Source organism: Oryctolagus cuniculus, chromosome 10, assembly GCF_964237555.1.
Source record: "Oryctolagus cuniculus chromosome 10, mOryCun1.1, whole genome shotgun sequence".
Taxonomy (NCBI): domain Eukaryota; kingdom Metazoa; phylum Chordata; class Mammalia; order Lagomorpha; family Leporidae; genus Oryctolagus; species Oryctolagus cuniculus.
The window spans coordinates 6,799,914-6,944,092 of NC_091441.1; the positions used below are offsets into that span (position 1 = coordinate 6,799,914).

At 39.6% G+C, this 144,179-nt stretch overlaps 1 long non-coding RNA gene and 1 pseudogene across 3 annotated transcripts; one reads left to right on the forward strand and one right to left on the reverse strand.

Annotated features, from left to right (window-relative positions):
* The first annotated feature begins 36,660 nt into the window (after positions 1-36,660).
* LOC103349399 (uncharacterized) lies at positions 36,661-94,152 on the forward strand. Of its 3 annotated transcripts, XR_011379160.1 has the most exons (6): positions 36,661-36,823; positions 43,873-44,032; positions 79,743-79,858; positions 84,766-84,886; positions 86,100-86,347; positions 93,858-94,152. It is a non-coding gene; the product is annotated as an uncharacterized lncRNA (long non-coding RNA). The 3 variants fall into 3 exon arrangements; XR_011379159.1 differs by lacking the exon at positions 86,100-86,347 and having other exon boundaries at positions 93,858-94,130; XR_011379161.1 differs by lacking the exons at positions 79,743-79,858; positions 86,100-86,347 and having other exon boundaries at positions 93,858-94,129.
* A 2,629-nt stretch (positions 94,153-96,781) lies between these two features.
* On the reverse strand, positions 96,782-98,203 carry LOC138844002 (eukaryotic translation initiation factor 3 subunit L-like; annotated as a pseudogene).
* Positions 98,204-144,179: the final 45,976 nt, after the last annotated feature.

Consider the following 144,179-nt stretch of genomic DNA (forward strand, 5'->3'; position numbering starts at 1 on the left):
ATGCCATTTTATTTCAGGACAATTCCTGATATGCAGTCTTCTATTTTGAAAGATATTTAAAAACAAAATTTTTATAGACTACTGATAGTCAAAAACAGGCAAAAGACATTTTTAAGATGTATTTATTTGAAAGGCAGAGTTAGAGAAAGAGACTCAGAGAGAGAGAGAGAGAGAGAGAGAAAGAGAGGGAGAGAGAGAGATCTTCCATCTGCTGATTCACTCCCCAAATAATTACAGCAGCCAGAGTTGGGACAGGCTGAAGCCAGAAGACAAGAACTTCTTCTGGGTCTCCCATGTTGGTGCAGGAGCCCATGGACTTGGGCGTCTTCTGCTGCTTTCCTAGGTGAATTGGCAGGGAGCTGGTTTGGCAGTGGAGCAGCTGGGACATGACCTGGCACATATGGAATGCCAGTATTGCAGGCTGTGGCTTTACCTGATATGCCACAAGTGCAAGACTCTCGGGCCATCTCTCATATCTGCCCCATACCTAGGAATGGTAGGAAAAAAATGGGTGACTACATCAAGCCCATGTTTAAAAAAAACAGACAGCCTATAAAATACATAAACTTGTAGGATCCCTGAAATATGGAAAAAATAGAAATTATCTTGGACAGGAAGACTACAACTTGAAAATCCACACAGGATAATATTGCTCCAAAGAGGGAATGGCCCAGGGAAAGGGACAGTGGATGCCAAGCACGGAAAGCAACTCTGCCGTACTGGCTGCATTTCAATAACCAAACAGATCCTCAACAGCGTGCATATGACCATCCGCCGATTTGGAAAGAGCAGCTATCAGCAAGGGGACTTGCACCCAGGCAGGGGTAGTATCAGGTGCTATAGACTTGGTTCTTAGAAGCAGGAGGGCAGCCCAGGTTTTTTTAAAATAAGTGTGGATAGACACCTGACCTGAGAGAGGCAGCTACATCTGTGCAGCCAGCCTCCTGCACTGTCACATGAGCTACCCTTGCTCCAGGATAAGACGTTTCAAAACCTCAAGGAGTTCTAGAAAGGTTTTGGGGAAATTCCCAACAATAATCTTGAGCACCTCAGCTGCTCTCTGATGCTACCTTTCCTTCTCGGATTTAGCATGTAGGATTAACATGTCTGGTATGTATTGTGTTGAAACAAGCTATGGGATTATAATTTCCTTCTACAAATGTGTAACCACAGGTGCATAATATAACACGAAATTTCTGTGTTGCATGCTTCTCTGTTTCAAAGGTTTGTCTATCTTTTCTAGTGAGACTCAAGAAAAAACACAGGTTCATGGATTTCAGATAAAGATGTGAATGGAAACCATCACATGGGCCACATTTTTGCCTAAAAAATCAAATCAATAAAAGATGTCGGCCGGTGCCGCGGCTCACTAGGCTAATCCTCCGCCTGCAGTGCTGGCACTACGGGTTCTAGTCCCGGTAGGGCCGCCAGATTCTGTCCCGGTTGCCCCTCTTCCAGGCCAGCTCTCTGCTATAGCCCAGGAGTGCAGTGGAGGATGGCCCAAGTGCTTGGGCCCTGCACCCCTGGGAGACCAGGATAAGTACCTGGCTCCTGCCATCGGATCAGCGCGGTGCGCCGGCCATAGCACGCTGGCCGCGGTGGCCATTGGAGGGTGAACCAATGGCAAAGGAAGACCTTTCTCTCTGTCTCTCTCTCTCATTGTCCACTCTGCCTGTCAAAAAAAAAAAAAAAAAAAAAAAAAAAGATGTCACTAAGTAAATATACTTCTTCAATATTTGTGTAAACAAGTTCAATTTTAGCAAGTGCTAAATAAGAAAAGTAACAGACAAGTGAAGGTGAAAGGGCATTCTAATGATGACTTCTCGTGTCTTTTGTAAACATAGACATTAAATTCCCAAGGGTAGGATAAAGTGTGTGCTAACTACATTAATCTGGAGTAGCTTTAGCTAAGTCTTAATTTTAACCAGTTCTGAAATCAGAGCAATAGCTATTTTACAAATATGTCATGATTATATATATTTTGTCTGTAAATCATTTCTTCCTGTGTTTCCATGGCAGCTCCAGATTTTATTGAGTAGCATCTCAAGATAATCTTTCAAACTCATTCTCAGACTGAGTTTGATTCCCTCTATCACTACAATCCTTAATAACAAAGCATTCATAAAATGATATTGCATTTGCTCATATATATAATCCTACCTACCTCCTGGTAAGTAGGTAACTCTTATGAATAGTAAAAGAAAATAGTCACAGTGGGATGATATTGTTTGCAACATCATCTCATTTGTAATTTTTTATTTTTTAATTAGATTCCTATTCAATTTGCATATCCCTTTTTCCGTTAAAAAATAAAAAATAATTTAATTTCCATTAAGTAATAAAAAATTGAGAAAGGAGAGCAAAATATGTCACAGAAAAATAGAGATTAAGCTGTTGACTTTCTAAGTTAAAAAATAATTTTAAATGTTAGATTCCTGGAGCTCTCATATGAAAAGTACTTCAAAGTCATAATTCCTGTAAGAACAATAAGAAAAAGCCATCATGATACCTTGGACCATCAGAAAAACTCACTGGGCTAATCCTCCGCCTTGCGGTGCCGGCACAGCTGGTTCTAGTCCTGGTTGGGGTGCCAGATTCTGTCCCGGTTGCCCCTTCCAGGCCAGCTCTCTGCTGTGGCCAGGGAGTGCAGTGCAGGATGGCCAAGTACTTGGGCCCTGCACCCCATGGGAGACCAGGAAAAGCACCTGGATCCTGGCTCCTGCCATCGGATCAGCGCGGTGCGCCGGCCATAGCACGCTGGCTGCGTCGGCCATTGGAGGGTGAAACAACGGCAAAGGAAGACCTTTCTCTCTGTCTCTCTCTCACTGTCCACTCTGCTTGTAAAAAAAAAAAAAAAAAAAGAAAAGAAAAGAAAAATGGCTTTGCAAGGTACACTACCAAAATCTGCAAAGACAGGCACCATCGACCGTGGTTGCCAAGCCCTGCTTACCTGGGGCAGGGACTGTTGCTGCCATACATTGATGGCAGCACTGGTGGTAATTGTGTAGATTTGCTGGAGTTTGAATGAAAACTGGAAGGAGAGGGACAAGAACCTGTGTCTCATAGCCAAGAAAGATCTCCTCATGGCTATGGAAGGGAGAATAAAGGGGCAATTGTGAGGAGGCATATACAGAAACTCCTTCACATAATACTTTTTTTTAACTTTTATTTAATGAATATAAATTTCCAAAGTACGGCTTATGGATTACAATGGCTTTCCCTCCATAACGTCCCTCCCACCCACAACCCTCCCCTTTCCCACTCCCTCTCCCCTTCCATTCACATCAAGATTCATTTTCGATTCTCTTAATATACAGAAGATCAGTTTAGCATACATTAAGTAAAGATTTCAACAGTTTGCTCCCACACAGAAACATAAAGTGAAAAATAATAGATGATTTTTTAAATGATGATGAAATCAGATCAGACCTATTGTCATGTTTAATCCCAGTGAGAGTCAAGTTGGGAATTGATAATTTCTTCTTTTTCTTTTTTTTTTTTAACAGAAGATCAGTTTAGTATACATTAAATAAAGATTTCAACAGTTTGCACCCCCATAGAAACACAAAGTGAAATATACTGTTTGAGTACTCATTATAGCATTAAGTCTCAATGTACAGCACATTAAGGACAGAGATCCTACATGAGGAGTAAGTGCACAGTGACTCCTGTTGTTGACTTTACAAATTGACACTCCTGTTTATGGCATCAGTAATCTCCCTATGCACCAGTCATGAGTTTCCAAGGCTATGGAAGCCCCTTGAGTTCTCTGACTCTTATCTTGTTCAGACAAGGTCATAGTCAAAGTGGAGGTTCTCTCCTCCCTTCAAAGAAAGGTACCTCCTTCTTTGAAGACCTGTTCTTTCCACTGGGATCTCACTCACAGAGATCTTTCATTTAGGCTTTTTTTTTTTTTTTTTTTTTTTTTTTTTTTTGCCAGAGTGTCTTGGCTTTCTATGCCTGAAATACTCTCATGGGCTTTTCAGCCAGATCAGAATGCCTTTAGGGCTGATTCTGAGGCCAGAGTGCTGTTTAGGACAAACGCCATTCTATGAGTCTGCTGAGTATCTCGCTTTCCATGTTGGATCACTCTCCCCTTTATTTATTCTATCAGTTAGTTTTAGCAGGTACTAGACTTGTTTAGGTGCTCCCTTTGACTCTTAGAACTTTCATTATGATCAATTGTGAACAGAAATTGATCACTTGGACTAGTGAGATGGCATTGGTACATGCCACCTTGATGGGATTAAATTGGAGTCCCCTGGTATGTTTCTAACTCTACCATTTGGGGCAAGTCAGCCTGAGCATGTCCCAAATTGTACATCTCTTCCTTCTCTTATTCCCACTCTTATGTTTAACAGGGATCACATTTAAATTTCAACACTTAAGAATAACTGTGTATAATTACAGAATTAAACCAGTCATATTATGTAGAACAGACAAAAAAAAAAAAAAACTACTAAGAGGGATAATGTATTAAGTTGTTCATTAACAGTCAGGGCTATGCTGATCAAGTCACCGTTTCTCATAGTGTCGATTTCACTTCAACAGGTTTCCTTTTTGGTGTTCAGTCAGTTGTCACCGATCAGGGAGAACATCACATAATACATTTTTAAAAGCACCCATTCCGAGCCGGCGCCGTGGCTCAATAGGCTAATCCTCCACCTTGCGGCGCCGGCACACCGGGTTCTAGTCCCGGTCGGAGCGCCGGATTCTGTCCTGGTTGCCCCTCTTCCAGGCCAGCTCTCTGCTATGGCCAGGGAGTGCAGTGGAGGATGGCCCAAGTGCTTGGGCCCTGCACCCCATGGGAGACCAGGAAAAGCACCTGGATCCTGGCTCCTGCCATCGGATCAGCGCGGTGTGCTGGCTGCAGTGGCGGCCATTGGAGGGTGAACCAACGGCAAAGGAAGACCTTTCTCTCTGTCTCTCTCTCTCACTGTCCACTCTGCCTGTCAAAAAAAAAAAAAAAACAAAAAAACACCCATTCTGCAGAGGAAAATGCAATAGCTCACAACTGGTCTGCGGCATTCCTCTCACTTCAGCCCCATCTGATGTTTCCACTTCACCTAAGAATGAGTGGACAGAGTCAACAGGGATACAGAATTCAAGTAAGTTGGGAAGACACAGAGAAGGCAGCAGGGGCAAAGAACAAAATCTATGCCACTGAAATGCGCAAACAAAGGCCACATCCTGATACACGGATCCACTGAACAGCTAGAATTGAATCATAAAATCAGAAGGATCGCACCTCCCACACCTTACCTCCAACCAAATGTCTTCAGTGGGTGCGAGACTGAGAGAGTAGAAAAACATATTCCCTCTCTGAGGAGGAATTGGGAAAGCCCCAAATCAAGGTGACAAACAAAAACAAGGATGGAATTAACTTGGAGTCTCTGAAACTTTAAGGTCACCGGAATTGGGATTCCCAATTGGCTCACTAGGCTAATCCTCCGCCTGCAGTGCCGGCACCCCGGGTTCTAGTCCCGGTCGGAGCGCCGGATACTGACCCGGTCGCTCCTCGTCCAGTCCAGCTCTCTGCTGTGGCCCGGAGTGCAGTGGAGGATGGCCCAAGTCCTTGGGCCCTGCACCCCATGGGAGACCAAGAGAAGCACCTGGCTCCTGGCTTCAGATCAGTGCGGTGCACCAGCCACAGCGTGCTGACAGCAGTGGCCATTGGGGGGTGAACCAATGGAAAAGGAAGACCTTTCTCTCTGTCTCTCTCTCTCTCACTATCCACTCTGCCTGCCTAAAAGGAAAAAAGAAAGAAATGACAGAACCGTGAGTGGATGTAGCACTCAGGAGTTTATGGTCATTTGCTAGGACAGACTTGCACAGGAAGAGTCCATCACACCATGAAATTGTCTGTGAGGGGGCATCGTGTCCAGGTGATGGTGTTCAGAGTGGATGGGACCTCCGTGTCAGAAAGCAGAGTAGTAGTAGTATCTTGAGATCTTCTACAAGGCTCAATCTTAACCAGTGGCGAGGCGTTGCTGGTTATGTCTGTTGACAAACTTGGGAAATTTACTGTCATTTCTAGAGCAATTTTCTCAAGTCTGTGTCTTCTCTCTTTCTTCACTATTTTGGGATCCTGATGAAATGACCCATGGGCTCATAGGCATTTCCAAGCCTGCTGTCCCTGACAAAGTCTGTGGATCTATTTACGTTCATTGACTTTCCTCTTTCACATGCACTTCGCAGTTGAGCTTGACCAGTGAAGCACTGTGAGAGCCGAAGTTTCTATATGGATCATATTGCATATTTTCTTTCTTTACCAAGGTTTCTATTTTTAAATTGTCTTAATGATATTCATGAATATGAAAGAGATACCTGCATTCCCATGTTTACAGCAGTTCAATTCACAATAGCTAAGACATGGAATCAAATAGATGTTAATCACCTGATGACTGGATAAAGAAAATGTGATTTATATTCACACAATAGAATATTACTCAGCCATAAAAAAGAATGAAATATCAGCATTTGCAATAAAATAACACAACTGGAGATCATTATGCTAAGTGCAATAAGCCAGGCCCCAAAAGACAAATGTCACAATTTTCTATTATTTGTGTTAGTCAATTATTCAGAGTATATAAATATGTCATGACTGTCATAGCACTTGTTATATAGTCATAAATATTGCTTCGCTGAATCATACCATGTAAATGACAATATATTCTTCTTTCCCACATTAAAAAAGAGAGAGAAATGAAGGAAGGAAGTAGTGAAGACTTCGAGTACTGATAGAGTTTCCTCCCTAATTTGGGTGTCGACCATGAGTGTGATCAGAAGACAAAATCTGATTTATATTCACACCATTGTGCATTTCTTAGTATGCATACTGTATTTCAATAAAATGCTTAGGAAAAAAATTCCTAAAAAATTATTATTGAGGTAGCCTCTGCGATGTAGCAGGTAAAGCTGCTTCCTGCAGTGCCAGCGTCCCATATCAGCGCCGGTTCAAGAACCAGCTGCTCTACTTCTGATCCAGCTCTCTGCTATGGCCTGAGAAAGCAGTGGGAGATGGCCCAAGTGCATGGTCCCCTGTACCTGTGCGGGAGACCTGGAAGAAGCTCCTGGCTCCTGGCTTTGGATCAGTCTAGCTCTGCCTATTGCAGCCATTTGGGGAGTGAATTAGAGGATGGAAGACCAACCTTGCTTCTGCCTCTACCTCTCTGTAACTCTGCCTTTCATATAAACAAATAAATATTTTTAAAAATAATTATGTCATATGGAAACAGGGGAAAAAGCACTCTGAATTACTTACTATAGCATTTTCTTGTTTTAAGATTTATTTTATTTATTAGAGGCAGAGTCACACAGAGAGAGAGAGAGAGAGAGAGAGAGAGCGAGAGATAGAGAATCTTCCGCCAGTGCCATGGCTCACTAGGCTAATCCTCCACCTTGCGGCACCGGCACACCGGGTTCTAGTCCCGGTCGGGGTGCAGGATTCTGTCCCGGTTGCCCCTCTTCCAGGCCAGCTCTCTGCTGTGGCCCGGGAGTGCAGTGGAGGATGGCCCAAGTCCTTGGGCCCTGCACCCCATGGGAGACCAGGAGAAGTACCTGGCTCCTGCCATCAGATCAGCGCAGTGCGCTGGCCACGGTGGCAATTGGAGGGTGAACCAACAGCAAAGGAAGACCTTTCTCTCTGTCTCTCTCTCTCACTGTCCACTCTGCCTGTCAAAAATAATAATAATAATAATAAAAAATTAAAAAAAAAGAAAGAATCTTCCATTAGCTGGTTCCCGCCTCCAATACTGGGATCAGCCAAAGCTGGGCTTAGCCAAAGCCAGAATCCAGGAACTCCATCCAAGTGTCCTAAAGGGTAGCTGGGGCCCAAGCACCTGAGCCCTCTCTGCTGCTGCTGAGGGTGCTTTAGTGGGGCACGTTATCAGGAGCAGAGTAGCCGGAGCTACTTTTTTCCCCCGAGACTCCTATAGCATTTGATTATACCTGAAATGCTAGATAACGTTCTCTATTTCTCTATACCTATTCACCACTAATAACTAGTTGCCACGATGTCCATTGACTCAGGGTCTGATCCACTCTTTTATTCCATCTTTAGTAATTTCAACTTTTCACATAATGTGACCTGCAGTTTTATTTGTATGTTGGGTCATATGCCTAAGGGCTCTGAAGAAAGTTTTTCTCCTGCAAAACACTTTTTAGTGCCCACAGTAATTAGGCCGGTGACAGATCACCTTAATCTATTCAGATGTGGAGCTAATGTAAGCCAGTCCACACATTTGTGAGGTTAGCACATTTATGACTTGTAGCTCAAACTCATGGCTGGTATACGATTGTGAATATCTTCCGTAGGGTAAAGCCACACACATTCTCTTGGAAGATCTTGGTTTTGTGATGCCCAAAATAAATGTAGCATTCTCCATAGTTTTCTTTATAAAATCACACTTTAGATTCTGTAGAATGCATCAGAAAGGATGTATTGATGCAGAGTTTGAAATACATCCTTAACTTTTTGTTGTATAATTGAAAAATAATTTAGTGAATTTTACACATTGTTGCTAAATGTGGTTTCTGAGGAAACAGGATGGGCCCACCACTCAAAAACTGGTTCAGACACTAGGGCTGACAAAGCCAGACCCAGACCAGAATGTGTGTGTGTCTGTGTGTGTGATACTCCTATAACGGAAATTCCAGAGACAGCATTACCAAACATCATAAAATTGTCCGAAAAATTGGAAGACAGAGAAGGTTTGGGATTTTTATTGTGGATGGGGGAGGGATGTCAGTGAGCTTCCCCTCTCCTGAGAAGGGGTTGGTGGGATCTGAATTCTCACTGACAGCAAGGAGGTGAGCACAAGGCATTGACTCATCTGGGCCAGGTGCAGGACACAATCGGAAAAGAAGGGAGTGAGGCTTAAAGTCCTTTAACAGCCAAAATTGGGGAATCAAATCAGACCTACTGTCACACTAAGATTTAACAAAAATGATGTCATTAAAAAAACAGCAAGAAAAATTAGTTACTATTTCTTGTAATCTGCTTTTCCCTCGTCCTCCTCTGTGTTTTTCTCTTTCCACAGCCATTAGTTTTCGTCATGGCTCGCCACTCTCTTGCAAATAAAAAATGGTGTTCTCAGCAATGAATCATCTTTTAGTTGCTCTGAGTTTCTTGCCAGCTTAGGGGGGATTTTCAGGTTTACTTAGTGCAGCCTTTCATCATAAGCCTTAAGGTGAGTGTTTGGGGGCTCAGGTTGAAGAATGAATCTATGGGTGAATGACAGTTACTATAGTTGGTGCACTAAAGCTCATAGGCTTGGAAGGCATTATTTGCTACTACCTGGCAAGAAACTCAAAAGCACTTTTTTTATTTAGCTAAACCCACAGCCCATGGGTAATATCTTTGTTGGTTAAAAGGAAATGCTTTCAGCTACGCAATGGCAAAAGAATTCATCAATCATCTTTTAATAGATTTCATATTGCATTTTAAAATGCATGCATTTTGATGAATGCATTCAGGGGAAATATAGAAAACATTTGGCAACAGAGGAAGCTGTTTTCTTTTAACCTTTGAGTGAAGGCATCTTGTTAGATGTTAAAGTTTCCGGTTCTTCTATTACAATTGAGAGTCATGCTCAATTAATATGCCCATGAATATGTATGCAGATAGATAAAGGGAGACAAAGTTTTATGGGTTACATATAGAAGGGAGTATCTAAATGGATTTTTATGAACAACTCTATTCCAATGGAAGATTGGGGATGGATAGATAAATAGGTTTATATTGGCAATGCTTTCAAAAAGACTAGCGGTCATATTTCCTTACCCATTCTTAGAGGATACAAGTGGACATTTGCTTATTTAGAGATGGAGAGCAGAAAAATAATTGAGTTGAATTTGCTTGATCATTCACACTGTTAGCATCTGGAATCTCATTTTATCTGATATTTCAAGTTGTGAGACAGACACAGAGCCTTCCTGCTAGAGACGATATGAGTCCTTGTGGATTGTGGAGAAGTGGGGCACACTGCAGATTTTGCTGACATTTCCACCGCTTAGGAAATCTATAATTGTCTTCTGTCCGTGGAGGAGCTTGTAAACTTATACCTCATGTTTTTATGTTGTAAGTATTACGAATAATCTCACTTTATATTCTTGGTTTTTTACTTATGTTAAATTACTTTGCAAAGTCTTGAGAATTAAAAAAAATAGGAAGGATAAAGTTACACAAGTAGATATTTAGAAAATGCATTTACTCTTGTCACTTTTTGCTAGCTTTACATTATGAATATGATTATGATTGTGAATCTTCATGAGAACATAGGAAAATAAAAGACTATGGTTAAGATCAATCCACAAAGCTACACAAAATAATCCATTCCACTTGCTTTGAGTTCTATTATGCTAATTGTCATCTAATGCCTGTAAACTAGAAGGGAAAAACTGAGAGAGGTGTTCTGCCTTCACATTGCTCTGTGTTCCGATCTTGCATTGAGTAATGTTTCACTGTTATCCTTTGAAAGCCAAATTAGTTACTGAAAAAGAGCTTGCTACATAGCATTGTATATTGGAAGTGATCGGAGATGATTGATTTAGAATACAAAAGAACACTTGATTTTGGCACTAATTTTGGTATGCAATATTTCTTTTTCATGTAGAAAGTGGGTATATATATATATCATTATTCTAAGTTCTAAAATGAAAATAATTACTTGCATATGATATATATTTCATTTATAATATTTATAAAGGTAAGATGTTTTTGAGCAATGTGTACATTCAGTGAATTAAAAATCAAGAAAATATTATAACAGAAAATAATTTTAGTGATACTCTGAGTAGGAGCTTCTTTAGTACCAGATATATGCTGTTTTATTTTTGCTAGTCTACATTAAAATTAATTAATTTTTCTATAGTGATTTAGTAAATCATTTTAGACTAATGCAGATGATTTTACTTTAATATATAAAATCTATTCTGAGAAAAAAGGAAATTAAAACATTTATTTTTCTTGTATTAAATTTCAGAAAGGTATTAATTAATAAAGTGTTAGATAAATGTAGGAATAAATTATGAATCAGATTCTCAGCTTACCTTCTGGAATGGAAAACAGCTCAAATGAGTCCTTCAATACTATGTGTGTGTGTACGTGTGTGTTTGTGCAGGGTTGGTGGTTATGACAAATGAGTATAAAGAGACTTACAAAATAAGATGAAAATTCTTCCTAGGTTTGGAAGAAAAGTACTAAACATATCCTTCATTTATTAAATGATTGCAATAAATAGCCAAATACGTAAAGTAGATATGCTTCTGGCAGTTTTTGTTTTTGTTGCAACTGAGGGCTAGAGAGACAGATACAAACACACACAGACACACACACACACACACACACACAGAGACTCTCATTTAGTGATTCATTCCTCAAATGTCCACAGTGAGTGTACCTTTTTCATTTATTCTGATTTAAATTAGTGTTTGTGTTTTACCTGTTGATTACACTTAGGACTATATTAGCCATAGTTCTCCAGAGAAACAAAACCAAGAGGACGTATATACTTATGTCTGTGTTTGTGTGTGTGTGTGTGTGTGTGTGAGTGTATCTGTATCTGTATATACAATCATACACACACACACACACACAAACACAGAGAGAGAGAAAGTGTGTTAGACAGAAAGTTAAACATGGAGTGATATATAAGAGCTTGATTATGTGAAGTATCTTACATGATTTTGGAAGCCATGAAGCTTGTTTTACGCAGGGGTTGATGAATCTCAGAGCCCATGTTTCAACACGGAGTTCTGATTGCTGAGCGCAGAGAACATGCGGGTTCTCCACTCTAGGGAAGAGAGCATGTTTATCCTCATTCATCATGTTCTGTTTTGTTCCTCAGTGGATTGGATAAGGCAGGCACACTTTGGTGAGGGCAGATCTTTGTTCAGGCTACTGACTAATGGTAATCTCTCCTGGAACTACCCTCACAGACACCCAGAAGTCATGGTTTAGCAGCCATCAGCCCGGTTGGGTAGACACACAAAATTGGCCATCACAAAAGCTAATGTTCCAATTAATTGCAGGAATTAACATACATAGAATTACTAAGCAGGATAAGAAATTATCATTTCTTTGATTAGGACATTCTACATCCTGAAAAAGAAAACGTGTTTTCCTACCCCTATGCATTTTGAGCTATTAATATAAACATCCTTTCTTGAATTACAAAATAATGCTGCTGAGTATATAATTGCCATTCCATAAGAAAAATGTGGAAATCCTTTGCCATATATTGCAACTTCTTAACAGCTTGTGATAGTTTCGAAGTACCTGCTGGGTGAAATAAGTTCAGGTCAAAATTTAAATATCCCTGATAGAAAGATTACAAAAAATGATGTGATTCAGTGGCAGTCCCTGTACTGCACAAGGGGATGCAACAAAGACATAGACCTCAGCCATTCTTGTTCATTGCCCAAAAGAGAGATAATATTGGAATTTATCCCTTGCCCCTATTCTCAATTCAGTCTCTTGTCTTCACATCCCCACCCCCACCGTTCCCCCACGTTCTTCCCCAGGTTTGGAATCCCAGGATAGAGAAATTCACTTCTGCTTGCTGCCCCACACCCCCAGCCCACCCCAGCCCACCTAAGATATAAAAAAGCCCAGCCTGCTGGGGTTGGGGCTTCTGCCACGTGTTCTGTCTGTGAGCATGATGGCAGTTGTTTGACCTCTGTGGATTTATTTTCTCTGAATAAATTTGCTCTGGCTATAAATTCATATTCTGTCTCCTTTCTGTTCTGCACTCTTCTCCTTACATTTGGTGCCCGTGTGAGGTGGCACAAATCTGCACACTTGCACGATGTTCTCAATACATTTGTGGCACAATCACTGAATTTCCATAAATGTGCATGCTCCATATACTATACAGAATAATATAATGCAATAATTTTTATATTTTGATGTAAGTTTAAGTATTTGTGCATTGTGCTTACTTATTAAAATACAGCAGCAATTAAATACTTTAAAATGTGTTATAATAATAATGATTTCAAGTATTGCATTAAATGCACAACTTCAAATACTAGTCTACTTTTAAACTCACTTCATCTTGCAAACATTGTTATTTTTCTGTGTATAAAATGCTGCATTTAAACATACGCCCTACACACTGTTTAAGATATACGATTTCCCTGTTATTAACATTCTTTTTCTTAATGCTCAGAAACTAATCTAATTCATAGGTTCCTTGACATATGGAATTTAGTGTTTGATCTCTGCAAGGGATAAAGTGTGGGAGAGGTGTAGCAAATCACATGTAATTTTAAAGACTTTGAAGCAAGCTTCCCAGCTTCTTCAAACACTCAAAATGTTTCAAGAGTAAATCCTCCCACCTATTCGATTCTTCCTTATCATCCACTTATTCATCCAGCCCTCTTTAAGAGTCCACTGTGGTCAAAGTGCTCTGCCTAAGGACAGAGAGAATGAAACGATGAAAAATTCAAAGGCTGCCCTCCTACAGATAGCAATCCAGGCCAGATGATAGAAAAACGTACTGAAGTAACTGTAAGAAAGATTGTGATGAGTGACACAAGGGAGGTAGAAAGTGATAAGAGAATTCAGAGACATGAACGGTCGTCCCTAACTTGCACATTCTTCGAGGAAGCTGCATTTGAGAGCATGTTAAGTCTGTGTGGAGTATCGATCCGCTGTGCTGGGCAGGCGCGTCCCCCTAACACTGTGAGACACTCTGAGCGGAGGCAGCAGGCACACTTGAGTTCTCTCTGTGCCTTCCTTCTCTTTATTTGCTTCTCTGTCAATATTAATCTACCAATAACTCCATTATCTGTTTCCATTCTGGCTTGGTTTATTTTGTCTTATTTATTTGCATACTTTGCATTAATACTAAATTAATTTTATTGTATATGTAAATGAAAATCCCCTAATGAGTTTGCTACTATAAACAACAAAGTTGCCTAAACACAAATGTAAAAATTAGTTGCAAAATATCTATATTTAAATAAGTCTGGCATTAAATTTTAAGAAAAGATAAACATGTCATCAAAAATATGCATTTCAACATTTTATAACTCTGTATTTATAAATTCTTTATCCTAATGACATTTATGTTCTCTATTTAGAAAAAATAGAAACATCAAATCATTTCCCTTGAGTTTATTTCCTATAGGAAACAATCTATTTACATATTTGACACTATCACAAAGTATCACACCAAACAAATCATCTTTGGCATTTTATCTGTGATCAGATTTCATGGAATGTCCAATTTTTCAAGTTTTGGGAAAATTAGAGAAGCAAGATAGCATTCCTGTCCCTGCAGGTGTATACAATCAATGACAATCAGAAAAACAACAAACGCCTAGGGGCAAGTGAAAAAAAATAACAGCCTGGTTTGTTCATTTCAATCTTCTGCATCACAGTCATACTTGGAAGTCTATTTTTCTAGCATATCTTTAAAGAGCTGTTAACTGAAGGCCATTGCAATCTTTATGCCCATCAGATTCTGAGCAGTCTCCAGCCAAGTGCTGCCTGTTATCTTGGGTGGGTGGATGTGTGAAGCCCTTCAGGGGCAAAAGACTGTTGTATTCATCATAAAGGCTTGCTATGTTTCCACTATTTCTTTACAAAAACTAATTTCCTTTGAGTGTTCTTTGTAAGATCCTTTCTAAAAAAGATAGAACCTTGCATAATCCAATGTGCAGCATTTTAATGCTGTGCCAGAAAATACTTCGAGTCATTGTGGGCGTTATAATACTTCAGGCATTTGTTAAGACATTATTCCAGCCAAATGGTGTCCTAGATAGGATATCCTTGAATCATCAAGAATTCTTTTGATGAAAACATTTCTGCATTTGTTAACCCTTTAACTATATGGCACAATTTGCTCAGTTCTTATTTATTTATTTATTTATTTATTTTGGACAGGCAGAGTTAGACAGTGAGAGAGAGACAGAGAGGAAGGTCTTCCTTTTTTCCGTTGGTTCACCCCCGCAAATGGCCGCTGTGGCCAGCGCCTATCCAAAGATCCAAAGCCAGGAGTCAGATGCCTCCTCCTGGTCTCCCATGGGGTGCAGGGCCCAAGCACTTGGGCCATCCTCCACTGCACTCCCAGGCCACAGCAGAGAGCTGGACTGGAAGATGAGCAACCGGGACAGAACTGGTGCCCCAACCAGGACTAGAACCTGGAGTGCCAGCACCGCAGGTGGAGGATTAGCCAAGTGAGCCACGGCGCCGGCCTGCTCAGGTCTTTCTTTAATGTGTGTTATCTCAGGGAGTCCAAACACTTACCATTTAATTTGTGCACTAATATATATATATTTTTTTTTAACAGGCAGAGTGGACAGTGAGAGAGAGAGAGAGACAGAGAGAAAGGTCTTCCTTTACCGTTGTTTCACCCTCCAATGGCCGCCACGGCCAGTGCACTGCAGCCGGCGCACCGCGCTGATCCGAAGCCAGGAGCCAGGTGCTTCTCCTGGTCTCCCATGCGGGTGCAGGGTCCAATCACTTGGGCCATCCTCCACTGCACTCCCTGGCCACAGCAGAGAGCTGGCCTGGAAGAGGGGCAACCGGGACAGAATCCAGTGCCCTAACTGGGACTAGAACCCGTAGTGTCGGCCCTGCAAGGTGGAGGATTAGCCTATTGAGCTGAGACGCTGGCCTAATTTGTGCACTAATATTTAGCTTGTTGCATGAGTCAGAAACAGAATTTTAGTGATGTCCAAAAAAAAAAAAAAAAAAAAGAAAAGAAAAGAAAAGAAAAAATGACTGGCAAGCTACAAAATGGATAGGAACTCGTCTTTAGTCATCAGAACATTTTGTCCATTAATTTCATCATGCCCATAAATTATTCTTTAGTCCATAAATTGTAAATATTTCTAATCAATGAAAATATTTTTATGATTATATTTTTGATAAATTTTATTATATAAGCTTGAGTGATTTTATACACGTATGTGTCAAAATGAAGTGCTTGTGAAGTAGGTAGGCATATAGGTTAAAATTGATTAGCTTTGTGAGCTGGAAAACCATGCCTTCATGTGACCTCATGGCCCTACCTGGCCACACCTGGGTGCCCACCAGCCAATCAGGTTAATTAATCACTCTCCTTTGGAAGTGGGTTAAAAGCCTGGGACACAGTGTGTCCAGCCTTTCTACTATGTTCCCTGGCCTCCTGCCAGGAGGGGGCTGGCTGTAGCCCTGCACCCCCCAGGGGGCGTGGCCTTCAGGCCACCAGCCCCAGGCTTCCTGGCCTAGATGCTTTTCCACATGGCTGGTTCCTGGTGCTCAGTATGAACCCAGATTTACCTCTCTCTTAGATAAAGCTCTCACTCTCCTATGCATCTTTCACACTGAATAAAAGCCTAAAATGTACCATGCTGCCTCATTTATTGATGCCAGTATTTAGAATTCTTCTCTAGATATCGGGCAAGAACCTTCTCGGGCTTATTAATATTGGGATTTATTAATAAGCATCTGGTGATATCACATGGCACCCCAGATTCCGGTAACATATGTGGCATCCCAAATGGGACTTCTGGGGAATGTTAAGGGGCCACATTTTCATATATATTTTAGGGGGTCATTTCTGATATCACTTTGATAGAACTATTGTGGGTGTAGTATTGATCAACAATGCTTTTCAAAAAAAAACTTAAAAAAGCTTATTTTATTTTAAATATTTATCCATCCATCGAGAGGTAGAATTACAGAGGGGGAGAGATTTTCCAACCACTGGTTCACTCCCCAAATGGCTGCAATGACTGGAGCTGGAATGATGCAAAGCCAGGACCCAGGAGCTTCTTCCAGGTCTCCCACTTCGGTGTGGGGGCCCAAGCACCCAGGCCATCCTCCACTGCCTCCCCAGGCCATCAGCAGGGGACTGGATAGGAAGTGGAGCAGCCAGGACACAAACGGGTGTCCACATGAAATACTGGCACTGCAGTTGGAGGCCCAACCCACTAGGCCACAGTGCCGGCCCCTCTAAAAAAATTGTTACACTCAAAGAACTCATTCAGGCTCCAGAGGAAGACAGTAAAACCTCTTAAATTTTCTAGTTTGCAAGCTACTACATTGGCAACCAAGTTCAGTGAGGGTTTCAATGGGCAGAAAACCTATCTCAACCATAGCAAGTGTTTTTGGCAGGCAGGTGGTTAACATTTTATCCTGATATTCAAACCAGTAAGTGGGAAACTTCCAGAATGTATTACTGTTCCAGGTTATATGAATGACCAACTGAAAACAAAAAGGAATATTAATCATATAATCAATTAATTTTCATTAACAGATAAACTCATCAACATCTTGAGATGCTATGGATAATGTAATCACAGCCTTATGAGTGAGAGGGAAAGTTGCTATGGGTTTTTGAAAGTATTTTAGTGTTATATAAATGTAAATGCCTTATTTTTCCCCAGAAGTTCTATTTCTCAGAATCTGTTCTACAAAAATGCTTATATACTCATCCCAAATATATGTAGACAGGAATCAGAAACAATTCAACCCAAGAGAGGTCCAGACAGAAAAGAACATAAAGTTTCAAACCTAGCTTTGATGGTCAAATTTGCTTCAGCTGGGAGGTTTTTTTTTTTTTTTTCTTCAGCATTTTAGTGTGTCTTCAGCTACATGTCTATAGTAAAGACCTCATCTCAATTGTGTGTCATCTGAGTTTCTACTTTTAGTTTTTGTTTAGAGTAAAATATTGGTTTATCTTGCTAAATTATACATATTGCTTGTTTATTTTTTGTTTTACTTTGTATCTCTGAAAATAATGTTAGATATAACACATTTGTTATTATATATTTCTATCTCTTTCTTTTATACACACACACACACAGGAATTCCTTTTTCCATATTAGTGTAAAACAATATGACACAGCAAGAAAAAGGAGGCTCTATTGTGATTAGTTTTGCAAGTTGCAGGTTACTACACATTTTAAATATGGGTTTAAAAGTTTTGTCTGAGCCGGCGCCGTGGCTCAATAGGCTAATCCTCCACCTTGCGGCGCCGGCACACCGGGTTCTAGTCCCGGTTGGGGCGCCGGATTCTGTCCCGGTTGCCCCTCTTCCAGGCCAGCTCTCTGCTATGGCCAGGGAGTGCAGTGGAGGATGGCCCAGGTGCTTGGGCCCTGCACCCCATGGGAGACCAGGAAAAAGCACCTGGCTCCTGGCTCCTGCCAGGATCAGCGCGGTGCGCCGGCTGCAGCGGCGGCCATTGGAGGGTGAACCAACGGCAAAGGAAGACCTTTCTCTCTCTGTCTCTCTCTCTCACTGTCCACTCTGCCTGTCAAAAAAAAAAAAAAAAAAAAAAAAAAAAAAAAAAAAGTTTTGTCTGTAGCATGTGTTTTATCCACATAGTCAATTCTATCAACAGTTTCATGAACACAGCTTCATTTGCTTGCACAATCCACCAATTCTAAAATTTTATTTATCTGGGTGCATTCTGCTTTTCAGGAATACTCAGTCTACTAGATGTACCTTGACTGAGACCATCAATTTCAATCTATTTCACCGCCTGTTGTATAACCGTGGTTAGAGGCCATCGTTTTATTTTGCTAATGAGGGCAGAGGGATGAGACCCAGAGGCAGAGAGCACAGCTGAACAGATGGTGCCCTTTGCCTTGTGAGGTATCGTAACTGGGTGAGAGGGCCTACAAGCAGTCTCGCTGCATACTCCTTAGCATTTCTAGATCGAGTGTCCTCAACCTGAGCAGTGTTGATTTGGGGGTCTGAGAATTCTTTGTTTTGGGTGATCGGCATCATCCGGGCTGCCAGGCTCTGGCTGTGACACCCAAAATGTCTTCACATGCTGTAAATGTTCTCTGAAGGCAATCATGTACCACTGCAAACCAGTGGTCTTGAGAGATTACTTAATTATACGTCATCTTGTTTGCCATCTGATATTCTTGGTTAAAAATTTATTTACTATTTGATTTTCTTAAACTCTTAAAATCTTAGCATTGCATTTGCTAGTTTCTGTGGGAATGTTTTTATATTAAGGTTGTTAATCATAGTTGCCATATTCAGTTTCTTAATAAAGAGTGAAAACAATATAAAACAAAGAAACCTTTGCTTTTTCATTGTTTTACTTATTTTTACCTTTCTAGCTTCGTTACTATTTCACAATCACAAAATCAATTAATCCAGTTAATAGAAAATAAAAGATTTTCTTTTAAATTTGAAGAAAGTAGTTAAATTCTTCAATTTATCTGATTAATTAATAATTTATATATTCTTATCTTGTATGCTTTCCTGAACCTGCTTTGAAACTGCAAATTAAAAAAAAAACCACTTTATTTTTTTAAGTTTAGGTAGACAATTTAATTGGAAATTGAGACACTAAAACATAAATTATGAAAATTTTATTAAAGGAAGAAGCTTGTTAGTTATTTAAATGAATCAAGATAGCTCATTTGACATCAGTTGTGCTGCTTTCTTTGTGACATCAGACAGCCCTGTTAGAATTTCATATTCCAAGGCAGGGAACAATACAAGAGTTCTAATTCAAGACATCAATCACTGAAAATGAACATAACCTAATGTCAGTGCTGAATCAGGCCATCAATTTATTGCTTTGTAAAAGCAATCAGCAAGCTATCAAGCAATAAAGTGTATGAGATAAGTGCTTCTTTTGAGACAGCAGTGCCGTTGACAATGATATACTGATGAGGAATGGCAACTATTTTCCTGCACGTTTATGCCTATTACTTGTTAAAAGCTCTGTACTGTGCAACAGATGTGAAATATGTTTCTTATTATTATGGACCAATCTAGTTTGTTTAATAGCTTTGTATGCCACTTAGAATGGCTGTCTTATTTAATGAGGTTATATTTGAACTCTTTTGCTTTCTTTGTGTCTTTATGTAGAGAAGTGCAGCTCTGAACTGCTTTTCACTCAATTTTGCAGACAGAGAGGTAACTCACTGGCGTCTTTTACAATGTCTTATTACAGAGAGACCAAGGTGTCTGGAGCAAATTGTGGTACTATTAAAATACTGTCACTTCTGACTAAAAGCCTAAATATTTCACATCGTGTTAATGAGATGTGATTGGTTGTTCATAGACATTGAATAGGTGGTGGGTGGTTTTCCACAGTTCTGTCTGCTTGTGATGAAAGGGGAGACATGACAGAAGAACAGTGGAAAATCACACAGCCTACCTCCCACATCTGCACATGCAGAAGATGGATTTCACATGATGATATAATGAGCCCTTAATCCTCACCTCCACTTTTCAGAAGACCTGAGACTGACAATCTCAAGAATAAAGAGCCTAAAGAAATTATAACTTGGCACTAACAGAGCATAAGAAGTTGCGTTTTGTTTTTAACAAGAACAACAGTATCCTTTGAAAGGTCAGTTTTGAAGGTTTTCATTTTGCCTATCAGGGTAGATGCTGGTTAAAACCCTTATCTCCCAAATCAAAGTACCGGGCTTTGATACCCACCTGCAGCTCCTGCTTCCAATTTCCTGCTAATGCACACTCTAGTGATGTCTCAAGTAATTGGGTTCCTGACACCCATGAAAGAGACTTGGATTGAATTCCCAGCTCCCTGTTGTTTGCACTCTAGCACAGACCTAAGCAGATATGTGAGGAGTAAACCAGCAGGTGGGAGCACTCTATATAGTTCCCCTTCAAATAAGTAAATACACAAACAAATAAATGAATAAAGTCAGTGTTTCTTTCTAAGGATCATATACAATCCATAATATTAAATCTGGTAAGTATAATACAATTCATTTTTGCTACCTTTAATTTTGACATTTAAACTCAACTTTTAAAGTTATCTTTAAAGTCCATATGGTATGTGCAAGAGTAATACTTCTTACTTGCAGAGAAAAACTTACATATGATTGTGAATATCACATAAATTTATTTATTAGATTTAATCCAATTAGACAAATCATGTATTTTGAGTTACCACATTTCAGATTAGTTATAATTGAACTAGTACTATAATTCCTAGTATTATATTTGCTATAATTTTGATATTTTCCTCAATTTTCTCAAAAGTGAATGAAATCAAGGAGAATAAATAGTTTTTATTAAAACTTAATGGGGCCATTGTTGTGGCATAGCCAGTTAAGCCATTGCCTGCATTGCCCACAACCCATATGGTGGCAGTTCGAGTCCTGGCTGCTCCATCTCTAATCCAGTTCCCTGCTAATGCACCTGGGAAAGCAGCGGAGGATGGCCCAAGTGCTTGGGCCCCTGCACTCATGTGGGAGGCTTGGATGAAGCTCCTGGCTCTTGGCTTCAGCTTGCCCCAATCCTGGTTGCTGTAGCCAGTTGGGGTGTGAACCAGCAGATGAAACATTTTTCTCTCTCTGCCTCTGCCTCTCCCTTTCTGTTGCTCTGTTGTTCAAATAAATAAATAGATCTTTCAAACAAACAAACAAAAAATCCCACACAACTTCATGTTTTAGTGTAATGGAGACAGTAAAAGAATTATGATTTTATAAAAAACAATTTGTATAAAGAGAAATATTCTGAGATGAATGGCATGAACAATAAAGTACTAACTTAATTCTGATATATAAAATAAGAAAGGGGTTCAATGCTGTGGCGCAGCGGGTAAAGCCACTGCCTGCAATGCCGCATCCCATATGGGCGCCAGTTTGAGTCCCACCCAGTTGCTACAATCCAATCCAGCTCTCTGCTATGTCCTGGAAAAGCAGTGGAAGATGGCCCAAGTCCTTGGGCCCTTGCACCCACATAGGAGACCTGGAAGAAGCTGCTAGTTCCTGGCCTTAGATAGGCGCAGCTCAGACCATTGCAAACATCTGGGGAATGAATCAGCGAATGGAAGACCTCTCTCTCTCTCTCTCTCTCTCTCTCTCTCTCTCTCTCTCTCTCTTTCCGCCTCTGTCTCTCTGTAGCTGACTTTCAAATAAATAAGCAAATCTTTAAAAAAAAGACAAGAAAGAATATATTTTACATCATTTATGTCATATTTATGAGCAATATTTTTAAACAAAGATTAAACAAAACACATGATACATTATTCAAAATAGGCTAGGTAATGCTTATATAATAGACAATTTCAAAATTTCAGTGGTTTAAAAAAGTCATGCATGACTTTCAAATGTCAATATCACTGCAAACAATTTAATCCAGTATTATTTTATAAATACATATTTATGTATTTTAAAGACGAGAGAGAGAGAGAGAGCAAGCGAGCGAGCTTCCATTTGCTGTTTTACACCCCAGATACACTCAACAGGCAGGGCTGAGCCAGGCTCAGGAGCTAGGAATTCCATCTGGAAACTCAAGAACTTGGGCCATCATTTGATGCTTCCTGGCCACATAGCAGGTAGCTGGATTGGAAGCAGAGCAGCCAGGACTGAAGCAGGCACAGTGATAGGGGATGTCTTCATCCTAAGAGAAAACTTCCCCAGCTACTACAATGAACATACTGCAATACTCATTCTTAATAAAAGTTCTCTGCATATTACAAAAAGAAGGCATTTTTAAGTGATAAAGAAATCATCAAAAATCTTACAAGGAAAGTATACTAACTGGTTAAGAACAGAACACTGTTAACTAAAAATCAAGAATATACAGATGGCATACTGATACACACAGGTTCTTTCTTCCTTTCCTCCATCCTTTTCTTTCTTTCTTTCTTTCTTTCTTTCTTTCTTTCTTTCTTTCTTTCTTTCTTTCTTTCTTTCTTTCTTTCTTTCTTTCTTTCTTTCTTCCTTCCTTCCTTCCTTCCTTCCTTCCTTCCTTCCTTCCTTCCTTTCCTTCCTTTCCTTCCTTTCCTTCCTTTCCTTCCTTTCCTTCCTTTCCTTCCTTTCCTTCTTTCCTTCTGTTTATTTCCTTCAATTTTAGCTCCCAAATATAAGGGAGAACATGTGGTATTTGTCTTTCTGGGTCCAACTTATTTCACTCAAGTGATGTTCTCCAGTTGTGTCTGTTTTGCTGCAAATGGTAGAATTTTATTCTTTTTATGACAGAACAATATTCCATTGTGTATGTACCACATATTCTTTCTCCTTATCCAACTTACTATTCACTGAAGTATTAAGCCATTTTACTATAATGTAAATTTAAAGTATTTTATGTCAAAAAGCAAAAATAAAAAATAAATGGAGAGGAAAGAAAAGTGGGAAGGAGAAATGGGGAGGGAGGGAGGGAGAGAAGAAGGGAATCTCATTATATTCTTAGAATTATATCTATAAGCCATATAGAATATGTTAAAAACTGACAAAAATTATGTGGATGTATATAATCTTCACCTCTATTCAACATTACATTGCCAAAAGAAGTAAAAAATAATAATTTTAAAGATGTATGGGCCGGCGCCGCGGCTCACTAGGCTAATCCTCCACCTAGCGGCGCCGGCACACCGGGTTCTAGTCCCGGTCGGGGCGCCGGATTCTGTCCCGGTTGCCCCTCTTCCAGGCCAGCCCTCTGCTGTGGCCAGGGAGTGCAGTGGAGGATGGCCCAGGTGCTTGGGCCCTGCACCCCATGGGAGACCAGGAAAAGCACCTGGCTCCTGGCTCCTGCCATTGGATCAGCGCGGTGCGCCGGCCGCAGCGCGCCAGCCGCGGCGGCCATTGGAGGGTGAACCAACGGCAAAGGAAGACCTTTCTCTCTCTCTCTCTCTCTCTCTCTCACTGTCCACTCTGCCTGTCAAAAAAAAAAAAAAAAAAGAAAGAAAGAAATAGAAAGATGTATGGATGAAGAAGAAAATTTCATTCCCTGATACTCTGTTCGTGTGTGTGTGTGTGTGTACTATGGAATCTACCACAAGACTTCTGTAACTAATAAACAAATTTAGCCAGCCTGCAGTCTATATATGGCATTGGTTATATATCTATAAATTATTAGCAAACCATCAAAAACAGAGACACAACATTATCTTTTTTCAGCCTACCTTCAAAACATGAAAACAGAGATAGAGCTCACCAACTATTTGGGAGAGCTATATGGTAGTTGAGAAAAGTTAAAGAAAATGGAATGTAAATAGTAATGGAATGTAAATAGCAAATGGAATAACACAACTTGTTTGTGATTCAGAAGAGTAATCACAAGGCTGCAAATCCTTCCCGCACTTATGTATCTTTTCAATGCAGCAAGAATTAAGTGGGTAGATTTCTGCACATATAAAACTTATCAAAAATGAGTAGTGAAGACATAGAAAACCTAAATAAATAAATCAATAACCAAGACAGAGACTGAGTCAGAAATAAAGACCCTAACAACAAAAAAAAGCCCAAGACTAGATGACTTCACTGCTGAAATCTACCAAACTTTAAAAGAAGAACTAATCTTAATTCTTCCTAAAATATTCAAAAGAGTAGAAAAGGATAGAATCTTTCTAAGTCCTTTGAGGCCAGTATCACCTTAATTCCAAAACCAGAAAAATATACAATAATGAAAGAGAGCTATAGACCAATATCTCTGATGAATATAGATGCAAAAATCTTCAACAAGATCCTGCTCAATTGAATCCAACAACACATCAAGATCATCCACCTAAACCAAGTGGGATTTATCCCTGGGATGCAGGAATGGTTCAACATATGCAAGTCAATAAACATAATACATCACATGAACAAAGTGAAGAGTAAAAAGCCACATATTGTGTCTCAATAGACTCAGACAAAGCATTTGATAAAGTACAACATCCTCTCATCATAAAAAATAAAAAATAAGCCAGTTGGGTATAGAAGGAACAATCTCCAACACAATATATGACAAACCCACAACCAGCATCATATCAAATGGAGAAAGCTGGAAGCATTTCCACTATGATCCAGTGCCAGACAAAGATGGCCACTGTCATCGTTGTTATTCAATATAGTTCTGGAAGTTTTAGCCAGAGCCATTAGTTAAGGAAAAGAAATCAAAGGGACACCAATGAGAAAAGAGTAAGTCAAATTCTCCCTGTTTGCATATGAAATATTCCTCCACATAGGAGAACCAAAAATAGTACTGTTTGGGAATGACCATGCATGGTTAAGTTGTTTCAGCAAGAAAATTAGGTAAGACAAATTCCTACTTTTCTGTGATGATCACATAACATTCTAGTGGTTTCCATTTTTTTTCCTCTTCAAAACATTCCCTACACTCGATTTCCATCTCAGCACTGAAGGTGTTTGTGGATTAAAACCCATGCCCTTTCCTGCCTTGGCTCCTTGGGATCCATCAATGATGCAAGGTCCCATCCAGTTCCTAAAAGAACTTGAAGATCTCACCCACTACTTTCTCTCTCTCTCTCTTTCACACACACACACACACACACACACACACACACTCACACTTCTCTGCATCCAAGCTGGACAACTTGCTTCCCTGTGGTATCTTCACACATAGATTACCTCCGTTCCCTTTGCCTAGAAAGCTCTTCACAATCCCTGTGTCAGCTCGGTTTCTCATCCCTTTATGTGAGGAGTTTGTTTCTACAGTCTGCTTCTAAAGATTCCTCATTTTGAAATGTATTCTGTCTCAGTTTTTATTCACTCCTTCCTCAACGTACCATTTTATGTTTTTAGTCCCTGTTCTACTTACCTCCAAAAGATGGAAAATGCAAAGCATGCCCTCTGTTTTACTTATTTGCTTGTATTCTTCTTGTGAATCTTCTCAGCCCACAAATGCCACCTGGGTTTTGATTCTTGTGACAACTGGCTCTGCCATTGATGTCAAGTTTGTCTCTCTCGCCTTAATTTCTTCTAGGGTGGAAGTCTTTAGACGTTTTTCATATCAAATATGGCTGTATGTTCCTTATTGTCATAAATGTAATTCCTTTTAGAACATAAACATCATATCTGTTGAGGGCTATTTCTGGATACCTTTCATTTGAAATTTTTGCACACCTTATAGCCTATAAATTGAAAATAACAAATCTGTTATATCCATTTCAATCATATGTGAAAAGTACTGACCTATGTGAAGTCAAATGGTGTCTCTTCAGTAAAACTGTAGATGAGCACTACAGAAGGTGATGTGGTAATATTTTTAGGGCAATGCCCTTAATTTCTTCATCATTTATTGGAAGCAGCACAATTCTCCTTGAGCGACCAGCACCTATCAATATCAATTGTGTTTCCAATTTTGGCTGGTGCGTCTGTCAGTGATGAGCAGCTGCCAGAAGCAGATGCTGCCAACCCAGCTTCTATAGATATAAATGTCTTCAGGTTTCTTTTCATCTTTTTTTCCTTTTTCTTCATCTTTTTGATGCCTGAGTACCATGGCAGTAAATTGCTTGCTATCATTTATTTTTCATTTTTTTTATTTAACTAAATCTCAATTGCAGTTGAAACTATATATTGAATTTGGTGTTGAACCACTTACAAATAAAGTGTTTATTACTTGTCCCCAGTCTTCTTTCTCAGGTCAAGATATCAGTGGAGTTAACTCTGGATTTGTTTGAAAGCTGTGAACTTAGGGGTGGGTGATGTGGTGCAGTCAGTTAAGCTGCCATTACATCACAGACGTCCTATTTCAGAGTACTCTTGTGAGTCCAGGCTACTACACTTCTACTACACTTCCAACCCAGTGTCCTGCTAATGCACCTGGGAAGGCAGTGGACGATGGTTCATCCACCCATGTGGAGGACCAGGATAGAGTTACTGGCTCCTGGCCTCTAACCTGCCCAGATTCAGCTTTTATGGTCATTTGGGGAATAATGCAGTGGATGGAAGATACCTCTCTTTCTCTCTGTTGTTCTGCCTTTCAAATAAATAAAGCTTTAAAATTAATGAAAAGCTAATCAAGACACATTAAATTAGTATTATGTGTTACCACACAAACTATGAAATGATCTGACAGGGAAGATTAAGTATAAAATGCTAACCATAAAGTAGTGGAAGCACATGTGTATAATGCTCACCTTGTTAAAGTCACTATGTGCAAGCCCTAATGATGACCAGGTGGGTTTCAGTATCTTGAATGACTTTCTGTATTCATTCAAGTGTAAAAGTAAAAACATATTTGAATATATTTGTGTGTGAACCATCCCTTAAGAAGTCATCCTCTTTTAGCAAATGTTAGGAGTCTTGGTCTGCCAAATTGTTTTGGGAATGAGGATTGGTTACTGGTGTCACTTATTTTAGGTGTATCTCACTGCTTTCGCCACTTAGATTTGATCTTGCTGACATTCACAATATCTAATTCCTCCTTTAATTCTAGATTACTTAGGTGTTTATGGTATGACATTGTACTTTCCCTTTCTTTCTTTGATTGCTAGAATAAAACTTCTTAACTTTAGTTTTTAATATTTTTTAAAGATTTATTTATTTATTTGAAAGTCAGAGTTACACAGAGTGAGAAGGAGAGGCAGAGAGAGAGAGAGAGAGAGAGAGGTCTTCAATCTGATGGTTCACTCCCCAATTGGCCACAATGGCCAGAGCTGCGCCGATCCGAAGCCAGGAGCCAGGAGCTTCCTCCAGGTCTCTCACATGGGTGCAGGGGCCCAAGGACTTGGGCTGCCTTCTACTGCTTTCCCAGGCCATAGCAGAGAGCTGAATCAGAAATAGAGCAGCCAGGACTTGAAACGGGGCCCATATGGGATGCCAGTGCTTTAGACTAGGGTGTTAACCCACTGCGTCACAGCACCGGCCCCAGTTTTTAATATTTTAAGTGGTATCAATTTCTAAAACCTTATAATTTTATTTGTTTTTTAAAGATTTATTTATTTGAAGGACAGAGTTACAGAGAGAGAGAGAGATTAAAAGATATCTTTTGCCTGTTGGTTCCGCCCCATATGATCACAGCAGCTGGGTCTGGATCAGGCTGAAGCCAGAAGACCGGAACTCAATCCAGGTCTCTTGTATTTAACAGGGGCCCAAAACATGGGCCATCTTCCACTGTTCTCCCATGTGTGTTAGCAGGGATCTGGATTGTAAATGGAACAGCCAATAATAGAACCAGAACTCTACAGGATGCAACATCATAGTGGGTAGCTTAACAGTGGGCCACAATGCTAGCCCATTAAACACATTTTAAATATATATATGTACACATATAGATATATACACATATATATATACATATATATGTTTTAACTCACATAAAAATTTCACATATTTATCGATTACCCTGTGATCTCTGTATGCATGCATAACATCCTATCAGGGAAAACATACTCATCTCTTCAATATTCACCATTTTGTCATGGCAAAACATTCAAAAATTATTTTTCTAATTTTAAAATATTTATATGCAGTGCATTATCATTGTCTGTAATCACCTTTCTGTACAATAGAATGCCAAAACTTCTTATTCCTATCTGTGACTGAGTACACATTAATTAACCCTTCCGCATCCCTCCCTCTCTCCACTCTCCCCAGGCTCCAGTAACCACCATTATACTCCAGTAGGCACCCTGTAACTATTAAATAGCCACTGTTTTAGTTTCTGCTTATGAATGAGAGCATGTGCCACTTGTCTTTTTGTACTAAGCTTATTTCACTTTGCTGTCTCTCTCTTTCTCTCTCTTTTTCCCTTTCTTTCTGATTGTTAGGGAAAGAGTCAAAGAAAGAAGCTTTGCACAAATTTACAACCAGACAAAATTTATTCAGAGAAAATACATTCGTAGAGGTGGTGACCAACTGCCAGCATGCATACTGATGGAACACGTTGCAGAAGGCCCTGATCCCAGGGGCCAGGCCTTTCTATATTTAGGAGGGCTAGGGATGGGAGTGGGTATAGGGGGAAGCAGATGGAAGTGAATTCCTGGAACTGGTCTTTTAGGTGGCCGAGCAACTGGTCTTTCAGGAGGCCATGTTGGGCCTTGGGAACCTGTGAAAGAATGCAGAGTGGGTATGAAAGCAATAGGGTGTGAGACCCAGTTGAGATTCAAGGGCAAGTGATACATTCCATTGCTCATCTACCTTTTGGGCAATGAGTGAGAATGGCTGAGGCTTATGTCTTTGTTCCATGAATCCTGACTCTGATTATAGATAAGGAGAAGGGGTGCCAGTTTCTCCCTGGCTACCTCCTGCTGATACGGGGCTTAGACACAGAGCGAGAACTTGAGCAGAAGGGTCTACACTTGAGATCGGATCAATTGAAGAAGAGCAGTCTTGTGTTGCTCCTGTGAGATGGCTTGAGATATAGCAGTTACTTGTTCCTGCAAGAACCTTTGGAATAAGTTAATTATACATGGTAGAAATAGGAACATTGTGATTATGAGGACAAAAGGATATACTAGAGACATTGCTCTCAATGGAAATGATGGCCAAAATGAGGCAGAGTTACCTTATGCATACCTCTCATTAGTGCATCAACCTGAGAGAAGTGGATCCTATGGGGTACAGTTATATGAGGGAGATGTTACTAGTTTCAATAGAATAAAATGTACGCAGGGGTATCCTTTGAGTTTGGCAGTTGTGGGGGTAGTCAGCATCACCTGGTAGGGTCTATTCCATTTTGGCTCTAGAACAGCCTCATTTTGCTTTAGGTAAATCCAATCATCAGGTTGAAAGGTAGGAATACAGTAATACAGTCGGGAAGCAGAGAGTATGGTTTGGGTAGATTTGTGTCTGCATAGGTCCATAAGTGAGAGTGTGTTTTGGTAAGAAGAGGAAAAGCAAGAGGAGGAGGAATAGCTTCAGGATTCTGTGGGGGGGTGGGGGGTAGGGGGGGGGAAGTTAGGTGAAAGAAGAGGACTTCCATAGAGAATTTCAAATGGGCGAAGCATCAAGTGCTTCCAGGGAAGAGATCTCATTCTTAACAGAGCTAAAGGAAAGAGTTTTATCCAGTCTAAGTAGATCTGGGTGGAGAGTTTAGGGAGAGCTTGTTTTAAAAATCCATTCATCCATTCTACTTTTCCCGAAGAGGGGGGATGATAGGGAATGTGAAAATGCCATGAAATGTGCGGAGAGGCAGATACTATTTGAGTAATTTGAGAGGTAAACTCTGGTCCATTCCCTGACTGGATGGAAGCAGGTAATCTAAATCTTGGGATAATATCATTAATAGTATAGTGGAAACAGTGGGTGCTCTTTTATTAGTAGTGGGGAAAGCTTTCATGCACCCCGAGAAGGTGTCCACCATCACCAGAGGGTAATGTGTTCCCCTAACTGGTGGCACATGGGTGAAGTCAACCTGCCAGTCCTCTCCTGGAGTGATCTGTGAGCCTAGTGAGTGGAAATGAAGTGGCCTGATACTAGAGTTGAGGTTAGTGGTTTGACAGATGCTACATGTCTGAGATATGTTATGCAGAGTTTCTCATATGGCAGGAGTTAAGCATATGTGTGATCTCAGGAAGTGAAGAAAAGAGTTTGAGTTTGAGTGATACAGAGAATGGAACTTTTTTAGAAAGGTAAATTGGAGAGAAGGGAGTTTAAGCTTTCTTTCTTGAAAGCACCATGAGTCCTTTCTAGATGCCCCTTGTTTTTAGAACGGAGAGATTTCTGAATCTGAATATAAAGAAGCTAAGTTAAAAAGAGAAGATGTGATGTTTCCCCACAGCCACTGCTTTAGCTGTCAGACCAGCCTGATTGTTAGCTTCAGATAGGTATTGTTTACCTTTTTGGTAGTCTTTGCAGTGAATAATTTTTTGTTGCTTTTGTTGGCAGCTGGGCAGCATCAAGAAGAGCTTTAATCAACTTGCATTTATTATAGGTGTCCCTCGGGCTGTCAGAAAGCCCCTTTATTGCTATATCTGGGCATTGGAATGGATATTATGGGCATATTGGGAATCTGTATATCTTGACTGTCTTTCCTTTGGCTAAGGTGAAGGCTCAAATCAAGGCTAATAATTTGGCCTGTTGGGAAGTAGTGCCTTCAGGTAGGGACCTAGCCTCTAGGACCCAATGTGGGGAAGAGGAGGAGGTATCATCACGGTGCCCCTCAGTTATTGCATACTCAGCAGGAAAAAGGAGAGTTTTGGAAGCACTACCATCAATGACCCAATCCCAGGCTTTTGGACTTGGAGAGTCTGTGAGATGGTGAAAAGTAGTCAAGGAAAAATCGAGGAAGTCAGCACAGGAATGGGACTCAAGGAGGCTCAAGGGTTGGCTTCTGGGCCTCAGGTATGAGAAGGTGTGCTGTGGCCACAACCCTTAGACATTGGAGCCAGCCTTGAAAAACCCCATCTAATTGTTTGGAGAAATAGGTCACAGGGGCAATAGAGTTTCTGGCCTTTTGGGCTAGGAGACCAAGTGCTTAGCCCTTCGAGCTATGGATATAGAGGAGGAATGATTTAAGTGGATTAGGAAGGCTCAGGGCAGGTGCTTGTAGAAGAGCCTTCTTTAGGGTTTGGAATGGTGTTTCCAGGGAGGAAGTTTCTTGCAAGGGCTTGTCTAGATTGGCTTTGGAAGCTTCATAGAGATGTTTAGCAACAAGAGAAAAGTTTGAAATCCAGATGTGAAAATATCCCACGAGTCCCAAGAGGGGCGGTCATGCTTAGTACTTGGGAAAGGAAGAGAATGCATTGCCTGTTTTGGGGCTGGAGGGATTGTACACGTGTCTGGCGTCATGAGAAGTGCCAAGAAGATAACATACATGGAAATTAGCTGGGCCTTCTTTGGAGATACCCTATAACCTTTCTCAGCTAGAAAGTTCAAAAGACTAGTGGTATGTTGAACACAGGTCTCTCGGGAGGGGCTACAGAGGAGAAGATCATCAACATATTGAAGAAGAGTGCTGGGTGAAAGGTTAATAGAGACTGGATCTGCCTGGAGGATCTGTCCAAAAAGGTACCCACTGTTCTGGAAATCTTGGGGTAATACAGTCCAGGAGAGCTGTCAAGTAAGGTGAGTATCAGGGTCAGACCAGGTAAAGGCAAAGAGTAGTTGGGAAGAGGTACCAAGAGAAATTGTGAAGAAAGCATCCTTTAGCTCCTATACAGAAAAGAAAGTAGTTGTATGGGGGTATTCAGGAGAGGAGAGAGTGTAGGGGTTTGGCAGCACTGAGTATATGGGATGGACTGCAGCATTAACACATCGGAGGTCCTGTACTAAGTGATAAGAGCCATTTGGTTTTTTAACCAGGAGTATAGGCGTGTTATGGGGGGTGGGGGTGGTCAGTGGGAATGAGTATGTTAACTCAGAGGAGGCAGTCTATGATAGATTTTAGACCTCTATGGCCTTCTGAGCTTAAAGGATATTGGAGAACAGCATTAGATTTTGTAGAGTCTTTTAGAGACACAAATGAGTCTATGGTGGGTGGTGATTACTAGGTGGGCATTATCCCACACTACAGGATTAACCAAGGAAAGGGTGGGAGTCTGGGGTGGAGAGGTGGGGGAGAGGAAGGTCCATCGTCTGAAGTATAAAGGTTTGTGTTTTATCCCAGGTGGGAATGGCAATAGATGCCCCCAAGCAGTGGAAAAGGTCCTTAAGAAGGGGTGGGGCAGTTAGGAAGGACGAGAAAGGAACAGGAGAGTAACATCTCCAAAGGAGCAATATAAGGGAGGGTCCTTATTCGTCATTTTGATTATGCCTTTCAAGCCAACAACTGGGACTGAGGAAGGAAGGAGTGGACCGCAATATTCATTTAAAACAGGTAAACAAGTCCCAGTGTCCAACAAGAAAGAAACTCACTTGCCAGACACTGTCCCTATCACCCTTGGGACACAGTGCAACTGTGATGGGGGCTGTGAAAACTGGGCCTCCTCATTCCGTTAAGTTTAACAGAGAGGAGATGTCTTGAGCTAGAGGGGTTTCAGCAGAGGGCTGTTCCAGAAAGGGAGGTTTCTCTCCCTGGAGGCAGTCCATCTTCCAGTACCCCATTGTCCGCACTTGGGACATGAGACAGGGGGAAGCCTTGGGTTAGGGGAGCTCCTGGCACAATGTCTGGTATTTCCACACTTAATACAGGCACCAGGAGGGCTAGAGCCTTGAACCAAGGTGGGCTTCGAGTTGTAGCAGGTCTTAGTCTGGTGTCCAGCACTGCTGCATTGATAACAGGGCCCTCAGGGGTGGGACTTAGCTGGCGATGGGGGCCTTTTTGGATTACAGAGGCAAGCATCTGAATCTTTAGCTTTCTATCTATTTCCTTTTGAGTCTTTAATTTATCATCTCTATTGTTATAAATACAAAAAGCCACATCTGTGGGGTATCTCTGGGGGGTTTGTTGACTATCTAATTTTTGGAGTTTGTGATGCATATCTCATGTATGAGGAGGAGATAGGGTGGGGGCAGGAGGTGGGGCGGGAGGGGAAATAGTGGCAGGAGAAGGCAGGGTGGGATCCCATGGGGTATTAAGTGGGTCAGTCAGAGAGGAGTCCAGAGGCTGAGGCTCTGGAATTGCTTGGGATGGAGGGTAGGACGGAGAATCATCTATAGGGTAGGGTCACAGAGGTGAAGAGATGAGGGAGGGAACAGTGAGGGGGCAGAAGGCTGACAATGAGGTTTTTCTTCCTTGGGGAGAACTGGGTATAGAGAATTCAGGAGAGAAGTGGGTGGAATGGCGGCAACTGCCCTTGCTGCTGCTGGTGTGGTGGAGAGAAGGAAGGGCAGGAAAGAGATAAGGGTGGAGTGAGCAAAGGGGTGTGTACCTGAGGTGCAGGCTTCTCAGGTGGAGAGGGGAGGGAGGGTTGGGGATGTAGAAAGTTTGAGGGAACCATCCAAGCCTTTTTGCTCTATGAGAACTTGGAGTGAAGAAAATTGACCCTGAACGAGGAAGAAAGCTTGGACATAAGAGATCTATGACCGTTTGCTGTTTCTCTGTGTAAAACTATTAAGGTCACAGAGAATTTGGAGGTCAAAGGTGCTGCATTCTGGCCATTTTGAGTCATTGTCTAATTTATATTGAGGCCAAATTTTTGTGCAGAGATTAATTAATCACTTCCGTTTTATCCCTCCTTTTAGGCCTAGCTTGTGTAAGCTGTTTAAGAGGCAGGTCAAAGGGGAGTCAGGTGAAATGCAAGAAATTTTGGATCCCATGGATTAGGCGAAATATGGCCTGAGGGAAGGGGGTCTTTTTCACCAAGGGTCTCCTGGGAATGGATTGTCCCAATGGAGAACCAAAGTTCTGAGTCCTCCTAAGAAAAGTGAGAAATCCCGTGCTCAGACCAGTGTTCCAGTTCTCAGAGAGGGAAACTGATCGAATACCCCAGGCCGTACGAGGTGGGATAAACTGGTCTGATTGAACACTCCAGGCCCTAAAAAGGGGGGATGAACCAGTCATGAGCGTCACCCCAGCATGCTTGATGTGACGAAGGCCTCTCTTACCAATCTGATGGATTAAGAATGAGGTCCGATGTGTGAAGCAATGAGAGCCAGCAAAGTGCTCTGGCTATAGATTCATCTTGAAGATGAGAGAGTGCAAGTTGAGGCAAGAAAATGACTAAGGCTATTCTGGACTCATAAGGGAGGTTATTAGAAAAGTGTCTCCCGGGCCCGTCCAGGTCACTCCAGGAGGACAGAGGGGGAATCCAGGAAGTTGCACCCTCCTCCCACCAAGGAAAAGCCGTCAGAAGTGAAAGTAGAAAGGAAGGTAGAGTTCAGAAGAAGGGATGAGAGACTCTCAGCTCTTCACCAAAAGCCAGATACTTTGCTCCCTTCCTCATATGTGGCACCAAAAATGTTAGGAAAAGAGGCACATAACAGAGAGGAGGCATGAATTTACAGCCAGATGCAATTTATTCAGAGAAAATAAATTCATAGAGGTGGTGACCAACTGCCTATGTGCACATTGATGGAACAGGTGGCAGAAGGTCCCGATCCCAGGGCTGGGCTCTTCTTATATTTTAGGAGGGCTGGGGATGAGGGTGGGGTAGGGGGCAGCAGGCAGAGGTGGATTCCTGGAACTGGTCTTTCAGGCGGCTGTGTTGGGCCACAGAACGCGATGGTGGAGTATGAAGGCAATAGGATGTGAGACTCAATTGAGATTCAAGGGCAAGGAATACATTTCATTGTTTATCTACCTTTTGGGCAGTGAGCAAGAATGGCTAAAGCTTGTGTCTTTGTTCCATAGCTGGTTATGTCATCAAGTGTGAAAGGAGAAAAATTTGGATCTAACCAAAGATTGTCATCTTACAATGGAAGTCCCCTTATATCAATTTTAAAAATCAACTTGTGGGCACTTATTTCCAATACAGTCATTTTGAAGTTGGTTTATACCAAAAAAGTGTTAAAAATTTGAGAATAAGTTAGACATTTGGAAAGTACATTAATTATATGAAGCCGTTAGGGGATAATGATTAAAAAATAATGGAAACCCTGAGGAACTAAGAGGCTTTAAATTAAACTCTAAATTTTCTTAACTTTAGCTAAGCATTTTCTTGTGCATTTTGAAGCACTTTTTATTATATATTAATGAAATTGCAATACATTATTTTCTTCATTACAAATAACTTTAATCTGCCAATCACTGGTTAATAAAGTTTTATCAAGTCTTAGCTTCTTATTAGGCATCTGCTATTTTCTTTTTGATAAAAACAACAATGCTAGATAGCCTGCATTTACTTTATTTATTTTTTAAAGATTTATTTATTTATTTGAAATTCACAGTTATACAGAGAGAGAAGGAGAGGCAGAGAGAGAGAGAGAGAGAGAGAGAGAGAGAGATGTTCCATCAGCTGGTTCATTCCCAATTGGCCGCAACAGCCAGAGCTGCGCCAATCCGAAGCTAGGAGCCAGGAGCTTCTTCCAGGTTTCCCACGTGGGTGCAGGGGCCCAAGGACTTGGGCCATCTTCTATTGCTTTCCCAGGCCATAGCAGAGAGCAGGATTGGAGGTGGAGCAGCCAGGGCACGAACCAGTTTCCATATGAGATGCCGGCACTGCAGGCAGCGGCTTTACCCAGTATGCCACAGTGCTGGCCCCTGCATTTACTATAGGTATGAAGATTAATCTATAAAATTATTTCCTGATGGTGATAATCAATGAATGTTTAAGTGTAGAACATTGTTTTCTGTCGATGAACAAAATGCTTACATCAAAGGAACTTTATCAGTCTCTTTTATTTAACTTATTTATTTCTCCTTTTCTTAGTTTTATAAACGCGGTCTTCTCCAGAGTCTCTGGTGGTGACTGCTGTCTAAGCAATCAGGTTGTAATGAACACCCTGTAGACAAGACAGATGACACTTTCCTTGGACAGCAGGAACATAGAGGATGAAAAATCAGGGGTTGAGATCTGCACATCTCAGCCATGTTTCTACAAACACCTAGAAATAATTTCTCTCTATTTTTTCCCTTTATACAAAGATCATTAAATGTCAAAAAGCAACCCTTAGGTTGATTCCATATCTTGTTATTGTGAACAGTGATGGTATAAACATGAGCAAGAAAAAAAATAAGTTTTATTTTATTTATTTATTTGAAGGGCAGAGTTAAAGAGACAGAGAAAAAAAAGAGGGAGTGTTCCATTTACAGGTTCACTCTCCAAATGGCCACAAAAACCGAGGCTGGTCCAGGCTGAAACCAGGAGCCAGGAATTCCATCTGAGTCTTCCACATGGATTGCAGGGGCTCAAGTATTTGGACCATTTTCTGCTGCTTTCCCAAGCTTAATCAGAAGTGTGGCAAATGACACGGTGGCAAAAAACAATCTAAATGAAAGATCCTGGTGAACAAGACCCAGGAGAAGGATCAGGCCATCAAGGAGAGAGGCGCCTATCTCTGAAGGGAGGAAGGAACCTCCACTGTGATACGGCCTTAACTAAATAAATTCAGAGTTGGTGAACTCAAGGGGCTTCCGTAGCCTAGACAGCTCATAGCAAGAGTCTCGGGTGATTGTTGACATCATAAATAAGACTGCCAATTGTTAAATCAACAATGGGAGTCACTGGGTTCATGCTCCCCACGCAGGATCTCTGTCCTTAATGTGTTTAACTATGAAACTCAAAAACAACACTACTAGTCGAACAATACCCTATACCTGGTTCGGTTGTCTGAGTGCAGCCTGTTGAAATCCTTGCTTAGTATATACTAAGTTGATCTTCAGTATATGAAGGTAATTGAAAATGAAACGTGATGAAGGGCGGGATGGGAGAGGGAGTGGGTGAGGGGAGGGCCACGGGAGGGAGGGAGGTTGTGGGGGGAAGCCACAACAATACAAAAGTTGCATTTTATATTCTACTTAAAACTATTGGTTGAACTCTGTAATTAATACACAATTACTCTTAGGTGTTTAATTAATGCTATAACTAGTACTCAAATAGTATTTCACACTTTGTGTTTCTGTGTGGGAGCAAAATGTGGAAATCTTTACTTAATATACGCTAAATTGATCTTCTGTATATAAAGATAATTGAAAATTAATCTTGATATGAAAGGGAAGGGGAGAGGGAGTGGGAGAGGGGAGCGTTGTGGGTGGGAGGGAAGTTACAGAGGGGAGGAAGCTATTGTAATCCATAAGCTGTACTTTGAAAATTTATGCTCATTAAATAAATAAAAAAAAGAAGTGTGGCAACTGAGACTTGAATCATTGTTCATATAGTATGTCTGCATCGCAGGCAGTGGCTTAACTTGTTGTTCCACAATGCTGGCGCCAGATAGCATTACTACACACTGATTTCAAGGATAAAGAAATGGATAAAGAAAATGTCATCTATGTGCATACATATATATGAGTACAAAGGAGCATTATTCATCCAGATAAAAGAAGGGAACCTTGTCATTTGCTATTACTCTTACATGGAACTGGTTGAGCTGCTTAGACATATAGAGTACTGTATTTCACTCAAATGTGGGATCTCTGAACTCTGTGAGAGGAAGCAAAGTTGCTGACAATCCTGATTAATAGGACAAACCCTGGCATCTTTAGGAAGAGCATCAAAGAGCAGAGTTTGGGTCCATGGGAAAAAGTCTGTGTGCACTTGCTTAAAAAGTAAGCAAAAGACATTTACTGCCCAAAGCATTTTTAAGTGACATAACCCCATTTGTAAAAATCATTTTTATATTATTTTCTAACTTCTCCACAATTATCATGCCTGGCTTTTATGATCTAAAACTGAAGCCCTTTAAAAAAAAGTACTCTAGTGTTAAGCTATCAGGGAAAATATTGAGGAAAATATACTGCTTAGAATTATTAATCATTTGAAGATATGCAATGGCCAACTTAAGATTTCTCTCAGTTAGGATGCAAGAAGTTATGAACAATGATAAATCACTCACTTGAATGTAATTGTAATACATAACTATTTTTTTCTTTTCTTTTTTTTTAAACTTTTATTTAATGAATATAAATTTCCAAAGTACAGCTTATGGATTACAATGGCTTTCCCCCCATAACATCCCTCCCACCCACAGCCCTCCCCTTTCCCACTCCCTCACCCCTTCCATTCACATCAAGATTCATTTTCATTTCTCTTTATAAACAGAAGATCAGTTTAGCATACATTAAGTAAAGATTTCAACAGTTTGCTCCCACACAGAAACATAAAGTGAAAAATACTGTTTGAGTACTAGTTATAGTATTAAATCTCAATGTAAAGCACACTAAGGACAAAGATCCTACATGAGGAGTAAGTGCACAGTGACTCCTGTTGTTGACTTAACAAATTAACACTCTTGTTTATGGCATCAGTAATCACCCTAGGCTCTTGTCATGAGCTGCCAAGGCTATGGAAGCCCCCTGAGTTCACTGACTCTGGTCATATTTAGACAAGGCCATGGTCAAAGTGGAAGTTCTCTCCTCCCTTCAGAGAAAGGTACCTCCTTCTTTGATGACCCGTTCTTTCCACTGGGATCTCACTCGCAGAGATCTTTCATTTATTTTTTTTCCCCCCAGAGTGTCTTGGCTTTCCATGCCTGAAATAGTCTCATGGGCTTTTCAGCCGGATCCACATGCCTTAAGGGCTGATTCTGAGGCCAGAGTGCTGTTAGGACATTTGCCATTCTATGGGTCTGCTGTGTATCTCACTTCCCATGTAGGATCATTCTCTCCCTTTTTTATTCTATCAGCTAGTATTTGCAGACACTATTCTTGTTTCTGTGATCCCTTTGGTTCTTAGTCCTATCATTATGATCAATTGTGAACAGAAATTGATCACTGGGACTAGTGAGATGGCATTGGTACATGCCACCTTGATGGGATTGAATTGGAATCCCGTGGTATGTTTCCAACTCTACCATTTGAGGTAAGTCAGCTTGAGCAAATACATAACTACTTATACCTTTATCATATGTGTACAAGTACTAGGGGAAGTAGTCTATAAAATAGTATTAAGTAATAGAAATATGAGAGCTAATATTGACAAACTCATAAATTATGTGCAATGAAAGATTGAATATTTAAGGACATAAGTTTTCTGAAAGTAATTGATATATATCTACACCACCATTTCAATATGCTATATTTAAATTTCACTTGGAAAAAAAGGTGATAATCATCAAAGTGATGTCAACATTTTTAAAAATTTTATTAGTATGGAGATTCTTTTTTTAAAATCACTTAAACATTACGTTGGTATAAATGAGTGACTAATAATTGAAAGATTGTTTTTGGCGTTAGATTTTCAGGAGAAATGTCATTTATTCTTCTAAGAATTTGCTTAACAAAACTACTTAGAAAATAATGTTTATACACCTTCAAGTATTTTTCATTAGTCTTTTTTTCGCTCTTCAAAGATTCAAGAATAGAGATAGGTGCACTAGAACTGATAACAATACAGAGTGTCAGTGCTACACTGAAATAAATTCAAGATGTAAAAAAAAAGGCATTCCATTGCCTGAAAGTGGGAAAAAATGCAAAATCCCACTGTAATTTACCTCATTCTATAAGAGCCAACTTACTCAGCAAGAAACAGGTTGAAATAGATATGGAAAACCATACAAAGAACATTGAACTAAAATCACACTAAAATAATTAGTTTAAGGATCAAAATATAGAATATCTTATCTGTGCAAAAGTGAAAGATATTAATGTCAGTAATCTATATCCCTGTGAAATGGGTTGACTTTTAAATGTCATCATGAATCTCTGTTAAATTTTAATTCATTTTCATATAATCAGATTTAGTTTTTTTTTTTTCCTGAAGCCTTTTGAATTGTACAGAGCCAGAGTTTTATTTCTGTGTTTGAGAGATGGTAGAGATAGAAGTAGACAACAAACTAAAATAGAGCTGGGGTCCCTGAAATCTAAATTACATATTCAAGTTCCACCAACACACACGTCTCTCATGTTGGAGGGCATATTCGGTTGCCTTTTCTTTGAAGATTAATGAGCATTTTCATGATCTAAATTTCAAGTATCCTGTTGTTGGCACCTGCCTATTTACCTCCTTGCTGCAGATATGCCTTTTAAAAACTTCTTATGCTCTCTCTTGCTCTTTTTCAAAAAAAAATGTTTTTCTTATTGTTTCTTCTATACTTCCTCTTGTTATGGGATGATCCATATTAGTTTTTCTTTTCTAATACTTCTGTCTTTCTCCAAAGTCTGATTCTTTTTCCTTCTCCAAACATAGTCATTAACTACTGGACTATTATTTATCTACCATCAATCAACAAGTTTAAGTACTTAAACTTGACTGCAACCATTGAGTACTCCAATCCCCCACTCCTCATTCTGCCTGTGTTAAATTATTCTGCTATATTTTAAGGTTTTATTGGGGAGGGGAATAGATTTCCTAATACTTAATCACCTGTTCTGAATAATAACCCACTAGATTTCCAGGACATGATAATGCCTGTTAACCATCAAATAGCCTTCGTTGGCACTATTCTCAATCCTTTTCCTCTCTGAAATTCCTATTATTCATCACCAGAGGTTTATCTCCCGCCATGTATCTAGTTAGTTAGAATGCTTTTCTATTTGCTTATGTTCCAGTTTAGCAGCCACCCACCTCTCTGTCTTCCTAACTAAAAACTTATCACCTCACTTATGATGTACAGTTTCCCCGTGTACTGGTTCGAATGGTTCAGTCCCAATTTTGCTCCAGTAGACACAGAATAAATAGCACGTGTGCTTTCTGTTTTCATTTTTGTGTTAGTGGGTTAGCAGCTCAAGGTCAAATGCCATCTAGATGTTTAATACTAACCCTGAGACAAGGACCCATCTTCAGATGATGGGTGCAACAGTGGTAAGAAAGACTTCAGTGATAATGGGAATGGGGTGTTTTTTACTACCATGAGTGGAATTTACTGACCAGGAAGTGTTCCCATGAATGTCACACCCCACATGTGACTTAAGTAGTCAATACATGAGTACCCTTTATTGTTAATAATGACAGGGTGGGGCCAGTGCTGTGGCATAATAGGTTAAGCCTCCGCTTGTGGTGACAGCATCCTATATGGATGCTGGTTTGTGTCCCAGCTGCTCCTTTTCCAATCCAGGTCTCTGTTTATGGCCTGGAAAAGCAGTGCAAGATGGCCCAAGGGCTTCAGCCCCAGCACCCATGTGGAAGACCCAGAAGAAGCTCCTGGCTTATGGCTTCAGACTGGCTCAGCTCTGGCCATTGCAGCCATTAGGGAAGTGAACCAGTCAACGCAAGACCTCTCTCTGTCTCCTTCTCTCTGTCTGTAACTCTGCCTCTCAAATAAACAAGTACATCTTAAAAAAATAATGACAGGACATTAACAGATGCTGCGCATTTATGCTCTCCTCTCATTATTTAAATCATACACAACCTTGAAATCCTAGATGAGCTTCAAATGCAAATACACTGATGTTACTAACAACCCAGCCCACGGAGAGATTCAATTGCCCTTTTATGGTTCCATAGCTCTCCTTACAATACATTTTTATACCTACTTATATTTTCAGTGCTCTTCAGTTTTTCCGACAACTTTTCTATATTCTGTTTTTAAGAAGCATTTTTTGAAATATTTTATCTTCTGTTACCCCCAGCATGGTACTAAGCACCCCTAAAGAATTTTCTATATATTCCATGATATTGCTGTAGATTTCTGCTACTCATACAAATAAATGCCTGGCAAATATTATAGCGAAATCTTAATATTTTAAAATGTAGTGGATGTGTCTAACAGAATAGAGAAGAAAATGGAAATCACTCCCACTCTGCACAGCTTTCACCATTAAAGTATTTATCAATCACTTAGATGATAGCATCTGTCTTTTCCTCTTGCACTAATGCATTGCACAGTACCTAGGTGCCCCAGAATGTCAATGTGCCTTTCTGAAATACTAAATTATCCACAGGGGCTGACTCAGAAGTCTTAAAACTTGAGAATCTTAAAAAGTGTAATTGAACGTAGACATGGAAGTTTAAGCCATCTCTTGGAGAAACGTTTATGTAGACCTATAATAGATGGCATTAGTAGCATTTAACTTATCCTAGACTAAAAATGCAAAAAAAAAAAATCCCAGTCTAATTTTCTTCCTTAATTGCTCAGTACTCAAATCCCCAATGGATTCCTTCATAATAATGCAATTTACATTTTTTCGATTTTAATTGATTTTAGTATTGCAAACATCTTAGCTGGTTCATTGCTCCCTATGGCATTAGAAAGGTATACCTCAATGAGAGCTGTTCTATATTAAATCAGTATATCAATACACCTTGCATTAAGAAGCAAGGGCCTTAGAGAATCTACGAATCAAAGAGAAAAGAAAAATGGTTGCTGAACTCCAGCTTTCCCAAAACAAGCGCATTAGTGGAAAAACATCATAAAAGTTTCCTTTGTGCTGAGGGAAACATAAACAAAAGTGCACAGCATGGTAAATATCTGCCTGCCCCATATTGATAGAAAGCATTAAAATGTTATCTCTGGGGCAGGAAATTCAAATGGCACATCAAAGTAACGTGTAAGACATGTGAATAAAAAAGACAATGACCTTGTTTATGACCGTCATTTCCTCCATAAGTGAGGAACATAAATGTAGCCCCTGCCTTTCTCACAGGGATACAAATAATCCCAGTTTATGACCTGCTTACACTCGAAATTTGTTCGTGGAAATCATTGATTGTATGTTAATATGCATATCAGAAATACTTCCCAGTGAACAAGATCCTCAAGACAGATTTTTTTCCTCAATAAAGTAAAATACTGGTTATATTACACTATCTTTTCTATCATTGTTTTACTGAAAGAAAATGAAGAAAAAAGGGAAGAAAAAAAGGAAGGAAGGGAGGGAGGAAGAGATACGAATGGAGGACGGAAGGAAAATACTTTTTACACAATACAGCCCCAATAATCTCTTCTACCTGTTGTGACTGTGATAATGGTCATAATACTGATATCAAACACTTATTTTCAGTGAATAATACTTCCTGTGCTTTTTTCCTCACAAGATCGACCTGTGCTGATATTATTTGCATTCAAGAGAAAATGAAAGTATGAATTAATAGCACGTGTCTGTCTCTAGCATCATACCATTTTACCTGGCTCTCCTGTTGTGAGTGGGGAGTGATCTCTCTCCATAGGGTTGAACCTCTGGATAGAAAATAAGATTCGGGAGGCATTGGGGAAATACATCGTGGAAGAGAAGCATCCCTATGTTGTTTAATGATGATGTTACATGAGTGTAGCATAGACTAGGCAGAGTCGTGCTGTGAGCATAATCTCGCCAAAGCATTAACATTAACACAAGTGTCTCCCAAAACTGTGAGCCTATGAAGTGAGAGAAAGGCTGATTTCTGCTGCTAACACTAAGCAGAAAGCCTACAGAGAACCACTGAAAGGGAGGTATGGTGATGAATAGCTCTGTATTAGAGGAAAAGTGACTGATATCGGATGTTGGTGGTGACAGTGTTTCCAAAAGCTGAATGAAAAAGGTAACGTATGGCTATAATTCCAAGCATTATAGACCATTTTTACTGAGACTGTGAAGGCATTGATTTGTTAGAACTTATTTAAAGTTTTAAACATAGCATAGCCGTCTACATATAGTGTATTGCACAATGATGATACCACCATAAGGAAGGAAAATCCTGGTCACTGTGATCTCAGGGAACATATATTAGAGTTTGTCTCAAAAAATATATCCCTCTCCTTTTCAGTTACATCTGAAAGTTGCTCATTTAGGATTTTACATAACATATAAATCAGGAAACACCTCACTTTTGATGATTAAAGTTGTTATTAATTTCGAATCTGTAGATGAGGGCGTGTTTCATCAGAAGAATAATCATGAAGCCTGAAGCCTGGAAAGAAAGAATATGGCAGTCGTAAGCAGGTGGATTCGTCACTGAAACAGCTAAGCTGATTTGTGTTATTTGTGCTTGGACTTCTTATGATGAAAACTCCTGGAAATAGTACAGTATGTTCTATGATTTTCACAAACTAAAAGATCTGTTAGGGTTGTTATTCAATAAGTTACATTTTTAGCTTGCTGACAGCAAAACCATAATTTAGAACTAATTATCAGGGATTATGTATGTTGTGATCTTTCACTGTAAACCCATAGTGAACATTTCTTCATTTGCACCTGAGACATCCTCATACTAATTATGAACATATAATGGTTACATATAAAACCTAACAAAATAAAACTTAGAATTGTTCAAGGGCCTGTATATATAATATATACATATACATATGAAATATATAAACCTATACATATATAAAATTGACTAGTTTATTTGTTCCTATTGACTTTCTACTCAAATCCTAAGAATATAAACAGTTCAATTGACTAACTATGCTCTGGTTATAAGCATTTAGAAGGTAGATTTTATTACTTATTTCACTGAGTTGAAAAAATATACAGATAATCCAATTATCCTTATAACATTTTTTAAAAAGATTTATTTATTTATTTATTTATTTGAATGTCAGAGTTACACAGAGAAAGGAAAGGCAGAGAGAGAGGTCTTCCATCCACTGGTTCACTCCCCGACTGGCCACAATGGACGGAGCTTCGCCAATCCGAAGTTAGGAGCCAGGAGCTTCCTCCAGATCTCCCACATAGGTGCAGGGGCCCAAGGACTTGACCATCTTCTACTGCTTTCCCAGGCCATAGCAGAGAGCTGGATAGGAAGTAAAGCAGCCAAGTCTCAAACCGGCGCCCATATGGGATGCTGGTGCTTCTGGCCAAGGCATTAACCTACGGCGTCACAGTGCCAGCCCCCCTTATAGCATTTTTCTGCAGTAGGAATTTTTTAAAAGTCTAAAATGAATAAAACTTGCTTTGCAAGTTAGAAGACCTGTGGAAGTTAGGTCCTATAGGAATCTTCTGCATAAGATGTAGAGATCAAAGTTCAGCTTACGTAGCTCAGCAATATTGCCATCACTGATTTATTTTTAACTTTTGTTCAATAAATATAAATTTCCAAAGTACAGCTTTTGGATTAAAGTGGCTTTTCCCCCCCAATAACCTCCCTCCCACCCTCAGCCATCCCATCTCCCACTCCCTCTCCCATCCCATTCACATCAAGATTCATTTTCAATTATCTTTATATACAGAAGATCAATTTAGTATATATTAAGTAAAGATTTCAACAGTTTACACCCACACAGAAACACAAAGTATAAAGTACTGTTTGGTTACTATTTATACCATTGATTCACATAGCACAGCACATTAAGAACAGAGATTCTACATGGGGAGTAAGTGCACAGTGACTCCTGTTGTTGACTTAACAAATCGACTCTCTTGTTTATGGCGACAGTAATCACCCGAGGCTCTTGTCATGAGTTGCCAAGGCTATGGAAGCCTTTTGAGTTCGCCAACTCTGATCTTATTTAGAAAAGGCTTAATCAAAGTGGAAGTTCTCTCCTCCCTTCAGAGAAAGGTACCTCCTTATTTCATGGCCCATTCTTTCTGCTGGGATCTCACTAACAGAGATCTTTCATTTAGGTCATTTTTGTTGCCACAGTGCCTTGGTTTTCCATGCCTGAAATACTCTCAGGGGTTTTTAGCCAGATCCAAATGCCTTAAGGGCTGATTCTGAGGCCAGAGTGCTGTTTAGGACATCTGCCATTCTATGAGTCTGCTGGCTATCACTGATTTAAACCCAGGGAAGTTGTTCTATTGATAATGAAGCATATGGCCAATGAATGAGCAGACAAGAAGTCAATTATCAAAGAATTTTATCATAAAAAGCAAAGAGACAGAAATTTCTCTGCCTGGTAGACCAGAAGATATCTCCATAAAGAAGAACTCAGTCTGCATTCAGACTGGGGTTTCTATGGACATGAGTGCAAGCCTCCAATTTCTTCTTCCCTCCACCCTCTTCTGGAGAAATGTGGGTGCGGGAGTTTCAGATGTGGAATTCCCCTAAACAATCTCCTGTAGACAATACTGGCCAGCCGAGTTCTTATCTATTGGAGAAGCAAATGACTCCTTCAGTCCTTCGGCCCAGTGATTATGACCTGGTTGGATCAGCTGTATTGCTCCCTCAGTTCAGTGAATCCTTTTGGATAAAGGACTGGCAAGGCCACCTTGGGGTATGGGAAACATACAGGAGGCTGGGTCCTAGATTCAGGACTTGTTTCCTTGTTCCATTGCACATAAATTTATTTTCCTTAAAACTCCTCATTTTCTTCAGCCCCTCTTACACACATGGGCTACCTAGCTGTGCCTTAAAACTCCACCCACTCAAGAGAAGTAGCCCATAATCTAATGGGGGGTACATGGAGGTAGATCTCAATTTCTGTATCTTCTCCAAGCTGACATATGGGTACAGAGATGTTCTGTGATTATTCTTCTCTTGCAATCTGTCCTATGATGGTCGAAGGTGGCCATGGAAAAGATTGTCTTGTGTGGTTCAGAGAACTGGTCACAACACCTGGTGGGATAGGCTGGAAGTCCTGCCTTACAGCCATCTGGAATAGGACTGCTTTTATTCTGTTAGAGGCAAAATGAATGAAGGCACTAAAGACACATGGTCTAAAGAGAGGCGGTGAGGATATGAACTCTAGAGCCAAGGAGGGACAACAGCCAGAATTTCCATGGCCAGATATTAGGCCAGAATTTTCAGTCTTGTTCAGCCTGGTCCTGAATTTGTCCAGCCTTCTCCAAGAGTGTGTGAACATGGATTTGTACCTGTCTTGTTTGACCAAAAAACATTTTTGATGTATGGCATAGATACTTCCTTGAGCAGCGGTTTGTGTGTTTAACTGACTGCCTGTTTTGAAGGACTGGGTTTAGCTACCCTAGCACAGCGGACCTGGTATTTTCCTAGGCCAATTTTTGTTTCCCAGGGATAAGGATGAAGGCTAAATGTTTTTACTTCCTGACAGACCAGTGTGTTTGGTTTTGCTTACACATCCTGTAGCTTTGTTCTGCTAGGAAGTTAACAGTGTTAATCTAATGCCTAAAATTGGAATATCAGGTGGGGGAACAGATAAGCAAACAATCTACAGAGTATATCATTTTTTTTCTCCCCTCTCAAAAGATAGATTAATTATTTCCATGAGGGCCTGCCCAAGTAGGTACAACACTGTCTATAAATCCTTGTGGTCACATTGTCCAGATAAGCTGTTCCTTTATGCCCTCTTTGTTAAAGGATTTTAAAGGCAAACAGAAACTTCAGGAGGGGCTTGATGATACGTAGGTAAGAATTAAAGGCTGGCCAGGTATATGTGAGGTCAGACCCATCTATCGCTACCTGGGGTACTGGGGTACCCGCTTACAAAGAAGTTTTGAATTTCCTTAGAAAATATACTCCACTGACTCCCGTTACCTGGCTGATCTTGGAAGAGAACTGGCCTGAATATAGAAGGTTAATATAGAATGGGTGGCATCTCTAAAAAAAAATCTACAGTTCTAAGCCCACTGACCCTAAGTAATCCTCTCAATGGTTACTTTGGAAGCTGGGCAGGGCAAAGGCCTTTTTCAACTGAAGAACAGCCAATAGGATATGCAGGTCTGAACCTGGGTTCCTTCCACCCCAGGGCAGTGCTGTTTCCAATGGTCCAGCTCTTGGCAGAGCTGACAGGGCTCTGTAGAAACTGGCTTCTGTCATGACAGCTATTTGTCCAATTGCCTGACTTCCCGCATCAAAAGTAGGTGCTATTTGGCTATGGACTGGCCTTGTTAGGTCTTCTTGAAGGAAGAACAGTTTGTAAATCAGCTATTAATTGACCTGCCACCTGTTCTTATATTGCTCTTGTAGCCCAATTCACTTCTCTTCCTCTTGGTCTCTGTTAAATTGGACTATTGAAGCAACCTTTAGGATTTAAGCCAAGGGGGTGTTCAGGCTCATCCCTAATCTTTAGTAGACATCTATAGTCACAGGCATACTTTTATGGTATTTTTTTTTAATTCTATGAGATGCCCATAAGGAGAACTATGTCCTTCTAAGACCAAACATGATGACTACTATATACTACGTGCCTATAAATTTTGAGGTCATGAGTAAAACATTATTTCTTTCTTAGTTTTGTTTTAAAAGGAGAGTTCTGCCCACTTATTGTGGCTACAAGAGAATAAATCTAGCTGTAAAATAATCAGAGTTTAACTCTAATTTTTTTGGCTGTGCTCTTTGGTCTTTTGAATGTGTCCAGGCATTAATGCAGAAAAAGGCTAGGGATCAAACTGTACAGTCTACTGGATAGTCCTTCAGAATAGAGTCAGTTTCCCTTCTAGAAGAGAATAGAGGGGGAAAGAGGCAGCATGTCAGGCCTCATTGACTGCATAGCCCATCTTCATGGGCTTTCAGACTTCACTGGTGCTCACCAAATAACCATACTTACTGGGCCTTTGGACTTAACCAGTGTTCATTGTGTAGCCAGTGGGCTATGTGCCTGGGTTGGTGAACTTAACTAATATCCATGTAACACTTACTAGAGGTTTTGGGGTTCACAGGTCCCTGCTATCTAGTATGTAGGTCTCTTTTGAAACTTTCATTTCTTTTTTGCTGTATCTCCATTTGATCCACATTTTGACCTGGCAATGCCTGGCTATTTTCTGCCCTTTTATTTTTTCTTCTTCTTTGGCTGGTTACTGACCCTGGAACATAAAACATCAAACATTTATATAAGTACAGTGTAAATCTGACAACATTTTATTTAACTCAACGATGTATTTTACACAATGTAAATGAATTTTTAAAATATGAAAATAAGATCTTAGACCCTTACAAGAGTAATCCATTTAACCTAAATATTTAACTGAAGCCATGGAGCAGAACTAATGAAAGTTACAGTAATCACACATTTTTTTAAACAGGCAGATATTGCTAAATCCTTTAAGACTCAGTTTTCCCAAACAATCAAAACCCAGTGACAACAGAAAAACATTTGATATCTTCCCTTAAGATGCATAAAATTCTCCTTATTTAGATTGGTTATAAAAACATAAACACTTTGATTAGAAGATTTAACACATGACACAAGCATAGGAACCCATTACTTATTTTTTTATTTTTATTTTTTGACAGGCAGAGTGGATAGTGAGAGAGAGAGACAGAGAGAAAGGTCTTCCTTTGCCGTTGGTTCACCCCCCAAGTGGCCGCTACCACTGGCCAATCTGAAGCCAGGAGCCAGGTGCTTCCTCCTGGTCTCCCATGGGGTGCAGGGCCCAAGCACCTGGGCCATCCTCCACTGCCTTCCCGGGCCACAGCAGAGAGCTGGCCTGGAAGAGGGGCAACCGGGACAGAATCCTGCGCCCCGACCGGGACTAGAACCGGGTGTGCCGGCGCCACTAGGTGGAGGATTAGCTTATTGAGCCGCGGTGCTGGCTGCCCATTACTTATTACAGTTAAATATATACTGGAAAAAAGAGGTAGAGAATCATAATCCTGCTGTCTGAACTTCATCAGACTTTTACAAATTTCACATAGTTTCTAAGACATCTACATCAATAACATTTTTATATTAGCATAAATTAAAGCCATACTTTCAATTTAATCCATATACTCTAATTAGTTATTATCTCCACAAGATAATGCTTTGACATTTCTAGCAGCCCAACTGGAAATATTAAGGTCTGAGGAATTTATAGCTTTGATTTTTAGGAAGTCTGTCAATGATGCCAAGAGGGCTAAAATATTTGGCCAAAATGATTCCTCAACATTTTGAAATAATATCAATACATTTAGTCAGAGTGATTCAACCAGTTATATGTATTATTTGTTCATTGTTATAAAGTGATCATACAAATATTTCAAAATGATTACATATCCAAAGACAACTCTAAGCCTTTTAAAACTAAAGTCTTTCCCAACAATTAGAACTTAAGAAATACAGTAGAGAACACAAGAGATTATTAGCTCAATAGAATAGAAAATCTGTATCTCTTTGGTAGGTTACCAAAATGGAAAATGAAAACCTTGGGTTAGCACATGAAATTATTGCAGGTGAAACAACAGTGGAGATAGATGACCTTGGTCCTTTATCTCACGTGGAAGAAGAATTTCCACATGGACAAGGCAGAGAGAGAGAAAAGCAAGATTTATTTACACCAAAAAATCTACTGCTGCAATGATTAGAAAGGTGGTTTCAAGAGAGGAAGACATGAAGAACTGAGAGGGTCCAAGTCTTTTATGCACACTTTTGGTGTAAAAAACAAAACAAAACAAAGTAAAAAACAAAACAGCAGCTAGCAATCTGTTAGAGGGATGGAACAAATTCATCAAAAGGCTGCATTTTTCATATTGTCTGCCCTGTCTGGGTGGCTCAAGATAAGTAAAAGTCACCAGAAGGGCCAGTGCCGTGGTGTAGTAGGTAAGGACACTGCCTGCAGTGCCGGCATCCCATATGAGCACTGGTTCAATGCCCAGCTGCTCCAGTTCCAAAGCAGCTCTCTGCTATGGCCTGGGCAAGCAATAGAAGATGGCCCACGTGCTTGGGCCCCTGCACCTGCATGGGAAGACCCAGCAGGAAGCTTCTGGCTGCTGGCTTTGGATCAGTGCAGCTCTGGTGATTGTGGTCAACTGGGGAGTGAACCAGCAGATATAAGACCTCTCTCTCTCTCTTTACCTCTCATTCTCTCTGTGTGCAACTCTGGCTTTCAAATAAATAAATAAATCTAAAAAAACAGAATGATGGGATTGGTGCCAGTTTTGTTTTCACAGTAAACTGAGAAGTCAAAAGTGTGGAATCCCTAAGTCTTCACCATTCCCATGGAGGCTCCAAGTAGTGGGATAGACACCTTTGTCTTGTTAAAGGCACCTTCTGGGGAGAAACAGACCGTGGGAATCTCGGGTTAGCCACTTTCATCTTGCTAAAGGTAACTTCTGGGTGACACAAGCATTTTGTACCCTCTTAGAGGGAGTCCCCCTTTCCTCATGCCAACTAGGAGCAGCCTAACTGCCTATTAGCCTGTCTGTCACCAAATCATCTCGTAATGAAGAACAGTACAATAGAGTCAGAACCAGAAATCAATTTCCAGGAGCTGCTTTGTCATATATGAACAATTTATGAAAACCTACCTGTTAACAAACCCAAATTGTCTTTTTTTCATAAAATTTAAAATGCTTAGAGTGCTTGAGCTTGCACATGGGGACATTTATCTCACTTACTTTTACCCAATCGAGACTTTAGTGATTACATCCATATGACTTAAGACACTGAAATATTATATCTTTATGTAAATGACTCTTAAAGTCAAAATTGTTATATAGATAGAAAAATCATACTCCTTTTTTTTATAAAGGAACTCTAGCTGGAAAATAGTAACATAAGCCATAACTATTAAGCAGCCATTTTTAATTTAATCTAGGGAGTACTGAGACCAAGCAATGTGGTTGTGAAGCACCATCTTTCTTTTATGGATTTAAACTACAATTTTTTAATTTTGCAAAATACACTCTAAAGGTTATAAAGATACTCTGAACACCCATTGTTATTTTGGCCAGATCTGCTTCATCTAATTACAGAACAAGTTTGGCAAGTTTTGAAGCAATCTTTTCAGGCAGTGATCTTCCTCAATCCTAAAGGGAGAAATCTCTTTAAACTCAATGCCCAGTTATGGCTGAACTAAATTAGCACAAGAGCCATTACCCTGTCATTTTCATGCATGAGATTGTTATTTATCAAATATGTCCCTTTAGATTTCAAGTTGATTTTGAGCCTAGGTTGGTTGTTTTTTTTCCCAAAAAAAATACTTTCATTCAATACCTGGTCAACAGCCAACTGATTGAGGCTGTCTCAGTGACAGGCACGTCTTCAGAGAGCTGCAAGACAGTCCTCAAGAGTGACTGTGGGCCAAGTGGCTGGTGTGCCATGGACAAGTTGCCCCGGGAAGTTGTTAATTAGCATCCAGATTTTAGAGAAGGGTCAAGGGACATTCAGAGGTAATGTCACTGCCCTGGGATGAGAGAGAACAGATTTCTCTCCCCCTCACCCCAGGCAAAAGGGTAGAGCCAACAAACTGCAAAGCCAATTTGAAAGAAAAGAAAAAAAAAATGGCCACCGAAGTTTTAAGCATAGCATTAGTTTGGTGCCACTTTCACAACCTGATAGTGGATTTTTAGTTTATAAAAAAGATGATGCCAACTCCATGCCACATTTGAATCTCATAATTTGGGAGTTCCAGGGATCTAGCTAGAAATTCCAAGGTCTGAGATTCAAGCTACCGTTAAGACAGTGATTTTTTGGTGGGGGATATTTGAATGTGGAATTCCCCTAAACAACCCCCTGTGGACAATACTGGCCAGCAGAGTTCTTATCTATTAGAGAAGCAAATGATTCCTTTAGCCCAGTGATTATGACCTGGTTGGACCAGCTGTATTGCTCCTTCAATTCAGTGAATCCCTTTGGATAAAGGTCTGGCAAGGCCACCTTGGGCTAGGGGAGACAGACAAGAAACTGGGTCCTAGATTCAGGACTTGTTCCCTGTTTCATTGAACATAAATTTATTTTCCTTAAAACTCCTCATTTTTTTTTTTTTGGACAGGCAGAGTGGACAGTGAGAGAGAGAGACAGAGAGAAAGGTCTTCCTTTTGCCGTTGGTTCACCCTCCAATGGCCGCCACGGCTGGCGCGCTGCAGCTGGCGCACCGCACTGATCCGATGGCAGGAGCCAGGTACTTATCCTGGTCTCCCATGGGGGTGCAGGGCCCAAGGACTTGGGCCATACTCCACTGCACTCCCTGGCCACAGTCGAGAGCTGGTCTGGAAGAGGGGCAACCGGGACAGAATCCTGCGCCCCGACCGGGACTAGAACCCGGTGTGCCGGCGCGCAAGGTGGATGATTAGCCTAGTGAGCCACGGCACCGGCCACTCCTCATTTTCTTTAGCCCCTCTTAAACATGTAGAATAATATCTACCTTAGCTGCCTTGACACTCTCACAGGAAGATCCATAGATGGTTAGTTTTCCTTACTTTAACCAAATAAACCGAGTGTTCTTTTATACCTAATGTCTATGTGTAACCCAAGTAAAATTAACAAGAATATTTTACTTCTCCTAGCAATTTCTGTAAGAAGCAAATAAGAATGCAAGTATAAGACTTAAACCATTTCTTTAAGTTCTATAATTATATAATTTGACTGATATAGCCAAGTATCACTTAAAATCTATTACTACAGTCATACACATTACAGTCTTTTTAAAAGATTCATTTAATTTTCTGAAAGGCAGAGTGACAGAGAGGGGAGTGAGGGAAAACAAAGAGATCGTCCACCTGCTGCTTCACTACCCAAATGGCCACAATGGTAGGGCCAGAAGACTGGAACTCCATCCAGGTCTCCTACGTGGGTGGCAGGCTCCCAATACTTGGGTTTTCCCAGGTGCATTATGAGAGTTGGATTGGAAGTGTAGCAACTGGGATGCCAGCACTACAAGAAGAGGCTTAATCCAGTGCACCTCAGTGTCAACCCCTATGTTAGTCTTAACCTCTGGCTTTCTAGGACAGTAAGGAGAAGAGGTACAGATTGGTGCATCCTCACACAGGGCACCAAATGTAAGAAAAAGGAGTGCAGATTGGTGTGTCCTCACAGTAGGCGCCAAATGTCAGAAAAAAGCACAGAACAGGGAGGAGACAGGGTATGAACTCATAGCCAGACGGAGTTTATTCTAGGAAAATAAACTCTCAGAGGTCGACCAACTGCCGGTGTACACACAGCAGGCTGAGCCGTTTTATATCCTAGTGCTCTAGGGGTCGGGGTGGGGGGGTCGTAGGTGGAGATGCGCTTCTCCATACTTGTTCTTCAAGTTTGGTCCACTGGCTTCCAAACCAAACCTGGGAAAGAATGAAAGGAGTGGGGTGGGGAACAATATAGGATGTGAGACGAATGCGGTTTCTTGAAAGAAGGCAGGGGTAACAGGAACCTAGAATGACTGAGGCTTATGTGTTTGTGCCATCAGTCCTGACTCTGAGCACGGATCAGGAGGTGGGGCTCTGGTTTCTTTCTGGGTACTTCCTGCTGCTACAGGGCATAGGCGTGGGATGAGGATCTATACTTGGGATTGTTTTGATTGAAGAAGAGCAGTATTGTGTTGTTCTTGAGTGATTACTTGGAGTATAGCAGTCAAAGGAGGATTTTTGAAATATGTTAATTATACATGCTAGGAAAAGGAGTGTGGTGATCCTGAGAATAAAAGGAGGTATTAAAACTTGGTGGAAAATATGGCCAAAATGAGAACAAAGAGGGAAATAGGAAAGCAAGAGTCCTGTCCGTACGCCTCGTCGCCAAAGAGAAAGACGTTCCAGTTTTGTTTAGCATGTACCTGCTGATAAGGCGCTGTGGGACAGAATTAGTCTGGCCTGCTTCTAGTCCTGGGCTCCCTCAGTTCCTCTGTCTGCTTATGGAAACCCTGACTGCTGTCAGGGCTTTGGGCAAGGACTGAAGCTGACTTTTCAAGCTGAGGAGGGGTAAAGTAGGGACCCATGGTCAAGACAGGGTTCCAGCAGAACGTGGCCTCTCGAGGGGGCTGTAGCACTAGCTCACAGAAACTGTCTCCATTCTAGGTTTCATGTGCATGACTATCTAGAATTTTACTACCTGGACCAAATCAATCCAACAAGCAGATTAAATATACAGGGTCTTAAAAAAATAAAAAAGGACAGACCATTATTAAAGGAACCTAGAAAAGGTGCTATCTAAACCAGGAGGAAGTTCCCCATAGGAGGTGCTTGGCGGGGGCGGTGTTGAAGTCAGAACATAAGCCTCTAGCTGCTTGCCCAAAAGGGAGATAAAATTGGAATTTATCCCTTGTCCCTGAATCTCAGTTTGGTCTCACACCCTATTATCTTTATACTCCCCACCCCCCACCCCTGCATTCTTCCCCAGGTTCAGAAGGGGTGGGGCACAAACTTGAAAGACATGTATGGAGGAATTCACCACTGCCTATTTTCCCCTACCCCCACCTCCACCCCCATTCCTAGCCCACCTAAGATATTTAAAAAAAAAAAAAAAAAAGCCCCTGAGGTCTGGGCCTTCTGCCAAGTGTTCAATCAGTGTGCACACTGGCAGTTGGTCACCCACCTCTGCAGATTTATTTTCTCTGAATAAATTTGGTCTGGCTGCAAATTCGTACCCTGCCTCCTCTTTGTTAATGTCCCTTTTTCATTTCAGTGACTGTTCTACTACTACTTCTTGGAGTGGGTCTTACAGGATAGGGAAAAGAGAATAAATAATTTTTTCCTTCCTTCCTGTTTCTTACCTTCTGCCCTTCCCTTTCCCTTCCTGCTTCCTTTTAAATTCCTTTTTCAGCATTTTCGCTCCTGTAGAATAAATTAGGTACCAGGAATTTCTTTGATTAGCAGATATATGCCTAAACCTTTAAATGTTAACTATTTCCAGCCAGAAATTAAACTATATATTAGTTTTGGTTTTCCAAGAATTGTGCATTCAGGGAATTTCTTTTAATTTTACTTAGCCTCTCATCACCTCTTTCAACTGCATATTTAATTTTAAAATAATTTAAATCCCATTGCAGCGTCAATAGGGTCATTCAACTTAGAACACCCCAGAATAGTTGTTCACCACCCTTCTCACCACAAGCTCTGATTAAAGAGGATAACCAATTTTGTTAAGTGCTGATTTTCATGCTAGATCATTACAGATGCTAATATTATTTGTATCATTTTTTTCGCAATTGAGGAAAAACATTAACCTGATTTGATCTATGTTTGATTTGTAATATAATCTGTTCACCAAATCATATACTATTATTTATGGAAACATATTTTAAGATCATTTTGCCAACAATTTCCATGTGATATACAAGTAAAGAGAAGTTTCTCCACTCGACTTTCTCTTACATAGCACAATGCATGTGAAGATTTTTCCAAGCTTGTTCAGAGTATGCGGTGATAATGCTAACTGCTTGACTTTGGTTCATGAGAGGATGGTGCTTGGTGGAGAAGAAACTGCTGAGAAACATGTTAGTATTGGATGTTCATATCATCAGTTCTGTTTTATACTCCACTTTTTTTATTTTTTATTTTTTTGTGCACTATTTATTTTTTTTAACTTTTATTCAGTAAATATAAATTTCCAAAGTACAGCCTATGGATTACAATGGCTTTCCCCCCATACCTTCATTCCCACTCGCACCCCTCCCATCTCCCGCTCCCTCTCCCCTTCCATTCACATCAAGATTCATTTTCAATTATCTTAATATACAGAAGACTGATTTAGTATATATTAAGTAAAGATTTCATCAGTTTGCACCCACACAGAAACACAAAGTGTAAAATACTGTTTATATAGGAGTGGGGATAAGAGAGGGAGGAGATGTACAATTTGGGACATGCTCAATTGGACTTGCCCCAAATGGTGGAGTTAGAAATGTGCCAGGGGATTCCAATACAATCCCATCAAGGTGGCATGTACCAATGCCATCTCACTAGTCCAAGTGATCAATTTCAGTTCACAATTGATCACACTGATAGGTCTAAGAGTCAAAGGGATCACACAAACATGACTAGTGTCTGCTTATACTAACTGATAGAATAAAAAAGGGAGAGAATGATCCAACATGGGAAGTGAGATACACAGCAGACCCATAGAATGGCAGATGTCCTAAATAGCACATTCTGGCCTCAGAATCAGCCCTTAAGGCATTTGGATGTGGCTGAAGAGCCCATGAAAGTATTTTAAGCATGGAAAGCCAAGACACCCTGGCAAAAAAAAATACAAAAAAAAAAAAAAAACCAACTAAATGGAAGATCTCTGCGAGTGAGATCCCACTGGAAAGAACAAAGAACAGGGCCATCAAAGAAGGAGGTACCTTTCTCTGAAGGGAGGAGAGAACTTCCATTTTGACTATGACCCTGTCAGAATAAGATCGAAGTCAGCAAACCCAAAAGGCTTCCATAGCCTTGGCAACTCATGACTAGAGCCTAGGGAGATTACTGATGCCATAAACAAGTGTGTCAAATTGTTAAGTCAACAACAGGAGTCACTGTGTACTTACTCCTCATGTGGGATCTGTCCTTAATGTGTTGTCCAATGTGAAGTAATGCTATAACTAGTACTGAAACAGTATTTTATACTCTACATTTTAAAATGACAAACTGCTATGAAAGGACTTGATGAACACCTAATAAAAACACACTGTATATCTGGTTGTTTCAGATTGAGAAACGAGTAATTCATGACTCTCATCTAAAAGAAAAAAAAATTCTCCATATTATATGCTCATTACTATGTTGAGAAATATTTCAGATACAGAACACACACACCAACCCCAAAGAGCTTTTCTCCTTTCTGAACTGCATTGTCTCGTACTTACTGCAAGCTTCCCTCCAAAATGCCCCATTTCATTGCACAATGGCAAGTGTTTCATGGCATATATCTCTGCAATGATTCAGAGACAAAAGAAGCCATCCTTTTCCTCTCTGTGTATTTTTTTCAGGCCCAGGGGTTGCACTCTGCGGATGGGTGATACTTTTCTTTCCCTCTCTTCATAACAATGGTAACAGGCTTACCTTTTGTACCCTTAGTCAAATCAATCCATAAAGCCAAACAATACTCATTGAAAACAGAATGGCACATTTGGTTCCACTGCTCCCTTCTTTAAAATATTTATTTATTTATTTGAAAGGCAGAGTTACAGAGAGAAAGTGTGTGTGTGTGTGTGTGTGTGTGTGTGAGAGAGAGAGAGAGAGAGAGAGAGAGAGAAAGAGAGAGAGAGAATGAAACTTCCATCAGCTGGTTCATTTTCCAAATGGTGGCAATGGATGGGACTGGACCAGGCTGAAGCCAGGAGCTTTTTTTGGGTCTCCCATGTGGCTGCAGTGGTCCAAGGACTCAAGTCATCTTATGCTGCTTTTCCAGGCACATTGCAGGCAGCTGTGGGGCGGCCAGGACTCATACAAGTGCCCACAGGGAAAGCAGCACTGCAGGTGGTGGTTTAGTCTGCCGAGTCCCAGCAGCAGCCCCCAATTACTCCTTTTTTGAAGAAACAATGTCCTTGACTCAACATCTGAGTGGTTGCATATTCAAAAGCAAATTTTTAATTCTACTCATAAATAATCTAAACACAGTGTAAATTTCAGTTTGCTATTCATCAACACTGATATTAAACACCTTCCAAGGCACTTTGTTAACTGAATTTTGCAATAAAGTATATTAATCACAGATTACAAATATCTCATGCTTTTAATTTCCAAGTGATCTGGACTCTTCAATGTACTCTTCTGCAGGTTTAAGTGGAGAAGACTTAGTGACAGTTCAGTGACAGCCAGTTACTCCACATGAAGGAAGGTCTGTGTTGTCTCTCAAAAACTACTGATGTCATAGGTTGCAATGCCTACAGTAACATTTCCCTTGTGACAGTCCTAAAAATGAAGCAATGGAGCCAATCTGACCAAACACTAATGTGTCATTCTATTTTCAATGAACTTCATTTGGCCTTGTGGATGGATTAGACTGAGGTTGCAAAAAGTAAACCTTTTACCCTTGTTGTCAATAGAGAGAAAGAAGGATATCACACACCCACACACACACAAATATAGACAGAAAGATATAGGTATATATTTCACTCTCACTTTTTTCTTATTTTAAATGAGAAATCTCTTCCTCCAATTTTAAAGGTGTCAGTTATTATTAATTAAATGAAAATATAATGATTTAATAAAAGCATTTATCTGTCAAACAGGTAAAATAAAATTCTAACCAGAAAAGTTAATATTAGCACTTATAAATTAATAAATAGTATTTTAAGAAACAACTTGAGGATTACATTTTACTGTAATCTGAAATTTAATATTGTATAACATTTATCCATTTTTTTCCATTAAATAGATTCTATGTAATATGTAGCTATCAAGAGACTATTAGATTTATATACATTTTTATTCAAAGATTGATAATCTAAGAAATCTAATGATTGGGAGCTGTACAGGTAATCTATTCAGTTATGTTCCTGATAAAAGAATCTTCCCTTTAGGGAGTTCTTAAGTGTTCAATTCACTTGGTTTTTAAATGATTCAGAGAATATCCATTCCTTAACGAGCCTGGACTACTGCTTAATAAATTTCACAGTAATACAAATTTTCTTCAGTATCGGTCTAGCTTTATAATTTCATTAATTGCTCTTTTAACTTTTTACCTCCACAACTTTGTATCAACTTAGACATTTTTTAAGATTCAAAACAGGGACTATATTTTAATGCCTTCTTTTAATTATCAAGTAATTAACTATCACACATTAATCATTTACATTACCCTTATGAAATTTTCCCTAACTTATGCTACCAAACTGAGCCATGTTATGTACATGTGGTTAATATTCAATGACTCTCCTTTAAAAGAGATAAAACATGCTGTCTTCACACAAGAAAACAGATTTTTAAGAAAAGAATTTAGTTATGTCTGTAATTTTACACCATTTTCATTAAGTTTTGAAGAGTTAGTCTGTTCATCTGTTCATTCACAACTTTTTTTCTACTAATTTGAGCATCCGGAGACCTTCTCTTCTATTGATCAACTCATGGACCTCCTAGTAAGGATTCATTGAAAGTATTGAATAATATTCTAAATATTATTTTACAGGTGGAAGAGAAATTGTACTCAACAGAACAGTAGAGAATCTCAATGAGCTTAAACTCATGGAGAGGAGACATGAAGTGAACCTCGCAATTCTTGCATGAACAATTCCATTGCAGAGATGGAGAAGATGTCTGATGACTTTCGTGATCTCATCCTGGTTTTCCCTTCCCTTGGTCTTTGTGTCTGTCCCCAACAATTTAGTGCCTTAGGAAACCACAATTCAGATTGTTTTGGGGGCATTTCTCAGTGGATCTTCCTGGTAGCACAAGAAATCCAGTTTCCATTTGATTTCATCACTTTCTCATGGGATTAGGCTTCCTGACTTATCTTCTGGTCATAGAGCACTCTGTGAGACTCGTTGATATTTACCGTTGTCAAGTATTTAAAACGTGTGCCTGTGAGATGTCTATGTTCTAATTCATCAAATCACAAAAAGACCACAAGAGGCTGAAGCTTGTCTATGAAGAGTTAAAATTGTTTATGTGCGGGTGTAAAAAGTTAAGCTTAAGCTTACAGGTTTAAACCTTCCTGGTGCAGCTGTGAAAACAAGACAGAGTGAAGTAGCACCTTGACAGTAGGGACTCCATTTTGGAGCACTTGAGACTCCATTCTGGGAAAGCACCCCCCCCACCCACCATGAGACTCTGGTCTGAAACTATGATCTCAAATAGTCAGACAATAGCAGTGCACTACATCACCCTTGGCAGAGCACAAAAACCCCCTAGCATGATTGCTCAAGCTTAAAAGTAGAAAGGTTGCACCTGGGTTACCTGGGCTAATAATGAAGATGTGATTTGTCTATGTCTTAAGATCATAATTGCTGATTGTGAGATTTTAGCAACCGCTTAGCAACCGTGTATTCTTTCCCCCTCCCGATTTTGCGGTTTTTGCCTTTATAAACCCTATACTTTAGTTCCTCGAGGCTCCTCTGTCCTTGTATATTCAGGGAGCCCCAACATGTTGTATCAATAAATCTTTAACCCTTTGCTGGTTGCATGAGAGAAAGTCTCTTGGAGTCATTCCTCGGATGGTGGGCGTTTTCGGACCCTAACAGTCTACATGCTAAGCAATGAAGTCACCAATGGAGGAGGGCAAAGCCTCAAAATGATTACCATCCTCAAGTCCAATAGACCTGACTCTGCTCGCTTCACATGTTTAAAATAGGGTGGGTTGAGCCGGCGCCGTGGCTCAATAGGCTAATCCTCCACCTTGCGGCGCCGGCACACCGGGTTCTAGTCCCGGTTGGGGCGCCGGATTCTGTCCCGGTTGCCCCTCTTCCAGGCCAGCTCTCTGCTATGGCCAGGGAGTGCAGTGGAGGATGGCCCAGGTGCTTGGGCCCTGCACCCCATGGGAGACCAGGAAAAGCACCTGGCTCCTGGCTCCTGCCAGGATCAGCGCGGTGCGCCGGCTGCAGCGGCGGCCATTGGAGGGTGAACCAACGGCAAAGGAAGACCTTTCTCTCTCTGTCTCTCTCTCTCACTGTCCACTCTGCCTGTCAAAAAAAAAAAAATAAAATAAAAAAAAAAATAAAAAAATAAAATAGGGTGGGTTGTTATTCAACAGTCACAGCTGCATTTGTTACAATGCTGCTTCTCTTACATCATACACTACAATGGAAGGATGACAAGTTCAGAGGACTAAAGATTTCCACAGAAAATATTTGAGGATATCAATAACTTTCACACAATTTTAAGGGAGCTCTCATAGAGAGCAAGATTCTGGGGAAGGCTATGGTTCATTTCAGCAATGTAGAAATAACAGCCAGGTTTCTGTAGTGCTGCTCAGCCATGAAGCAGGCAGTTTTCTGAAGAAGCATGGTCTCACAGACCCACAGGAACCTTAGGAATCATGTACTGCATTTCTCAGGTGTTTGAAATGACAGCTCCTTCCCAGAGAACTGAGGATGGGTAAGTGGAGAGGACCAATCTATCCCCTTCTCTCCATTTCAAATTTGTCATTCACTACTGATTCATTTGGCATAAAACTGTCTACAATGATAAAATGAATTTTTAAATCGGAAACTGGACTAAAAAATAAAATCTTATTAACTACGTCTATTTTTTCATGATACTAAGTTTTAGGAAACTGTAGAAGAGACTATGAGCTGGCGCCGCAGCTCACTACGCTAATCCTCCACCTGCGGCGCTGACACTCCAGGTTCTAGTCTCAGTTGTGGCACCGGTTCTGTCCCGGTTGCCCCTCTTCCAGTCCAGCTCTCTGCTGTGACCTGGGAAGGCATTGGAGGATGGCCCAGGTCTCTGGGCCCTGCACCCGCATGGGAGACCAGGAAGAAACACCTGGCTCCTGGCTTCAGATCAGCGCAGCACATCGGCTGTAACAGCCATTTGGGGGGTGAATCAACGGAAGGAAGTCCTTTCTCTCTGTCTCTCTCTCTCACTGTCTAACTCTGCCTATAAAAACAACAACAACAACAACAACAACAAGAGACTATGTATCCTATAAAACCTTATAAAGCCTTAAATTCTTTCTGGAGGAAGCCTTTCTATCCAGGGTTAATATCCACTTAGGTTTTAGCTGTTGTGGATTAATATGCAAGTCATCAGGCAATAAAAATAATAAACTGCAATAATTTAACTGCAAATAATTTGGAAGACACCTGAGAATTGGGCTTTGAATTAATACTATATAAAATTTCACTCATAATTGAGTGAGTTAGAATGAACTTGGGCTTCAGTTAAACCAATTCTGCCAAGGTTGTTCTCCCTCCAATTTCAGTGATATCAGATATCATCCTAAATATTAACTCTTTAAACAGATGTTTACTTAGTAGAACTCACTATGATAGCACTCTCTAGGCACTGGGGAAATATCAGTGTGCAAAATCCACAAAATGGTTGTAATTATGAAGCATACGATCTAGCACATATAAAGTAATTAAAAGATAGGCTGCTTCAAGTGTGTTAGCCTACTTTGGCAGGTTATGCTTCAGAAGCAATAGGATCGAAAAGGAAACAAACAAAAAAGAAATCTTAGTGACTGTCAGAAACAATATCATGCTCTATGCAGTTACACGCAAATGATGTGAACTTGGTTAAGGAGGCCTTCTCTCCATCTAGGAGAGTTTTCATGTCAGAGAGCAAATTACAAGGCTGCAACCGTGCAACTGTCAGGCCACCACAAAACACACCAAACACTAGAGTAAGGGGAAGGGTTTATTGGGGGAAACCCAACAGACCAGAAGGAAGGGGTGAAGAAGGAAAAAAGAGGGAGAAGGAGAGTGTAAGAGAGAGATCCAGATAGAGATTAAGAGACAGAGAGAGACAAAAAATCAGGAGATGGAGAGAAAGAGAGCCACATGTTTAGGAACAGGTCCTTTTAAAATGCTGCCAGGGGGCGGGCAGGGAAGTAGGAGCAGCGAATCCCATCAGGATGGGGGTGGAGCTTGACGACAGCAGTTGGGCCGTGTGGCCACCTGGATTCCAGCAATGGCAGCTGGTGCTAGAATCTAGGATGGTGTCAGCGTGTAGATCGTGCCGTAGATAAGACTGCACCATTTTATTAACAGCAACCACATGACTGCTCTTATTGTTTGCACTTGTGCACAATGTGCATCCTCTTGAAGTCCCACAGGTCAGCGGACCACAGAACTGAAGGGAAGGCGGGCTGTCTCCTATCACGTGAGACTCTGAGAAGCAGCTGGGAACAGGCAGATAGACAGAGAATCTTACTGGGAAATACTGAAAGGCACACAGACAGTACTTCAACATGGGGGTGATAATTTTGGTGGTAACAGCTCTACAGAAGGGGACTGACACATGCTGGGAGTTCCGGGTTCTGATATTATTTGAGCAGATGAGTCAAAGGAGGCCACGGTGGGACGACATCAGTAGAGCAAGGCTTGATGGAGGTGAGGCAGTGAACCGCAGGCCAGGCTGCAGAGTCCTGTGGCAGAAGGCACAGCCTGGATGAAGGGGAGCGAGAAAGTGAGAGGAGAGGAGAGGACACGAGAGGTCAGAGCCGAACCGTCTGAGGCAGATCAAGTGGGATTCAGCAGAAGACTGTGAGGGATTTGACGTTAACTCTTAGTAAGATGAAAAGACATTGCAGGGTTTTGATCAGAGAAGTGACAGGAGTAACTTAATCTTTTCAGGACCACTCTGAACGCTCTGCAAGTAAACTCAAGTTGTCAAGTCTGAAAGGAGAGAATAGCTGGGAGGCTAATTTTACGAGTGAGGAAGAAAGAGATGATCAGAAAATGATCAGATGTTGCTTTTCTTTTGAAGATAATATGGGAAGGTCTGCTTATGGAATAGATGTTGAAGAAGGGGTAGAATCAAGCTTTTACTGCCCCTTCAGTGACACTGAACAGACAGGTAACCATGTCAACAGGAAGCTGCATTCACAAACACGTGCTGGGGTTCTGGAGCTGAGGTCTAGAAGAGTGAAATCAAAGTGGCATTTGTGAGGGTGTTGTAAAGGTGTTTATTTGTACATATGTAGACAGAGTCCCAGATTTATTTCTTTATATTTCAAAAGGTTCATGGAAGTGGAATAAAAATGTTTATTTTGGTATGGAAATTTTTAAATATACAAACGAGGGATATTCATAAAGTTCATGAAAAGACATATTATAGAAACAATTCATGGATTTCAAAAATTTTGCATCAAAATAAACATCCTTTTATTCCATTTTAATCTAAACTTTTTGAAATACCTTTTTAGGTGTGGATGTAAAGTATAATCTCATCTTATTTTTGATCCATATCTCATGTTGTTTCTTCTTATTATTAATGATTGAATAAAGATATATCCACAATGACCATACTTTTTAAAAATACTTAGTAATAAATATTTTCCTCAAAGAAGATATGCAACTGAAGTTGAAGTCTATTAGTCTACAGAAATAATATCCAAGAGAAATCTGTTGTTACAGAGAATATTTATTTCACTAACACTGGTGTTGTCTTGTTCTTGGGGGAAAATGCCAGAAGCTAATATCTTACCACTAACAAATAAGTGGAGATGGGGTCGAAAAAGTAGGATGTGGGGAAAAGGCGTGTGCAACCGCTAGTCTGGTTTCTGAAACTACTCATTGTACAGCTGTTCTCTCTCTCTCTCTCTGTCTCTCTGAATCTGGTGAAAACATGTGAGTATTTAATAGACAAGGAAATTGAAGGAGAGAAAGCATTCCAATTGTCACCCTTCATTAGACATTAATATAAAAGAAAAACAAACCTTTGCTGAAGATGGTGGAGGTTGTTGTTCCAGTAGCCAATGGCACATACCTTGAGTAATACATACTTTATACAAAAAGGCAGCAGACAACGATTATGAATGAACATATGGAGAATGGAAACTCATGGATGCTGTGGAATGTAGATTGGCACCTCTACTATGGAAATCTGTACGGAATTTCCTCTAAAAACTGAGGACACATCGACCATACTCGTATAATCCAACAATTCAGTATTGGTTATATAACCAAAAACTGTAAAATCAGTTTGTCAAACAGACTTTTGCTCTCCCATGTTTATTGCAGCATTTTTCACAACAGCCAAAATAGAGAACCGACCTAAGGTCTATCAGTGAAAGAATAGATGAAAACAATGTGGTTTATACACAATGGAACATTATTGAACTTAGAAGAAAGTCTGACATTTTGTCAACATGAATGAAATTGGAGAGCATTAGGCTTCGTGAAATAACCCAGACACAGAAAACAAATGATGCAGACATCAACATATGTTGAATCCAAAAAAAAAAAAAAAAAAGTCAAGTATACAGAAACAGAGAATAAAAGAGTGATTAACGGGAGGGGAGGAAGTCAGTAATGAAAAGTCGTAGATCAAAGTGTACAATATCATATATATACAAGATGAATAAACCTAGAGATATTGCGCACAGCATAACAACTACCAGTAAAAATATTACAATGTACAGTGAGAACTTGGCCTAGTGGTTACACATGCCCATGTCCCATATCAGAGTCCTTGGGTCAATTCCTAGATATAGATCCCGACAACATCCTATGGCATATCCTGGTAGGCAACAGTAATGGCTAAAGAAATTAGGCTCCAACTTGGATTGATTTAGCAGCTCCTGGCTTCATGGTAGGCGTTTGAGGGATAAACCAATAGCTATAACCTCTCTTTCTCTGTTTCTAAAATAAATACAGGAATATTTTTTTTAAAATATCATTTGCTAGAAGCATATGCTAAGAGCATAGATTTTACATGCTCTTACCACACGCATAGGCTTACACATACATACATGATAGCTATTTAAAATGACACAGTATTAATTTTCTTGTTGTCATAATTTTTCTTTTTTTTTTTAAGGGAAAGGGTTTATTGGGGAAAACCCAGTAGACCGGAGGGAAGGGGCAAAGAGGGAGAAAGAGAGAAGGAGACTGTAAGAGAGGGAGAGACAGAGAGGAGAGAGAAGAGAGATGAGAGGAAGAGAGGAGCCAAGAGAGAAGAAAGAAGCCAAGAGAGCACGTGTTCAGGAACAGGCCCTTTTGAAAGTCATAATTTTTCTTAAAGATTTATTTTATTTATTTGAAAGACACAGTTACAGAGAGAGATAGAGACAGAGAAAGAGGTCTTCCATCTGCAGGTTCACTCCCCAAATGGCTGTAATGGCCAGAACTGGACCTATCTGAAGCCAGGAGCCAGGAGCTTCTTCCGGATCTCCCACAAGGGTGCAGGGGCTCAAAGCCTTGGGCCATCTTCTACTGCTTTCCCAGGCCATAGCAGAGCTGGATTGGAAGTGGAGCAGCCGGGTCTAGAACTGGTGCCCATAAGGGATGCTGGCACTTCAGGCCAGGGCTTTAACCTGCTGCACCACAGCACCGACCCCGTCACAGTTATTTTATTGTGTGTATATAAAAATACCATTTTGTACACCTTACATAAGTCACGATTACAAACTACTGATGGTGGTGATAATCTTATTGGCAATATGTCCACAAGCATTCTTACCTTTTGATCAGTAATATATTTCTATAAAGTGTTGTAAAAAGATAAAGTCAGTTATGTCTATAAAGTTTAGTACAAAGTTATTCATCCCAGCTTATTAGAAATATTCTTTAAAATACAAAAAATAATCATGTTCAGAAAGAAAAAGCTGAAAAAGAAAATCAGAAAAAAACTTAAATATAAAATAAAAAATTTTAAAAAGTTCTAATTTGTTTCTTCATCTGTGAAAACAAGAGCTCTTACAGAAGTTAATATATTTTTGATATGCAATTTAGAACTAGGTAGAGGAAAAAAAGCAAAAACAGATTTTTAGGAACCAGTTATACAAATATGAAAAATTATAATTATAGGACTATTGCTCTATATTTTGCATAATGCAATATTAATTATAGCTAACTGTCATATTTTGGATATGTGTATTTTATATTCTTGGGGTTATGTACTTTTCTGTAAGCACAACTTCATAGATTCTTGTTACTGAACTTTGGAAGAGTGCTTTGACGGTCTAAATACGTGGACCTCTCTCCTGTCATGTTAGGCAGTAAAGTGAGATGATTTTCAGTTTCCAGTGAATCCACTGCTGTCTTAATGGCCCCCTGAGGAGTGAAGTGCCAGCAAGGATTTCTACCAAATCTTGCATAATGATTAAAAATGGAGAAACCAAGGCAGCTAAAGAAAAGGTCACCGTATAATCTGCTGTTATTGATACAAATAGACTTAATGGAAGCACTCTATCTTGTGTATATACTTGGTGATTTTGCTCAGTCCTGAAGAAATGCCCCCTTCCACTTTCATTAAATGAATTAAATGTTGTGCTGATGTGCTTTATCCTTCCACGTGTAATGAGGTGAGCCTCTCTATGAAAAAGTGACTTTTAAATAAGATTGAATTGTGATTTCCTCTATGAAGGACTGGAGAAGCAGGACACTTTTATTCTGGTGGGATTGAAGCCTGTTCAGCTTTGGGAAGACAGCTGTCCACTTCTGCGGTGCTGGATGTCTATGCACCTGCATTTCCTTTAATGTCTAGAAAATGTTCTCTAATGCAGAAATGTTCACATGGAATTACATTTTAGAGTTTACTACAGTAAGATGCAAAATGTCCTTTTTTCAAAGCATAGCATTTATAGATGAACAGTAAGCTCACTGAATAATTGCAGAGTGTGCTACATAATAATGGGCACCATGAGGGTGGTGTCAACACCTGACCCATGGCTGGTAACGTCCTGGCCAGTGTGACAGTGCTCTTGCCTGTATTAAACTAGTGTCATACCTTACAAGCACTGAGTTTTTACAAAAGAGAGGAAATTGGTATTTATTATGCTTAAATAATTTTTCTAGACCTGAAATCCAAACTTATGTTTGTGGCATGTAAAGAATTCAGTTAAACAGAGAAGAAGAACAATATATAGAATTTTAATTTATTGATGACAAAAGACATCTGCCTTGAGAGATATTTGCCCGTGGGAATATTTTTCTTTAGGACACTATAAATTTTACGTAAGCTAACTTTTAGAAGAAGCACTGAATAACAAACATTGTCTACAAAAACATGGCTTTAAAGGTTTATTTATTTAAAAGGCAGCGCCACAGAGAAGCAGAGGCAGAGAGAGAGAGGCAGAGAGAGAGAGAGAGGCAGAGAGAGAGGTCTTCCATCCGCTGGTTCACTCCCCAAAAACATATTTTAATAATGGTATCATTTCTATAATATTTTATAAATTTGTACTTTCATTTCACATTTACCATGCCTAAATCTGGAAAAAATAAGTGAAGTACAATTAAATAAGATAAAGATAAAATGAGTTTAGTAAGTAAGATAAGGTAAGAGTCACTTCTTACTGATTAGTTTGCTTTCAGGGAAAAACATTTATAAAATATTTTGCTAATAATCCTTCCTAAAATTTGCTTAAGAAAATTATTCAAAATATTGTGCTTAAATTCTGCCCCGGTTGCCCCTCTTCCAGGCCAGCTCTCGGCTGTGGCCAGGGAGTGCAGTGGAGGATGGCCCAAGTCCTTGGGCCCTGCACCCCATGGGAGACCAGGATAAGCACCTGGCTCCTGCCATCGGATCAGCGCGGTGCGCCGGCCGCAGCGCACTGGCCACGGTGGCCATTGGAGGGTGAACCAACGGCAAAAGGAAAACCTTTCTCTCTGTCTCTCTCTCTCACTGTCCACTCTGCCTGTCCAAAAAAAAAAAAAATATATATATATATATATATAGTTTGCTTAGACACTTTGAGAATTATTTCTAGTCAAAACACTCCACGTGTAGCAATGGTTATTAAAAGGCTCAGAATTAGGAGAGGGTACCCAAGGGCCGGTGCTGTGGCATAGGGGGCCACACCTCTGCCTGTGGTGCCAACATCACTTATGGACACCGGTTAATGTCCCATCTGCTCCTCTTCCTATCCAGCTCTCTGCTATGGCCTGGGAAAACAGTAGAAGATGGCCCAAGTCTTTGGGACCCTCCCTGCACTGCATGGGAAACCCTGAAGAAACTCCTGGCTCTCGGCTTCAGATCAGCTCAACTCTAGCTGTTATGGCCATTTTGGGAGTGAACCAGAGGATGGAAGAATTCTCTCTTCCAGCAAATGCTGTCTGTAAGGACAAAGAACCCATTCCCGAATCTCAACAGTGTTTTGTAGCAACACGCACTGCTGCTGGTGGCAATGAGTGTCAAGAACCTTAAAATGTTTACACAGTCTTGGCTTGGCTTCAGTTTTGGAAACCTATTCTATGGAATAATTGTCCATTATTAAATTATTAAATCACTAAAATCATAATGTTATAAATTATTATGCATAATTTTACTCAACATTCACTTAGGCTTCTTATCCACATTTTGCTGGGTTATCCCATCCCCTGCACTGCCCAGTGTTTGAAGGAATACACGATGGAAGGAAAAGGGGCACAGAACAGAGAAGAGACAGGACACAAATTTGCAGTCAGAGTGAATTTATTCCATCCCAAGTCATCTCAAAGCAACAACACAGGCTGCTCTTCTTCTTCAATCAAGCCCATCCAGAGTACAGATACCCTGCCGAGTGTCAATACCCTGTAAGGGCAGGAAGTAGCCAGAAGAGTGTCAATACCCTGTAAGGGCAGGAAGTAGCCAGAAGAGTGTCAATACCCTGTAAGGGCAGGAAGTAGCCAGAAGAGTGTCAATACCCTGTAAGGGCAGGAAGTAGCCAGAAAGAAACTGGCGTTCCATCTCCTCATCTATACTCAGAGTCAAGACTGATGGGAGAAGGACATAAACCTCAGCCATCCTAGCTCCTTGCCCAAAAGTAGATAAAACTGAAATAGTCCCCTTACCTCTGAATCTATTGAAATCTAGAATTCACCCCTTATCCCTACATCCTATCAAGTTCAGTTTCACATCCTGTATTATTTCCACCCCCCACCCCCTGCATTCTTTTCCAGGTTTGAAAGCCTGCATGAAGCCTGAAAAACTTGTATGGAGAAACTCATCTCCGTCTACCACGCCCCCATCCCGCCTCTGGGGCCCTTAGCCCACCCTAAGCTGTATAAAGCCCAGCCCACAGAGGACGCTGCCCCCTGCCATGTGTTCTGTCTGTGTGCACTCTGGCAGTCGGTCACCTCTGCGAATAAATCTGTTCTGGTTTAGAGTTCATTTCCTGTCTCCTCTCTGTTCTGCGTTCATTTTCTTTACACAGAAACTACACAGTGACACATATCATTGCATTTATTCTCTGAGTGGATTCCCAGTTCTCAAACACTCATGTTTCTATTGTCCACCATCTCAATGTGTTATCTTCAGCTCATTCTACAACTCTTGTGGATTTCAATTCTATCAGAAATGATACTCTACAGTTGACCCACACAACTGAATTCAATGTTATTCCTACCTTAATTGTAACTAAGGAGAAACAAACATAAGCAATTAAATGAAATTGAATATGACATTCATTCTGATAGCTGTCAGGAGTGACTAGAAGATCATTTAAATGTAACAGTCAGTCTCCATGTATCAAAATCAGAAAACTATTTACAGCCAAATGTCCTGATAAAACTTTAAACGTGAGTAGTGTGCATTGTGGAATAGCAAGTCAAGCTTGGGATACCCACATCCTGTACTGGAATGTCTAGGATTGAGTCCCGCCTCTGCTTCTGATACAGCTTCCTACTAATATACCTGGATAGAAATAGTTGATGGCCCAAATTCTTGGGTTATCTGAAATTCATGCTGGAGTCCTGGATGGAGTTCCTTTGGCCTGGCCCATTCCCAGCTATCATGGGCATTTGTGGAGTAAACCAGCAGATGGATAGTCTCTCCCTGCCTCTCACTATATTTCTGTGTTTTTCAAAAAAGAAGGAAGAAAAGGAGAGGGAGAAGGAGAAGGAGAGAGAGAGGGAGAGGGAGAGGGAGAGGGAGAGGGAGAGGGAGAGGGAGAGGGAGAGGGAGAAGGAGAAGGAGAAGGAGAAGGAGAAGGAGAAGGAGAAGAAGAAGAAGAAAACTCTGAGGTACTTCTAGGCATTAGGGCAATCAGAATAGAGGAGAGACTTGAAGAGGCAAAAATCTTACCTTGATCAAATTTATATAGCAAGGAAGGAAATGTCCACACGTTGCAATGGGTTAAATTGTCATGGCTATAGGTAAGGGAAGCAGCTGCGTGGAAAGCAGCACATGAATGGGACTGAAAGCACAGAGAACAGATTATGGATAGTACCAAATGCCATGCTAATATTTCAGACCCTTGTGCTGCATCTACTAAAGCATCATTGATGATTTTCAAAGCAGATAATAACATGATCTTTATTATCATCATATTTTGACTATAAACTAGAAAGAATATAAAATATAAATAGTCTTCCCCATGTAACCAACATATAACAGATGCACAGTGTCCAATTCAAAGAAACAATATAGAAGCAGCATGAAATTTCCTTCCATTGCCTCTTGCTTTCTAGAACTAAATTTTAAACTCCCTCTGCATTTATTGCAGTATAAGAACTGATTATTGGAAAATATCTGTCAGAGATAAAATGGAAATTGTGAGAACTAGGATAAGGAATGTAACTGTAGTCTGCATCTACCTTACTTCCTCCATTTCCTGATGGCTTTAATTGTCTTTACAGTTTTACTACAAATAATCGCTTTATTGTTTACTCCTTGTAGATGTGTTCCATATCTTTAAAAAGAATACACTTTGATTTCATAAAATAATAGGATTTTTGATGGACATCAAGAGGGCATCACTTTATACGAATTTTGTTACATAATGTGTTGGTACAAACCACAGGGCCATTGTCTGACACAAGGTAAAACCATTAATTAGACTTACATCTTTCATACTTTTTTATCTACTTGGATATATAATTGATGAGTTGATTACAATAGGGGATAATATATCACTAAAGAACTAGATAACCTCATACTACAAAATCATATCTTGGCTATTTTAGCATATGTTTCCTTTCATTGTATTAGATTCATTTGTGTTCAGATGGAGTCAAATAGGACACTTGTTGCTTGGTTACTAAGGAAGAAGCAATAGCAAAAACTTCAATAATGGAGAATTCCATTAAGTAACCTTACAACTCCTTGAAATTGAAGAACGGCTGGAAAAGGAGCACAATGCCTTGTTTGATAAACAACCTAAAACGGAAACAAGCAGACTTTTCTTTGTCGATTATTTTATTTCACATTTTATTTAGTTTAGTGTGTTGCCATAACAATTTGTGTTGTGAATGGTTGCATATAGGCCCACTTTATGCACATTTACAACTAATCCACCCCACAGGATATTAGCCAGATTCAGTACTTAAACTAACTGCTGTGTTACAAGTTTGCCCCCAAAAAGGATTTCATGCCCTAATATAAGCATTCACATAAATAAGTAAATCATTTAAAAATTTTATCATTAAATTTTAAAATGTTATTATTAAAAATAACTGTTTGTATTTGTGCTCTTTATTTTATTACATGTTCACAATGTACACTGATCAAATCAGGGTATTCAACATTTCCCCTTCTTTGGCATTGTTTTATTATTGGAGGTTTGGAGTTCTTTTCATCTATTTACTCATTACATACATAATAGAAGTCAGCTCTGTGGCACAGAGAATAAAGCTACCGCCTGCAAAGCATGTATCCCATATGGGCACTGGCTCATGTCCTGGCTGCTCCACTTCCAATCCAGATCCCTGGCCTGGGAAAAGCAGCAGCAGATGTCCCAAGTACTTGGGCCCTTGTCACCTATGTAGGAGACCTGAAAGAAGTTCCTGGCTCCTGACTTTGGCCAGTTCCAGCCATTGCAGCCATCTGGGGACTGACCCTGCTGATGGAAGATTCTCTCTCTCTCTTTCTCTAATTCTGACTTTCAAATAAATAAATGAATTATAAATAAATACATAAATAAATAAGATACATACTAGGTTACTATGAAATACAGTCGCCACACTACGCTGGAACTTATTTCTTATATCTGACTCTGATTTATGAAAATTTCCTCCATTCCCTGACAGCCTCCACTAATTAGTACTCTGTGTTCAGGTTGAATTTTTTGTTTTGTTTTGTCTTTCTGTGTCTGGTGTATTTCACTTAACATGATGTCCTCAGCTCCATCGATTTTCCTGCAAATGACTGAGTTCACTTCTTTTTATGACTGAATAATACCCTGTTGTGTATGAATACCACATTTTCTTTATTCATCTGTTAATGAGCACCATGGCTGAGTTGATGTCTTGGCTATTGTGAATGCTGCTAACTTCAAGATGTATTTAAAAACATAGTACAAATCTGTAGTAATTAAAACAGCATTGGACTGACATTAAAATGTTACATAGATCAATGGAACAGAATAGAAAACCCCAAAATTAATCCAAATCCGTTAAGATAAATGATTTTTGACAAATGTCAAGAACATACATTATAGAAAGGTCAGTTTTTACAAGAAATTGTCTTGACAAAACTGGGTATACACGTGTAGAAAAATGAAATTAGATCTCTACTTCTTTATATATACAAAAATAAACTCAACAGGAAGCAAGGACCTAAATGAATGACCTGAAATTATGAAATCACTACAAAAAAACACAGGGGAGACACTTTGAAAAAGAATCCTGAAGTGTGAAAAACAATCCTTTTTAGGTGACACACACACCAAGAAAACAGGAAAAACATTTGCAGTTTTATTGTCAGAGGTACTTAGTGGAGAATATTTGATAGAAGAAATAATTCAATTTGCAATTCTTATTAGGATGTGTTTGCATGCAACTGAGATCTCAGCTGATAGTGTAAGAGAGCATGTGTCCCCAAACTAGGGATTTCACTCTTTATTAATGCAATTTTTCCCAGATAATGATAGCTATTGCCTTGTGTGCAGCCAAGGGACCCTGAGCTCCTTTAAGAACATGCTGTACCTAATTGACTGTTTTAACATTGGGACTAACAACAAATGGTGCATAACAGGCCTTATACATATTTTGTGGTTGACTAATAGAACCTTTGCTATCTTGATTTATGTATTTCAAAAATTCATGGCTATGGGAGTAATTTTTCTAATGAATGCATAAAAACATTTTCTGTATAACTAACTCACATTTCAAAGCAATTTTCATTATAGATTCCTGGAAAATATTTGTCACTTTTAAGCAACTGCTTACAATTTATATATTGTGAATTTAATTTAATATATAAAAATATACTCCTCTTATAATTTTTATTCCTACTCATTTATTATCCAAAATACAATAAATATTTATAAACAAACTCTTTTTCTGGTAGTAAGATTGATCAATATCTAAAGACATTATTGCATTCAGTCCATCATTTATTCATATTTAAGATGAAAATGCCTTTAGTTTTAAAACCTACTTGACAAATTGATAATTTTTATTTGCTCTTTCTTTACCTGCATTTGTTGGGATTCAGAACTGGTAAAGTTAACAGCTGTTCTCTTCCTTTGCTCTCAGAATTCAACTAGTTTTAGATTTAATTCTGCTTTTCATATTCACATCATTTCTTGGATGATGTAGGCTGACAAATCCACTTTATCTATATTTATGCAGATTTCATGAAATACATAGCCTAAAAGAATGTGGAAGGATGCCTGCAGCTACCATCCAATCTCTCTGCACCATTGTACAACTCATTCCAGCGGGTGGCAATGTCAGGTGGAGAGCTTGGTCCACCCAGGAATCGAGACAAAGCAGTGAAACATTCAACAGTGTTTCAGAGAAAACAGTTATTGAAATGAATTAATGAATAAGTTTCTTTTAATCTCTCCAGTGGATTGAAGGTGCCACGTAAAATGCTGCTCTAATTAGTGTGGGAAGAGTGATGGTTGTGTGAAATATATGAGTGTAGTGGAGTCACAGGAAAGAGGGGGAGTCTGAGGGGTATGTAGGAGAAGAATCAATGGGATTTGATGATCAATGTTGTACACAATTAAGGGAGAAAAGAGTCAGTGATGACATCCAGATTTTTATATATTTTTCCTCCATAATTATGCATATAATTAAATGACAAAAACGGAATGATTTACCCAATAGATCCTGAAATACAGTCTATATGCTTTTACAAAATTCTTTTTTCTTTTTTTTTAAATTTTTTGACAGGCAGAGTGGACAATGAGAGAGAGAGAGACAGAGAGAAAGGTCTTCCTTTGCCGTTGGTTCACCCTCTAATGGCCGCCATGGCCGGTGCGCTGCAGCCGGCACACCGCACTGATCTGATGGCAGGAGCCAAGTGCTTCTCCTGGTCTCCCATGGGGTGCAGGGAGAAGCACTTGGGCCATCCTCCACTGCACTCCTGGGCCACAGCAGAGAGCTGGCCTGAAAGAGGGGCAACCGGGACAGAATCCGGTGCCCCGACTGGTACTAGAACCCTGTGTGCCAGTGCCACAGATGGAGGATTAGCCTATTGAGCCGCGGCGCCAGCCACAAAATTCTATTCACTGAAATGTGACGTACCCTAATTTGAAATGTTGAGGACAGGAGTACTACCAAATTATCAAGAAGTCAGGCTTCTAAAAGAGTTCCAACAGTTTACTGAAGGGCAAATAAGGGGTGAATAACATTAAGGCAGCTCTGGAACAAGTGAGTCAGGTAATAGATACAGAGTCGTTTTCTATCTTGGAATGTGCACTAACAGCTATATACAATGTTCATGTTCATGGTTAGGGTGTTCCTTGTCTTAAGCAGTTGGATTAAAAAATCAATTAATTAACTAATTATTGGGAATTGGTATAATTAATTCTGTCCAGTTATTAAGATGTTACGTTTGAGAGGATAGATTCCTTTGTTACTATTTTTCAAATTTAGCTTAATTTTGTGATGTACCCATGTTGAATAAAGCCATGCAATACAATCCTTAAATTCAAAACCAAAAAGTATGAGTTTGTCCATGTATAGTTTTTTTTTTTCAAAGATTTGTTTATTTATTTGAAAGTTGGAGTTACACACAGAGAGAAGGAGAGGCAGAAGTAGAGACAGAAAGAGAGGTCTTCCATCTGCTGGTTTCACTTCCCAAATGGCCACAACGACCAGAGTTGCGCTGCTCCGAAGCCAGGAGCCAGAAGCTTCTTTCAGGTCTCCCACGTGGGCACAGGGGCCCAAGGACTTGGGGCATCTTCTACTGCTTTCCCAGGCCACAGCAGAAAGCTGGATCGGAAGTGGATCACCTGGGACTCAAAGTAGGGCCCATATGGGATGCCGGCACTGCAGGTTCAGGCTTTACCCACTACCCTATAGCGCCAGATCCCTCATTTATAGTTTTGAATTTAATTAAGAAAAATTTAAAATTCTCTCTAAAATACTGATAATAATCCTAATATGAGACATTTCATTTACCAAAAAAATTGCTTTTTAAAAGAAATTTAATGCTAGTACTTTAATTTCTGGATGTCACTTTTGGGAAAAAGTAGTAAAAATTATAGCTTTTCTATCTGAATTTTTAAAAACCATGAAAACTATAAATATCACTTCGGACACTTACATCCCATATCAGGATGCCTAGGTTTCACTTTTGGCTTGACTTCCAATTCTAGATTTCTGCTAATGCTCATCCAGGGAGACAACAGGTAACAACGCAAGTACTTAGGTCCCTGCCACCCATACGGGCGAGCTGGAAGTAGTTCCTGCCTCCTGGTTCAACCCAGCTCAACTCCAGCTGTCATGGGCATCCGAGGGAAAAAGCAGCAGACAGAAGATCCTTCCCTTTTCTGTCATTGTCTCTGTCTTTGACTCTGTGACTTTCAAATTAAATGAAAATAAACAAAATTTAAAATAAAGCAATGTATGATTTATTTGGAAGTATAATGCAAGCAACATCCATAAACATAAGTTTACCAAGAGTCCACTAAATGATATACATATTCTGAATATTACTGGGAAGAAAATTCATATTAACTTTTACCTCATAAAATGCACTCTACCTAAAGAGACAGATGTCAATATAATGATCACAAAACAGGTACACAGTTATTGTAGTAGCATTGTGTCTGAAGACATATACTCTGGGATGAGAATCATACACTGTTACTTTAGAGAGAATTTTGACATTACTGTATAGATCTAATTATAAATAAAATGGAAGGAGATTATGCTTTGAAACCTGAATTCTTATTTGGGAGATGATGTGTGCCTACCAGGCATTTGTTTTGTTCATTTGCATGCATTTTTTTTCTGCTAGTATTCTGCTCTGTTATTCATATCAATTTTAATTTATTAATAGTCATATGGAAAGAAGGCTTTTATTTTGCAGTTCAGAACTAGTTACTTTTGGATGTTAAATTCAAAACTTGGTCTGTTACTAAGTCCTATGGAAGGCTGAATAACAGTGATGAACCAGCAAAAATTTAATGGAGGAGAAACCTCCATGATACTCTTTTTCTGAATCTTTTAATATTTAGTAGTTCTAATTTTCAGTACCCTAGAAAATCATCAATTGCTTTGTTAGGTTTATACATTCAAAAAGAACAATTGAGCATATCAATTGTATTTTATTATATAACAGTGATGTGATTTTGAGTTTCTGAAATAATATTTTAAATAATTATAGTTATGGTAATGTCATTAGACAAAATCTTTTATTAATATCTGTTGGATTTGTTATTAAAGATTGTGTGAATTTCAGTCATACAATGGATGGCAAAAGGTTGGCCAAGTGAGTGCATGAGATCTGCGATTCAATCAATCATTTCAGCTAAACTAAGTGAATCCAGTTTGTCTTTATTCTTGCTCATGAATCTTGCTCATATCTTGGGGAAACAGGCTTCTATTTGGGGAGTTGTAAACTAGTCTTCCCGCTTAGCTAGAACCATCCTTAAATTCTGTTTGGCCCCACACTTCTTACCGAACCAGGACTAAAGATTGCTGTATTCTCCATGATGGTAGGAACTGTCGCTGGTGCATGCCGGAGTCTAGAACAGATGATGGGACACTAATAGTCTCCTTAGACACAGATCTTCAATCTGGTCAATACTTTTACACCAATGCTCAAGTTATTCACACTAAGTCTTACGGAGAAAGAAAAAAAATAGTTTTTTTCTGCAAGAAAAATGAATTCATTTTTACCAAGTTTATAGAGGCTGCATAACTAAGTTTTAACCATCTGAGAAACTATCCGTTTTGCCAGATTAAAAAATAGGATTCTATGCTGATGGTATATTGCTAGTTAAATCATTAACATTAAAATTTGTGCTTGTTTCATATGCTTAAAAGAAAAACTTTTAACTGAAGATTCTAGTGTGAAGAAATTTATCTTTGTGGTTGTCCAACTTAATGCATTTAAAATATATATGTTTATTTCCATTTCTTCATTGTTAGCAGATCAGAACCTTCATATTTTATGTTTTCTATCCTCAGAATCCTTTCTCCTATCAAACTCCCTTCATACCTAGTAACCACTATGTCGCTCCCCCTCTTCGTGGAGGAACGACACAGGACCCTGCACTGTTCTTTCGTCTGCTCAGCCCTCCCCGGGTTTGCTGCTGGTTCTTCCCGGGTTGGCTACCGTCCCTTCCACCTCCGTGGAAGGGCGGTTCCCCCTAGCCACTTTCCCCACTTCCGCAGGGGAGCGGCACACCGCCGGCCGGCTTTCTCGGGGGCTGCACAGGTGTTCCTTCAGATAGATGTTCCCCTTAGATGTTCCTGGTGCATGCTGTCTCTCTCCTCCTTTATAGTCCTCTTCCACCAATCCCAACTCTGCTACCCACACGCCAAGTACGCTGCTCTCCTCCAATCAGGAGCAGGTCCTACAGTTTATTGGTTGAACTGGAGGCAGCTGCGTAGAAGCTGCTTCTCCCTTCTCAGCGCCATATTGTGGGAGAGCAGATGCATATAATAAGTCTTAATTCCAGTAACTTAGTCTAGTCCGAGTTGCTCCCCACACCACTACTCTTTCTTGATGCTCTAACTCAGGGAAGAAACCTGAGGGAGCTTCCAAAGACCCAGGAGAAGCCTCCAGCTTAGTATCCTTAACAGAGAAGTCTTAAATAAAAAATACTCCAAATCCCAAAGCTTTCTAAGCATGGGAAGATGCCACAAAAGGGGCATCCCACACCTGACCTAATGTGCATTACAGTAAAAACGGAGGCACACAAAAGCTATTGTAAAAAATTACCTTCAGAATTTTTATGAGGTATATATGAAACAAATGAATTTAGTGTATAGACTCTGATGCAGTTCCCCAAATATATCATTATATATATGCAAATATTCCTAAAGCCAAAATCCAACCTGTAATAATTTCCTATATTTCTCCCTATAGTAAACAAGCATTACTTTTTACATTTTTGTGTTATATCTCTTTCTCCTACTTTTATGCATTCTGAAATTCTGTATTCTATTCTGAATATAGTGCCTGGTATTTCTTAGTAAATGCTGTTTTATCTACAAATTAAAATAAAATACATTTTAAAAAATATAAATTCTCCACAAATACTTAATTTTAATTTGTTTATTAGAATGGAGATTAATATTATCTGTACATTATGTGAAGGCATAATAAGTAGACAACTGAAGGTACGTTTTTCATATTTTTATTTATTTTTGATACATGCTATTTTTATTTATTTTTGATACATACATTAATAGCTATAATGTAATGTGTTTGCCAAATGATACCATGTGCTGCTGAAATTCGTTTGGTTTTAAACTTGGATTAATGAAACAGAATAGTATTTGACAAGATGACAAATTGCTTGTGTCTTAAACATTTCTTTTTTTTTTTTTAAAGTACAAGAGTGGAGCTTCATCCTCAAATAAATACTTAGCCCTCTGAAAAATACAGTGTGTGACAGTAATCTGTTTATAGAGAGTAAAGAACCACAATTACTCCTGAATGTATCTCTGGTGAGTATTAATTATAAACATGACATTTTTGAGGTCAGTATAGACGGCTGACAACTGAACCATACTTGACAACTTGTTTTCTATGAAATGACATTTAAATTAAAATCTATACTTGAAATATCATATGACAAAGCATCGCACACAAGGTGGGTACCAGGTCTTTTAGGGCAACTTAGGTAATTCGCAGGTAGAACTAAATAAAATAGTAGCCGTCAGTTCTGTGGACACAATCAATGATTTGTGGCCCCAGAGGGAAGTAATTAGTGTCTATGGCTACCTATTTCATATGGATAGGCAGAAAACAAATGGACAGTTCTTATATAATGGCCTGATCATAGGGCTTAAATTAATATATACTTATGCTGACTGCCTAGCAAATACTATATATTTCACCAATTAAAATGTAAAAATGTGTATCTCTTTTAGAAACAAGATATTAAAGATGTATCCATCAACAGAGAGGAATGGTATGTGGTTACCCGATCATCTGAACAACCACGTTGAACCTGCCATAAGAGAAAATGGCTTGAGAAGTTGATGCCTATCTATTCTAGGATAACTGTGTATCTGTCAGAAAAATACATCAAACAATAATTCAGGGTTCAGATTTAAGACCTTAAAAATCCAGGACAAAGTGACACAGAGAGAAGGAGAAATACATACACAGAGAGGAGAGGAGAGAGAGAGCAAAGGAGAGATAGAGAGAGAAAGAGAGAGAGAGAGAGGAGAGAGAGAAAGAAAGAAGGACTCTTCCATCTACTGGTTCACTTGACAAATTGGCTTCAATGGCCAGACCAGATCTGGTAGGGCATGAGCCTTGAATTGCATCTGGGTCTCCCTTGTGGGTTGCTAGGTACCATCCACTACTTTCCCAAGGCTCATTTGCAGGGAGCTGAATCAAAAGTGGACCACTGCTATTCAAACAGGCAGTCATGTATAGGCTGCTGGCATCCATTGTATCACAGTGCTGGTCCCTCTTTGCCCATTTTCAAACTTAATTTTTGCTGCTGTTTAGATTTTTGAGTCCCTAATTAATAGTTTACAAATATTTTCTCCTACTCCTACTCTGTTAATTGATTTCTTTGCTATGCAGTTGCTTTTTTTTTTTTTATGGTATAATTCCATTTATCTAGTTTTGCTTTTGTTACCTGAGCTTTTGGTGCTTTGTGTAAAAACATCACTGCTATGCCATTGTCTTGAAGTGATTTCCCTGTTTTTTTCTTGTAGTTTAATAAGCTCCGGTCTTAAATTTAGACAAAATGGAATATTAGTCAACCATAAAAAGAATGAAATCTTGAAATCTTCAGTCTTGGATCACTTGCCTGTCGTCGTGCAGTGGGGAGAAAAGGCCAGCACCGCCCCATTCCCCACTGCCATTCCCATTGTCTCTATGCCTTCTATGGGGTTGTACTCACTTTAGTCATTAAGTAGATTTTCAAAGTTGAATTAAGCCACAGTTCATAAAGTTTTAACTGGATATAGAACACTTTATGATGTGATTAGGTCTAAATTAAATACTAGTATATAAATGGATTAAGATTAAAAAAAGAAATGAAAAAATAAAATCGCTTCCTTATCTGTGAAGCCAATGGTATCAAATCTATATGTATAGCTCCATAAAGTGTACCATACCACCCATGTGGGACACCAAAATGAGTTCCAGATTTCAGGCTTTGGCCTGGATCAGCCCCTGTTGCTGTGGGCATCTGGGAAGTGAACCAGCAGATGGAAGACCTCTGTGTGGCTGGCTCTGTCTCACTGTGTATTTTTTGTGCCTTTTAAATAAAATGAAAATAAAGACAGAAATGTTTTAAAAGAAAAAAACATATATATATATGTATATATACACACTGGGATTAGCAATATTTTTCAGTGTGTAATGTGTTGAGATTTCATGTTTGAAAAATGACAATAAATTGACATTAGGGTTAAATTAAAGTGTGAGAAGAGAATGTATTATCCCTTTAAAAAGCAATCTAGAGAGAGTTTCCTCTTCCACGTACTTTCCGATCATGTTGAAGTACCGAGATAAGTCTCAATGTTATGAGAGAAACTGAATTCCCTTCGTGATTTCATTTGACATGATGAAAGCGATTTTGCCAGTTGGCTCTTTCAACTCTAATTTCTGAAAAAGGATTTAGTTCATTTATATTTTATTTGAATAAATATCTATTTGAAACTGTCCCAAGTGGGAAATGGTTTATAAGCTATGTTAAGTCTTAGATAAAATGCATCAGAGCTCAAGGGAGAGAGTGTTTTAAACTAGCTCCAACTGTAAAATAGCAGTAGTGTCAAGCAATGCATAAATAGGTTCTCTTTGTTGTTCTAGCAAAACCACACCAGTCATTGTAGCCAAAAGTTTAAATCAATAGTTCAGAAATTGGTGTTAAAGTCATTATATAATAAATAAATCAACTTCTCTTAAACTGAAAAGGCATCATAATATTCAAATTAAGTCTGGGAAATATAAGTAGAATTAGGCAAGTGGAAGAGACTTGGAATGTATGAGTTTGTTTTCTCCAGGGGAAGCAGTCAGTGTTCCTGGGGAACACTGACAGCAGCAATAACAGTGCTCATAGATCTGCAATTAAAGACAATAGTAAACGAAGGCACTCAACAACCATCATTATTTAAAATCATGTAGATATAAGAGCCAAGAGTCAAAATTCTTTCTGTCTTATTCCTCACTGCATGCTTTTAAGAAATACTGCATTCTAAAAGCAGGTAGAGATTTGTTAGACACACGTCACTCATGGAGACAGAGGAACAGTCAGGAAGAGCAGACATCATGTTGGTAAGCCTTGTGTTGTGTCATAGAAAGTCTGAAAATTGACCTGCCAATGATTCTGTCTCAACTGTGATGCAGTTGTTAAATTTAGAGGATTGAGAATAAGGATGAAGTGGAAACCAAGGATTGGTAGCCGATACATTTAGCACAGTGACGTGGTTTTGCTTCAGCAGCATTGTTTTGGAATTTGTATGACATGGAGAAAGCAGACGCTTGACTTAATGAATACAGGATTGAGGTAGTATGATGGGAGGGAGACATAGGGGTAATTTGAGAAAATCTAACTGAATGTGTGAAGAAATGAAATTGCATACCTAGGCATAAAAAAGGCAGAAATGGCTAATATGGAAAGAAATTAAAGTATTTGTTGGACTAGAGGTGACTGTGAGTATATAGAACAGGTATTATAACATTAATTTATGGTGAGAAAGTGTAAACAAAGATACATGGAGAGAAAAGATACTTGAGAACATTTCCAGATGTCATTAGACCTACAGGTTCCAAAGGGTGGGCATGAAAAAATACATGGGAGGACATCGGTTCAGTTACAGGTCCCAGGAGAAGAGGATGACAAGGAATTGGGAGCCTTTATAAATTTCATGGGCATCAATGTTGAGCCTCCTGGAGTGAAAAGCTACTGACCAGAATAAAAACGCTGGGGAGGGGTTTGGTGCAGCTGGTTAAGACACTGCTTGGTATGTCCGTAACCCATATTAAAGTGTTTGAGTTCCATTTCCAGCTCATGTGAACCCAGAGGCAGAAGATGATGATTCAAGTATTTTCGGTCCCTGCCACCCGTGTGGCAAACCCAAATTGAGTTCCAGATTTCAGGCTTTGGTCTGGATCAGCCCCTGTTGCTGTGGACATTTGGGAAGTAAACCAGCAGATGGAGGATCTCGGTGTGGCTGGCTCTCACTGTGTATTTTTTTTTTTTTTGTGCCTTTAAAAAAAATGAAAATACAGAGGCTGGCACTGTGGCTCACTTGGCTAATCCTCCACCTGCGGCGCCAGTACCCTGGATTCTAGTCCCAGCTGGGGTGCTGGGTACTAGTCCCGGTTGCTCCTCTTCCAGTCCAGCTCTCTGCTGTGGCCTGGAGGGCAGCGGAGGATGGCCCAAGTGCTTGGGTCCCTGCACCCGCATGGGAGACTGGGAGGAAGCACCTGGCTCCTGGCTTCGGATCGGCGCAGCACCGGCTGTAGCAGCCATTTGGGGAGTGAACCAACGGAAGGAAGACCTTTCTATCTGTCTCTATCTCTCACTGTCTACATCTCTCTCTCTCACTATCTAATTCTGCTTGGCAAAAAAGAAAAGAAAAGAAGAGAAAAGAAGAGAAAAGAAGAGAAAAGAAAAGAAAAAGAAAGAAATGTTTTAAAAGAAAAATACATACACAAACACTGTGATTAGCAGTATTTGTTAGTGTGTAATATGTTGAGATTTCATGTTTGAAGATTGATAATAAATTGGATAGACATTAGGGTTAAATGAAATGCCAAGAAAAAGTATAGACACTTAGGTTTTGTAGTTCATTACCTTTAATGGATCCATGGATGAGTAAATCTCACAAAATGTTAGTGATATTTAAAGTGAGACCAATGAGACTTGGTAATCTATGAGAGTGCAGTAGTTCAAATATGTCCCCCAAAGCTCATGTCTTAGAAATTCAGCCGTAATGAAGCAACATTGAGAAGTGGGGCCTTTAAGAAGTGAATAAGTCTACTTCATGAGTGGATTAGCTATGTCATCATGAGTGGATTAGTGCCAATAAGTGGGAATGGGTTGGTTATTGAAAGGGTTGTGTGGGTCTTTATGAAGCACAGTTCAGCTCCTTCTCCATTCTCTCTCATCCATGCAATGCCTTCTTGGATGTTATGATGCAGCCAGAAAGCTTTTTATCAGATGTAGCCCTTCGATCTTGGAGCTTCCAGCATGTAGACCATGAGCTAAGTGAATTACTATGCATTATAAATTTCCCAGTCTACGATATTCTATTGTAACAGCATAAAATGAACCAAGGCAATAAGTTGTGAGGAAAGAAATAGCCAAAGACACCTCAAAGACTCCAGGAATGATGAGTATATCAGAGTAATGGTGCTATAGCAAATTTTTTTTTTCATTTAGGCATTGGGAAGAGATTTACCTGTATAGTGCTACAAAATGAGCTGCCTTCAACATTGGGTCTAGCATTTCTTCTCTGGGTTACCAGCTACCTGGTTGAGATGCTGTCTCCAGAACTGTAGAGGTAAGCTAGGATTTCTAGATGTGTGGGATGTGCCTTTCTCTGAGACCTTCATCTCTCTGTTTTCCTAAATTATAGAACTTTTGTTTGTGTAACAAAGTGTTGCAGACTGAATTAGCCTAAAATCAATATTTCGGCTCTTACCTTTTACTTGAAGAAGAATTCTAAGCACAGGTCCAAACAAGACATGCAGCATGTTAAGGGTGAGAATTTATTTAGAAAGAACATGAGGGCTTTATTAAGGAAGAGTCAGCCAGAAAAGGTAAATGGGGAATTCCAATCAGTTGTTCCCAGGGTCCACCAGAAGGCTGCAAGTGAGAGGGCATAGGTAAGAGCACCATCAAGAGGGCAGGCAAGAGGGTGAGTCCCTGCACTCCCCAGGCCTCTTATTCACTTCCAAAAAAGAGTGGTTATGTTACAGGAGGGAAGGCCGTGGAGGTCTTGTCTTCACGCAAGAGAGAATTCAAGAGTGAGACAAAGAGCAGAGTGATAAGGCTTTATTGGGGACAGTGCATCCGTCAGAACGGAAGGGACATAGAGAGAGTGCCCAGTCTCTCGGATTGGGGGAAAACCAGGTTACATGGTTGAGTGGAGAGAACACACCTGGGCAGGCCAGGCGTGCGTCTCAGCAGAGAGGCAGAGGGCTGAGCAGTCCTTTGGACTCCATAGGTTTTAAGGGAGTCTGTTTACCCACCTCCCCCTCTCCTCCAGGACAAAGGATGGAGAGTCCTGGCAGAGGGTTTGGTGGGAGAAAATTAGCAAATTTCTCCCCAGATTTGCTGGCCCTAGGATAGAGTATGGGGGCTTCTTTTAGGGCCTGTCTGAGAAAGTTTTATTGCCCCATGTTATCAGGTAACCCATTTGGTCCTGAGGAGAGAGAATTCTCCTGAGAGCTTTCCTTGGGGGAAGGGACGGGACTACCTGGAGGTTATCAGGGTCTGAGCAGGACTTTGAAGTGCAAGATGCTGGGCTTCTGAGCTTCCGCAGTAGCTGCTGGTCTTCAGGCCCTTCTCACACACACATAGGCTCAATTTCTGACTTCCTACCTAACAGTTATATAGTCTGATTGACAGGTGGGTAGATACAGGTGAGATTACATGAGGGCTGGGGGTGTGGGCTCCAACTCAGGAACCTTGTCTATCTCCCTGATTCTTCCCATATCAAAAGCGTCTGGCACAATTGAAGCTAAATAAAAAAAACCTCATTCCTTTTCTAGTATGTTGTCTATTGCTGGACATATGAACAATTTCTGATCAGTGACACATATGAGTGTATGTCTTGGAGGCCCCTAAGAAAGACAATCCTTCCTGAAAAGTATGGAGGCAGGAAACTGTCACGTGAGAAGAAAGCCCTTCCTTCCTCACCCTCACTGACACCCAAGCCCTCCTGCTGTGGTCTTGACCTGAGTAGATCCAGAGTCTAGAGCTGTAACCATCATCTTAGGAACTTCAGAGAACAAGCATGGTAAGCAGAGGTTGGTGGAGTGAAAGGAATTAAAGAATGTGTTCTGATAATATTGTTGAGACATCCAACTAGTCTTGGAGCAGTATTCCTCATTGAAAGCACATGTCACCTATTCTCCCTCATATCTGGAAGCAAACAAATCTCAATCTGACACAGAATAGCAGTTACTAGAGGCCAGAAGAAATGGAGAGAACAGAGGGAGTTTGGAAAACACAAACCAAATCAGAGTTAGATCAAAGGAATAAGTTCCTAGTGTTACACAGCATAGTGAGATGACTGATTCACGTGGACCTATCAAATGTTGTGTGAGCAAACAGAAAGCGCTCCAAGACTCCAGTCATAAAGAAATGCCAATGAAAGGGAAATGCTGATTACCCTGATTTGATTGGTACACATTGTATGCATGAAGTGAAATGTCACACTATAGTTCATCAGTATACTTGTTGCTAATATCATTTTTAAATCAATGATTAAGCAAATAAAAAGAATTGTCAGTCAGGAGCACAAAATTGAGAACCAGAGCTGCAATAGACAATGGATATCTTTAAAGTGAGAATGAAGCTACTAACATATCAGTGGTCCTTCTCTCAGTACCACAAAACTCTGATGTGATCTATCTCTCATAGAACCCTTTCTGAATTCTCCACATAACCTGAATCCTTAGAATTCCTCCTGTCAAAGGGAGAATTATACTGGACCATGTTCAACAGGCTGAGACTACTGAAGCACATTATAGTTGGAGAGAGAGATCAGGACTCCATCTGAATTCAACTCCACTAAAAAAAAGATCTGGAGAACTTTTAGGAACTGGGGTTGGGTGGAAGGCTTGTTAGTCTACTTGTGCTTGCTAATTAGCTGCACTCCAGAGAAAAGCAAACTTTCTCTTCTCGGAAGGAGGAGAAAGTTTTCCAATTTGGAGCAAGGTTCCTGGGGAGTTAAGTTCTACCCTCCCACAGAGACTGGGAGCTGGGGGCACTATTACATTTCAAAGGGAATGCTCCCAGGTCCTAGAGAAAAGATAGTCCTGAGTCATAAAATGGAAAAAGGCTTTTTAAAAAGATTTACATTTCAAAGGGCAGAGAGATTATAGGTTTTGTCAAGTGAATAAGAAAAGGGAGTAGAGGGGTTTCTGAGGTTGGAATTTGGGGATTCTGCAAAGCCTGTGAAAGGGAGGGCAGGGACCTGAGGCAGGGAGAAAGTTGGAGTTGGCCACACTGGGGGGACCTTATGGCTGCTTTGGTCACTCATTTTCCTTGTTAGGTAATGATTAATTCAACCATGCATCCTTTCCTTTAACTAATAGGACTCAAACACCTTCCTGGTGTGCTTGGCTTAAGTGTTGTACTAAGTACTTGGAATATGAGTGAACCACCATTTCCTTCCTTCAAAAGATGTCTTATTGAAGAAAAGATGTGAAATATTAAATAAATAATTTGTCAGGTCAAGTACCAGTTGAGGAAAACAATTTAAGATAAGGGATAAAGAGTGACCAAACCAAGCCTTGGAAAGGTTCTCTGGAGTGTGAGTCCACATATCCACATATCCCTAATATCCAAGATTTGTGGAGAGAGTTTTCCCCAACGTAATTTTAGTCATTCTTTTTGTACAACCCATTTTGCTCTCTCAGAATTTTATCCATTTTGAGATGAGGGAACTAACTTACAGAAAGTTTAAATAATTTACTCTTGTTCACTCAAGTAAGAAGTGACAGGGCTGAAAGTTAACCCCAAACACTCCTGACATCAGGTCAGCCTTCTCAATCACTCTGCTACACAACCTCTCCATGGAGGAGTCTGAATTCTAGAGTTTCATCACAGGATTCCGGTCCTGACAGTAGTTTGAGACAAATTAGGCAAAACAACAACAACAACAAAGCCACCACAGCATGAAGCCATATGTGGGATGAGGTGGGCACCAGTGGTGCTGTGAATAACTGAGAAGTAGAGAGGAAATGTTAGAGTCTGATTTCAATTGTGTGCAGAAACACACGGTTTTCAAGCAGCACTAGAATGCTTAACATTATTTCAAATGTGTGTTATCGCATTATCGGGTCCTTCTCAGTCATCTGCTACCTCATCAATAATGCAGTCTTGATGTCTTTTTTTTTTTTTTTTTTGTATTAAAATCTGACACCTGGCTTGGCAATCCAGTGAGTACTTCAATGAACCAGTGAGGTCTTGGTTCACTGTGCCACCCTCCTCTTCATTTTGGCAATGATGAAACAAAAGAACGATGGAAATACCAGAGAGTTCTTGATAATGTGGGACATCATGTTGGTGACGGGACACAGCATTCAGGATGCTGTTGAGTATCAAAAATTAAAGCGTTTTCATTTTGGGTTTTGTTGCCATAATATTGATTTAAATTGTCACTACCACAGGGTTACTGAGAGGAAAAAAAATGTCTTTTTGTTTGGGAGTTTCAAAGACTAACTCTGACTCCTTGAGGGGAGAAACATTTCTGCCCTTGAAGTCTCAAATAGCAGAGACTTTGGGGCTTACTGTGTCCTCCGGCTGTTGCTCAGAATTTCTATCCACTAGAAACCTGTGCAGAAAGGAAAAGACAGGACTGTAATTTGTATCAATGTTAAGACTTTGATACATTACCTTTGAATCAGATTTCCTTTTTAAGGTAGAAGAGTCAGACTGAAATCAAATAGGCACCTTAAATAAAGGGTTATTAAGAAAAAAATGAAATAAAAGAGAGTGAGTTACAGCTGACCAAAACTGCTTCAGGGCTTCCCATTTGTATGCCAGTGTATTCCTTAAAGGAACCTTTGTTAACAGATGACTGACATAGATTTGCATTTAATTTCCTCAGAGGCAGAGAAAAACCCAAAACCATCAGTTATTTGAGAGTGTAGTGATTGATCAATTAATAATTGAATTCACAATGACAAGGCATAATCTCACTTCATTGGAATACTTGATGAACACTCCACATGTTTTTCCAATGGATTTTTGGATGTTGTTGTCCATTATGCACACTAGCACAGGGGCTAAAGAGCTTTGCTGGGGACATTTCAGTGAGTACTGGGCTACATGGCTGTGACATCTGGAGCTACAGCTAATCCTGTTTTGAACAGAAGCATTTTGACATAAGGAGATGTTTCATATTAACAACATAAACAACATAAACTGTTTGTGACTTAACAGAATAATGACATTCCTGAAATTTTGCTGGGGAATTTAGATCTGCTGCATGTATAGAACTGGCAAACTTTTAATTCCTATCAGATCATCACTTCTGAATGTGAAAGGTGGAAATCTCTGTAAATAACAGGCGACCTATAGTTGAGGCAGTATCAGGCACATCATTTTTAGAACTTCATTGAATGTATCACTACACAAGAAAAATCTATTATTATTATTAGTTTTGGCTATTCCCTTTATTTTTCACATTTACTTATTTTTATTCCCATGTTTTGCAATTCAGGATGGTTTCCCTTTCTATTTGTTTTGTTTTACTTCAACCCCCTCCCCCCCTTTTTTTTTTTGAATCCATTACTTCCTCAAAGCTTAAATACCCAAGGTTTTAGCCGCAATCTTCATTCCCCCAATGGCATTCAAGGATTTTTTTTTTTTTTTTTTGGACAGGCAGAGTGGACAGTGAGAGAGAGACAGAGAGAAAGGTCTTCCTTTGCCATTGGTTCAACCTCCAATGGCTGCCGCGGCCGGCGCACTGTGGCCGGCGCACCACGCTGATCCGAAGCCAGGAGCCAGGTGCTTATCCTAGTCTCCCATGGGGTGCAGGGCCCAAGCACTTGGGCCATCCTCCACTGCACTCCCTGGCCACAGCAGAGAGCTGGCCTGGAAGAGGGGCAACCGGGACAGAATCTGGCGCCCGACCGGGGCTAGAACCCGGTGTGCCGGCACCGCAAGGTGGAGGATTAGCCTATTGAGCCGCGGCGCCGGCCGCATTCAAGGATTTTTAAATTGTCCTTTTTGTCAGTGACAGTTCTAACTTAGAACCTCCAGTCTAGCTGAGTTGTGTAGGAGGGGATCTGCCATAACACAGAGATGCGTGAATGCTTTCCACTCCTGTGTGACCACTCGCTTCATCTTCAAAGTCCATTCTGCATTCTAGGACTTGGTGAGCTTCAGTGAGTGTTTTAACAAAATGAATCACCTGTAGTTCCCTCAATTTTGTTTATAGACTGCAAATCTGTATAGAGAAAACATTGTAGACCTTTGAAGTAACACCTTGACAGTAGGGACTCCATTCTAGAGCACTGGAGACTCCATCTTGAGAAAGCCCCCCATCGTGAGACTCTGGTCTGAAACCATGATCTAAAAAACTCAGACAAGAGCAGTTCACTACATCACACTTGGCAGAGCAGACAAACACCCTAGCATGACTGCTCAAGCTTAAAAACAGACAGGCAGCCCCTGGGTTAATGATAAGATTGTGATGTGTCTATTTCCCACATGTGATTTAGGCCAATACCTAGATTAATATCAAGATTACAATTGAAATTGTTAAAATTATAATTGGCATTGTCAAGATTATAATTGGTATTAATTTCCCCTAGGCCTTAGGTTAGCTTAACCCCAGTAACCTTGTATTCCCCCTGATCTTAGCAACTATGTTGCTTCAGGCTTCCAGATTGAGAGTGCTTTGGGGCAGGATCCCACTCTCCGCCAATGGCAATAAAGGACTCCAAAGTTTATCAGTGTGAGGGGCTCCTTTGTCAGCGTTTGCTCAGGCACAACACCTTCACTGTGCTTTCTAACCTGGGAAACATCTGAAACACAAAAGCAAATGGAGAAGTAATTTGGTGGGAACAATAATATTTTTTTTGAAAGCCAAACGACCCACTCTGGAAGCTATAAAATCTCTCCACTGGGGTGGGCATTGTGGCACAGTGGGTTTAGCTGCTTTTGAGACACTCACATCCTATATTACAAGGAGGATTTGAGTCTTGCGTACTTCGAACTTCTGATCTTGCTTTCTGCTAATGTGTCTGGGAGGCAGCAGATGATGGTTAATGTTTCTGGGCTCCTGCTATCCAAGTGGGAGATCATGATGAAGTTCCTGGTTCCTTGATTCAGCCTGGCCCAGCTCTGGTTGTGGTGGACATTTGGGGAGTAACCCAGCAGATAGAAGATCTCTCTTTGTCTCTCTCTCTCTTTGTCTCTCTCTCTTTCTCTCTCTCTCTCTCTCTCTCTCTCTCGGCCTTCCAAATAAATAAAACAAATACATATTTTTAAACACCCTCTCTTGGAGGAAATGACATGTTGACAAGCCTTCTCTCTTATATTGTGAAGGTTTATGTCTACAGTTAGGTTTTCTGAAAACTCTCACAATTTATAAAGCAGTTTAGTATTGTCTCCAAGAACAGTATTTTTGTATACTATTTTTTAAAGATTTATTTTACTTATTTGAAAGGCAGAGTTACAGAAAGACAGAGAGAGAGAGAGAGATAGAGAGAGAGAGAGAGATCTTCCATCTGCTGGTTCACTCCCCAAATGGCTGCAATGGCCCAGACCTGAGCAGATCTGAGCGAGGAGCCAGTAGTTTCCTCTGGGTCTCCCAAATGCGTGCAGGGGCCCAAGTACTTGGGCCATCCTCCACTTCCTTCCCAGGTGCATTAGCAGGGAGCTGGATCTGAAGTGGAGTAGCCAGGACATGAACCTGTGTTAATACTGGATGCCGGTGCTTCAGACTGGGACTTTAACTGGCTGTGCCACAGAACCAGCCCCTTTATATACTATTTTAACTTAATCTTAACTATCTGAGCACAACAATGTTGCTCTGAGATGCACATTTTCTATAAACACTCCTTCAATAAAACAATGGAATCATTTATAATGACTACACAGTATATATAATGCAAGCTCCACCAAACAGTTAAGTATAAATGAAAATACAAATCACCACCCACTATGGTTTCAGACTCCTTTTCTATAATGATAATAAAATCCCTACCATTCTGGAGAGCACCATTTTCTTATTATTCTTCAAAACAAGATTCTTCTGTCAAAATAAAATAAAATATTATTTCATGAGAAATATCCACTTTTGAGTAAAGAGGCACAAATACAAATATCTGAATTATATTATAAAAATCTACAAGTAAAATTATTTTACTGGATGGTTAATACAATCTTGAGTAAAATAAAATGAAGGAAAACAGAAAATGCAATGCACTTACTTGAAGGAAAAATCCTGGTGCCAAGGAATATTGAGTCATTTGCATTCCACTTTTATCTTTATGGAAAGGTGAGTGTGGGAATATTGGAAATGCTAGTGCTAGAAATGGTTGCAGATAGCACAGATTAGAGTTTAAATCCCACTGAACTCTCTATGATCTTCACCTTAAATATATGATTTGTGATGAGCAGTCTACACAGCTCTGTCAGTACACAAACGTGAAGGCCAAGAATGTAAAGTTACCTTTCAGCTGCATGTTGCTAACCACAGCAAGTTCCTTTAGCAATTAAAGAAAGAATTAAGGAATCTCCTTGCCCATTGCAACAGTTGGAGGGCATGAGACACAACATCTAATTTGTTTTTACTATTTTTTTAGGTAATGTCTACTTAAGCAGAGTATATGAAAATAACTGATTTATTGCTCCGTTATCCGCTGAGCACCATGCCAAAGGGTTGTCATATGTGGACACACACATTCTCCACAAGAATCCTGTGAGGCATTATTACTTCCATTTTTCTATCTAGCATGGCATGCTTAATGTTTAAAAGGAACTCATTTTTCAGTCCTATGACAAATCCCAACCAAATGATGGGTAGAAGGAAGTAATGTTCAGGCACTTAATATTTGCAGTGGATCCAGTTCTACATATTTAAGACTTACATTCTGAGAGGGAGCTATAACCAACTGCATATGTAAATACAGAAATTAAAACACTTTCTTGCCAGTTACATCTCCCATAACTTCTGATTTTGGTTTCCTGTTACGAGGTCCAAGCAGTCACAGTGGGGAGATAAAAGGAATCTATATTTGAGGGTTTATGGTTCAGGAAGATGGATAAATGCACCTAAAATGAACAAGGGAGATTACTGAAGTTAAAAATATTAACCACATCACAATTAAAATTTGTATCAAAACAATTGCTGTATTGTGTGGCCCCATGTGGCATCTTAATACAATATAAATGTGTAGTGATCAAAGAGTGCAATCAGCATTTCCGTTTCCTTGACATTACTTCATGCTGGGACCCGTGTTGGATTTTAATGTCTTTCTTCAATATTTTTATTTTACTTTCTTAAATCTATCACTGAAATTATTTTAATTGACCCATCATCATTGTGTACATTCATGGGATAATTGTGATATTTTGGTAAGTGTATTCAATGTGGGATGATTGAAACTGGTTAACATAAATGGTATCTGAGGAAACAAGTATATAAGTCTGAGCCACCTTAATTCCTTGCCTGAACGTAAATCAGATTCCTGGATGGACTCCTTAATACTTGCATTCTTTCAAGAAACCAGTTCAGTCCCATACCCTGTACTCTTCCCCACCTCACTCCCAGCTTTCTTCTCCAGGCTTGAAAGCCCTCAAATAACCTGAAACACCTGAATGAAGAAACTCAGCCCCGACTACTGCCCTGCTCCCTTGCCCGCTGGAGGACTGGGTCCTTTGCCATGTGTTCCGTCTGTGTGCATGTGGCAGTTAGCCACCTCTATGAACTGATTTGTTTTCTCCTTGAATAAACTCATCTTGTATGATGTGAGTTTATATCCTGTCTCCTCTCCTTACAGTAACTATAAATGCTAGACTTGTACCATAAAGCAAATGCTAAAATAAATGAGAGCAATGTGGGAATCAGTATCTTATCATTGCAACCTTTGTTTATTTGCATGTACGCTGACCATCTGTAGACTTGTGGTCTTTGAGAAAATGAAGTTCTGTATCTGGACTGACAATCAATGCAGGAAAAAACCATATTTTTAAAAAAATTATTGTCAGGTTATGACTTATATAACTCAAGTTAGAGAGTAAAAGCTGGATTTCTAAAAATAAATGCAACAAAATAATACGTACCTCTTATTACAAATACAGAGTTGATGGCAAAGCCTCATTGGCTGGTGCCTAAATAGATTAGAAACGCTTGAAGCTGCAATTAGAGCTTGACATTGGTGGAACAATTGTAGAGTTTTGAGAAACATTAACAATTGTCCCATTAAATGAACCTACGTATAAAGAAGTGATAGTTCCATATACATTGAGTCTTAGTGCAAATTTATCTTGAGTTCATCGAGCAAATAACACATAATTTGATCAAACTGTCGATTGTCATTGCCAATCCTTTTTGCTCAATGACATAAAAAGCAACCTGAGGGGGGAAGTATTTTAAAAGAGGCAGACTTAAAATTTGTGTTTTGTAGGAAAACAGTGAAGCACAAGCTTAAATTAAAGCTTTGTGCCTGATTCTTAATATTCTATTTATGATTAAAGAAAAATAATTCAAAGGGATAGGTATTTGGCTCACCAGTTGAAACATGAGTTGGAACACTCACATCTTATATTTGAGTACCTGAATTCGAGTCCAGCTAGTTCCTGATTCCAGCTTGCTACTAACACACATCCTAGGAGGCATTGGTGATTGATAGTTCAAGTAGCTGGGTTCTTGCCAATCATGTTTAAGACTTGAATTCATTTTTAGGTTCCAGGCTTCAGCTTCGTCCAGCCCCAGCTGTTTGGGGCTTTTGGGAGAGAGAACCAGAGGATGAGAGAGTTCCCTGTCTCTCTCTCTGACTCTCAAATTAATATAATATAGATAGAAAGATGATAGAGAGGTAGATAATTTTTTAAATAAAATAACCTACAATTCAACATTTTTCTATCCATAACAGTTGTTTCTTCTAATACACATCTAATTCAGTCCAAAGCCATGACTGCCTGACCACTGTAAATTTTTGTTTCTTATTGAATAATTCTTGACTCCAGGAATTTCTGAAGATGTCAGGGAATGCTTTGCAAGTTTATCTTGTCACCTCGAATTTGGAATAGCTTTTCAGTGCTTTCTGTATATGGTTTCTCTCTCACAACAAATTCTCCATGATGCTGTTCTGCTCCCAGGTACTTTTTGCTATGCCTGGAAGCTGTCTCCAAAGAGCATCAACATGAAGCTCAGCTAATCATGAAAATGTGCGTGATGATAGGAAAAGAACACATGATCAGCAGAGACATTCAATTACTATATTGTAAAAATGCATTATTTGATTTTGGGTATAGATTGAGGCAACAAACTATTACCTTGGATAACAAAGTTAAAAAACACTTCACTGGGGCCGGTGCTGTGGCGCAATGGGTTAACGCTCTGGCCTGAAGCGCCGGCAGCCAATATGGGTGCCAGTTCGAGACCCGGCTGCTCCACTTCCAATCCAGCTCTCTGCTAATGGCCTGGGAAAGCAGTAGAAGATGGCCCAAGTCCTTGGGCCCCCTGCACCCACGTGGGAGACTCAGAAGAGGCTCCTGGCTCTTAGCTTCAGATTGGTGCAGCTCCGGCCATTGCGGCCAATTGGGGAGTGAACCATCAGATGGAAGACCTCTCTCTCTGACTCTCTCTGTCTCTCTCTCTCTCTGCCTCTCCTCTCTCTGTGTAATTCTTTCAAATAAATAAATAAATCTTAAAAAAAAAAAAACTACTTCACTAAAAAATGGAATAGCTGTTTTCAGACATTTAAATGCAAGATTATTCAGGATTGTGATTCCTGATAGGAGACAAATGAAAGGAGTATAATTGCCCCTGCTTGTGGTTTGGAAATGCTCCAAATCCTTGGAGTGGACACCTGAACACTCTCTCAGAAACTTTCAGTCAAGGACTCAAAAACTAGAGTTGGAAGAGGTCAAACTGGCTAGAATTTGTCTTAGTGAACTTGAGAGAGGAGATAGAGGGATACTGCCATTGCCAGGGCAGATATTTATATGCACATGAGTGAACTTGTGTTAAGAAACAAACAAAAAATAAACCAAAGAAACATAAGGACCCCCCTCATATACATATACACAAAATCAAAGGTGAAAAATGAATTTAACAAATATTTTAAAAATAGAAAGTATTAATTCTTTCTTTACAGAGCACTACACAAAACTGAATAACAGAAATAATTCTCAGTTCACTTTAGGAGGTCACTATTACTCTGATACTAGAACTCTACAAAATCATTATCAAACCTAACACACACAAGCACATGGATTAATATTCCTCACAGATACAGGTGAAAAACCTAAAACAAAACATTAACAAATCTTAGTAATATTAAAAAGTGCTAATTGATCCTTAGAATGGAAGATAGTTTTTTTTTTTTCCCTACAAATATCCTTTAGTGAGATCTACTTAGAACATCTCAGTCCTTAATTTAAATGCATCTCACCCAGCCTACTGGCCAAAGGTTGTGCAGGCAAAGGTGTCACAATGGAAGTAGCACTTCTTGTCTAGGATGACATCAAAGCAGATTCCTGACTAATGTGAACATGAATGTCCCCAGGGTTTCTGTCCCATCTTCTTCAGGGTTAGATTAAGCTCTTCAAATCTGTGGATCTGGTGGATGAAGAAATTCCCATAGCACCGGGAGATCTTGGTGTCTGCAATTTGGATCATGTCCTTGATGAGTTCCTTGTAGACCTGGGGGTTCCGTTCTGCATGCGTAGCATCTTGTCGCCATATTTCTATTGCAGTTGGAGGTAGATGCTCTCATTGATCAGCATGTGGTATATGGAGGGGGCAACAGCCAGCAGCACGTGCATCCGCTTGTTCTGCTGGTTAACATCTTGTACTTGTACATTGACCTCTGAAACATGCTCTTGGTCCTCTGGATATAGAGCAGGATGTTGGCAAAGACCCAGATACCTGGTAATGATGCGTCATCAAGTATGCAAAACAATGTAATAATAGATGGTAACCTTGCACATGGGAATACATGCTCTTCTTATTATCTTTGATGTTCTCCAGCACCTTGACGGCCTGGTGGTAATCTCCCCACAGGGAGTGCAGAGGCATTAGCTCCACAAGGCTGAAGTAGCCTGGCATCTTATAGAAGAGATGATGTTCATTCTCCCCAGTCACACTCACCGGTCACCTTCACTTGTGTACAGCTCCAACTGCTAGTTGATGTTGGATTTTTCTACCAAGGAATGAAGGGTGTTGAAGGCATTGTGAACATTCCAGATTTGGGGACCTGAATGAAGGAAGACAGACTCCTCCTCAGACCTCTTGGTCTTACAACAATACTGACTAAATGACTGGAACTGGTAGATGAACTCATTGATGATATTCCAAAGCTACTGGTTGGGAAGTTCAAGGGATGCAGGACATCAGCATTAAGAATTTAGTTGAAAAGATTGCAGTAGTTGTAGTAGGATTCAAATCTCTTTGCCAAGGAGGGTTCCCCACTGACTTTGCATAAATGTGCTGGCAGTATAATATTTTGTACAAAATCAGGAAGACAGCAGTGTTGCCAACCTGTGGAGCAATGGTTTCAGCCTCCAGCCAAGATGTGTTCTTGAGGAAACTTGCAGTCAGTTTGGTCCAGCTGTTCTGATAGATGTCCTGGATCTCATACACCCTCTGGTTGATGACATCGCTGGAGATGTGCCTGGCCTGAGTTCACATACATTCTGGTCTATCAAGTCTGAGACAGTTTTGTAGGAATATTGCATGAAGTTTTTGATATTTTGGAGATTACTTGATAGATCTACTGTTCATACTGGCGTTCACAAGGCAGATCCTGCTTAGGATCTCCTGTGTACCTATCATAGTCACTCAGGTAATCATAACCATCACAGACAGCCTCAGACTCGTAATCATCAGCGGGATAAGACATGGTGAGGAGCTTGCAAATACCCCAGGAGAGAGCTTGGAAGATAGGTTTAACATTCAGTTACTCTACAATCAATATAATTCCTTATAATAACAGACCAAAAAAGGGAAACATGCACATGATCTGGTCAACTCTAAGTGCAAAAAGCATTTGGAAAATTCAAAATCCTTAGGAAACTAGGAAAAATAATCTTTTCAAGATGATGTCATGACAAAAATCTGCCAACATTGCACTTGCAGAAATAATAAATAGTTTTTCCTTTCAATTGGGAACCAGAAAAATCTGTAAACTCTTACTAGTTCTACTCTGTATTATACTAGCCAAAACAATAAGGAAAGAAAACTAAAAGGAAAAAAGAAGTTAAAATAAGTATTTATTGATTACACGAAAGCTGTTGCAGGACACAAGAAATCTTTAAAATATGTGTTGAAATTACAAGTATATTCAGCACCCAAGATGCCATTAATGTTTCCTTCAGCTTGACTGAAGTTTAGACAAACTTTCTCATGACCATAAAGCCCTAACCTCCCTTTCCTTAGAAGATTTACATGAAAAGGCTCTAAACTGCAAATTATTGCTTTTCCCCTTTGAAATGCAAACCTTGGCTCAGTCTGTTGCAAGTTTTGTAATCCAGGGATGTCTTTCTCAAAGATTTGTAGGCTACTCCTTTAAAATTGAATCACCAAGAAAGAAAGAGCTCTTGTCTCTCCAGCTTTGTCTGCAAATGATAGGTTTCTGCCTTTGACAAGCAAAATCAGTGAACATAGATAGACTGATCACATTGGCCGACCTTGCTCTTCTAAGGTACTCCAGGAGGTTCCCACAGCTCATTCTAGTCTTGAAAACTTTCCTAGACTTTTTTTCAGTGGAATTGAATTCATGTACTCTCCCCTATTGCAGTTGTCATGAATGAAGTTTCTCTAGTCTGTTACCTTGATGGGTGCAGTTTTTTTTTGATATTAACAAGATACAGGAACACAATAACTATGCAAAAAGGCAAACAAAAAAAAAAACCACAATACACTTCTATATGTTTATTACAAACAACTTGATATAGAAATCAACTGTCACAATATCATTATGTAATAATACCTAAAATTTTAGATATGATTTTACAAAATACAATAATCATACACTAAAATCCACAAATACTGAAGTTATAAAAATACCACATTTATGTATCATACACTCATTATTGTTAAGTTTTCAATTCCCTCAAACTCATAATGAAATTTCCAAGACATTTTAAGAAACTCCTATGCTATATCTAAAATTAGTATTAAAATGTAAAAAGCATAGTACATATAAAACAATTTGGAGGAAAATAATTGGAGGCCTTACCTTACCTGATTTTATGACTCTCAAAAGATATTGGCTAGAGAATAGACACACAGCAAACATAAGAGAATATGTTTGTCCCTAAATAGACCCATATACAAATGGAAAATGGAATTTGAATAAAGCTGCAAAGGTAGCAAAATGGGGATGGAAAAGTGATATAAAAGTATTGGGATGGAAAGCAAATCAGCAGATGCCAGGATCTGCTGGTGGTTGGCAGATGGAGAACAGCAAATTATTACAAAATGACATGAGTTGCTGAAGACTGAAGAATTCCTCCACGAAGATGCTGAAAATGATAACGGAACTCTATAATTTGTTCAAGCTTCTTTGAATTTCATACTTAATGTATTGCTTACTTTTACCTCATTGTGGTTGGTTTAACAAGCATGCAATGCTTTAAACCCATACAAAACTGTAAATGTGTGCCCCAGATACATATTCCTGAGGCAATTGGCCAATTACCCTTTAGGCATCTACAGTCAGATACCAATTCCTATTATTCATGGCCAGCTGCTGAGGGATTCAGTGGTGTAGTGATGCTGAAAAGTTAAAATTAATTTTAATACATTGATTAAAACAAAATTTCTTATCCTTTGATTTTAAGCAACACATATTGACACTGATTATTAAGCAGAAAAGGGATGTATCAACGTATTTTATATGTTATTTGTGCTGGATATTTTCCATTTGTCCTTTGATTCACTCTAAAGAATTCTTTCTCCTGATTGATTTTCTGGAAAACTGACCCTTACTGATAACTTTAAACATCTCCCACGTCCACTCCCATGTCCAAGGCAGTGGACTGAGTCTGGTGTGAAATTAGGATGTTTATCCACAGCCCCTTACTGTGGCACTAGGCTGCGGTCTGAATGCACCTTCCCAAGCTAACAGAGTGAAGCTGAATTCCCTCTGGTTGGTGTTGGGAGATGATTAGGCAGTGAGGACTGGCTCCACCTCATGGATAGCATTCATTCCTGATAAAATAAGTCCAAAGGAACTTATGAGTCACTTTTGCCTTCTGACACGGGAGGACACAGAAGAAGGCACCATGCATGAGAAACGGGCTTTCAGCAGACACCAAATATGCTGGTGTCCTGGTCTCAGACATTGCAGTCTCTTGCAGGATAAGCATTAATTCTGCTCTTGATAAGTTATCCAGTTTAATGTACTTTGTTATAACAGTCTTATGGTGTAGATCTTGTTCCTTGTGTACCTTGTTTCTTGCTCCTAAAGATCGTGACATTTCTATAGTTTCTAGTCTTCCCACCATTGTAATCCTTTACACACTATAGTTGTATATAGAAACAAAACTTCAGATGTCCTAGTGATTGTGCCAGTCTCTCTGTCATGATCCTGACATGACATATGACATTCACAACATAGCATTTCCAGAATGTTAGGAAGAACTGAAATCCAGGGCACTGTAAAGGTGCGAACTGAGGAAGCATCACTATCAGTCTTATGTTTTATGGATCTCAGAAACTGTCTCCTGTCAACTCTTAACTTGTCTGCAATAATGTCCCTGCTCAAGATCTGGTTCTGGGGAAGAGTTGGAGATGTTTACTGCAGTAGTATGTTCATCTCTGAAATGAGGTTGGAGGACAAAGGAGTTTCTTGAAATCGGAAGCTAACAGATAGAGACATGGATTTACACAGACTGACCCACATGGGAAGGAATTATTGGAAGACTCCATAAGGTTAGATCATTTATGCACACTACATCTGCTGAAAAAGTTGAGGTCCCACTCATCCTTATGGAAATTATGAAAATATTTAGTGTAAGAAATATCTCATAAATAGATGATAATATATGATATATATATACGAAATATAGGTACTTCATTTGAGATATGAGATAAGCTACTTCATTCTATTTTCAGTCTCTACCAAATATCTTATTCTGAACATTTGTGTAAATGGAACGATACACTGTGACTTTATGTGTGTGGCTTTCTTCACTTCACAGAATGTTTTTAAGGCACGCATGTTGGAGCATGCCTCAGAAGAGTATTTCATTACACCTGATTAATATGCACATTTTATCTCATATCCTCACGAAGGCTCCAGAGGGTAGGAACTCTTCTGACCCACATTTGAAGGGAGAGGACTGGATGACTAGCATGAGAAAGACGCACAAGTGTTCTTATTAACTTTTAAAGTGTGAATCACATCAATAAGCCTAACTACATTGTCTACAAAATAAGCTCTCATGGACTCTAGTACTTTCTTTTTTTTTTTCTTTTGACAGGCAGAGTGGACAGTGAGAGAGAGAGACAGAGAGAAAGGTCTTCCTTTGCCATTGGTTCACCCTCCAATGACCGCCGCGGCTGGTGCGCTGCAGCTGGCGCACCACGCTGATCCGATGGCAGGAGGCAGGTACTTATCCTGGTCTCCCATGGGGTGCAGGGCCCAAGCACTTGGGCCATCCTCCACTGCACTCCCTGGCCACAGCAGAGAGCTGGCCTGGAAGAGGGGCAATCGGGACAGAATCTGGCACCCCGACCGGGACTAGAACCCAGTGTGCCAGCGCCGCAAGGCGGAGGATTAGCCTAGTGAGCCGCAGCGCCAGCTCTAGTAAACTTTTCTAACAAAAGCCATATTATGTTTTGTGAAAAACAATTTAAATTAATGGGTGTATTTCATTAAAAGATCAGAGCATAGTCACTCCATGGCATTCCTTGTTATAAGAATATTGTGATATTGTGATAATGGATTATGTTACAGTGGGATATAAGAGATTATTTGCAACATCTTAGATAAAATACTGATAAAATACTTTGAATTCATTGAAATCAAGATAACCATAATTTCAAAGTGTTAAATAGTTATAACAGAAAAATAACTGATTTAAATTTTTATCTATAGTCTTTTGATAAATATAATAGTATTTTAAAATAATTTTATATTTAATTCTGGTAGCTCATAATAAAGTGATGTTTTTCAATGATAATAATATTATATTTATTTATTTATACTTAAAGATCCCACTATTCTTTTTAAAAAACACACCAACACATATATTATTTTCTTGCAGTCAACATTCCCTTTTGAAATAATGTTGTCCAACTTCTACAAGTGAATTATTAATGTATATAAAAAAAAGATAAAGTTTATCTCAATGTTATGCTATGCATACATGAGCTCACATCAATAAATAAAAAAGGCCTGAGTGTGTCCTTAATGTCTGCAGATGGAGAGTATTGATAGACGCAGGGGATAAATGGTGCAGGACCAGATCAAAAACCCTGAGTCAAAATACGTCTTTATTTGTGAAGAAAAATATTCTTGTGAAGTAGCAACTGAAGGGAAAGTTCTGACTCTTTACTGCATCATTTTGCAGGCAGTTTATTTACAGGTGTGGCTTGGTTCCAAACCATAATAAAATAGAACAGGATGAACTACTTTTAATAACTCTCCTGGAGTGATACAGAGAACATGTTAATCCTCTACAGCAAAAGTCTACATACTTGAAGTTAAAATCAACGTTTATATATATGTACTTAATAATGGCATAAACATAAAGTCTTTTGATTCAGATATTCCTGACATTGAAATATATGCAATTAAAACAGCTTCAACATAGGGTTTATTTTATTTGCTAGCTTTATCTTCAGCACTAAATACTTGATAACCAAAAACAATATAACCTTTTAAAATTCTCCTCAAATAGTGTGTGTTTCTTACTGACCAAGCATCTTCTGCAAAGGCTCCCCACTGTTGGCTCAGTCTTGTTTTACAGACATGCAACACTGCTCTGCCTCTGCCAGTAAATATACATTTTCTTTTCCCTCCTGAAGTCATAGTCACCTATCCACTCATACTGAAGACTTCAAAGAGTTCATGGAGAGTAAAGTTAAATATATGATGATTGTGGTGCAAAATAATTTTTGAAATATATTGTGTAATACACATTTCCCTCATTTTGAAAACCCTTCATATTTTTTGAGCTAGCACCATGCTAGTTGTCAAAGTATGTATGGCTAATTAAACCATTTGCATTTAAGCACTTAGAAGGGTAAACATAAGGTCTATTAAAAAGTAAATCCAGATTTTTAATTTTTTTATTCAAATTATGGAGGGAGACAGATGGTTAGAGAGAACCAATTTCTTCAGCCTCATCTGTAGCCCTACACATGGTATAAAAGTGCTAAAATACGCATGTATATTTGAATAATCTGTAAATTCAGAGACTTCTGGAGATTTGTTGATAAAAGCATATGTCAAAAGTTCAAAGTTGGATTGAGTGAGTCTATGATTTGCACAAACGTTCTCTACCAGGTAAAGTGTTTTCTCTTCCATTTCATTTGGCTATTTCCACACCATATCTAACTCTTCCCTTGAAAACAATAAACCATACCTGCTAAAATGCTTTAATTCTTCCTTAATATGTCATGATCTATCAAGAAAATTTAAAAGTATTCTTCCCAGGGAGAAGTTAGAAGAGATTACAAGGAGATAAGTGTTATTTAAGTATTTAAGTGCAATTTGAGCTTTGGTTTGCAAGTCCTGAGAATTCTAAGAAAGACAAAGCCAGACCCTACCTTATAGCAAGATTGAAAAGGTCAGAGTCCTATATGGAAGACCTCAGTGTCACACTGAGAAAATTGTCTTCCCAAGTCTTGATAATTATTGGAAGGATCATCACAATAATTGTCAGGAATGGAAGAAGCAAAAACAGAACAACAAGAATGACAAGATTAACTGCACTGGAGAGACTTGTAACCAAAAAGCATCCAACTGTCTTCTGTGCTTGACAAATGAATTAAATCCCATTAAGTGAATTTTAAAAACTCAGATCGGTAATTTAATTTAAACTAATTCTGACTTCAGAGTGAGCCCAGGTCCCTGAGAAAATCAATTACACATCCTCTCTAGAGAAATCCATTTTAATTAACACAAGTCGCACACTTCCAAGAAAATTGAGACATTCATAGTTGGAAAACTGACCAAAAAATAAGGAAAGCTTTCATACGTATTTATCAGTAGGAAAAACAGAAGACAGAATCATTCTTGGAAAGCTACTGTGGCTCTAATTATTGAAAAGGGAGGCAATAAGTATAATTTACGTGTCTCAATAACTAAAGCAAATGTTTAAAAATACTCAACAATATCATACTTAAAAATAAAACCTTATAGCTAAAGACAATACATTTAAAAATTTAAAGAATAAGCAGTAAATGTAGAAGTTTAGAAAACATCTGAAGGAGAATGTGTTGAAAGTTAAAACAAGCAAGTATTAACAAGAATTCAGTCTAAAGAGGCAAAGGGAGAGAAATGGTTACCAAATGCAAATATTTTGAATTGTAATGTGGTAGGTATGAGAGGCTTTGAATCACAGAAATAGTTGAGAGAGAAAATGAAAAAAATAATATTTGAAGAGATGATGGCTATGAATATTTTTTAGAACTGATTTTAGAAATCTGGATTTCTTAAACGCTGACCATAAGTTGATGAATTGAGTTTCATTTTTGTTTTTTATTATTTTATTTTGAGTGTACCCCAAGAATCTCTTAAAGAGGAATGTGTAAGCCACATAGAAAAGCAAGAAACTCCTCTACTGTACCCTAGGGAAGAAGTTTCCACTGTGGACACAGGTTTGTTTCTCACTTGGGATCTCAGGGGGGATAGCGCAGGACAGGGCTTGGCACACTTTCCTGTGGAATTTCAGATAACAAGTGTGTTGAGCTTTGTGAATCATACAGTCTTCATCACAACTGTTCAGCTCAGTTCTGTCATTGTGCAAAAGCAGCCTCGGACCAAACTAGATGAATGAGTGTGGTTGTTTTCTAATAAAATGTTACCTAACCAACAGGCATCAGATTGGATTTGCTGGCTCCCAGTGTGGAACTAGCCACAAAAGTGCATACAGAATGAGAGCTCTCACTCAGCTCCACCCCTGCTCATCACTGCTTAAGGATTTTTCCTAAAGTGGTTAATTTCCCAGACATTATTATTTGCCTTGTGAATCAAGTGAATTAGTTGGAAAAAGAACATAAAAGCTCAGGTAGAGGGTTTCAGAAGATTGAACACAATGCCATTGCTTGTGGAAGAGATATGAGTGTGTCTTTGGAAGGATTTGAAATAGAGATGAGTCAGAGAACTCAGGACACCTCCAACATCAAGATTACACAGAATACAACACAAAGAACACCAATCTCTAACATGATGATGAATGGGAAATTCAAAGACAAAGGGCCACTCCAGAATGAGAGGAATATATATCCAAAGAAGTTAAGGTCTGAATACCCAATATTGCCTTTCAATGTTAATTAGGAAGAAAAGGGAGGCTCCAAGAGAACCTGAGGACACAGTCTGACGCAGCCTTGACCCTGCAGTGGGTGCCCATGGGAAGTTCTGTGAAACCGATGCACTTGTTCAATTCTCAATGGTTTGTCCCATAACATCATTGAAGCTATCTACTGATTTTCCTTCTAATTCTCTATAAATTGCTGAGGAATGAGTGTTGAAATCCTCAACTATAATTGCAGGACTATAGTTTTATCTATCTAGTGCTTGAATTCCTATTATGACTTGTATTATATTTCCCCCAGAATGCTTTTTCCCTTCCTTTTTTTTTTTTTTTTTTTAACAGGAAGAGTTAGACAGTGGGAGAGAGAGAGAGACAGAGAGAAAGGTCTTCCTTCCATTGGTTCACCCCCTAAATGATAGCTACGGCTGGAGCTATACCTATCCGAAGCCAGGAGCCAGGTGCTTCCTCCTGGTCTCCCATGCGGGTGCAGGGCCCAAGCACTTGGGCCATCCTCCACTGCACTCCCAGGCCACAGCAGAGAGCTGGACTGGAAGAGGAGCAACCAGGACAGAATCCGGCGCCCCGACCGGGACTAGGACCCGGGGTGCTGGCGCTGCAGGCTGAGGATTAGCCTAGTGAGCTGAAGCACTGGCCTTTTTCCCTTCTTAACTTCAAATACCTGTGTTTTTATTCTTGTTTGCTGAAAAGTATTTTTTTTCATCTTTAACTATAGTTATATCTGTAATGATATTTTGGCACAATGAACATAATTTTTTCCTCTTATTTTTCTAGCCAGTTATTTTAGCATGGATAAATGAAATAAATATATTCACAATTATAAGCTGATGACATTATTTTATTATTGTTGATAATTATAATAAGGGGACACATATTCACACTTTTGTGTTTCTGGACCCTTGATAATTCCTTATCATTCAGAAAACATGTTGGTTTTATTGACCAATGGGATATCCTCAAGTATGATTCTTGCCAAGGATGAAAAAGAAAACATTATGGTTTGAAATTTGTTTGCTTTCTCTTAGAATTCTGTCATAGCCACATAGGCAAGATTGGGTTGGTTGAGTGCATAACGAAAAGCAACAGTTTTGACCACCTGCCCATAACATCACTTCAAGTGACAGTCAGTAGGTGTGTAGAAACCAATGAATGTATCCAACCTACTACTGGCCTCAGATGTCCTTGGAGCCCAATTGAAAATCAAAGCACTTTCAGGTGAAATCAGCCTACATTTTATATGTGTTGAGTGGTAATCTATATAGGTGGTTGTTGGACTAAACTAAATTTTGCAATGACTTGTTACACATCAATTCATACACAGAGTGTGGGGCTAACTTTAAATATTTGTAAAATAATTGTTGTAGTAAGAAGAGGCAGTAGGGGGAGACTATGCAAAGAAAATTCTCTAATGACCTGGAAGATAGAGGGATAATTCATATTACATAGTGGCAAAAATTCAAGTAACCTGTGGAAACTTGAGAGACTGAAAACGTGAAGTTATAAGCTTTGGTAAGAAGGTTGCAGGCAGAATAATTACAGTATGTTTTGTTTTTGTTGCAAAATCACATCAAAAGTAGGGCACATTTTGGATACCTCTTATGAAAACTGAGCTTAGAATTGTAGCCATTAGGTAGGATTTGAATTGACCTTGTATGTTTTAAGCTCCCATTTTGAGAGGCCATGTGCATTTCTGCTCTTCTGGCAATGCTGTGCAACAGCTGTGAGAACAACCTGGAGACAATTTTCCAGAAGAAGAGGACCACAGGCCCTGCTATCTCACCCAAAGCTGTGACAAAACATACAGCCTCAGACCACACCCAAGTTTTCTGCAGATGTAAAATTGAACTCAGCTTGCAATAGCCAAGCCCTATCAAGATTGTAAACTACCTACATTAGCTGAATTGGCCTACTAAATAAATGTTCTTTGTTTCATGAAGTTGGTACCACATGAATGTGCCTATGAATATGCAGAGAAAGCAAAAATAAATGTGCGGCATTGGCTCTGGGGCTGGTTAGCACCACAATAGAGGCTGGAACAGTGGAAAATAAACTCTTAGCAAAGGGTGAAAAAATAGTAAGATAACTGCTTCTACATGCTGAAAAAAAGGTAATCCCTACGATCTAATTACAACGTGATAGAATCGATGGCTTGCTCCAGCAACTTGAAAAAAACAATGAAATTTCTTAGGTGTCAGAGCATATCTACTTGAAAACTTTTAAAATGTTTACTGTTTGGAGCAGCTCTACCCAATAAGGTAATGAAAAAGAGAGCTGAACTAGAAAACTTGTTTCATATGCAAGTCAAATATAGGTATAATGTAAAGGTTATAAAACTTTTCCACTTGGTGGATGGAAAAAAAAAAAAAAGAGAGACCAAATATTCTTCTTCTTGTCTTCAAGCTCTCTACCACAAAAGAAACCTCAAAGTGAAATGTAACCTCAGTGTAAGATCAAATAAAGTGTGTGCTGTGCAGCTCTCGGATTCTTTTCTAAGATTCCTGAAAGATTGAAGCAGCACCTGGCTGGCCTTCTCAGCTAGGCAAAAGGATTGATCAGAATCTTCAGGGTCTTATCTGGCCGGACCAGGCATGACACAAGCAGTTACAGGCCTGCCTATCTTGAAAAGCATTATGGACATATTGAAGGCATAGAGTGTGGAGTGAATCCAATACACACTGATACAAAGCTTAAGCAGGTTTTAGGTTTGTTGCACTAGCAAATAAATGAACAGATTAGACTAAAAGAGAGTGAAGCATTTCAAACTGAAATAGATAAATACATAAATGTATGTGAGCTGCCGATAATGTTAGGGCAACAGCAAGATGAGTGATTTTGTCAAGTGATGGCACTGATGAGACTTTGTTCACGTAAGAGAATGGTCAGTTTTTGGACAGAAAAGGAATGATTTTTGCAGTTTTACATAGTTAAAAATATTTTGTAGCAGAAAATGTACAGTGCCCACAAAGCCTGAAATACACTACTGCCTGGCTGTGGGCAGGAAAGGTGGCAGATCCCCAACCTCGCAAGGCACTCGCAGCACAGTGAAGAGCAGGGACTCAATCCACACTAGAGGAAGCAGTCAGGTCCCCACAAGAAGCGTCCTCTGCTCCTGGGTGGGTAGCTCTAGACTCGGATGCCAGTTCTATCTCGTAATCACAGTGGCTCACTGACTGACCACACAGCCTTCTGAAAGAGTGTTGTGGCCATGTTTCTGCCCCTTTTCCTGGGTTTGGGAGCAGACAGCTTGGGTGTTTTGTCTCAGATCCCTCTTCCTGCTAAGACGGAGAGCATGCAGGTGGTCCCCAGGATGTGCAGATGGTAGTTGTGTTGCTTTCATTCACATATGAAAATAAACATGACATCAATAGACAAGGATTAAACAATTTTCCTGAAGGTTTAAGATTTTTTCTATGACATTTACATTTGATATAGCTATTTGCTATTTTATATAATTATATTGTATTTATACCTTGTTTCCCAAGTCATATTAAAAGATTCAATGATTGTTTCACACTTTAGCTACAATTTAAAATGGGAAAATGTAGTATAGTAAATAAGAAAATTATAAATCATACAAATTAAAGTATGCATATGTATGAGGGGCACAGAAACATGGGTGACCAAAGCACGGCAGATGAGGTCTCTTAACCTGATCAACAGGGCTCTTGTACCTGCCTTTGTCCACTCCAGAGGGGGCACATCTAAGGTTCAGGATTCTCAGTCTTATTTGCAATGAAAGAGGCCATAAGACACATGTTATGGCAGTGAGATATGATAGGTATTCTGTGTTGTAAAAATATCCACCTCTTTGTCTTCCTTCTGTTCCCTACCAAGAATGCTCACATAATACTGGGGAGATGTAGCACCCCACCTGCAACCACAAAGAGTAACAGAAATGGAATAGCTCTTAACAGTGAGCAAGAGTGAAAAAAGAGCATGCTCCTTTGCGGGCTGCACTAAGTAGCTGCACCAATGCTGGAGGCACTTAGCTGTCGGGTAGTGATGTGTGAAAAAAGAGCTGCCTGTTTATTCTCCTTCTAGTCACTTTTTATATTACTTGCAGTTAAACACATTTCTAATCACTGAGTATTGATTCCTGTTTTTTTTTTTTTATTATTGTATTTCTCCTACTCAATGGGAGCAATGATTGCCTCAGGAAAAATATAAAGCAGATACAATGAATCTTTTAGATCTCAATTCCATCTTTTTTTATTTGCTTTTTTGCATTCCAAAATGTGTTTCTATGGGATTAGTTTATTAAAATAAGTCATCTATCTTGGATCTCCTGTTTTATAAAAATTTTATTATGTGACTCAGCATTACCCATCAGTAAATCACAATCTACTTGGGCTTTGAGTCATTCAAGAACCTTCTCTTATTCTGCTTATACATACTGTCAGAAAGTGTTGTTTCCTATGTCTTCCTGTTTTTAAGAGCTCCACTGTTAACACAGAGATCTATGACATCATGCCCTTTCATCAACCATTGGAATTGACTTTTTATTAAAATATTTTATTTATTTATTTGAGAGGCAGTGCTACATAGAAAGAGGAGGAAAGAGAGAGAGAAATGTCTTCCATCCACTGTTTCACTCCTCAAATGGCCACAATGGCCAGAGCTTGGCTGATCCTAAACTAGGAGCCAGGAGTTCTGTGTCTCCCATATGGGTGCAGGGGCTGAACCACTTGGGCCATCTTCTGCTGCTGTCCCAGGCCATCAGCAGACAGCAGCCAGACATAATCCTGTGCCCACATTGGATGCCGGCACCACAGGCAGAGGCTTAGCCTACTACTCCACAGCATTGGTCCCCTGGAATTGACTTTTTTAACTAGTATTTCTACCTTTACTATTGACTTCTACAGTGTTGTGTGAGACTGTGATTTTTGTTCTGCATATATCAGATAGAATCACCACCCTGACCCAAGACCTCCGACACCTTTCTTTCATGACTGGAACAAATCTGACAGCCTTCAAGGAAACACCTCTCATGTTGTCATCTGAATGTTTGTCCCCCTAAATTTCATGAGTTTAAACCTAATCACCGATGTGAAATCTCTAGTAGATGGGGTCTTCCTTCATTCCATCCTTCTGGAATAATATGATTCCAGCTATAGTGTTTTTTTTTTTAAGATTTATGCTATTTATTTGGAAGAGTTATAGGCAGAGGTAGAGAGAGAGAGACAAAGACAGAGAGAGTGAGACAGAGAGAGAGCGAGAGCAAGAGAGAGAGAGTGAGAGAGAAAGAGAGAGTTCTTTTATCTGCTAGTTCCCTCTCCAAATGGCTGTAATGGCCGGAGCTGGGCCCATCCGAAGCCAGGAACTTATTCCACGTCTCCCATGTGGGCGAAGGAACCCAAGGGGCCATCCTCTGCTGCTTTCCCAGGTGCATTAGCAGGGAGCTGGATTGGAAATGGAGCAGTCAGGACTCAAACCAGCACCCGTATGTGATGCTGGCACTGCAGGCTGGGGTTTTAACTCACTGCTCCACAGCGTGGACCCTGATTTCAGTTATAGGGTGGAAATGCTTGCTTTGGGTGCTGCAATATCACATGACGATGTTTAAAAACTGATCTGAATATTTGCTGCTTTAATGAATTGAGATTAAAAGATCTAATTATCTCTCTTGGGGCTGGTACTAATCTGTCACCTGAGATGCCCACACCACATACATGTGACATTTGAGACCTGGCTGTTCTACTTCCAATCCAGCTCCCTTCTAATGCTCCTGGGAAAGCAGCAGAAGATGGCCCAGGCAACTGGACCCCTGCCACCCATGTGGAAGATCCGTTTGGAGTTCCAGTCTCCTGGCTTCAGCCTGGCCCAGCCCAGGCCTCTGTGGCCATTTGAGGAGTAAACGAGCAGAAGGAAGATATCTCTTTCTCTCTCTCTATGTAAATCTGCCTTTAAAATAAATGAATAAATGTTAAAAAAATAAAGGTAACTCTCTTTCAGGCTGAACATAAATGTGCATTATAAAAGAAGAAAATAGTGTTGCAGCAGTAAATGTTTTCAAACTACTTTCATATACAAATATGCCATTTGATTTGATGATGATGTGCTATTGTGGATGCCCAGCTTTGTGGCATAGTAGATAAATCCACATCCACGTCATGATTAAAACTCATATGGTGTCTTGAATACTATGCTCAACTAGCCAACATTAAATATGTGTGTATCCCAAAGCACTGTAATTGCCATTTGAGCTCTAACTCCTACTACAGGGAGTTACTATAGGGAGTTCCTATGACCACCGTGGAATGTACCTGGCAGATGCGGTACAGCCAACAGGTGCCCTCTGCTGTGTCTGGCCCCAGCATCCTCACTCAATTCAGGGAGCCCTTTGTTGATGGCAGATTCTCAGTCACCCATTTCTTTATTGTACTTCATCTATACAGACTAGTGCAAGGATACACCATGATTTCCCCCCAGCATGTCTCTCAACCATTTGTGATGATCATCTTCCAGATATACACAGAAGAGATGGTGAATGAGTGAGCAGACCTTAAGTAACAAATTCACTTCAACTGTCAATATCCTTAAATATTTGAATAGCTGCTGCTTCTATATAAAGGGAAGATTGTCTAACATCTCGATTTCATTCTAAATGGAACACCTGTGTAAAGCTTTATATAAATTATTTCATGAAATTATTGGAGCAACTGTTTTTCTGACACAGCAAGTCCTAACACAACTGACACAGACTCACCTCAAATTGTGTACCTTCCTTCTGTAGCTAACACAGATAGAATTCCTTACACATTTCTGGCTTTCTGCAAATACCAACTGCAGAATTTTTGAATTGTTTTAGATGGTCTTTTCCTACGTCAATTTTGCATCTGCAGTTCTGTGTTTCTGGAATTTGAGCATAGCAATAGGTCTGTGGACAATGAGAGTTCAGTGTAACATTGCAGAGATTAAGCCAGCTCTTTCAAGAGAAAATATGGCAAATTTGTCAAGGATGAAGAACAACTACTCTAAAGGGGAAGATATACTACGGTGTGGCAGAGGGTTCAAGATTCTTGGGTTGATTGTGGTATGCTGATCGGGAGTCCTATCTGTTTTCAGCATCATATTCCTGTTATATAGCAACTTTTAGGTAAGCAACCCTCCCATATAGCACACTGAAGCTGAATTCAATTCGGCTGTGCCTAGAATTAGATTCGGGACTGCTTTTTAGAATGGCTGTGACTGAAGGATGTAGTGTCACTTTTAGGCTTGTCTTAGAAGTTTTAATGTATCAAATCCAGATAATAATTCCTGACGAATTTACCTTCCTGAGTTAATCATTTCTTTTTGTCAGGTTCTACTTCATTGTCTGTAGCAAACCAGAAGTTCACAGAGCATTAAACTTTTTATTTCCACTAAAATCTCCTATACCAAACACTTAGGCACCCAAGTTACGGAGAAAATGATATGAAAATTGACTATGTCTATGTATTAGACCTCGAGGCTGCCTTCAGAAAGTACCACAGGATCTGTCATTGTGGCCCAGCGGGTTTACCACTGCTTCCGATGTGAGTGCAAGTCCCAACAGCTCCACTTCCACCCAGCTCCCTGCAAACGCACCTGGGAAAGCAGCAGAAGTGGGCCCAGGTACTTAGGCCCCTGCTACACACATGGGAGACTCAGACGAAGCTGCTGGCTTCTGGCTTTACCCTGCTTTACCCTGTGGTCATTTGTAGCAGTGCACCAGAAGTTGGAAAATCTCTCTCCCTGTCTCTTTTTCTCTCTATGTCCCTCTGCCCTTCAAATAAACAGAAATAACTGGCATATTCAGAGACTCTATTTGGAAATAAAATCATACCCTGAACTATCAAATAGATATGAATCATGGGAGTAAATTATTCAGCCCATTACAGGTCATATGTGGAAATACATCGCCTGTATAATTTGAATACAAAAACAAAAGATTAGACAGGTTTTAAATCAATGGAAATGATAATTAAACAGTGCAGGTGAATTTATGGTTTATAACTCATAAGGACCAATTGTTCTGCCATCCCATGGCTTCTCCCTGGAGAGGGCCGCTCGCACCCCAATCTCCCCCAGGGGCCAGAGTCTTTGGTTCTAAAAGCCAGTGCTGGATTCCAGGATTCACTCACTGCCAGGTGCTAGGCTGCAGCTGAGGATCCAGGTGGGCAGGGCAGGTGAACAAACACCAAGAATGGAAGAGGCTGCAGAGAGAGAACAGATGGGCAGGCTGCAGGCCAAGGGCAGAGGGGTTTGTGGGAAGCTAGGGCAGATGGTGGCAGTGCAAAGGCCCTGAGACAGAAGGATGAACATTCTGAGACCCCAAGAGAAAGGCCAGCAGTGGGGAGAGATGAAGACAGAGACAGGGGCGGGCCCACCCTCAAGGCCAGGGAGCCACAAGGACCAACCCAGCTTGGCTCTGAATATAGTGAGAATGCGTGAGGTGAGGTTCAGCTGGAAGGCGAGCACACTGGACTGGGGAGCCCCCACCAGGGAACACTGCCACAGGCCCCTTTCCCACAAGAAACTGGGAAGGAGGTGAGCATGAAGGGACCCCCCCACCATGGGTTCCCATGGTGACCTTTCACCCTTCCCTCCCCGCCCCCCAAGCACCCTGGAGCAAACCAAGGCTCAGAGAGGAGAAGGGCCCAGGTCATAGAGTTCAGAGGTGCTGGGGCCCAGAACAGCCCGCCTGATCTCTGCCCAGTACCACACACAGCCCTAAGGGCTGGTGTTGTGATGCAGTGTGCAAAGCCACCACCCATGAAGCCAGCATCCCCTGTGGGAGCGTTGGTTCAAGTCCTGGCTTGCTCTGCTTCTGATCTAGCTCCCTGCTAATACATTCTGGAGAGCAGCAAAAAATGGCCCAAGTGTTTATGCTCCTGCCACCTACCCATGTGGGAGATCTGGATGTTTTCCTAAACAGAAAGGCTTGTTAACTATCCTTATCTGAAACCTAAATTCTGTTTGTGAAGATGCTGGTGTTTGTCATGCACACTGAATGTCCTACAGCCCCCTTGACATCAAGATTGATCCATGAAGATTGAACATGCTTACTGTGTAAGCAGCTGAGAAAATGAAGTATCCAATATCATACTATATTTATCTGAATAGAGAAAAACTTAATGAGAAGCCTTCAGCTCATGTTCATCAATTTCTATTTGTAAAATGTAATTGGAAGTACAGAAGCCATCAATAGGCTTATTATTGATTTTATTATCAGAATTGCTCATTCTACATAAAAGTAGTTAGCAATAGGTATAATTGTCCTGATGTTTGAATTGAAATTCAATATTTTGCATTACATATTTTCTAAATTCTCACTATAATTATCATAGCACACTTTCTTTACCACACTCATTGGCAAAATAGCAAATAGCAACACAAAGTCACATTTAATAAAATACTGTACATTTTTGGCTGGCGCCACAGCTCACTTGGCTAATCCTCTACCTGCGGCACTGGCACCCCGGGTTCTAGTCCTGGTCAGAGCGCTGGATTCTGTTCTGGTTGCTCCTCTTTCAGTCCAGCTCTCTGCTGTGGCCTGGGAAGGCAGTGGAGGATGGCCCAAGTGCTTGGGCCCTGTACCCGCATGGGAGACCAGGAGGAAGCACCTGGCTCCTGCCATTTGGGGGGTGAACCAATGGAAAGGAAGACCTTTGTCTCTCTCTGTCTCTCACTGTCTAAGTCTGCCTGTCAAAAAAAGAAAAAAAAATGCTGTACATTTTAAACAGTAGCTATTTTTGATTTCTGTGTATTAACTACTGCAGGAAAATTGAGGAATCAAGAGACATTAATAAAGCTTGATTGAAAACATAAAATTTCTAATTTTGAAATTTTAGAAGTATCAGTACCATATTAGTGATAACAAAATGTTCCCTCTGAAGTTAAAAAGTAATTACCAAGGCCGGCGCTGTGTTGTAGCGGGTAAAGCCACAATCTGTAGTGCTGGCATCACTTGTGGGCACTGGTTTGAGTCCCGGATGCCCCACTTCCGATCCAGCTCTCTACTGTGGCCTGGGAAAGCAGTAGAAGATGGCCCAAGTCCTTGGACTCCTGCACCCATATGGGAGACCCGGAAGAAGCTTCTGGCTCCTGGCTTCAGATTGGCTTAGCTCTGGCCATTGCAGCCATTTAGGAGTGAAACAGGGGATGGAAGATTTCTTTCTCTCTCTGCCTCTGCTTCTCTGTGACGCTGCCTTTCAAATAAATAAATAAATTTTTTAGAAAAAAGTAATCATCAATATTGGTATTTGTGTAGATGCTGGAGTGAAAATGTGAGAGAAAATTGACAGCAGTATCGTGTTCATTGGAGAATACACCAGGTACAGGCAGGTTATCCATTTCCCTGCAGAGCGGAGCAGCCCCCTATGCTTACAGATCTGAGTTCAAAGCTAGACTGAGGCATCCTCTGCTAGGTCTCCGAAGCTTCTTCATCTTAAAGTGACAGGCTCTCAACGAAGCCACTGAGAGGCACAGTCTGAGGTCTCCTCCTGCAGTTTCAGTGGTCATTGATGATGGTGCACATGCTGGAGAGTGTCCTGTTGACCTTCGGCTTCCTCTATAAACCTTGCATTCTTTCCTGCGTGTTACAGGGGCTGGAGTTGGTAAAGCAACATTCTAGAGCCCCTTCGTCATCAGGATGCTAGATGATTTTATAAGTACAGAAAATAAACTTCACTTCTCTGAAGCAACTACAGATGAATGTGAAAATGGTTCCTGCTGCCCTAAAACTGTTCTTTATCCTAGGCTTTTCATTCCCTTTAGAGAAATGCCATTGAAATAATAATATCTGATGCTTTCCCACACCTCTGTACCTGGCTCCATTCTGCTCTACAATAAGGGGATGTGTGTATTTCCATCCCTTTAGGTGCTCAGTAAATATTAACTGACTGACAAGAGGATGTATGCATTGCCATCCCATTCAGGTGTTCAGTGAATATTAATTGACAATAAATTAAAATAGCACCATGAAATAAAATAAAAACAATTTATCTTTCCTTGGAGTGAATTTTCTCTGGAAGTATAGGTTATCAATATGCATGAATCCTGAGTTAAAATACTTTAGGAATGTGAAATTCTTCTGTGCTTTCTGGATTCTTATAAAATCTGTCCAGTAGTAACAGTGGCTCTCAAAATGACAATGGTGCTGAAATGTTAAATCCTCATTCCTATGTTTGGGTGATCAAAACATAATACTGATTTGGAATTAAAAAATAATTTTTGATTAAAGTGTGAAAAAGGATTATGAATAATCTTATTTTAATTATAAATGATGAATAATCTTATTTTAATTATATATGATGTACAATCTTATTTTAATTATAGATGATGAGCAAAAACCTTCAGAAAAAGTGGTTCTCAAAATATAAGTAGTATTATTACTTAATTTACTTATTTCATAGTAAAGAAATGATTGCATCATCATATATTATGTACTGAGCCTCTAGATACATTTGCCGTCAATCACCGGTTGTAGTATTTAATTTAAAAATAGTGCAGAGGCTACTGAATAAAATTAATGACTAATACTGCTTAGGATTTAAAATCAAACTAAATAACATTTAAAAATTTTTTGTTAACTTTTTAAAAAATCTTGTTTTATGTCAGAAGAAAAGTTCCCAATGTTAAAAGCATAGGAATATTCTTGGTAAGTTTACATTCATGTTATCAGAGAAGAATTTTCTTTTTATTTTTAAAAATTTATTTATTTATTTGAAAGGCAGAGTTACAGAGAGGCAGAGACAGAGAGAGAGAGAGGGATCTTCTATCTGTTGCTTCACACCCCAAATGGCTGCAGTGATCAAAGCTCACCCCAAATGGCTGCAATGATCGAAGCTGCGCTAATCCAAAGCCAGGGGCCAGGAGCTTCTTCCGGGTCTGCCAAGCAGGTTCAGGGGCCCAAGCACTTGGACCATTTTCTGTTGCCTTCCCAGGCCATAGCAGAGAGCTGGATTGGAAGTGGAGCAGTGTCCTGTTTTCCAGTGAGCAAATCATGTCTACTAGAATAGATTTCAATAGACATACTCAAATTATGTTAGCTTTCACATTTTGTCTTTGAGGCTTTACAAACACAAAAACATGTGATTGAAAGTGCTGTATGGTTTTGCTAGTGAACATGAAGAATGAGTTTCTGTATAATGATTTTAATGTGAGATACTAAATAACATATTTTCCACAAAAAATAGGACTTTTCTGTCTCAAGTGCTTTGATGAAAATGTTCTGGGTGGACTGAAACCAGAGTCGGGGAACACAGGCCTCTGTCAGTATGGGAGTGTCTCAAGACACTCCAGTGGATGTCGGCGTCAATAAGTAATCACATTTACCTAATTTTACACTTTAATTCATTTCCATACTGACTACCTGATGCATGACTAATATTTATTAAATATGAAGATCTATACAGAGGAAATATGTAAAAATATTAACATATGGACCAGCCCACCTTGACTCTCAAATCTTTTATCAATGTTTGTCTTGTCAAATAAACTTTCTAGTTTTGATAGCATGACTTGGCCTTGCTGGATAAAGGAGTTAATATAAGAACCTTGATCAGAGTATGAGAAAGCATGCTAAAATAATGTGCCTTCTTCTACCTCCATGTTCTTAATGATGAAATCAGAGCCATATCACTACATTTTCATTTTCATTTCATTGGATTTTAGGGAGTCACAATAAATAATTCAATAAAACATTATTTCTTAAAACTGATGTCCTATATCACTTGATTAAAAAGACTTTGGACTCAACAGCAGTCTCTCTCCTCAGACTTTTTACAGAGACACCCTGTCTACATCATGTGTGAAAACTTAGATATGCCCCAATTGAAAGCTTCTATTTCTATAACTTTGAATGCCTCTTATAAAAGTATCACAGAGATTTTTATATTTACTTTTTCAAATGAATGTGAAGTTGATATTATAAAGCATCCCTGTATATATTTGAAATATTGCTGACAATTTTTTGTATCATCAACACCCTGGTTCTATGCTGCTATTTCAGTAAAAATGTAGACTTTGACTGACAGTCCCCAGGAAAAAGAATTCTGAGTAGAATAATTGGATATTCTGTAATACTGTTCTCTAGAACTGTTAGTTCTGTTGCATTGTCTTAGTTTGACATTTTGTAAAATCCTCCTGTCTTCATTTACAAAGTATAATGGAAAGTTTGGGAAACCCTGGGCCACTTTTATGTGAAATCTGCCAAATAAACAATTGAGTGTGGTTTATGATACATCAGATATAGAATTGAAAATAAAGAAACAAAGGTATGCAGAGTTCTCTATCAGCTCCTAGAAATCCTAGAAAGCAGTTTTTTTCCCCTCTAGGGAGTAGAACTTTCTTTTGTTTTAGCTCTGTATTTGCATTGAGTCTTATCTTTCATACAATAAAACTCTCTTCTATAATGATATGGTTGTGGCAATGTTACTAAATGGCAAGCATAAATGTGGCTGGTACATTATTAATGCATTCAATAATCAAAATTTTCAATTGTATCTAATTTGATTTCTCCTTCACACTAAATTTAACACTCAAGCACAATTTATGCTAAATTTGTGGAGAATTCTGGGAATAAAATGATGGCTTATGGCAGGACTTTTGCTGTCAAGACGTCTCGATCTCATTGGGAGGATGAGATTCAGTAGCAACCACTAGGTGGTAAGTACTACACTAAACAAGGTACAGAAGAGAATATATGGAGAGCTGAAACCAGGGAGGATTGTTGGGCTGTAGTCGAGAAAGTGCAAAACAGTGTTGTCTGTACAAACATTGTGGTCATAGTCTCATTCTCTCAAAGCCTACATTTAAAACAACTTGTTGAATTGATAGGATTTATGGACTCATTAAAATAAACATAAGCATCTTGAATAGCAACTTTAACTTATAACAAATGGGTTCAAAATATGACACTTTTTGTTGGACAGAACAGTCAGTATTTTTATTTCATTACATTTCCTCCAAGCTGGTAGAATGAGAGATGGAAATAACAGAGAATTTATAGTGTAATTTAATCTCTTAGGAAAGTGTTGTATTGATGCTTAGCAAAATAATTAGTCCTTTCCTGTAAAGGATGTAATTCCTTCTCAAAGAATAGAAGGTATATCCGTTTTATGTTCTCTCCATTGACCACAGTTGAGATTTCTTCATTTTTCTCATAGAGTTTAACCTATAGAAAACCTGAAGAAGGTTTACAATGCACAATCTTTGAAACATTAACTAAGATGCGCTTAGACAACAAATGTCTGCTGTTGTGTATTTTAAGAAAGAATCAGGGGCTGGCGCCGCGGCTCACTAGGCTAATCCTTCGCCTTGCGGTGCCGGCACACCGGGTTCTAGTCCCAGTCAGGGCGCCGGATTCTGTCCCGGTTGCCCCTCTTCCAGGCCAGCTCTCTGCTGTGGCCAGGGAGTGCAGTGGAGGATGGCTCAAGTGCTTGGGCCCTGCACCCCATGGGAGACCAGGATAAGTACCTGCCTCCTGCCATCGGATCAGCGTGGTGAGCTGGCCGCAGCGCGCCGGCCGCAGCGGCCATTGGAGGGTGAACCAATGGCAAAAGAAGACCTTTCTCTCTGTCTCTCTCTCTCACTGTCCACTCTGCCTGTCAAAAAATTAAAAAAAAAAAAGAAAGAAAGAAAAAAAGAAAGAATCAGGGGCTGGTGCTGGGACGTAGCAGGTAATGCTACTTGCAATGCTGGCATCCCACATGGGTGCCAGTTCGAGTTCTGGCTGTTCCACTTCCCGTCCAGCTCTCTGCTATGGCCTTGGAAAGCTGTAGAAAATGGCCCAAGTCCTTGGGCCCCTGCACCCACGTGGGAGACTCAGAAGAAGCTTCTGGTTCCTGGCTTTGGATTGGCGCAGCTTCTGCCATTGCAGCCATCTGGGAAATGAACCAGTGGATGGAAGATTTCTCTCTCTCTCTTTCTCTCTCTCTCTGCCTCTCCGTCTCTCTCTGTGTAACTCTTTCAAATCAATCAATAAATAAATATTTTTAAAAAAGAAAGAATCAAACAGTGTGTACTCTATTTCACATTCCACTGAGTAAGTGAAATATTTTAAAATTAGTTGATATCCTAAGTATCTATCATTTAGAGAAGATAATTTTTAGTCTAAAATAGTTTAAAATATATTAAATTCACCCACCTGTGTTTTAACAACATGTCATAAGGGAAACTGAGTTCTATTAAAGGTCATAAGAATAAAAAGGGATCAGATATACAAAGATACAAAGTATTTACGTGTGTTTATATTTTTCTCATTTATTTTATGCTTTGAATCACTGTGCGAACAAAAATGATTGCCTCAGTAAATTGATACTGTGAAACTCTGTTCAACAAATGACACACATAGATGTGATGTTTTGAATATGTATTTAACAAGCTTCACATATCAATTATGTCTCAAATTTTGTACAACTGAAATGTTTAGAATTCTCCTCATCACACTCAATATTATGAATGCCTTCACTTAATTTTCATATTCAATGCTCTAAATAATTCATTAAAGTTGGCATTAGTCTTTTCTTTGTTTATGTGAGCAAGCTGAGTCTAACATAGTTTCAGGAAACACTCAACATCAAATGACTTAGATTTTTGTCCTAATTTACCTTATCATTCCATATGGTTTCTCTCCACATAGATATTTGAATATTATTAAATAAAAGTTTTCTAAAAAAAGTTATTCTGGTTTTGTCTGCAGAATTGGCTTCTCCTTTTCTTGTGTTTATTCATAATTCATCAATTAACAAATCTGCTTTATTAGAGCCTTCTTAATATGATTTCCAAATGCATTTATATATTTGAATAGTAGTAAAGATAGTGCTGAATCTTGAATTAAATATGATTCACAATAACTAGTGTTGTATTTGTTGGTAATGTTTTTATTATCACAGCAAAAGCTGCTAATAGCAGGTACAATATTTCCTTCAAATCTGAAATGTATATTTGGAACTGACAAGGAAATTATAAAAAAATATATGAAGAGAGAGATGACATTCACAAATAAGATGCCAATTGTGTTTCTCTTACATATAAGTTTAGCCCATATTGGAAAACGTATTATTAAGTATGATTTTGTAGCTTCTTCCCAAAGTATTTCTCTTCTCAGTTCACTCTATCCAATGCTTCACAGAAATTATATTTATAAGCATTTACATATTTGGAAGTTCATAATTATTTTTAAATCAATGTACATAACCTCACCTCACGGTGACCAAAGTGTTCAAGTTCTGATTTGTCAGGCTCATCGCTGGTCGAAAGCTGGTCAAACTTTAGGTCGGAATTATCCATTGTGGGAGGTTTCTGTAACTCGCTACCGAGTTTCCCTAAAAGCCTCTCTGAAGAGGGACACGTCCACAATCCAGCAGTGTTCAGGGAACATGTCCTGGTCTTTCAGAGAGGCACTCCATACAGAGACCTCCTCAGCACAAACACTCGCATCCGCTTCCAGGGCAGGGTGCCTGGGAAAGAAGTGGGTGGTGAATTCTGCTCTGCTTTTCTTCACTGCTCTATGAAGAGTGAAAGTTTTGATAACATTGTTAACATTAGCTACTTTCACAATAGCTACGTTTTCCTAACTATTCTGAATTCATAGAGGAAACACCTGCTCCATCTCATTACAGCAAAATTCCCTTTCACGTCTACTTGAAACATTAGTGCATTTTTTTTTAATTTTCCCCCACCCTGTCCCCCTCTCAGGAGCAAGCAGAGCCCCGCAAGCATCAACCGTGGCCTTGGTTCTCCCCAGCGGCTCCCTGAAAACCACCCTGCAGTCACCGTGATTTCAGGAGGCAAAGTTGGCCAAGTGAATATTCTTACAGCTTTATTTTTTCCTTGAAGGGCAATAGAAAGTGCTTTTTGAAAGCCACAAGCATTTTCATATGGCAAGGCCAATGTTTATGTTTGATGGCAAACGTAGTTACTCAGAACACCTGTCACCAGATGCCTGTGTGATAGCCAGGGTTGAGTGCCGGAGGGGGCACCTTGCTCAACTCTGTGCCAGGGCATCTTCTAGACAGAAGAAATAACATACCGAGAATTAAATGTTTTACTTTTAAAACTCTCTTTCATTTTTTATTATTTTATTATGAAGCCTGATAAGCACTATCCATATCTTTAGTATATAATAAGAGATGGAATCTTAAAAAAAAATTTGTTGCTATAACAAAACTAGTCAAGAAAACCAACAATGTCTGTCATCAAAAGATGTCACTTGTGTTTCTATAGGGTAAGTACACATGGAATCAAATCTGCTTTTCTGAAACCTGCCCATCTGTGACAAATGAGTTTCTTTTATGAAAATTGATAATTTGGGGGAACTGTGTTGTGGCACAGTGGGTAATCCCACCCCTGCATGCTAGCATTATCATAAGAGCGCCAGTCATTCCATGTCCCAGCGGTTCTACTTCCAATCCCACTCCCTGCCAATGTACCAGGGAAAGCACAGGAAGATGGTCTGAAGGCTTTGGTCCCTGCCACCCACATGGGAGACCCAGATGGAATTTTAGGCTCCTGGCTTCTGCCTGATTCAGTCGGTGGAGTGCACCTGCAGATCAAATATCTCTCTCCCTCCTCCCTGACACCCATTTTCCCTCTCATTTGTGTAACTCTGCCTTTCACATAAATAAATATCTTAAAAAAAAAAACTTGTAATTTAGAACTTAAGTAGATAAACTTATTTCACTCATGTTTGTTTATCTGAAAATGCCTGTGTTTATTGACTGTCAAGTTGGTCTGTTACAGGCAGCATACGGATCACAATGTCAGGTTGCACTAGAATATTTTAAGATTTTTTTTTTATTTTTTAAGCTCATACTGCTCTATTCATTACCTAACACTCATATATAGAACTTTCTCAGTAGCTGGCTAAAATAACACAGGAACTTCAAAAACATTTTTATTTAGCCGGTGTATCCATTTAGTCCCTGCTCTGTGGTTCTCAGTTTTGCCCTTTAGTTTTGGATCAAAGAGAAGAAAAACATCAATAAGTGAAATGATTGCTGAACTGGGCAGCCCATCTTATATTGGAACATGCATCATTTATTGAAGCAGGATGTCCAGCCACACTTATCTCCCTCTGTTTCCCTCTATGGGTGCAATTTCCTTTATCATTGTTAATAAAAAAGATGTGACCCTGCCTATGGACAATAAGTTTGGGAAAAATATGTGAAGTTCATAGATTTGAGTTTATGTGATAGTGTTTGTGAAATACCCTAAGTGTCCTTTCTTTTTGCAGATCATTAAATTTGCATTTGACTTTAAGTTTAAAAATACTGTGCTTCCAATGGAATTCAGTTATCTGCCATTCTTTGCCCAGTTTTCAATTATTCGGTTCAATCATCAAATGTTTGCTGAATGCTTGCTATGCAGCAGGCACTGTTGTAGGCACCCAGTACTGTAACAACCATTAAACAAGACACAGAAAGTCCCTTCAGGGCACTTAGATTATAAGGGGAATAAAGGAGAAAAGCAAACAAGTGACAAAGCAGGCTAACATTCACTGGGTATTTACAACTTGGAAGGCATTATTCCAATTTCATCTATACTTACTAATTCAATCACATTCTAATAACCCTATGAGGGTGAAAATGCTATCATTTCCATCTTAAAAGTTAGGAAATCAAAGTACCTGCGTCACTTTATCTGACTGTCATGGACTTCTGGAGTGGCAAAGTCCCTGCATCCTACAGTGTTTCAAGTGCTGTAGGATAGGAGTTGCGGTAAGCACTGGGACATAAGAGTTCTATTTTTTTTTTTTTTACTGAATCTTGATATTTTTGGTGGGAGTGTGCTGGGAGAGCCTCTAAACAATCATGGCATTTGAATAAAGATTGGAGAAAATAAAAAAATGATCCGTGTGCAACATAATGGAAATGTTGAAGCAGAGGGAAGAATAAATAAAAAATCATGAACAGGGAGTGCTTGCATTGTTGAAGGGACTCAAAGGTTGTTGAGAGACAAAGAATGGCAGGGAATGGGGTCAGGTGGTAAAGATGGGACCAGATCATGAAGTGCCATGAGGTGAAGGATTTAATGTGACTCTGAATCAGGTGGGACATGAACAGGAAACTTGGAAGAAGAATGATGGACAGGAGTCACATTAATGAAAGCTTAAAACAGTCACTGTGCAAAAGTAGATTGAATGAAAGCAGAATCATAGCAGCTCAGAGGTTATTTCAGAAATCCATAAATGATGGTTTCAGTCCCAATGATTTGTATTTTCCTGCACTTCTTCTATTGTAACCTCCTTGACCACTTATTGACAGAACCGAAGATTTAAAGAAATTGCCATTTAAAAAAGAGAAATTGTCATTGTGATTGTAATAAGAGGTTCATTCTCTATTGAATAATTTTACGAGACAGCTTTTCTAGTCTTTGGAAATAGAATACTGGCATGGTAGAAAGGGAAAAGATGCTTACGTGGGAGGCACAGTTAAGGAGGAATTAGGGACTTTGGGGAAAGTTCACCTTTGCCTGTCCCCCGTCTAGCCACCTCGTGGTCAATGTTTCGATCTTAGGCACTTTTCTGTATGGAGACAGTAACATGATAGGAGAGTAACACTCAGAAAATTTCACAATTATCTAGAGGAAGTAGCATTCTATGCATGCAATTGAAATGAACTAATTCTGATCCATCTATTCATGATCTTGTTCCCACATATAAAATTTTCTCAGTGTCATGCTAAAATAACACAGTAGACGGCAGATAGTATTTAGTCAATGTATCTATTTATTACCTGCTCTGTGGTTCTCAATTTAGGCTCTTATTTTTAGATCAAAAAGAAGAAAACCTTAAATAAGTGAAATGATTATCTACTATGGATTCTTGCAACACTTGGCATGCAAATGCAACATTTATGGAAATAGGATAACCAGTCCCACTTTTCTTCAGTGTTCCCCTCTACTAGTGCAGAGAAAGGATGACGATAATGCAGATTAAAGAAGTGATAGTTATGGTGGTAAGGTGATTTCTGACTTGGAATGTATTCTAAAGAAATAGCTTCTAGAATTTTCTGAAAGATTGTCCCTGAGTAATAGAGTAGTTTGGCTCAGTTTTGATCAAGAATTGATTAGGGAAATATTGAGCTTGTAGTGATTATTAAAATCCAGGTGAAGATGCTGATAAGGCAGCCATAATAGGTGAGCTTGGAATTCAAGAAAGAAGACAGGATGGTATTTAAAAGCATGAGACAGGATGTTCACTTAGGGAGTGTGTAGAGTTAAAAAAGAGAGAGAGAGAGAGAAGTGAAAATAGCACACTTTGAAGAATTTCAGCTTCTGGAGGCAAATATTGGAGGAGTAATTGAAGAAAAAGACTGGGAAAGAGTAGCTCTAAAATAAAAAGAAAATCTTAAGAGTATGGCATTGCTAAATCCAGGTTAACAACAAAAAAGGAAATCCATTCTCTGCTTTTATCCATAAGAAGGAAAAGCAATGTTGTTCATTCCTGCTAAGAAGTCTAGCGACGTGAAGGAAAATAATTGTGCATCTGGTCATTGCTAGAGAACTGATTCCATTTGATTCAAAACAATTAACTGAATTCAGTGAAAGTGAGTCATTCAAGCTCTGTGAATCCTTCTAGGAAAGAGAAAAATATCTTTCAATGAACTCGTTGGTGCTCTTCTGCCTTCCACAGTAATGGCAGGTCTCCTTTCAGACCAGGATCCAGATGAATACCTGGACCTGGCTTGTACATGCTTTGTGAATGTGTCAGCAGGCATGGGTGGCATGAGCTCTCTACAGCCCTCATAGCTACTGCTGTCTTGCTTCACTGTGACTTCCTGTAGCAAATCCCTTAGGGTTTTTTTTTTTTTTTTTTTTTTGCAGCTTCTAGAGTCAAAACTATTAGTGCATACGGCAGCCTATTATTCTGACTTCACAACCCTCTTGCAGTTTTGCATGCCTACTCACTGCCTACCTACTGGGCTGGCAGAATGGTCCTGGATTGGGCATGGATTTCCAGAGATTCAATCATGTGAGTCAACCATCAACTGGATTTTTCATTGTTAACAATTATAAAGATTTTGTCAATTCTTCAGCCCATCACTTAAGTAGCTTACTGAGTAAAATGCCTATAGAGATATCTATTTCTTATGTTGCACTCTGATCAGTGGAGATAGGCAGTGGCTAGTCCACATCAGAACAAGACATGACAGGCAACAGTCCTTCATGTGTGTGAGATGAAAAAGTCATGTAGGTCAACTAATACAGTAAATAAATTGTGGTCCGCAGGATGAAATTTACTTCTGCCGGAAGTTCCATTTTTGTTTGTTTTCTACTACTGTGCATAGATGGATGATGGAAGTTGCAAGAATTATTTGAAAACCAATAAATATGTGTTTTATTCTGACTTTATCAATTGAGGTGAGAGGTGATAAAAAAGTAAGAAAAAAATATTACAAAGCCCCAGGTATCACTCCTGTTATTTTTCTTTTTCTTTTTTTAAAAACATTATTTATTTACTGAAAGTCAGAGTTACAGAAAGGCAGAGGCAGAGAGAGACAGAGAGAAAGGTCTTCTGTCCACTGGTTCACTCCCCAATTAGTTGCAACCGCCGGAGCTGAGCCAATCCAAAGCCCAAGCCAGGAGCTTCTTCCAGCTCACCAACGCAGGTGCAGGGAGGGACCCAAACATTTGGGCCATCTTCCACTGTCATCCCAGGCCATAGCAAAAAGTTGGATCAGAAGTAGAGCAGCTGGGACTCAAACTGGTGCCCACAGGGCACTGCAAGCGGCAGCCCCACCCACTAAGCCACAGCGCATGACCCCTCACTCCTGTTCTAAACAATAACAGCATATTAAGAGCAATCAGAAATTGCATTTTTCATAAAGAGTGTTTGAACTGTTTTTCCACAGACACAACTGAGCAGCTTCCCTAAGAAAGGTCAAATAGCAAAATTCCAGAGAAGTAATTTAACCAATTCATTGGACTATGGACAAAATCTGCTGCTTTTTGGCTTGGGCAACACACTTAACATTTTCACGTTCAGTGCAATGGCATCTGTTTTAGCGAAATTAATCAGACTTCAGTCAACATTCCCGTGTGAATCAGTGAATTGTCATTGGTGAGGGGCATCTCCAGTCTGGAGCTGAAGACTCTAAATGTCCCAACTATACAATAATCCAATGTTAACCCTAGGGGTGTATGCTCATAGCAGCTTTCTCTTGTTAGATATTGCAATATACAAATAAACTCAAAATCTTCTATGTGAATGAGTTTGAATATATTACCTAATATGAGGAATAAATTGTCATCAATATCTTTTAAATTGTAATATATATTTATAAAATCTATAGATTTCTGCTACAAGTTAATTTTCATACATTTTCATAAGTATAAAGAGAACAGTTTTCATGTAGCTCATAGATACAATTCTATGAATATAATGATACTTCCTTCCCTCCCCTTCCACCCTCCTTCTCACTTTGTTTCTTTCTTCTTTTTTTTTTAAACTTTTATTTAATAAATAAAAATTTCCCAAGTACAACTTTTGGATTATAGAAGCTTTTTCCCCCAATAACCACCCTCTCCCCCAGCAACCATCCCATCTCTCACTCCCTCTCCCATCCCATTCTTCATCAAGATTCATTTTCAATTATCTTTATATACAGAAGATCAGTTTAGTATACACTATATAAAGATTTCAACAGTCTGCACCCACACAGAAACACAAAGAATGAAGTACTGCTTGAGTACTGGTTATACCATTAATTCTCATAGCACAACACATGAAGGACAGAGATCCTACATGGGGAGTAGGTGCACAGTAACTCCTGTTGTTGATTTAACAATTGACACTCTTATTTATGATGTCAGTAATCACCCGAGGCTCTTTTCATGAGCGGTCAAGGCTATGGAAGCCTCTTGAGTTCACCAATTCCGATCTTATTTATACAAGGCCATAATCAAAGTGGAAGTTCTCTCCTCCCTTCAGAGAAAGATACCTCCTTCTTTGGTGGCCCACACTTTCCACTGGGATCTCACAGAAATCTTTCATTTAGTGGTTGGTTTTTTTTTTTTTTTTTTTTTTTTTTTTTGCCACAGTGTCTTGGTTTTCCATGCCTGAAATACTCTCATGGGATGTTTAGCCAGATCTGAATGCCTTAAGGGCTGATTCTGAGGCCAGAGTGCTGTTTAGGACATCTGTGATTTTATGAGCCTGCTGCATATCCCGCTTCCCATGTTGGACAGTTCTCTCATTTTTAATTCTATCAGTTAGTATTAGCAGACACTCGTTTTATTTATGTGATCCCTTAAGTTTCTTTCTTCTTTTTAATTTTTTGATAACATGTTTCTAGTTACCGTATAATCACAGGCTTAATCCTCCACTAAACCAAGAGTTCAACAAGTAGAAAGACCACTTTTCTGCAGGAGTGTAGACAAGGACTATAAACAATAATAAATCCCAAGATCTCAGTTTTACTCATTTGCATTAAATTGTTTTGCACTCTATATTTTTGCTACCCCAAACAGAGAAAACATGTGATATTTGTCTTTTTGTGTTTGGCTTATTTCACTAAGCATACTGTCTCCAGAATCAGTACTCCCTATTTATATAACTTTAATTTAAAATGTCTCAAAAAGTCTAAAAAAAGAGCTTTGGCAAAATGCTAGGTTTATTTGTTGAGCACAAACACAGATGCTACTATTAAAAAGTTATATGAAATAGAATACTTTTGTTAGTAAGTATCAGAATTTTTCCTATCTCCAATTTTAGTTATTTGTGGAAATATGAGTTTCATGTGCAAATCTTTGTGGTTACTTCATAGATTGCATATATTTTGTTCTTAGTATTTTTGAACAGTGAGAATAAGAAAGATCAGCATTACAATGTAGAAAGAAATCTCTAAATTTAAAAGGTAATTGTCAAGTGTTAGGTAACTGAAATGAATAGTCTTCTGACACAATATACACACATCCAAAAGGGAGTTATGTCCTCATTGTGATCTTCTTAACACAATTATCATCTCTATAGAACAAAGGTTTATTATCAGTGTGAGCTTTAGAAATCAGATTCCTTGGGATGTCCTGTCAGGAGCAGAGCTGATTCTAATTTGTCAGAGTTACCTGGGACCCAGTAGGACAGCTGGATAGATCTTCTCTCACTTCTGCTCTGACTTCACAGAATTCCAGGTCTGCCTAGAGCAGGGATTCATACTGCAGCTGCTGGTGCTTGCCTTCGGAATTCAGCAAGATTCAGAGAAACTGAAGTAGGGAGGCATACAGGTTTAAATTGATTAGGTTTGTGAGCTGGAAGACCATGCCTTCATCACACCCGTGTGACCTCACGCCCTACCTGATACCTTTACCACATCCCTGTGTGACCTCATGCCCCTACCTGGCCACACCTGGGTGCCCACCAACCAATCAGGTTAATTAACCACTCCCCTTTGGAAGTGGGATAAAAGCCTAGGACATGGTGTGTCCCGCCTTCTCTTCTTTTCCCTGGCCTGTTGCAAGGAGGGGGCTAGCTGTATCCCTGCACCTCCAGGGCGTGGCCTTCGGGCCACCGGCCATAGGCTTCCTGGCCGAGATGCTCCTCCATGTGGCTGGTTCCTGGTGCTCAGTATGAACCCAGATTTATCCCTCTCTCTTAGATAAAGCTCTCACTCTCCTACGCATCTTTTGCACTAAATAAAGCTTAAAAGGTACCACGCTGCCTCGTTTATTTATGCCGGTATTTAGAATTCTTCTCTAAATATTAGGCAAGAACCCTCTCAGGCTTATTAATATTGGGGATATATTAATAAGCATATGGTGATATCAAATGACAACCCAAATTTTGATAGCATCTATGGCACCCCAGATGGCGCTTCTGGGAAACTTTAAGGGGCCACTTTTTCATATAAATTTTAGGAGATTTTCTCCGATATCAAAATTAGTTAAAGTTCAATCACTTTTTTTGGAACCAAATAAACTAAGGAATATATAATTATAGAAAACAACAGCCGTGTTATATTTAGAGAGCATGAGGCATCTAGTAGGTTTCTGAATCCCCTTACAAATCGGGGTAGGTCACTGTACTATTTAAATTTAGCGCAGTATATTCTACTTTCTTTAGTATTTCATGAAGTCTGGGTTTGTGTGCTGGATAGTAACAAGGGCCTCCTTGACACTCCTTAGTGCCTTCATTTAAAACATCTGACCATTTTTAATTAAAAGGCCAGAAATAAAAAAGTGAAAATAAAAATAACACGTATGGACTGTCCACTTTGTTTCAGATGTGGTTGTTCTTTTCTGTAGATTCCCATTCAACATTCACATGGATCCAATGTGAGAAAAATTATAGCATTATTTTTATATAAGAAAACTGACATCCAGGAAGGTGATCTAATTTGCTAGGGGTCACAGAGAGTAAATTCATTACAAGAGTAAGTACTGTCACCTGGGAAATTATCAAATGCTTCAAAATTGTCAAACTCCTGTTATTTCTAATAAATGTGCATCCTTGCTCAGCTCCTCTCCATTGAGTAAGGTTAAAATGCTGCTAAAATTTTAAAATTTTCATACCATAAAATAAAATAATACACTAAGGAATTAATTAATCTTGATCATTATAAAACTAGGAACATAATTTTAGCATTCTTTTTTCATATTTGCCATTTAATAGGTACAAAAGTATTTTAAATTTTGAATCATTTTAACACAGATAATTAGAAATTTTATGGCTGCTTTGATGTTTAATTAATGAATAAAGCACTCAGTTACCTAAATAAGGAATGAATTTAAGAAGGTTATGTTTCAAAATAAACTAAGAAAACTAAGAAAGTGCAAATTTGATCAAAAGGTTTACAGAAAAGAACTCAATTACACAGTAACTTTCCCTTGAGAGGAAGAACTAACTGACAAGTGCACAGAAGAGCAGTCAACTCAGATCACAGGGAGCCTGGGCTTAGGACTGGGAAAAGAAGGGTCTAAGACCTGAGTGTACTAGCACTGGTGGGATGACCTGGTATCTTACCAGAGGAAATGGGGACAAGTGGCTATGTCTGCCTTTTGTATTGGGATTGTCTAGCAATGGATGTGCCTTTGTTTTACCTGTGAACACTAACAAACGCACTGCATGCAGAAGGCTCTGATCTGAAGACCCTGAAACTATTCAGGGACACCTGGCAATAGAAGGACTTGAAGTAGCTGAATTTCCTTTTTCTTTCTAATTTTCTTCTTCATTTGGAGAAGTCATTAAAAGTGAGAAAACATAGAGTATGTGCTCAATTATTTGTAGTTTTCCTCAAAATAGTACTCATTGAATTCTCACTAATAGCTCAACTTTTCTCTGTACAGATACGTGGTAGGATGGCATTGCTCTACATCCTTGATATGAAATGAGGCATGGCTTACTTTGGGCAAAGAAGTATGAGCAAAAGTGCCATGTACTTGCGCTGTCTTGCTATGTCTTTCCCCAGTCCTTATGGACATGAAAGTAGATGTCAGGATGAGATCTCCCTAGCTCAGTTCTCCAAGAGTCTACAAGAAAAAAGGAAAGAAAGAAAAGCACATATTTGTGTTATCATTACAGAGGTTTCAGTAGTGTTTATTTTTGTAACATAAACTAGCTTATCCTAATTAATACTGTAATGACATTAACAAATAAAGACACCAAAACAACAAGAAAAGAAATGCTAACAGTTGCTTTACATTTTTTAGTGGATCCTCAGAAATTAAAATAAGAGAAACGAGAAATAAATTGGCCATAATTTCAACTGACATTTTCTTACATATTATGAGGCATATTTTTGTATGTGTAATAGATACAATCATGTAACATACATACAGATCATGTACATATCTCATATACACCATATATATGCAAATAGATATACATGTATAGATTAATATAAAATATACAATATGTAATAGATACAATCATGTAACATACATACATATCATGTTGGTAGATTTGTGCTGCTGAAAAAAAATCATGTATGTATGTATGTTACATGATTGTATCTATTACATATTGTATATTTTATATTAATCTATACATGTATATCTATTTGCATATATATGGTGTATATGAGATATTTCTGTAAATTATATATGATACAAGTCTACATTTTAAAAGTGTATTTAACAGGTTCCCCTAAAACTTGTACGTTCTACATGGTGCATTTTTCACATCTGATCTATACTATTAACACCTTAATACCCCCTCACAATGACAGAGATCCATAAATTTGGAGTTTTGATTTTATGTATGAGGCTTTCTAGACATTTGGAACTGTATTTTGTCCAGTAAGTCTGTTAATGAAGGAAGAAATTTGGAAAAGTGTTGCAATAAAGGGATCATCTGAAAAACATCTGGGATTTAATCAAATCACATATATAATTATTCACCAAGCCCATTACACAATTGTGCATTACCTTTAACTGCTTTTCAGCATCAAAATTAGTTTAAAATTGTGCCTTCAACATAAACATTGTTTTCAATGTTTGTTTTTTAACATCAGTTTCCCAAGAAAATTTAGCAATTGAAAATTCAATTATCATTCTTCCAACAAGGCATTTCTAATGACACATTGTTGTACAGTAGAAGCTCAGAAACCATGAGAGGATTTTTCAGCAGCACAAATCTACCAACACGTCTATTACCTACCAAATGAAGCAGAAAATGAACAGAGCCTCTTGAGTCTTTTATCCGTATCATTGTTGCTGATGCAGAGGCATAGTAATGAGCAGTACATGTGAGCTTCATGTGTACTAGTCAATGAGAAAGAAAAAAGAGGAACTGTTGCCACCAATCATTTGTTCATTTAGACAAACCCAAACCCTTGAGACAGTGAATAGGAGGAGTCTTGTATGTTCTGCAGGAGCACGGGGAAGCACAAGACAATGCTGCCATCACTCATTTAAACTCAGGAATGAACTGAGATAGATGTAAATGTAAAGGAAAGAAAGAAAACGAGAAAGCAGACATAAAAGCTGTTCTCAACTAACAGATGGAAGTATTGTGGGCAGAGATTTCTCCACTGAGTGTAATTTTTGTGTTATAAAAGAGGCAGTGCCTGGATATTTTGGCTCAAAGAGGACTGAGAAGGACAACATACCCGAAGAATAGAAAGCTTCATCAAATTAGGGGATTGCTGGGTCTCCTAGAGTGATAAACATTTAAGAAGTGCAGGGTGGGAAGAGGGGTTGGGGCCACGATGTGGCCTCTGCATTACAAAATAAAGCCCTGGATATCCTCGTTTCTCACTGTGAAAAAAAAAAAAAAAAATTAGAGGATACCTCCTCAAAATATATCACAGAGGATTCAGTCATAGTAACGGTGACGCCAGTTATCAAGTAAATGTCAAAGCATGTGAACTTTCCTTTACTTACAGAATTTGGACAAGAACAAGTTGGGGATGTCAGCCACAACAGCAGAAATTCAGAGGTAAAGCATTGATCCAAAGGAAACTGCAGAACAAGTCCGAAAAAGTAGAAACTTTTGTACAGCCCCAGATGATGTAACTGTCCAAACATAAAGACGAAATACTGAAATAGAAGTGGGGCAACAGTGAGACTGATTTGACAGTTGGCTATGCGGCCTACGGAGCATCCAGCTGGACAAGTGCACAAAGAAATCTGCATAAAGGAATCTGTTACACTGAGACACTTGGTGGAACACATTCAACAAAGCTGATGCTTGCCTTGGTAATTTTAAATGAAAAATAAAAGTAAAGGGATTTAATTTTTTAATATCAATATGTATGGAGCTCAGAAGCTCTCAGAAACAATTTTTTAAAGCTGGGATCTAGAATTTAAGGATATTTCTGCAGTCTATCAAAATCTGAGTTCACAATAAAAGCCAGCAGCCTGCAATCTGAACAGACTGGTATATACCTATTGAAATACTGCACTATGCTCCGTAAAATGCACAGGTATGTCATGACAGCACAAAATTTAAAAAGAAAATCAGACAGAAAGTAAGATTGACTTAATGCAGCAGAAGCTGCTGGAACCGTAAATTGATAGGAACACTTACCTGGGCATTGTGATGACAAGCTTGGACGGTCTTGCTTGTGAGAGGATAAACTCCTGGGGACGTGACCTCAAGGTGGTCACTATAAATCTGTGGGTTTTCTCCCTTAGATTCTCCCTGTGAAGGACCAAGAATAGCCCCTCTACACCCCTCATGATTCTGGCAGAGAGGGGATTTGCATTACTAAGAGCATATATTAGAAACAAAAGAAATAAATAATCAAATCTGAGTTGCTACTTTGGCAAACTATCAAAAGGAAATCAATGAACCAATGTAATCATAAAGCTATTAGAAAACTGGAAATAATTCAAATTCTATCAGCAATCAGTGAAATTAAAAGTAGCATAAGCAGTTTAGTGAAAATTCATCTAACAGAAGGCAGTTTCCTGACTAGATAAAGGGTGGGCTTTAGGAAATCCGTCAGAAACTAAGGGAAGACACGTGTTAAAGGGGAAGAGAACATGGGCACAGGGGTTAAGGTGCCATTTGGGTGCCCACATCCTCTATTGGGTTGCTTGGCTTCTAATTCAAACTCTGCCAGATTCCAGATTTCTGCTGGTGTGCACCTTGCAAGGCAGCAGTGTTGGCTCAAATTTTTGAGTCCCTGCTGCCACTTTGGAGAAGGGGGTTGAGGTACTGACTCCTGGCATTTAATTGACTCAGCCCTGTCCCTTGTGGGCATTTGGGAAGTAAATCTGCAAATTGAAGACCTCTCCCTCTCTCTCCCTCTTTGTATTCTCCCTTCCCTCTCAAACAAAAAATTAGAAAGAAGCATAAGAGAGAGCACCACTACTTAGCCAAGAATTTTAAAGGCACAATAATAAATATGAACATCAGGTCCACAATTCTGAGAGGTACATGTGGCTAACTCAATTTCACATGACTATACATAGAAGTGTTGATGTGAGCCTGAATGTTAGGGTGATCACATGTAATCTGATAGGTGACAGCCTATGAACAACAGCAAACCAGGACGTAGGAGCATATCCTTGATTTACAATACCCTTTTCAAGCTCTAGAGGAAACAATCTTTGGAGAAAATGATGGGCACACACACACAGTCTGATGAAAGTAAGCCAAGGAGCCATAGAACCCAACTGAAGGGACTCCCAATAGTCAAATATATAATTATTTGGGGCCGGTGCTGTGGCACAGCGGGTTAACACCCTGGCCTGAGGTGCTGGCATCCTATATGGACGTCAATTCGAGACCCGGCTGCTCCACTTCTGATCCAGCTCTCTGCTATGGCTTGGGAAAGCAGTGGAAGATGACCCAAGTCCTTGGGCCCCTGCACACACATGGGAGACCCGGAAGAAGCTCCTGGCTCCTGGCTCGGATTGGTACTGCTTTGGCTGTTGCAGTCAATTGGAGAGTGAACCATTGGATGAAGGACCTCTCTCTCTGCCTCTCCTCTCTCTGTGTAACTGACTTTAAAATAAATAAATCTTAAAAAAAAGTATATATAATTATTTGAGCAACGAATTAAATAAATAGTATTGGATTATAATGCAAAGTGTAAAATTAATATTCACATACCTGCAGTGATATAGATAAAATTGAATCAACAATTAAGTGATGACAAAAGGAAAATGTCACATGTACAAACATTTCAAATGTTACATAAATATTTTTGACCCACATGGTGGAACATAATTTCCTCACTCCATGGGGGTTAGATGACATGAATTCCTTCCATAGCATACTGTATGGAAGTGAAAACTGGACCAACTGTACTGTGGAGAAATCTCAGCCAGTGATCAAGATCAACAATGAAAAGTGGTGCTGGTATTATGAACCCTTGATATAATTTCATGAAAATATCGTTTTATCTATGTGGACTTCCTCCTACAAAGTTGACAAAGACATCAGAATAATCCCAACTTGAGACATTTTCCAGAGCACCTGACCAGTACTCATGATTCACAAAGTTATGAAAAACAAGGAAATAAAAAGAGAAATAGACACTGCTGGGGAGAATCTATAAATGAAAGGTAATGCAGTACAGTGAAAGCAATGCTGTTTTTCATTGTGTTTTGAAGAAAGAGAACCCAAATTATGAATATTCCTTAAGGAATAGTAATGTATCCGTACTGGTTCACTGACTGGGTGGAAGGTTCCATACCAATGCAAGACTTAATCACAGGAGACCATGTGTGTGGGACTATCTTCCCAACTTCTCTGTTAATGCAAAACTCTTCTAAAATAGATTTTATTAAATAAAATGAAGCTTAAGAATCTTCCAAGGTGCATCAGAAAATGAAATGCTAAATATCATTTTCTGTTAATTCTTTCTCCCAAATGCTGGTTCGAAGTTCTTTAGTCAACTGTGCTGGATCAGATGTCATAGGTTCTATTTCTGATAATGCCATCTTCTCTCATCATGAGGCCACCAGATCCCACAGCATGATCCTGAAAAAGTAGAGGGTGAACAGATTGCCATGTGATCGGGATATATAGGCCTTCATTCAGCTCCCTGCCCAGAGATTGTGAGTGCAGAGACTGAGAGCAATATCTCTGGCCCTCTAGAAATGGTGGGTGGCTGCTGGTGGCTGCTAAGGTAACCAAGTGAAAGACACAGCCAGACTTCCAGGCATGAGAGCTGAACTTAGCCTTTCCTAGGAACAAATCCGGTCCATAAAAGTGCTAATATTCTGATTCTATCGTAGTCACAGTTCAGCCTCTCTAGAAAAAGTTTGCAGAGAGTCCACAATAGCACAGAAGTCGTTTTCTTTTCTGTTATCCAATCTAGACAGTTTTTGTGAAGACATGTGTAAGCATGACAAAAATCACTTCAAATTCCATCATTTTTAAAAGAGATTTATCTCTATTTGAAAGGTGGAGTTACAGAGAGAAGGAGAGAGAGAAAGAGAGAGAGAGAGTTCTTCCATCCACTGGTCCACTCCCCAGCTGGCCACAATGGCTGGAGCTTGGCCAGTCTGAAGTCTGGGTCTCCCATGTGGATGCAGGGGCCCAAATACTTGGGTCATCTTCTGCTGCTTTTTCCCAGGCCACTAGCAGAAAGTTGGACCAGAAGTGGAACAGCCAAGACTCAAAAGTATGGAATGCCAATGTTGCAGGTGTCAGCTTTACCTGTTATGTCACACTGCTGTCCCCAAATTCCACCATTCTAAATACATGTAAATGACCTCACATTCATTCACAATTTTGTCTATGTCTATATTTAATATTTATTGTACAATTATTATTAATACAATTATTGTAATAATCACAACTAGTTGTTATATTACTCCTTTAGTGCTGTATCTAAATACTTTTACTTTTATATCTTTTAAATTATAATTGGAGTACCTAGTAATTATATAAAGAAAACAGAGCCAGCAGTTATATAAGTAAGTCAAGAATTTCAAATTTTATTGTCATTTAACCTATGGTGTTAAGTGTGATACTGTACATTGTATTAGGGGAATAAACGCTTTGTATATTTTGGATATGCGAAAATGAAACAATATGGTGTTTGGGGGGAAGGGCTCTCCCCTCAACAACTACAGAAGATTTTGTCTTTCCTGTTCATAGTCAGAGTCTCATCACTGCTTTCAGCTGTTCCTCATATCACCCAGTTTATAACGCTTCTCCAAGAAACTCCTCCGCAGGGAACACCTCCGGGTTTGCACCATGGAGAGAGTGAAGAGTAGACACTAGATTTGCAGTGCAAGAAGGAGTCCTTGGACTCTAATTTTTCTCAATACCATCTCCTACTTTCACCACCACCAACCCATGTTGAGTTTGTAATCAAGACCTCCAATTCCTAGGCCTCTCTGGGTTTCAGAACTATCGAATTACATTACTTTTTCTTCGTACCTTTCTCAGAGTTTAGTTATATTGTGGATCTCTTCTCTTTACTTAGTCATGGCCCACTTAATAGCTTCTTCTCTTTAAGTCTTCATGTTCGTTTCTTTTATGCTTTTAATTTTTTATCTGTGATGCAGTTTAAATCCACTCATCCACTTTGGAGTACCCTATGAGGAGAAAGTAGTGATGAATTTCTATAGTGAAATGTGAAATGTGTTTGCCTGAGACGCCTGTTTGCCTGTGTTTGCCTAAGTTGTTAACTTGGATGACTTTTTTCAGTGAAACAATTTAGAAACAAACTATGGGCCGGCGCCACGGCTCACTTGGCTAATCCTCCGCCCACAGCACCAGCACCCAAGGTTCTAGTCCAGGTTGGGGCACTGGATTCTTTCCCGGTTGCTTCTCTTCCAGACAAGCTCTCTGCTGTGGCCCGGGAAGGCAGTGGAGGATAGCCCAGGTCCTTGGGCCCTGCACCCACATGGGAGACCAGAAAGGAGCACCTGGCAGCGCACCGGCCATAGCAGCCATTTGGGGGATGAACAGGAAGACCTTCTCTGTCTCTCTCTCTCACTGTCTAATTCTGTCTGTCCAAAAAAAAAAAAAAAAAAAAAAAAAAAAAGAAACAAGCTATGAGTATTTCAGGTATAACTACAACACAGCTGAAATCATTGTCTGTGACATAACCATTCTGAAGTCCCTCTGGCTCCTCTCTCATCTTGCTCACCTACTATTTTATACTCATATAGCCACTACCCTGCATCTTCTGCCTTGCCTTTTCTTGTATATGTTTATATCATTTAGGAAAGCTGGCAGCATTCATAAAGTAAGCATACTTTTATTTCTTAAGAATTACATAATTATATAGACACATGAATATATACACATATACAAAAATATTGAGGTGGGACTGGTGATGTGGCGTAACGTGTAAAGCCTCCGCCTGCATTGCTGGCATCCCATATGGGCTCTGGCTCAAGTCCTGGCTGCTCCACTTCTGATCCAGCTCTCTGCTGTGGCCTGGGAAAGCAGTAGAAGATGGCCCAAGTCCTTGGGTCCCTGCACCCACATGGGAGACCTGGAGGAAACACCTGGCTCCTCGCTTCGGCTCAGCACAGCTCTGGCTGTTGTGGCCATCTGGAGAGTGAACCAGCGGATGGAAGACCTCTCTTTGCCTCTCCTTCTTTCTGTGTAACTCTGACTTTCAAGTAAATAAATAAATCTTAAAAAAAATTGAAGTGTCAGTATCACACTGCATTATCTGTCAACAAATCCTGAGACCTGGATCTTCAAGATGTTAGGCAGGAAGTTAGGTATGAGCTTATGTGTGTGTGACAAAGGCCTCTGGAGAAGACTCCTACGTCCAGCATGTGTATCTACATCTCAAAGTTACCCCGATAATGCTTCAGGGGCAGCCCAGTGTTCACATCCTGCCCTGCCCACTTCTACCTGATAACCTGCCAGGTGGGGGTCCCCATCCCTTCTGCCTGACAAATCTTCCACAATCTCCCAGATGCAGCCCAGAATCTGCATTTCAAACACCCTGCTCCGGATCCCCATTCTCTAGGGGGTCCTGCTCACCCTTCCTCTGAACCCAGGATGGCACCAGCTAGGCTTCCTCCTGTTTGATACCTTCAAGGAAAAACTCAGATAGGAGCTTACAGCCATAAAATCCTTTGTTTCAGGAGGAAATGTGTGAAGACAGAGACCCATCTCCTTAAAAACTCCCGGCCTCAACCGGACTGCACACTCAGCCTTCTGCCTCTCTGCTGAGTCACTCGCCTGGTCTGGCCAGGTGTCATCTCTGCACTCTCTCTCAGGTCCTGTCTTGAGAGGTGCCCATCCATCCTTACGGATGTCCCTTCCCTAATAAACCTTGCTATTTTACCTCCCACTACTCTCTGTCTCATGCCTGAATACTTTCTTGCGCGAAGACAAGAACCCTGCAGTTTCTCCGGTAACAAAGACATGTATACAATTTCATCACCTCCATCCATCCCTGTACCACCCCAGTTCGACTCATTCTCAAGTTGCACCTGCAAATCAGATTCATAATCTTCCCCCCAAGACCTGGGAAAGACATAGATAAAATGATGATAAAACGTTAAAGTATCAGAATGCTATTATGGTGAAAATATCAATTATTCTCTTCAAAGTGATATTCTCTTAACAAGCTCATTACCTGCACCATTCTACATATGGCCATTTACACTTTTTAGTGGTAAGGAATTGTAGCCAAATGAATTTAGAAAAGGCCATGCTTTGAAATCAGCTTAAAACAAAGTAACACTCTGTATTTTCAGATTGCTTTGGATTCCTGGATGCAGATGAGTGATTCTGGCCTTTCACAGATTTTCATGAAGACCCAGGGTCTCTCTGTCACTCACTGGACAAAGAAAATTGTCTGTGTCTATAACTGCAGTCATGTTGAAATTGTACCTGATTAGGTTCAGAAACATGAATGTGGCTCAGGACACAGCAGCCATGAAAGACCTGCCTCCGGAACGCAACTGCCTAGGAAGGTCCACTCTGGGTCATTTCAGATGAGCTCTCTCTAAGGGGATTCAGGAGGAGAGATGAAGCAGAGGCAGCGCTGAGTTTATGTATTACAGACAACTCCACCCGAGAAAGGCATCCTCATGGAAAGAGTCTATGTAAACACCCTTGTTCACCAAAACTCACATATGTTAGTCTGTTCACAACACCACAGACTGGGCAGCTTAAACAACAGGAATTTCTGTTCTCTCAGCTCTGGGGACTGGGAATACAAGATCAAGTTGGTGCCAGGTCAGATAGCAAGTCTGCCTTCTCACTAGGTCCTTCCTTACATGATCTTTTTTTAAAGAGAGGGAGGAGATGTCGGATAGCCGAACCTTCAATTCACGATTGGAGCGGGGCGGGGGGGGGGGGGGGGGGAGTCGTCCATGATAGCATAAAATTTAAATTGTGAGACTGTCAGGTAAATAGCTGATTTCTCTTTCTTCACCCTGATTGTGGTACTAATTCCCCCAATAGGAACATCAGATAAATGAGCTGTATTAAAAGGAAAACCAAACAAACCAACCTACATGGGGATATTTAAATGTGAAGTACAAAATAAGATATTTTTATTCTAAGCATTTCTTATACATTGCATGAGACACACTTACATTAAAAATAAGTCATTCATCTTATTAACTGACATCCTGTGTTTACTCTGACAATCATATACCATGGAATTAAAAAATGTAATTTCCATCACAGCAAGGAGAAGCAGAAACAAATGTTGATTTACAATGAAAATGATCTAGAGTTGATTATAATGTGGTCAATTATAATTACTGAAATGATATGGCTTATAATTTCAATTAACTATGCTTTTCTTTTACTTACTGGAAGATCATTCAGTCTACTACCAGCAGCAAGGCAATAACAGTTTCCTGGGGCTTGCTCAAAGACAGCATTGGGGGCAAAAATGGAACTGACTTGAGAATTGTCATTGAATCTTGCCTCCAGCATGATATAAATGCTTCTATCTTTAATAAGGTAGAGAAGCAATATTTAAGAATATTTGCTGCAATGCTGATTATATAGTCATAACTCGAAGGCCACTAAAGAATAAAATTTGAGTAAATATGAAGTATAAAATTAAATGCAACATAGTTATCATAAATACATACATATTATTATCCATGAAAGATGTTCTTGATAATTTTATACAATGAAAAGCAATATCCTAATAGCATGTGCCATGTATTCCAGTTTAAAAAACTTTATTTAAAAAAAGAAATAAAACAGTGACAAGGTAAGTCCTATATGAACCTGAGTAGAAGAATGAGGATAGGTAACCTTTATCTCATCTCTCAGCTTGTCCTGGTACAATTTGGGGGAATACAATTCAAGAGAGATTTTCTTTGGCCATAGTTTCAGGAAGGTAACTTGGATGTCATGTGACTACCCACAAAAGAGAAAAAGCCTTGAGCTTTTGGCTAAGAGGCTCTGCCTTGGAGGCAGAGCTGTGCAGATTCAGGACTTACAAGTTTTACCCTGGATGTGAGACGTGCTATACCAGGACCATGCAAATGCTCTAATTCCTTAATTTGTAATGCAGTTTTGCATTTCATTCCAAGGGGAATCCTTGGCAGATAAACTGGAGTGTCCTCTAGGAAAGGAGCAGTGGGGAGAAGTTCAAAGGAAAGAACCCACTGCGCAATCAAATTCCAGGGGCCATCACTGGTACATGTGCTGTCATACAGTGGCCTAGAGAAATCAGAGTGCTGAAGCTAGAGAGGCTCACCTGGAACACGCTGTCAGGGCTGACCTGGAAGCAAAGCCTTCTAAGCAAGCACATCAACAAACAGCAATGACCTCTGCTGAGGCTCCCACACAGCAGCACCTAAGAGGAAGATTATGACACTGTTGGTAGAAAACCGTGGGTTGGCACATCAGATTTTGAAATCAAATTGGGCTATTTGATTAAAAAGGGGGGGGGGGGGCTAGCCTTGAACTATGGAAAAGACAGCAAGGAACAGAAATGTTAGGTAGGGAATTGCCAGAGTGTGATGTATTCATGAAATTTTCATGATAATCCTGGGTTAAATAACACAACAATTAAGAAATAAGTAAGTATTCAAGCTAAAATTCTGTTTGTATCCCTTTTTACTAGAATGAAAAACAAAAAGTCTAAATTCTGATATAGGTGAGGCCATCTCTGTCATGTGTATTTGCATCGCTGGTAGGAATATCATAAATGCTCAAACTTTGTGATTGTAGCAAATTTAAAAACGCAAGATTATCACACATATTTATTTTATAGTCCTCAGAGTCAAGGGTCTAGATTTCATTTCAAAGATTACATATTTGTTTCAGATAAAACTTACTAAGGGATGTGTGCTTTCACAGTAGATACACATATGTATATTATTCATAAAATGCATTTTCTAAAGCTTTTTGAAAGTGAAAATAAGACATATTTATTGGAGTATTTCAAGTCAACATTTTGCCAAGAAAATCTTATGTATCAACAGGATTCGGAGTCTATAGAGCAAAGACGAATTGCATTTGATGGTGTTGCTTCATTGCACAGGACAATTTATTTGTGGTACAAAGAACTATTTAAATGAATGAGTTTTAAAATGGCATTTGAATAACTGTAATTTTCATGGTTTTTCAGTGACAAGAAAATGATCAGGGACTTACGCTTCTCATAATCCATGGTAAACCAATACCAGGAATACACAGGGATTGAGAACAGTGAATGAGGTATGCATTTTCCTCGGTTGCCACACATATCAAACTCAAAAAAAAAGGTGTTTTGCTTATTCCAAAAGCAATACACATAAATACCTCCAATAAAGTGCACGTTAGTAATGGTCTATCCCTATGAAATTGCCTTTTCAAAGCTAGTCAAAACATTAAGCAAGTTTTGGAAAAAATTTCCATAGAAATAAAAATATATTTATTCACATACACATTTTTGAAGCATGCAAATAATGTAAAAACATATTGCTATTTTCTACTGAAAGTGAATTTGCATATCACTTGCAAATATTCAGGAAGTATATGCAATTTTATGTTACAAATTGTCATAATTCATAATATTTCAATCATTACATTTACTATTCCATAGCACCCATGTATATCTGAAAGAATACCCAACTGGGAAGAAATATTTGTAAGTTTTCCCAATACATTTGGATTCGTACCAGATGCTCATAAA